The 137201-nt window shown below is 51.8% G+C and overlaps 11 protein-coding genes and 1 long non-coding RNA gene across 12 annotated transcripts; 1 reads left to right on the forward strand and 11 right to left on the reverse strand.

Moving 5' to 3' along the window:
* Nucleotides 1–9727: 9727 nt before the first annotated feature.
* HOXA1 (homeobox A1) lies at nucleotides 9728–11204 on the reverse strand. Its single transcript, XM_065884065.1, has 2 exons — nucleotides 10565–11204; nucleotides 9728–10083 (listed from the first exon to the last, which is right to left on the reverse strand). Exons 1-2 carry the CDS (start codon nucleotides 11202–11204, stop codon nucleotides 9728–9730), a joined length of 996 nt encoding a protein of 331 aa, XP_065740137.1.
* A 4723-nt stretch (nucleotides 11205–15927) lies between these two features.
* HOXA2 (homeobox A2) lies at nucleotides 15928–17945 on the reverse strand. Its single transcript, XM_065883991.1, has 2 exons — nucleotides 17381–17945; nucleotides 15928–16698 (listed from the first exon to the last, which is right to left on the reverse strand). The coding sequence occupies exons 1-2, from the start codon at nucleotides 17868–17870 to the stop codon at nucleotides 15959–15961; spliced, it is 1230 nt and encodes a 409-aa protein (XP_065740063.1). The 5' UTR covers nucleotides 17871–17945; the 3' UTR covers nucleotides 15928–15958.
* A 3121-nt stretch (nucleotides 17946–21066) lies between these two features.
* HOXA3 (homeobox A3) lies at nucleotides 21067–55022 on the reverse strand. Its single transcript, XM_065883369.1, has 4 exons — nucleotides 54954–55022; nucleotides 37372–37454; nucleotides 25444–26089; nucleotides 21067–24059 (listed from the first exon to the last, which is right to left on the reverse strand). The coding sequence occupies exons 3-4, from the start codon at nucleotides 25967–25969 to the stop codon at nucleotides 23254–23256; spliced, it is 1332 nt and encodes a 443-aa protein (XP_065739441.1). The 5' UTR covers nucleotides 25970–26089; nucleotides 37372–37454; nucleotides 54954–55022; the 3' UTR covers nucleotides 21067–23253.
* HOXA4 (homeobox A4) lies at nucleotides 43245–45503 on the reverse strand. Its single transcript, XM_065883867.1, has 2 exons — nucleotides 44876–45503; nucleotides 43245–44323 (listed from the first exon to the last, which is right to left on the reverse strand). Exons 1-2 carry the CDS (start codon nucleotides 45501–45503, stop codon nucleotides 43965–43967), a joined length of 987 nt encoding a protein of 328 aa, XP_065739939.1. The 3' UTR covers nucleotides 43245–43964.
* Nucleotides 55023–55919: 897 nt separating the features above from the next.
* On the reverse strand, nucleotides 55920–59128 carry HOXA5 (homeobox A5). Its single transcript, XM_065883752.1, has 2 exons — nucleotides 57942–59128; nucleotides 55920–56954 (listed from the first exon to the last, which is right to left on the reverse strand). Exons 1-2 carry the CDS (start codon nucleotides 58834–58836, stop codon nucleotides 56704–56706), a joined length of 1146 nt encoding a protein of 381 aa, XP_065739824.1. The 5' UTR covers nucleotides 58837–59128; the 3' UTR covers nucleotides 55920–56703.
* Nucleotides 59129–60530: 1402 nt separating this feature from the next.
* On the reverse strand, nucleotides 60531–62596 carry HOXA6 (homeobox A6). The gene is made up of 2 exons (XM_065883370.1): nucleotides 62155–62596; nucleotides 60531–60790 (listed from the first exon to the last, which is right to left on the reverse strand). The coding sequence occupies exons 1-2, from the start codon at nucleotides 62594–62596 to the stop codon at nucleotides 60531–60533; spliced, it is 702 nt and encodes a 233-aa protein (XP_065739442.1).
* A 7312-nt stretch (nucleotides 62597–69908) lies between these two features.
* Nucleotides 69909–71613, reverse strand: HOXA7 (homeobox A7). The gene is made up of 2 exons (XM_065883559.1): nucleotides 71235–71613; nucleotides 69909–70231 (listed from the first exon to the last, which is right to left on the reverse strand). The coding sequence occupies exons 1-2, from the start codon at nucleotides 71611–71613 to the stop codon at nucleotides 69909–69911; spliced, it is 702 nt and encodes a 233-aa protein (XP_065739631.1).
* Nucleotides 71614–77476: 5863 nt separating this feature from the next.
* Nucleotides 77477–80577, reverse strand: HOXA9 (homeobox A9). Its single transcript, XM_065883932.1, has 2 exons — nucleotides 79918–80577; nucleotides 77477–78851 (listed from the first exon to the last, which is right to left on the reverse strand). The coding sequence occupies exons 1-2, from the start codon at nucleotides 80495–80497 to the stop codon at nucleotides 78613–78615; spliced, it is 819 nt and encodes a 272-aa protein (XP_065740004.1). The 5' UTR covers nucleotides 80498–80577; the 3' UTR covers nucleotides 77477–78612.
* Nucleotides 80578–86966: 6389 nt separating this feature from the next.
* HOXA10 (homeobox A10) lies at nucleotides 86967–89374 on the reverse strand. The gene is made up of 2 exons (XM_065883933.1): nucleotides 88411–89374; nucleotides 86967–87241 (listed from the first exon to the last, which is right to left on the reverse strand). The coding sequence occupies exons 1-2, from the start codon at nucleotides 89372–89374 to the stop codon at nucleotides 86967–86969; spliced, it is 1239 nt and encodes a 412-aa protein (XP_065740005.1).
* Nucleotides 89375–97925: 8551 nt separating this feature from the next.
* Nucleotides 97926–100307, reverse strand: HOXA11 (homeobox A11). The gene is made up of 2 exons (XM_065884072.1): nucleotides 99587–100307; nucleotides 97926–98158 (listed from the first exon to the last, which is right to left on the reverse strand). The coding sequence occupies exons 1-2, from the start codon at nucleotides 100305–100307 to the stop codon at nucleotides 97926–97928; spliced, it is 954 nt and encodes a 317-aa protein (XP_065740144.1).
* A 1048-nt stretch (nucleotides 100308–101355) lies between these two features.
* On the forward strand, nucleotides 101356–104390 carry LOC136128589 (uncharacterized). Its single transcript, XR_010656207.1, has 3 exons — nucleotides 101356–101417; nucleotides 101812–102008; nucleotides 103664–104390. It is a non-coding gene; the product is annotated as an uncharacterized lncRNA (long non-coding RNA).
* Nucleotides 104391–113382: 8992 nt separating this feature from the next.
* Nucleotides 113383–115253, reverse strand: HOXA13 (homeobox A13). The gene is made up of 2 exons (XM_065884151.1): nucleotides 114338–115253; nucleotides 113383–113627 (listed from the first exon to the last, which is right to left on the reverse strand). Exons 1-2 carry the CDS (start codon nucleotides 115251–115253, stop codon nucleotides 113383–113385), a joined length of 1161 nt encoding a protein of 386 aa, XP_065740223.1.
* Between the last annotated feature and the right edge of the window lie 21948 nt (nucleotides 115254–137201).

A 137201-nucleotide genomic window follows, 5' to 3' on the forward strand; every position in this document is an offset into this window, starting at 1 on the left:
GAGTGAAAAAATGTGGAATTCAAAATTGTGGTACACAATAATTGCCTTTAAGTAAAAGTATGCACAGGGCCAAAGACTGGACTCTAGAAAAAAGCTATATTTTGGGGAATGTGATGGTAATCGGTAATTTTCTTCATTAATAATTTTATCTGTATGATATTATAGAACCATGCTATTTCTTTACTAGGCTATGAGTATTGCAAGCAAATAATTGTTATTCTGAGAGCTTCAATTCTGTCAGCAATAAAACCCCAAATAGAAAAATTAACTTTTTTGTATGCATGTTCGTAATTATATATTTTTAATATATTTTTCAACAGAACTAAGATCATTCATAGTGTACATATAGGTTTACAACAACTTAACACTAGGCTTCTAAAATACAAACATTTTAAATCTGAAATTAAATTTAAGGTTAGTCTTAATTACATTTTACTTTCATATTCTTAAGATATGAGGCTTCAGTATGTGAGAATTAAATACATGGGCTGTCAATTTCAACTTTACTGATCACTATGTAATGGAGAGCAACTTAGAGAACTTCTCTAAACTTCAGTTTCTCCATCTGTAAATGGGAATAGTAAATACCCATAAGGCTGTTCTGAAGACTAACTGAGATATGATACACATAAAACTCTTAGCTCAGCATCTGGTACCAAGAAAGTTAATAATAAATATTAGCATACAAAGAATAAGTTGTCACAACTTGCTAAAGTCTGGATCTCTCTCATAGAAGGAGTGTATTGGATGTAAGATAATGAATTGCAAGTGAAGTCCTCGTGGTTCATAGGAACCAGAATGCCCTCAACTTCCATCGTGTCTGAATCAGGGAATAACCTGGGAATTAACATGCCATCTGAGCAGCTTGGGCAGGGCAATTAAGAAGCCTGGCTTTTTTCTTGATTTTGTCTCTGTTTCATCTGTCAAATCACATTAAAAAAAATTCTGAAATGGAAGAAATAAAATGGATCAGCCAGTTCCTTTTTACCCTGCTTAATATCCTGTGGGATAGGATGGATGTGAGCAGTCACCTTTTCTGTAAGATTCTTGGAGGTAAGTAGGAAGGAAGAAACCCTCTGGGCATATATCTAGTTATTCAAACCTGCTTATTCTTAATAACTTTTAGATCTTCAGTATTTAATTATTACTGAAATTAATTACTGTTAATTACTATACTTAATATAGTAATTAATCATTAATGTTATTAATATATCTAACTTGAGATTAACTTTTGCCTGCCAGTTCTAATATCCACTTAAGTACCTATTAAAGATATAAGAAAATATTTTTTTTTCTTACCACTATTGCTGCTAGTACCTTTCTGGACCTTAGGTTCTTCACCTGTAAAGTAGAGAAACCAAATTAGATGACTTCTAACGTCTCTTCTTGTCTCAGATTCTGTGATTCAAAACTAAATAATATCAGTAATATTGTAACGTTTGTAATTATGCCAAGTCCTTGTTCACTTATGAAAATTAGAAAAGGGAAGAAGCAAATGTGTTTCTACATACAATTCAATCTGACTTTGTGCAGACTGAGTTCTGAGAATAACTGACTTCTGAAGACTGGCTCTCTTTAGGCCTCATGATACATTCCTTGAAGTTCTGGTTGTTCTTGTTATTCTCAGTCAAGAACTGTAAAGTGGTAAACTATGAGGACTGGCCCCTTTGGGTGAGGATGAATTATTCTTTTCCTTTATTCTTTAAATGCAAATTGTGACTGATTTTCAGTATATCAAATAACCAAATGAAAGCTGGGGGGTGGGACTTCATGCATTCAAATGTTTCCAACCATATGGATGTTAGCTTTCATAGAGACAACACATTTATATTTTACATTGAATACTTCCAATTTTCTGCACATGTTAGGCATGCCACAGGCATCATTTGTGAATATAAACAGTATCTTTCTTCTCCCTGAAAATTATTTCCTTAACCAATTAGTGTCAGACATGAAAAACAGTCTTTATTAAGTTAATCCTCTCATTGACTTTACTGTTAATTTTGACCTCTCTCTTTAGCTTTGTTTTCATTCAAATACTTGCCATTTGCTAATTTTCCCGAGAAGGTACAGCCATAGTTTGCACATACATCTGATATTAAACAGTCAGCTTTCCCAGCTCTCTAATTCTTTACCAGCATGATAGTACCTGTATCAAACACCAATAGCCTGATAAGTCCTCTTTGTAGAGGACTTATGTGGTTGGCACCATGGAGAAACACTACAACAAAATGCATAAGAATTTGGACTCTGGATTCAGTGGACAAGTTACTTAACATCTTATGCCTCTCCGTTTCCTTATCTGAAAATCAAAAGAATAAAAACACTTCCCTCTTGGTGCGGATTAAATGAGTTAATGTAAGTAAAGTATTTGACATAGGGCTTAGCTCAGAGTAATCCTGAATAAACACCAGACTTTCAAGATTCTGAAAAATCACATAAATTTTAGAGGGTAACTTTAAAGTCAACAAGAACATTTGCCTTATTTTATAATTTAAGAATCTCAAAGTATAGAAAGGTTAAGTATCCTACCTACCTAAGCTTCTCCTGTGAAAGAGAAAAGACTAAACACAGGTGTCCTGAATTCCAGTCCAGAGCACTTTCCTCAGGGACTGTCTCCTCATTATTAAACGTCAAGAGCCCTGCCCTCAAGAAGCTTAAGATCTCTTAGGGGGAGTTAAAACTCACACACAACTCCCGTTACTTGTTCTATAACAAAGCTTCCTGCGCAAAAGGTGGAGCTCTGAGGGGCTCAGCTGATAGAGTGGAAAGTAGTACAGGAAACTTTCTAGAAAGAAGTGCGACTTGAGGCAAGGCAGGGTTTGACTCTACAACTGAATAAGGAGAGGACACTTGAGAAGCAAGGCTGTTTCCCTGAGCAGAGAAGTACTTGTCTCTCTAGGAACATTCACTGTTTAGAAACTCACCACACCTGCAACCCTCACCTCTACCCTCAAAGCATCTTAGTCGAACTAGAAGGGGAATGAACATATTACTCAATTAAACGTATGTTGAAAATACCTGAGAGGAGGGGGCAGGCAGGGAGTAAAGTCTCTCTCCGCTTTCAAATCAGAAAGGTGAACTAGGGGGCTAGGTTTCCGACCTGGGTTTCTTCTCCCGGCGGTGAATGTTCTGTCCTGGACCCCGTGGGGCGGGGCGTGGTTCGCGAGCTGGACAGAAGGCCTAGGCCCTCACCGGGAGGAGTCAGGCGGCCGCCTGCGGCATTTTAGGCCGCATCTCTCAGGCCCTGCGACTCCATCCCCGGAGCAGCCAGAGGCAAGAGGTGCCGGCTGGGAAAGAAGGAGGAGACGGGAGGCGAGGTGGTCCCTTGAGACCCGGCGGGGCTCTCAGACGCCGCGGGAGACGCGCCCTGACTCCGGTGGCGTTCACGGTCAACCCCGCGGGCGCTGCTCGGCTGCCCGGGAGGCCCGGGTGCTGCTGCCTCCTGCTCCGCGTGGGTCCCGCGAGGACGTGAAAGGAAGCGCGGCGTTCGCTCCGGAAGGCGGGGAAGCCGAGGGGGCAAGTCGCTATAGCCGCGACGTCTGGGCTCTCCGCCACCCCCGCGGGCCCGCAGAGACCGGACGGCACCCCCCGAACCCCGTCCCTCAAGGCAGTAGCACCGGCCGGGTCTCCGCGCCCGCCGTGCTCTCGCCGAGGCTGGGGCAGCTGCCCCCTGCGCGCTCTGAAGCAAGGAGCCCATTTGCTCCTCAGAATGGAAAATTCCCGTCCAAGAACATTACTGATATTGGGGGGAGGGGTGTCCCCTACCATCTCAAATCATTGCTTTCTGCCTTCGTATGAGTCTATGGCGATTTTTCTGTTAAAAGGTAGCAGGTCGTAATTTGTGAAGTGTCCAGCGCGGCTCAAAAGTCGCCCGATTTAAAAAGAAAAAAGTCATTCAGTAATTTTTCCTTTATTTTCTGTTGCAAGCAGTTGCTTGGTGCTTTTTTTTTCTTTCTTTCTTTCTTTTTTAACTAACCAAGTAACCACCCAAACCTAAAAGGAAAACGTAAAGCAATCTGATTTCTATAGATTAGCCCTGTGACTAGACGTTTTACAAACACATTTTTAACAAGAAAAATGTAATGGGATGTTTAAAAAATGGAGACATATTTTAGATGTGTCTGGAGATGCTGAGAAAGAAACATTGGGCTTTTCACTTATTTACAATAAGCTCAAAATGCAGTCTTTCCAGACTGTTTTGCATGATGTAATTGGGGTTTGGGATGGGGGGGTGGGGTCATAGGTTAGTGTCTATGGAGCAGCGTTGATTATTACTTGGTTTTCAGTTCTGCGGCCCGAAGGTCAGCTATATTTGATGATCGGTGTTATTAAAAATAAGGCTCTAAAACGCTAGGGATTCCAGTTAAGCTCTTCAAACACTGACAGCCCTAGATGTCCCTTTGGGCAGCAGGTTCTGCTGAGATCAGTAGAACCCCACTGAGGAAGGAAAACGAGGCAGGTTGTGTTGTAAGGAAACTTTATGTTAATTGTTTGGGCTTGAGGTGCCTTGCTTGTGTGTGTGTGTGTGTGTGTGTGTGTGTGTGTGTGAGTTTTAGGTAAATGAGTAAGTGGTGGAGAAAAGAAATTTGGACCAGAACAATTCAGGAGGATATGCTGTGCCACAAAACAAACAAGCACCAAAAAAAAAAAAAAAAAAAAAAAACGATTCAGGGTTAAGACGCCCCCTGGAATGTTCCTTGCATCTCTAAGCCCTTCCTGGCTGATACCACTTGACAGTTTAAGGGAGGTTGTTGAACTTGGGTACAAACAACTCCTCTTTCATTTGTTCCTCTCTAGTCTAGGTTTAGAAACAACAACAACAAATATACATATGTTGAACATGCCTGCTCCCTCTATCTCTATTTTTATATTTTTAGAACATATGTCTTTAACAGCAAGTAGCCCAACATTTTGTTGTTCAAAGAAGATGGCAGAAACATTCCATCTGCCATACTGGGAGATTGTTTCAAAGAGTCAGTAATCCTGATGGCCTCAAAATCAAAGACTTGACTGAGTGTGTGGTTAGTAAACCAGAAGTAGAAAAATTTAAACAATATCCAGCCTGAAACTAATCATATTGAGTAAATGGGAAGGAACAAAATAAAATCAGGAATTTAGAATTCAGTGCACTGGCCTCAGGTGCTAAGCCACTCTGGTTTTTATTTAGGAAATAAGAGCATTGATATTATGTGCTCTGTGTCAAATCAATCCACCTCTGGGTGCCTTATCTCTCTGACGCATAAAATTAGGGTTTGGGTAGCTGGATTTCTATCCATTCTGGTCACCTAAACACAAGAAGTCCTAAGACAGAACTTCCGTGTGTTCTCAGAAATGCAGGAAAAAGTAGATTATCTTCAGCAGAAGGTCACCAAAGTTAGCCGTCTAGTGAGTAGCTCATCTGATAGGGGCATGATGTTCTTGTGTGTGTTGAAAAAGCCATAGCATTTCCGAGAGAGGTATTTTACAGTCCCAACCAATATTAAGAAAGATGCCGTTCACGCACCGTTTTCAAAATTTTAAAACAGAAGTTTGCCTGTCATTCAAAATAATAAAGACTCAGACTCCTAGAGCTTCTACTGCAAGGATGATGATTCTTCAGGAAGAAACACAAACAGCAGTGACCGTTTTTTTTCACAGACGTGCTCAGCCATCAGAAAAGCTTAATAAGTCCCTATTTAGTATGCATTTATGCAGTGATTATATGAACTTTGACCTCTGAAGAGCTGTAGCAATTAGCTTCAGGGTCCAGCATCTTCTCCCACCATTCCCCACTGGCTTCCTTGGGTCTTCCTTTCATCTCAGCAGTTCGTATGCTCAGAGGGCATAAAATTTTAAAGTTGACTTTCCACCTGAGGTATTTGCTTCTGCACAAGGCACTTCCCCCTCCACTCCCCCCATCTGATGTCTAAACAGCCATCTCAGATGGATATTGGGGCTCTGATTGTCGATATTACTCAAACACAAATGGATTTCAGTTCAATCTTGCCCTGTTCTTTCGCAAAGAAGATACACTCTAATGGCCCAAAGAGCTTCATTTCATAGTTCGTGGCATCTGAAATAAATCGGATCTCTTCTGTCAGGCTAATTGAATGTTTTTTAAATATTCCATGTAATTTATTTTAAGTCAAATGAAACCTAGTGGCTTGGCAGAAAGCTAGAGGAGACAGGAGAAGGGCAGCTGGAAAGTCCCTCTCCACCCCCCTCCCAAAAAAAAAAGTCAGGAAGGGAGAGGAAAGTGTTTTAAGTTTCTAGTAAACACTGTTTAGCAAAAGAATAATAGGCAGGTTAACCCTTTCCCAAAGAGGGATGGAACTATAATTGTTGCCTTTAGCAGAGAGCTCAGATAAACCACTGGGACTCATTCTAAAGTGACCCATCACTGCATTCATCTCTTCTTGAACTTTCAGTGAACCTGAGATTAAACAGGGGTGAGCAGCTAAGCAGTTTGTTGTTAGCAGGCTTTTCAACAACCCTTTCAGACTGAGTAAATATTGATCGGTTTGAATCTGATTGCCCCAGAGGAAAACACCAGGACATCTGAATAGCCTCCAAAAGTAAACTTTCAAAGGTGAAGCCGGGAGCAGACTTCAGAGTCACAGCACAATTTCAACTCAGCCTCAGTTGGGGACACCCTAAATTTCTGGAGTACTTTGAATGAAGGTGAGAGAAGTGAGGAAAAAGCATTGGAAAACTGGAATTTTATATTGTGATTATCCCAAGTCCCTAATTGAGACTCTTGTCCTTTTAAAATTTATCAATAAAATGTTATTTTCTGTTTTCCATCTTCTGTCGTTTCAGTTACCATGGCTGTCATTTTTCAAGGAGTTAACTGTGCCCCTCAGAGACCAAAACAGAAAAAGAGAGACCTTGAAATAGGATGTGTTAAGCGCCTTTGATTTAATCGATTGGGACAACTAAAAAGATACAAATGTTTTCCTTGTTGAAAGGTATATTAATGTTTCCTAAATGCATTGCTTGTTAATTGATTTATTCCACGACCTAGAGAAGGCTTGGGATGTTTAGCCATAATTCATCATTCTCCTCTCTCTCAGCTGCGTTAAAACCAGCACCTAGAAGATTGGAATCTCCGGATTCCAGCGGGTTGGCCCTGCTTTTAGATATTGAAATCTCGGCAGTGGCATGCAAATGACACTTTAACACATTAAAGTATTTGGAAACCAGCCATCTGTTTCGCTGTGTGGCTTTACACTAATAAACAAAAGATACTGTATACGGCCAGGCGGGAAATGAAAGAAAGAGTTGGCTGACTTTGAAGTTCTCCATCCACTTGAGTCTTTTAGAAGCAACCCCAGAACCCAGGAGCTGAGGGGAGGGCACTGGGTGCCCTTGATATGGCCGCGGCAACTGCGCCTGCAGAGTCCCGGCTCACTCTCTTTGACAGGGAACTACAGGAAATCTCAAGGATGCTCTAGGAGGCCTGCAAATTACAAGTTTTTGTAAGATTTCTCACTACCCAGCCACCCTGAACCCAAGCCCATCCTTTGTAAAACACCCTTTGGAGCGGAAGTCATATGTCTGTATTTGTTTGTGATGCCGTAAAATTTCTGCTCTACTCTTGGGGTTAAATTAAAGCCTCCAAAAATGTGTGAAAGTAAAGGGAACGTGGTAACAGGTCTAGGAGGAGAGTCACTTTGAACTTCTGATTTGCTGGCTTCTTCTGTTTGAGACCAGCAGACACATGCATTGGTCAGAAGCAACTTGAATATGGACAGACTTCAGAGCGGCTTCCACAAGTTCACCTGGAAGAACCTATTGAGCCCAGAGAAAATTAAAATGTTTTTCTGGGTTATGTGGCACGGAAATTGAGCGGTAGACCCATTACCGCCATGGTGGCTGTGAAATCAAAGCTGAATCTGATGGGAATGAGATATGTAACCCAGAAGGAATTGGGAGTAGGGGTTTAAAAAGTGGAAGGAAGGAGTGGATCTTGACAGGAGGAATTGGAGGAGGGATGCAAAGGTTTACTCAGTACAGACCACACTCAATTTAAAGAGTGGAATATTTTGGCACGCTGTCCAACAATCCAGAAAGAAGGAAGAGGGGTGGGGTGGGGGCCCCGTCCTCAAACAGCTTTATACTGGAGCTAATTAAATGTGAATCTCTTAGCTCTTGGTTCATTGATGTGAGGAAAGACTGACTGAAGAGTTTCAGCTTTTGAAGGGGATTCTGTTTATATATATGTCAACATTGAGTTGGAGGTGAAAAGGTTAGCACTTGACCCAGGAAGTATCCATGTTTGTTTCAAAAATAGATCTGCTTCATAAATTTCTTCACCATTCATTTTTTTCCATAATGAGCTTTGATTATAATAAAGCAGCTGCTGCTATTTTAAAGAAAATCATCCTATTACATAGACATCCTTAGGTGCAATTACACGCATAGGGGAAGCTTCAGCTACATAATGAAAAGCCTTTCCTTTTTTTTTTTTTCAAGAAAAGGCCCACCTCTTTGAAAATACACACCACACTTCTCTCCCCCATGTGAAATGAGCCAACTTTGTAGGAACCAGCAAATTGTAGCCAAGCCAAATACACAGATGCATAAGCATATCTGAAACCTGAATATATTTATTACAGACATCTTAAGACCCGTAAATTCTGCTCTGGATCACATCACTCCGGGATCTCTGAGCTGTTCATGATTGTACAGGAAATGGGGAATATCACAAAGGATAACTGATAGAACTCAGTGTGGTACTTCAGGGACATCAAAACATTGTGCGACATGCAAAAGACTGTTCACGAATCACACAAAATATACATTCATTGTGCCATCCATCACATTAACAATTGAGCTGAAAATATATCATATCCAGCTAAGATAACTGTGGAAGGAAGAAGCTGGTTTGAATAATACATTTAGATGCTGAATAATCCAGCACAAATTTTAAATAGAGTGTGGCCAGAGAAACAAGAAAGGAGTGGGGATGGGGAGAGACTTAGCACAGGAAGCAAGGTTTCTGACCCTTGTATTCTGCAGGCCTTCTTAACTCACTGAAAGAACAAATTGAGGCTACCATCTGAGGCATCTGATTGATTTTAAATGAGAGCTTTTAATTCTTTAACCTATAATCACATATAAAGTTGTACCAGCTTTGAGAGTTTGCCCACTGTGTTTTAGTCACTTAATCAAAACATTTCTAGAAAATCTGTATAAAGATAAATCTTTCAGGACAAAGCATTTACAACCAGCACACTCACACACATAAAATTGAATTAAATTAAGGGATGAATTAATTGTGTAAACACTCTCATAGTGTATCTGTTCTTCATGAACTCCTGGACCCTCTTCTCTCTCTCTTTAAGGGCAAAGTAGGGGACAACTGTAAATATACAGATAGATAAAAGATGAGAGGCCTCACTCTGACATGTTTCGGCTGGCAGAGGAAACTATTTTCCAAAGGGCATCTGAAAGGAACAGTAGGTTCTGTCGAAATCTCCTAAAAGTAGGGGTGTTAGGTGCCATCAGAAAATTGATGCTGGCACTCAATCTGCGCTACGGAGCTAACACCCCCTCCCCCCTCATCAAGTTTCTAATCCAGAATTCTCTGGAAACCCATTATCCTGGCCAGGAGTTCCCCAGATAGGATCAGAAAGGAAGAGAAAGATTGTAAATGGAGAGGAAGATAAGCTAAGAATGTGCTTTGGGTAAGAAGTCCCAGCCGGAGGAGTAGCCTGGGCTGCAGAGTGGGGCCGGGGCGGCCTCAGTGGGAGGTAGGTAGAGTGTCTGAGGTAGAAGACCCCGGGGAAGGAACGCAGGGTGAGGAGCTGGACTTCTCTGAGGATTCCTCGGCCTTCTCCTCGCTTCCCGTCGGAGTGGCTGGAGAGATGGGCAAGAGGCCCTCCTTCTCTCGTTTCTTCTGCTTCATTCGGCGGTTCTGGAACCAGATCTTCACCTGGGTCTCATTGAGCTGCAGGGATGCGGCAATCTCCACCCTGCGTGCACGCGTCAAGTACTTGTTGAAGTGAAACTCCTTCTCCAGCTCCGTGAGCTGTTTAGTAGTGAAGTTGGTACGCACTGCATTGGGTTGACCCACGTAGCCATACTCTCCGACTTTCCCTGGGGGCAAGGTGGGAAGCGATGAGAGGAAAAGGTAAAAATTTTTATAATCGATATGAGATTCCGTACACGCTTCAGAGCAACCTTCGGGTAAAGAGGAATCAAGAATTTCTGAACATAAACTGGGCTTGGGAGGGTGAGTGATGAGGTGTAAAGTGTTAATCTGAAATCAACCGTTAGCATGGTCAGACCATGATTAATGGAGCCTGGCGATATTAACAGGATGCCCCCCCCACACACACACACCTACCCACTTCCCACTTCCTACTTCCCAAACCTCTAAAACCCAGCCCCTTTGGAAATACAGCAGTCCCAGATGCTCCTTTGCCCCAACGCACCTGGGTAAACCTCCCCACACCCTACAACACAGGTGGGAAGCAAGAACTTTAAAAAAAAAAACATGATTAATTTTCTTTGGAAACTAAGCATACCAGCTCCTTCCAAAATCATCAAGGAGCTTTCATGGAATGGCAAGACTGACCTGTTTTGGGAGGGTTTCTTTTGACTTTCATCCAGTCAAAGGTCTGTGCTGGAGAAGATGTCTCTGATGCAGGGGAGCGACAGGCTTCTTGGCTGGCGTGGAGAGGGGACAAGGAGTTATTATACGTGGCCAGGGCCAGGCTCTGGTGCTCTTGTCCATATGAGTGGTGAATGTACTGAGGCGAGCCCACCGCGCCCCCGGCATAACCCTGGTGGTGGTGGTGATGCTGGACCATGGGAGATGAGAGATTTCCAGAGTAAACAGCGGGAGCGCACGAGGGGTACCCACCACTTACTTCTGCTTCCTGATTTAACGCGTAGGGGCTGTAAGGCGCGCCGAAGTTCTGCGCGCCGTAGCTTGGACCACAACTCGAGTGGGAGTAGGATACCCCCAGGTTCCCAGCAGTCTGGTAGGTGGCCGGCTGGGGGTGGTGATGGTGGTGGTGGTGGGGCGGGCTGATCTGCACCGCCCTGCCCACTAGGAAGCGGTCGTCGCCGCCACAGCTGTTGGCACTGACCGCGCACGACTGGAAAGTTGTAATTCCGTGGTCGGAGGGGTAGGCTCGCGCTGAGCAGGTCCCCGAGTCGCTACCGCTGAGGATGGGGTATTCCAGGAAGGAGCTCATTCTTGCATTGTCCATCTGTCACTGAGTGACCGGGTCCTGCGAAGCCCTGGGTGACCGTGCCAACTTTCTCACTTCCTCCATGGGGCCGGAGAAGAAAAATGATATGAATGTACAGTGCGCAAGAGGGGGGGCGGGAGGGCGGAGGGCGCTAGGGGAGGGGCACGTGACTATATCAACCAATGGCGGAGCTTGCTGCGAAAGTTTGCTGGCTCCTGCGGTGATGGATCACCATTTCAGTGGCATTTAAATCCCCAGCGCTCCTCAGTCTAGGTGACGCGCAGTCGCCCCCCCAGGCAGCCCGGGCGGCAGCAGCAGCTGCGGCAGCTGCCGGGGCAGATTCGGAGCGCTGGGGCGAAGGGGAGCAGAGGCTGCTTTCTGCGCGCGCTGACTCCGATCTCCCCCCCCTCCGGGAAGTGGGGGCTGGAATGCATCCCCCGTCACCGCCCCCTTCCCCACCGCGCACAGAAAGATGAATTGGCAAGAGGTGAGAAGCGAGGAGGGCTCCTCGATCTCTCGGGTCGGGAATCAGTGGGCGGGAGCTCGCTGGGCCGCCACTAGCACACTGGCCGAGCCCGGAACGCAAGGAATTGGAAGGGTTGCTCCCCGGGCGCTTTCCGTTCAGTGCCTTCTGCGGTGCCTCGAGGAGTGCCGAGAACGGTGGCGTAGGACGAGGCTGGGCCACCAGCTCTCTAAGCTCGGGATGGAGAGGGAAGTACGCAGAGAGCTGGCTGGGAGGAACCCGAGTGGGCGTGGAGGGGACGAGGGCAAAAAAGGAAACTTCCCTTCTCCAAGGAGGGTCTTGAAGCCTCCTTTCCTCCTCCCCCTCCCTCCCCCCCCCCCCCGTCGGCTATTAGCGTGGCAACGTGGAGCTTTTGTATGTAATTCGACGCCCGGGAGTGGGTGAGCCTCGGGAGCTAGGCTTGCTGGCCAAGACCAGGGGTGGCCCAGCTCTTCGCCCTCCCTCTCTCCTCGCTCTCCGCCCCTTTCTCCTCCCCACTCAGCTTGCTCTGGGAGCCCTACGGGATCCGTAGCAACTCCGCCGGTGGATTTTGAGGGGTAGGAGGCGGGGGGAGAGAGATGACGCTAGCGGACGTGGCAAGCCTGGGGGCCGGGCCCTGCGCTGCAGGCCATCTGCCGGCTCCCTAGGACCCAGGAGCCTGCGTGATCCGACCGGGGCCTCAAAGGGCGAGACCACAGCTACCGCAAACTACGATGGACTCTCCCCCCCCACTCCCCGCAACGTTTCTCGTTTCCTGAAGGGAGATGTTAGGAGTGGTAGAGCTTCCTTTATCCACCCCCCCATTCTACTGCACAGCTGAAGTGGGGGTGGGGGGCTGGCAGGTGGGGGGGGCGGGGGACAGATGGCTGATGGTGGACGGGACATTTCCTCCTTCCCCAACAACTGACTGCGTAGTTCCTTGTGTGAACCTTCAAGTCTTTCCCTAGAGAGACACGTGCAAATCTGAGCGTCATCCCGGGACAGGGGTCCTGTTCTCCATCACCCTCGTCCTACCCCGATGCCGACGGGGTTGTTAACTGCTGTTTACTATTAGGTTTCGTGTGAACCCTTAGCTTGTAGAGAGAAAAGGCCAAACAGAGGCCAAGAATTGATGCATTCTTGGGTAAAAGAAATCCAGACATCATCCAGAAGCTTTGCAGCCAATGCTGTGTAGCTTTATTCTGACCATGTTCACCACATCGGAATCCGACAGATCAAATTTATCTGAGGATTGTATGTAGATTTGGGGTTCCCACTCCTCTCTAGCTTTCCCTCCCCAGTTAAAAGAAGGAAGTTTTTCTTGAGGCAGGCACATTTCAAATGTGTTAGTCAGCCTTTCAGGTTTCTGTGTTCTGTTCTTCACGTATAGAAGTTCCCTCCTAACCTGTCTCCCCAAGAGGGAAAACTGGCAGACATTTGACTGTAGATTCCCTTAGTAGCAAAGGAACATTTTTCCTAAACATTTCCTTTTGAAAGGGTATTTTCCTGTGACCTGCGACCCATCCCCAATCATGGTTAAGAGGGAACCAGGAAAGGTCACTCCTGCCCCAGTTTCAGCACCTGGGGAACCTCATCCGGGAGAAGGGAAAAGGCAAGGAGGCCCTCCTGGAGGTGGCTTCTTTGGGAGCGCCAGGCCTCCAGCCAGTGCGGGGGGTGGGGGGGGAGAAGGTGCTCCTGTGGGGGAGGAGGCAGGACCTTAGGGGTTCTGGCCTGGCACTGAGGACGATCTGCTCTCACAGCCGAAGCTCGTCGGTACGTTCTTCCCCTTGCCTCATTCCTGTCCCTTTGTTGGCCTCCTCGGCTCGGGTCTGCACGACCCCCTCGGCAGCAGGGCTCGCTCCACAAAGCCACCCCAGTCTGCAACCGCTCTCCTTCCTCTGCTAGTTCTCCGCCTCTGGGCTCCTCTCCCTCCACCTCTCTTCCTCCCTCCGGGCCTTTTTCCCGGCCATCGTGGGTGGAGTGTTTTTCTTGGGATCACAAGCTTGCGCCAGCACACAGGGCCGCTGCACACGGGCCGCGACCGACCCGCCTCCGCGCACTGCTCCGGGCTGGCCGGGCTCTCGAGGTCGAGCCGACTCCGCCCCGGCTGGTCGCCCAGAGCGCCGCTCTCCCGGTGCGGCTCACAAAGGCAGCCTCCTCTGGCCTCGATCCCGCAGGCTTCCGTAGCTTGGTTCCTTCACCACCACGAAATCCTAGGGCTCATTTCGCCGAGTGGGAGACCCTAGGTCCTCGGGGCAAGTCGGCCAGAGCCCCACGACGCGAGCTAAAGTCTCCTTAAACGCCCGAGGAGAGTGCGTGAAAGGCGAGCTCGGTCACTATTTAAATGATCCCTTGCAAGCGGCTTGTTGAGCTCAAAGCGCCTCTTTCAGGGCTCTTCTAGTAGTAGAAAGGGAAGGAGCGAGGAGGAGACAAAACGCCGCCGAGGCCCCGAGCTGTTCATGGCATCCGCGGCTCAGCCAAGCTGTTGTTTTAAAAGAGCAATAAAAATGAATTATGACTAAACGCCTTCTAACTTAATGCTTTCGGACGGGGATTCCCGGCAAATACGTAAGAGGATTTTTATTTGTGCATGTGTTCCTGCAATTGATCTCTTTGATGACATTCTCATTCATAGAAAGCGTTTGATTTATGAGCGTGGGATGAATCGCAAACAGCAGCGGCTAAACCCTGGCCTCGGCCGGGCCGCCTGCTCCGCTCCGCGCCTGGGGCAGGAGACTTGCCCAGGTCCCCACTCGCCTCCGCCGCTGCCGGGATTTAGGGGGCAAAAGGGTGGGGGAGGGTAGGCAGCAAACCCGGGGAGAAGGATCGCGATTTCCTCATAACTTCCAAGCCTTTGCTATTAAGAGCCGGGTTCTTAAATCAACCCGCCCCCCACACATGTTGCTTACTCGCTGCCTTTTCTCACGGTAAGTAGCCATCGGAACAGAGCTCAGTAAGGGAAAAATAAACATGGGGAGACATAAGAAGGGAGAAAAAATCAGAACAACCCAGTAACATCCCTAGTTCACATTTTATTGATATTTCATTTAAAGTGCTTTTTCTCTTTCTCTCTCTAGAAACTGGGTTAATTTATAACCTGGGGGGTAGAAACACTCCACTTTAAATCTCATCTTGCTAACCTGACTTCAAAGCTTTAATGATCCATTATTTGCCATGTAAACAGATTTAAGAATGAAATATTGATTTTTATGACCCTGAAAAAAAAAGAAAAGAATCCTAGAATGACTGAACCAGAGGACTGCAAAAAAAAAAAAAAAAAAACCCTTTCTGAAGTGCATTTTCCAGCTAGTAACCATTGTTTTGTTTTATTTTTGTTTTTCTGTTTTAGGTCTGTTTGCCTGGACCCATCAACAGCTGGGAGACTAATCAACCACACTGAAAATGTTTGGGGATTTGTGGGGGAGGGGTTTGGAATGTAAATGTTTGAAACAAATGTGTATAAATAAATGAATTCTTGATAACTTAGTTATTGACCTGGAGACTGGTAGCTTGTTAAAGAAACTCCATGTTCCTCCTTCCTGGAGTTGGAGGTTTCTGTAGGCACTTTATTTCTCCACTTTCAAAAGCTTGGGCTTGGCCCAACTCTGAGGCTGCCCAGTCCTGTTTCTATTACCAATTTAAATCTATGGCTTGAATCTCTACATTGAAAAACCTAATCCATTCCCTTAAAAAACAAAAAAACCACACTTCTCAGAAGCCCTAACCATTTTCTGGCTTTCTTTTTTTGTTGCTGTCTATTGAAGACTTTGAACATGCCCATTTAATAAATATATTAAAATTGAAAAAGAAAATGGATTGTGACCAGAATTTTATTTACCAAGTTAGACTAAAAGAGGAAAAAGAAACTGTTATGAGCCTTGAGAAAGAGGGGGAGGAAAAAAAATAAGAAAGCTACTTATAGCAAAGGAGAATTTATTCTACCAAAAATACGCATGACAATGCATCCTAATGTAATACAAAAATAAAAAGAAAGTGAAGATACAATTATATGATCACTTTCTTGCAGGCCTCATATATTGCTTTCAGGAAATCACATAGAGGGTTGTTGGATTAGATTTTAAACAACTAAAACTCCAAAATAATCTGAAAAAGATGGCTCTGTAACTGGGTTAAGGGAATCACTAAACAGAAAAATCTTCAACATTTAAAGGAGGGAGAGGGTAAGTCAAGAAGAAAATAAAATAAAAATTAACTCTCAGAATAAAGGAAGGCAAAACCACCCGGTCAAAGGGGTTTTTGTTTTGTGATGCTTTGTTTTGCTTTAATGTTTTTAGTAATTCAGATGCTGCAAGTCGATTGTGGTGAGTGTGTCTGTAAAAAAGTCAAAGCTGTCAGCTGAAATATCTACAGGACTGTCGAGGGAACCCGGCAAACTGGGCGAGACTGCGTCTGAAAGCTGCAGGCAGGAATCTGTGGAAAAAACGTTAAAGTCCTGCAAAGAGGGGACCTCGAGGGCCTCGGGACTGTCATTGTTTAGGCCAGAGCCACAGTTCTGGCCCATTGTTGACAAGCAGTTAGGAACAGTGGGTGACTGGTGCTGAAAATGTTTCAGATTTTTTTCATTGCTGGTTAAAGGCGAAACTGGGAAACTTTGGGAGTCACCATTGTGTCCATTGGGAGCCTGCTGCTGAGAGAGGGCATTTTGCTGAAAAGTGTAACCTTCCCTCTCCAGAAGGGCCCCGGAGACGCTGAGGGCTTGCTCAAAGAGCGACTTCTCTTCCTCGTCCTCCTCCACTTTCTCAGAGTCTTCGAGGCTTTTAAATTTTCCTTCGCTGTTTTGGTTTTCCTTGCACTGGGTCTGCCTCTTGTGCTTCATCCTCCGGTTCTGAAACCACACTTTCACTTGTCTCTCAGTCAAATCCAGCAGCGCTGCAATTTCCACCCTTCGGGGTCTGCAAAGGTACTTGTTGAAATGAAATTCTTTTTCCAGCTCTAAAAGCTGCGTGTTGGTGTAAGCAGTTCTCAGGCGCCGGGAGCCCCCGCCGCTGCCATCGGCGATTTCCAGGGATTCTGCGGAAAGGGAAACCAACAAGAGACACACGCACAGTTGGAGGTGGAGGGGTCCGAGCGGGGTTATTCCACTGGAGAATAAATATAGCAGAAAAGATCAACTGCAACAAAATGGCCGCCTCTAGATGCAGTAAAGCTATTGTGCTGCCTTTCCTGGGAGCCCAGCCCGGGGAGACCCCATCTCTTCCACCTCCATCAAATTCTTGCCTGTAGCTCCCCCCAACCTCTCCATCCGGGAGCAAACTTTATATTAGCCACACCACAATTTATAATTAATGCATCAGCTGCTTAGCTGAGCAAGAGCGATCTATCACTCTTCATTACTGTCAAAAAGCCAAACTCTAGGACAACTAGACAAGAGGAGGTCAGTTCCAACTCAAATAAATCATCCCACATCACACAAGTTAGGGAAAGTTCCCCCACCCCCTTCTTAAAATATAAATATATATATATATATATATATATATATATATATATATATATATAATCAATGCGGAACGCAGGATCCCTTTTCTCAACATCAAACCCACTCCTGAGCCCACAGGGGAAGGGAAAGCAGCCAAGCATCTCTCTCTCTCCCCCTTCTCTCCCAGCCCACGCTCCCCTCCCCCCATAACCGCTCTCGGGGCAGCCCAGAAGGGGAAGAGGGTCCGGGGACCTGGGGCCAAGTCTTTGGACTGACCTTTGTGGCTGAGGCAGGCAGGGCCGGTGGCGGCAGCGGCCGAGGCGGGCGGCAGCGCGGTTTTCTTGGCCGCCTTCTTCTCCTTCATCCAGGGGTACTCGGGCGGCTGCAGGGCGCCGGCGGGCACTGGGCTGCCGCGGCTGCCCGCGGGGCTCGGCTTGGGGCGGCCGCCAGCGCCGTGGCGAGGGTGACTGCCCGGGTTCAGGCTGGGAATGGTCTGCTCAAAAGGAGGAGGAATCAGTGTCGAGTGTGAAAGCGTCGAGGTCTTGATTGATGAACTTTGAAATGTATCAGCGACAGGGGGAAAAGATGTCAGGCACTCAGCGAGCGACGGCTGGCTATTGATAAAACCAATCTCTCGCTCAAATTCGTAATTCATGGCCTTCTCCTTGGAGCCCCCTCGGAGAAAAAGTTCCCTCTTCTGGAGGGGCTTGGGGGGGGCAAGGCCCAGGAAAAAGGCGAGCGCGGAGGGAAAAAAAAAATCTATCATAGAAGATCGCTGCTGGGGTGTTTTTTTTCTAATTCACTGATTACAGCCGTATGGGGACCGCGCTACTATTAAACTATTGAATTCATGGAGACAAGGTTGAAATTGGACCGAATTGGCTGTCACATGATTGCTTCTGCCCAATGACAATTTGGGCTTTAATCAAAAGAAGCCACTGTCTGTTTGATTGATCCAAAAAAGTCGGGAAGGAACGCCTCATTGGGGGCCAGCGAGGCTTTATTTACACTTTTTTCAGGGCAAAAATACCTATATGTGGGTGTGGGTTAGGGATGCCTGGGAGTGCGTGGGGGCGAGGGTGCCTGCCTGCCTCCTGATCAGCACGGATCTGGTGTGTGCGCCTGGCAGTGTGTGTGAGTGTGTGAGTGCGTGCGAGTGGTGAGCCCTGCAGCCGGTCCCGGCGGCAGCTGCCCTCTGCCTCCCCCGCACACTCCGCGCATTGTTTGGGACTGTCGGGAAGACGCCTCGCACCTCACAAATCATTTAAGCACCTCAGTCTGACGCCTGCAGTCATTAACAAAGTAATCCATTAATCTTAAAGTTTTGACACCCGAGGGCCCAGCATCCCAACCACATAAGTTCTGCTGAGGCAGGAGGAAGAAGCAGAGGGAGAGGGGAGATGAGACAGAGAGAGGAAAGGGCGGGGGGGGGGGGCACAGAAAGAGAGAGAAGGATTCTTTTGGGGGGTTCCTCCCTTTTATTTCCCTTTCCCTCCTCCGCCATAAACCAGTTCCTGGATCTCAGAACTGGTCTGTCTCTGTTTTCCTTCCCGTCTGTCTTTCCCTCTTTTCCTCTTTTTTTCCTTCTTCTCCCCTCTCCTCCTCCCTGTCTCTCCTCTGTCCACCTCTCCTCCCCCCTACTTCCCTCAGGCCCTCGCCCCCCTCCCAAAGCCCAGCTCGGAGTCCGCGCCCACGGACCCCGGACCCCGGCCCATTGTTAGCCGGCTTTTCCACGACAACTATGCATCTGGCTCCAGCGGGAAGCGGAAAACGGGAGGCGGCTCTCCAGGCTTCCCGACCCTCCTGCGCCATCAACTTCTCAGGAGTGGCTCGAGAAAGATAGATGCATGTGCCAAGCGAGACAGCAACCCCAGATCTATGTGTCCAAATCCCTGTAGCCAGGGCGGCGGCCAGCCAAAGAAATGCCGCCCCGAGCAGGCGCGTGCGGCTCCTGGCATTCTGGGTTTCATACCCGTAGGGCTCGGGTGCGGTAAGTATTTCTGATTTCCAGGAAGTCTGTTGGAAGTTAGCAGCACGGAAGGAGAAGGCGCTTGCTTGTTCTCTCTTGTTTTCTTTTTCTTTTCCTCCCCTTCTTCTCATCCTTGTCGCTCTGGTGGGGGCTTCTTGGTTCAGATGCAGTGAGTGCTCCCTGGCAGCCCGAACTGTCTCCTGCACTGTCCAGCTTCTTGGCCACCAGGGATGTTTGCACTCGGGTTCTGTTATGAGAAACAGCACCGCGGGTGACAGAGGGCGACCCAAGGAGGAATTATAAAGGTTCTGTTTCTCTCTTCACTTTCTTTTTTCCAACTTGGAGACTTGAGACTGAGCGAATCTTGGACTGGGCTGGAGGGTTCAAAAGATAACACCTTTAGATACCAAACAATAACTTTGAAAAAATCCACCAAGCCAGAAAAAGGGAAGGAGGCTGAGAGTGAAATCTGAAGGTATCTCTTTTCCCCCAAACCCTGAGGATGATGATTCGCTTTTGCTTCCTTTGAAATGGACCAAGTGATCAGACTCCCCCTGGCCGGCAGGCATCGGTGGCAGGAAAATAAATCATTCTGATGGCCAGGGAGAGAAAGATTGTCGGAGGAGAAAAATCTACATAGAAAACAAGAAAGGCTGACCAAGCCACAAGGATAGGACTCCATCTCTGAGGCTGGCATCAAAGGGGGCTTGGGTTGGAAATTAGATATAAAGTGGACTTCGTCATTGACTAGCCCAGAGCATTGCCTTACAGATAGAGATGCTATTTTGGAAAATGTGGGGTTTTTTTCAGTTTTCTTGCTTTTATTCCAAACAAAGCTCTGAAGGAAGTCTGAGTGCGATCAATCTTGCTCACCAAAAGCCTTGACAGCTTCTGGCCCTTAAGAACACATTTCAGCTTCGAGCTCTTTCCAAGATCAAATGTGGCCGAGCAAAGAGGAGAGCAGGAAACGCAAGTAAACAAGGAAAACTAGTCTTTTTAAAGATTTTTCTTTTTTGGCAGCAGAAAGAGTTATAAGGCTGCTTTTAGGAAAGGTGCTTTGTGGACTCTGGGATGGTGGCTTTTGGCATTTGCTTTTACCAGAAAATATTGAGGGGTTAAAGGGAGGGGGAGCGTGGAGAGGAAGCAGCGCTGCCCCCGTACCGTTGAGGCTTTGTCAGGGGCTGCGTGGGTGAGAGCTTTCTGCTGGCCTCAGCGGCCTTAATTCAAATACCATCTGGAAGAAAACCCTTTTTTTGGACCATTCAACATTGAAATCTTCCCAAAACCTATTACTTTAACTCAGGAGATATTTTAATAAGGATTTCTTTTTAATATCTAGGAAACTGGGGTTGAGATTGATATTTTTTCTTTGATAGTCAAAATGAATGTCTTGACTGCCAAGATATGGGAGATCATATTGGAATCTCCTTTCTAAAATCTCTGCCCTGAGGGAAGAAGGACTTCTCCAAACCAGTTCTCCCTCAGCTAAAGAGTAGATTTTAGAGATTTTAGAAATGGATTCAAACAGTGGGATCTCTGAAAGATTTTCATCTCTGGATGGGTAGCTTTCTCTCTCTCTCTCTCCCCCCCCCCCCCCCCCCCGCCTCCACCGTTTCGTCTTCTCCCAGGTAATTTTACACACTTCTCTAAAATTATTACTTAAAAGAAGACCCCCTTGTCTCAGCCTACTGTGTTCAGGTCTGAACAACCAAAAGGGTGGAAGCTCCAGTCCTCACAAAGACTGGTTTTCCAGCCTCTACATTTCTGAGGTGCGCCATATGTCAGCAGGGAGGTTGGGGGTGGGGGATGGTAGGGAGCAAATCTACTTCTTCCACGGCCCAAACTCTTTAAAAAGAAAAAAAAATACATAGCAGGAGCCCCAGGACAGATTTGGGGGAAGCACCTCTAGCAGTGAGAGAAACACCCAGATCTCTACAGCTGCCTTGCTTTGCATCTGCCCAGCCTTTTTCTTTTCTTTTTTTTTTTAAACTTCAGGAGTTTCTCTAAAAGCAGCTCCTTCACGCCCAGTAGGTACCCCCAAAATGGCTCCACTGCCTGTTTTTAAAGCTCATCTTCAGGAGCTTCTCAGGGGAAAGATAGAGGCCATGATTATGTATATTTTGGATTGCAAACAAAATGGCGACATTTCCCATCTCTGCCTCTGAAAGATACAATCCAGGGAGATGGGGGATTTATTTCTCACATCAGATGCTCCTGATCCCCAGACACAGGTGGTTCCTCACTTCCAGCTTTGACAGGGGCGCTGCTGATGGGGATGTAGTTCTGAGGTTTGCACTTTCAGATTTCGGTTTCTTCTCCAAGCAATTCTTTAATCTGAAGATGAAAATATTTCCCTTTCCTGTGCCTGCCTTTGCCTCTGCCTCTGCCAGCCAGTCAGTCGGCAGCTCTATCTTAAATCCAGCAGTAGGAATGTAATGTTTAGCTCCTGTAGCATCAAATAAAAGAAGTACTTGTAAAACTGCATTTTTATTAGAAAGATACCAATCTCCTTTCTCTCTCCCCCTCCCCCTGGGGCCATAAAAGGAAAGCAGGGAGGGAAGAAGGAGAGGAAATAAATCCAGAGTATGCCAAATCCTATTTTCCGGGAAGAAGCCAATGCTGGGACTCAAGCAGTCCATGGAAGGACTCTGGGAGGCTCCTTGGAGTTCAGCTCTTCTTTTGCTGGAGACCTGGGTGAGCCTCAGTCTCTTCCGAGCCGCCCCGCTCCCAGTGGCGATTTTAGGAGTGATTCTTTCCTCCGGGCGCGATAAGGGACAGCGAAGCATCGGCGGAGAGGCCAGTTGCTCCTAGAAAGTGCTCGGCATCCTCCGCGCGGCCGGCGATTCCCCGGGTTAAGACGTTGGCTGGTCTGCTTTGACCGGAGGAAGATGGTGGAGCAGAAGACAGCCCTACCTTATTCCCCGGCGGGGCTGCCCGGGCACCTGTGCGCCCCGCGCCGCGCCTCAGCCGGGCTGCCTTTGTTCCTCCCGCACTCAGCACTCCGCAGCCCCTGCGCCCGCGGCCGGCCTCGGTGGCAGCTGGGAACCGGGCAGCCCAGCGGGCAGGCAGCTCAGCGTTTCCAGAACTGCCGCCGCGAGAAGCTCCGGCTGCCTTCCCAAGGATTCGCCGCGCTCCCGGGCGAGCCGCCTGGCCAGGCCTCAAGCCGGAGCTGGAGGGCTGCCGCGGCCTGCTCCGCCAGTTCGCCTCTGCCTGGACTCCACGCAGACCCTTATCTTCGGCCAAAGAATCCCTTCTGAACACGGATATTATTCAGAATAGAAACTTTATTTTATTTTTTTGTTTTGTTTCTCAGAATGTGAGCAGCAAGGAATGTAGAACTCTCAAAACAAACCTAGCGTTTTTCGCATTTACAGATTTTTTTTTCAGTTTCGCTTGATGTTACAAACCTAAATCACTGTTTTCAGAAGCTGGATCCTCTCTGGTATTATTGCATCGTTACTGTTTTTATAAAGGAATTCTATTTCCCTTTCGAATAAAATTTTTTTCTATGTACGCCAATACACCATTGAACAAAAGGCCCAAGAAACCTTCTGAACAATCAGGGTACAGAATTTCTTTAATATAAATACGAACGGATGGGGATAAATAATATTTAAAACTTATTCAATGCTTGCAAAAAAAATATAAATAAATCTGACTGTTCACCAGCATACACACACGGAAAGACGTACACTTAGTCATCCTTGCACAGGGAGCCCCTGTTTCAAAGCGCCTTTGATTTTTTTTCTCGCTCTTTACAAGAAGTGCAATTTAAAAAAAAAATACTAAAAACTAAAAAAAAAGTAATCGCTTCCCCTCGGGAGCCATAATGTACGAACAAATTCACATCAAAGAACTTGGCTAGAAAATTTGTTCATATACCCTGTTTCTGATCAAAGAGTAGAGAAGGTAAAGGTGCAGGGCCAGCGGCCGAGCGAGGGGCGGGAGGAGATAAATATCGCTACTGATACTGACAGCCATTCCAGCAACCAAGATTGCTACGTCACATAAACTATAAAAACGTGTTACCAAAGAAAACAAAACGGGGGGGGGGGGCGGAGGAGAGAGAAAAGGGAGGGGCGGGAAGAACCTTAAACAAACAAAAAAAGCAAACGAAGAAGGAAGGTAGGTAGCGGGGGTGGGGTGGGGACTCTCCTGGCGCGCAGCCCCGAGCCCACCATCACAGATGGGTGAGCTTGGGGGCTTCCTGAATTCTTCCCTGAGAAGGATGGTGGGCGGTAAGGTCCGTGTAGGTGGGGTGCGGCTCCCCTGGCCCGGGCCCATGATGGTGGCCACTGCCCAGCGGCCCAGCGCCCCCGTAGTCCATGGCAGCCGAGGCGGCGTGGGGGAGGTGAGTTAGGCCAAAGAGGGGGGGGCCAGAGTTGCTCATGGGCTCCACATAGCTGCCCCCAACGAAGACAGGGCTTCCCTGTAAGTGTGGAGTCCCATAGCTGCCGTTGCCCTGCAGGCCATGCGCGTGCGGATCATAGTTGGGTGTGCCCCCCGCGCCCGCCCCCGTCGCGGTGTAGCGCTTCTGCGGGGGCGGCGGGGGCGCGCAGCTGGGCAGGGGTGCTGGATAGGAGGCGGGGGGCAGCCCGTAGGCGCCCTGGGGGGGCTTGGAGAAAGGCGGGGGCGACTGGGGCTCGTACGGGACGCTGTTAACCAGCGAATGCATAGAGTTAAGATAACCGCCAGCGCCAGGCGGCACGGGACTGCGACTTGGGGACTGGCCCCCTGATGATGTCAGCATGCCCTTGCCCTTCTGATCCTTCTTGTACTTCATGCGGCGATTCTGGAACCAGATCTTGATCTGGCGCTCGGTGAGGTTCAGCAGGTTGGCCATCTCCACACGGCGCGGCCGGCACAGGTAGCGGTTGAAGTGAAATTCCTTCTCTAGCTCCACCAGCTGAGCGCTCGTGTAGGCCGTGCGCGCCCTCTTGGACGACGCCTGCCCAGGTGGGCTCTTGTCACCTGCGCAGCTCTCCCCTGCGAGATCAGAGGAGAGAGGAAGAGTGGCATCAGGGGCTGCCTGCAGCCCCGCCCAGCCCCTGACCCAGCCAGGCCCCTCCTTCCTCCAGGCCCCAAAGATCCCTCCGTTTGTCAGGGCCCAGAAAGGGGAAGAAGGAACTACCTATTGTCCTCTGTCCTGGTGGGGAAACAGCGCCTGTAGCCCGTCATTGAGTAAAGCTGCAAATCATAGGCCTCTCCAAGGGGGTGTGTGGAAGGAACAGAAAAGCAGAACCCCCTGTTTGCCTTCCTGGTCTGTATTTCCCTTCTGGAGCTATTCACTTTCTGACTCATTTACTGATCCTTCAGCCCTATCAGACTACAAACTCCTTGTGGGCAGGTGTCACCATGTTCATTCCCTTCACAGTAACTGGAACGTGGGGCACCTAATATACACTCAATAAACCTTTCCCTCCATCACTATCTGACTGAAGGATTGGACAGTTGCCTCAACTGGCCACTTATTTGATCTGTCCAGTATAAACGAGTGGAGCGGAAGCTCCAATCTGGATGGCCTTCTCTGCCAGAAAGAAGAGATCCCATTGAAAAGAGATTACATTTCTGGTGGTGAGGCCCAGCCCCCTGATGCTGGATGCTATTAATTAGGGTTCTCCATGTCATCAAGCAGCCTGCCCCAGCTTTGGCCACTAATCTTGACCATCCTTTCCTCCCTGGCCCCCCAAATCCTGGCTCTGGATGGTCCCAGATGCTCAGGTTCTGAACAGAGCACTAGCAGCTGGAGAAGGCAGCGGCAAAGGAAACGAAGAGGCTGGGAAGCCCAAGACCCAGCGCCTGTCCTCTATTGGAATCTGGTTCCAGGAGGCCCATGTGGTTCCCATTAGCATCCCCTCCCCCAGGAAATCCCTGGCTGCCTTCATTGTACTAAGTCTGAGTAGGGCCTTCCCAGAGATAAGGCAGCCACTCCATCTACTGGAGCAAAAATTTAAAATAGGCTCTGATTATAGGCAGAGCATTGATTCTGACTTGGAGGCCTGCTTTTATTCTGCCACATTTCATTGTGGGGTGGGTGCCACTGTTTCATTAGAAATGAGGAGCTGTGCTAAAAAGAGACAGTGCTGCTCAGGTTTGCTCTGCCCAAAGGTCCTAACGCCACAGGGAGGGACTCCAAAGTCACTAGGCCCCACGTGCTCATAAGAGAGGTCCGTAAAGACTCCCATCAGGTCTCTCTCTGTCCTGCGCAGAGTCCAATCACTTCCCTAGTTGCAAAGCCTCTGGAGGGGAGGAGGAGTGGTGAATTCTGGAAATAATCCAGCGCTCCTAAACCTTGCTGGTTGTGGCTGGAAGTGGCCTGGGGGGCTGGGAGCCAGGTCAGTGGACCCTCTTCCGGAAGGCGGCCCTTTACCTGAGCTGGAGCCGCTGGTTTTCTGCTTTGTGTTTTGCCGAGACTCTTTCATCCAGGGGAAGATTTGTTTGGCCACGGTGGGCGAGTTGAGTAGGGGGCTCTTGGCTGCGCTGGCGGGGGTGGGGTTGCTGCTGCCATTCTGAGGGGGGGAGACTGACGAGGGTGGCGGGGGCGCGGCAGGGGCAGGCGCAGGGGGCTGCGGCGGGGGTTGCGGCTGCGGTGGGGCAGGGGGCGCGCCCTGGGGCGGTGGCGGGGCCAGGGGCGGCTCGCCCAGGCCCGGTGGCTGGCTGGGCGGACCGCTCAGGGTGCGCAGACACGCCTCACTCAGCTCGTGCGCCTTGGGGTGGCCCCCGGCATTTGCGGGCGACTGGAGCGAACAGGCGGGTCTGTGGTACTCGCCGTCGGCGCCCAGTGCTGCGGACGCCGGGTACGGCTGCTGACTGGCATTATAACCGAACCCGTTGGCTGCCTGGTAAGGGTAGCCACCGTAGATCGCCGAGCTGTCGTAGTAGGTCGCTTTTTGCATCGCGTTGTTTCACGATCTTGATCGCACACTCTGACAGGGGCTTGACACCCGTGAGGGCGCACATTGGCACGCCCCCGCGGTCACGTGACGCTCCGCCGCCAATGGCCGCCCAGCACAGACCTGGGGGGCGAGAATCGCAGCGCCGTGAGGGCTCCGCGCAAATCCATCTTACTCTCAATAGCTAAGTGACATGAAAGCCATAAAAGAAAAAGTGGTCAGCAATATTTAGCAGCACGATTTGGCCCCGGGCGCAGAGAGCCGCGCTATAAAAAGCCGCTGGAATTTACTGGCAGCTACAAATATTTGCTTAACTTGCATCTGGAGTTGGGGTGTTTTCCGGGGAGAGGGGAGGAGAGTGAGAGGTCCGGAAGCCGGGTCTGGGGAGCTGGAATCCAAAAGAAGAAAGGCCTGATGGGCTAGAAAGGAACAGGCTCTGGATCCCTTCTTTTCCAGGGAAGAAGAAAATTGGGGTGTCCCTTCCTCTCCACAACTTGGATTCCTCCCCTCTGGAGATCATAGGGAAGGGGCAAAGGGGCAAAGGGGAGCTTGGGTCACCAACTTTTTCTCCAATCCTCTCTTTAGGACGGATATTTGCCAAAAGAACCATGACGCAGGGTGACTTCCCGTCCAGGCCCTTCTTGGACCTTCCAGCACCCAAGAGAGGTATGCACAAATTTTTTTCAGGCAATAGCCCTACTGGACCCTTGTCGATTTCAGAAGCTGAGCTTGTTAGACAGTTAATCTACCCTTGTGCAGGAATATGACCCACCTCCTCCAAATGAGACCCTTGTGGTCAAGGAGGGGAGAGAAAACTTTGGATGGAACATTCTGGGTGGGGATGGACCAACAACGACACCCTCTCCAGGAAGTTAAACTCAAATCTTAGTTCTTTACTCCTTCCCTCTCCCTATTTCTCAGGCAGGTCCCAGCAGGCCACTCCCACCTCTTTGCCCCTGTTACAGAAGGTCTCCAGACCCTCCTGCCTTGGACTTTCTGAGGTCCTGTTATTCAGGGCAACTATCAAATTCTACCTGTTAAAACATGATGGATTAGAGAAAAAAAAAAACCCATCAGGAACCTGAAAAACCAGCGTCATCTCCATGACCACGGCTTGAACTCTCCTTCCAACTTAACGATAATAGGTTCTGTCTTAGAAACTGCTATGTAATGTGATGTATGGGGGTCATTTGGCTCCGGACGAGGGATGGAAGCACAAGCCATAAAATCCTGCCAGAGTTCCCTGATCTTTGTGTGCTGTTGTTGTTGTTGATATTTGTTACTTGGCCTATTTACCTGCTTCAGAAACACCAAGTAAAGGGCAAACCTGGAAATCTAAAAAGCAATCGAAAGCCTTCTCAACCCTTTTTATTTAGAAAACATATTGTATAAGTGAAATCTATGTTTTATTTTTGTTTTCACCTTTGCATGGTCAACCTCCGGTTCTCACTCAGCTCAGAAAACTTTCACGTGAGTTCAAATAGTCGCTCCGCACACACAATCAGAATGTTAGTCTCTCTGACCATTTAAGAAAATTACAATGACAAATTCATTGTAATTGAATTTGAAAAGGGCTTACACTTCATGCCTCAACTATGTGTATTCGAGTCCTGAAGTTATTCAAGATTCCAGGAATAGCAGACACTTTGTTAACTAGAAAAAATTAATGTAATAAGCATATAGCAGTGGATGATTATAATTTTGTTTTTAATAATGGACTCCTTTGGATTTCATTATTAAACCAACAATCTGACCAACATTTGGAAAACAGGCACAATTAATTTTCCAGAACCTCAATTAAAAATTACAGCAGCCCTTATCCGGAGTTATTGTATGTGATCTTGAGCCCTGGAGTATTGTTTCTCTTTTGGAAATAGATAGGAAGCTACAGATACCATGATCAAAAAGTAAATAAAGGATAAAATAAAATTTAAAACAGAATAGCAATTTAATGTTTCCGTTTCCTGTTCTTTCACTGAAAATAACTCCAATTACATTTGGCAGTGTTAATGTCTGCCATTATAAATTTTTAAGATACTGGGCTTGTGTAAAATAAAACGTCAGGTTAAGAAAATTACTCCAGACACTTGAACAGCAAGGTATTAGATAAAACAAAATTAAGCTGATTTTGAACATGCAATATTTCAAGTGACTTGCTAATTCATTATCACAGGCTACACCGGCCTGCGGCTTACGGTCTTTTCGTCAAGTTATGCATTGTCTTATAAAATAATAAAAACTACCGTTGAAACTCTAAGAGCGAACAACAACCTCCATAAACTTAAAATGTGAATTCACCCACCAAAGTCCTTCCTATTGTTTGAGGCCAACAGATAACCACCTTGGGGCCCACATAATCCACCACCCCACCCCAGCCCCCAAAGTTTGCAACCTAGTAAAGAAGTTGGAGATTTGCCAGCCAGGAAACTTTGCTTTGCATCCCCTGGCAAGGGCTGGGGATGGGAGGAGATTCCATTGAAAAGATCCGTTTCTGGACAGTAACCCCCAGGTGCAAAAACTGAAAGAGTTGAGGAGGCTAAACTGACTGCAGGAAGCAAGCCTATTGTCTCTCTGGAAGATCTGCCCAAATTCAACCTCCTTCCTTCAGACACTGCTCCCTTTTTCACTCCCGCCACTTCCTCGGCCTGCCCTCACCCCGAGTTTAAGCGGGAACAGCGGGTAAGAGCTCCCGCGTTCCCTCGCCCACTGCTTCCCCTCCTCCCCAACCCCGAAAAGTTGAGGCTGGGCTAGCGAGAGGGAAGAGGTGGGGGCGGGGATGGGAGAGCGGCCTGAACTCGAAGTGTAAGGGTATCAGTCACTGCCGGGAAGGAAGCTCCGGCTTGTGAACTCTTCTTGAACCGAGATTTAAGTCTGCAGCCATAAATCACCGAGACGTAAACTCCACCATTCAGCGCCGAGAGCGGCCGGTAGTGACCCCGCTTACCTTAACTTCTGATGAGCGCCGTGAGCGCAGGCTCGGGCTCCGGCCCCCGGCCCGGCTCGGCTCCGCAGCCCGGCCGGGTCCCCTCGGCGCAGGCTGGGCACCGACCCTCAGCATCAGCCGAGACGGCGGGCGGGAGGGAGACCCCGAGGCCCGGACGCCGCGGTGCAGAGCGTGGCCGCCTAGCTGCTCCGGCAAGGCTCGCCCAGGGCGGACTGGGGCGGCTCGGACCCCCCCTCCCACCCACCCCACCCACCCACCCTCCCTCCCCTCCCCCACACCCCCGCCCCCTGCCCTTCCCGAGGGCAGCAGCCGCGGCCCGGAGATAAGCGCTAGCGCGGCGCAGGGCTCTGCCTGGGCTAGTGGCACCGACGTGGGTATGTTTCTTATGAATATTACACGCGGAGCAGCGTCTGGTCGGGGGGTGCGGTGGGGGGCGCTGGGGGCGGGCGGCAGGGGAGGCCGAGGCGGCTAGGGGGGAACGTGGGCCGGCGTGGGGGATGGGGCTGAGGCGAGGGGAGGGATGGGAGCGAGCGGGGGAGCTCGGTGGCGGCGGGAGGAGGGTAGCCTCCCCCCAACCCTCACCGCCCTCCCTCTCCCCGCTCCTAGGCGTCCCTGAAGTCCAGGAAAATTATGCTAATGAGGACAAACGGCTCTCACAAAGGGGCTCTCTTTCTTAGGAATCCGTTTAGGAAACCACCTTACCCTGTGCCCTGGACGTTTCCAGTTGCGGGGCGAAGGGATGACGGAACCAGGAGAAGAGAGTTCCCCAGACTTTGGGCAGTTTACCTCACCTCACCTGCCACCCCCAATCCAAGAACCTCAAAGCCAGTATCTGGGGAGCTGGGATAGGGCCTCCTTTCTCGGGAGACTGCCCCAAGAGCCAACTGGGGTGTCTTTGGTTATATTTTTTAAGTAGAAACCCTTGAAATCCTGGCGGCTGGGAGGGAAGTAGCCTGGGGGAGATGCAGGTTGTCCAGGCCGTGAAATGGGACACTCTGGGCTCAGGTACACACAAAGGTGCTTAGAATCCTGGGTCTCCAGCTCTTCTGTGCCCATTTCACAGTTCAAACACGCAGCTCACTCTCAGGCAAAGACAGATAAAGTTCTGACCCCCCGCGGGAACGTACACCTATATTTTCTTCCCTAATTGGTGGTAGATAGGGACGCTGAGCAGAGCAAAGGCCCGATGTGCCTGGTAACATTGCCAAAACTTTAAGGAGAATGGATGGTCTTTCTCCTCCTTAACGCCTCCCTCAACTCCCCAGATTCAGAAGTGAACTCTGCAAGGATATGTGTGTGGCAAAAAGAGAGAAATGGAGCTTTCGTGCAATTCCAAGGTGTCAGCGGCCGGTCCTTCTCAAAGGAAGGTGTTAAAAATATAAGTAGTATGTTTAAACTGTCAGGGAGCCAAAGTGTCACCTTAGAGCAAAAACAAAGCCAAGGGAAAAGGGAGAAATCAAAAAGCACTCCGGGCCAGGGTGGCCTCATGCATACCAATGGTTTTTGTCATTTATGGCTGGGCAAGATTTATGACTCGGCGCCCCAAAGCTGTAAACAGAACACAAAACAGCAAACACTTGCTCCTTATGGCATATTGCTCCAGCGCGACTTGAAAGGGGTAGCCAGGCAGCGTAGGAGGCGAGAGCCGCCGCAAAAATCCGCTGGGCGGCATTTTCTCTTCAAACCGGCCGGGTTGGATGTGGCATTTGAAGAAAGAAGGCGTGGGTCAATAATCAACCCGCACTTTCTCCTCCAAACTGCTGACGCGACTCGCCGCTTTCTCAGCTAAGCCAGCTGCCGGGAAGGCCAGCTCTTCGTGAGAACCTGCCGGGGGAGGGGATGGCCCAGGGCGCCGAGGTGAGGGATGGGGCACCCCGGGCGCATACCTTTCCGCCGGCGCCAGGGCTGTGCCGGCAAAACGCGGGGACTTGGACCCGCCGAGCCGCCGGAGCCCTGCGAAAGCCGGGGCGGGAGCTCGGGCCGGGCCTCCACCCGCCCCCGACTAGGTGGCCTCTGGGCTGCGGGCTGCGGGCTGCGGCGGGCAGAAGTAGGGCTTGGACCTCAGGACTAGGGTCTGGCGGCCTGGCACGCAGACTGCCCGGGTCCAGGCCTCTCTGCTGACATCCAACAGATTGGCTTTTGGAGCTAGGCAGGCGAGGTGATTAAAAATAATAATGTATAATAGCTGACGGATTTTTGTTTGTTACTGCTTTTTAAAAGAAAAATATCGCCAGTCGATTTCCACCGCCGCTGCCGCCGCGCCCTTTCTAGGTAAATCCCGCAGCCATGCACCCGGCTCTGCCAAAACCGCTGAGGTTTTCTTTGGGGAGAGGACCCCTTAGCTGCCCCAATACCCCTAAGTCCCATGCCCCCGCCCCCCATCCCTCGCCCATGTGGACTAGAAGAAAACATTTTCTCTGCACTAGAAGAATCTCTGGAACAGCGGAGGTGCGCTGGTGCCTTTCTACCCTTCACAGGGGCCTCCTTGTGAACTTATCTGCGAGGGCCTGTGGGTGGCTCCACGGCTGGCTATGCAGCCAGGCAGGAAGGTGAGGAATAACTGTTGGCAAGAAGAGGCATAGAAATCCCAGATTGGGGAGGAAAATCAATGAGGAAATAAGCTTGCCTGTGAGGTTGAAGTTGGCATTTTGAGGGTAAAAGGGGACTAGCCTTTTTTAAAGAAGTATAGCTGTTGTTTAGCTATGATGGAGTGGCTTTAGCTCTTTCCGTGGAGGAAAAGCCAACCGGTTCTCTATAAACGCCACTACTGCCTTCTCTCTGTGCACACTTTTATACAGAGTCAGCTCAAGAGTCCATCCCTAGATATTTATTCCGCGTGCTGGCACTGAAGCGACAATAAAAAGATGCCTTTAACAAACCTCTTCTATTCCCTCTCTCATTCTTTCTAGCGAAACTATATTATTTATGAGTCTTTAACTGGGTCAAAAATGTACCAGAACTGGGTCATAAATCATATGAAATGCTGACAAGTAATTGAACAGCAATTAAAGCTTACATTTTATTTCCAAGGGGTGTTTTAGAGCACTTGAAATGGCCTCAGTTAAACACGGTTAGCGCCTGGGCCAGTAGCGGGGGAGGGCTGAAGCAGCCCTTCCGTCTGGGGAAGTAAATCCCACTCAAGTAGGGGAAACCTGATTTGATTTTTTTTCCAGTGCAGAACGAAATAAGATTTTTTTTTTTAAGTCAGGAGACAAATACGATTCCCGACTCCTTGTAGGCATCTGTTTTCTCTGCTCCAAGAGCTTCAAGAGCAAAGGAAAGCGAAGTTTCCATCACCTTTTCAGGGAGTTTCCATCCTTTCCGGGAGTGCTGGGTCCCTAAAGCCCAGTTAGCTCAGGCTTTCCCAGTAATTTGGAAGCACACTGTTTAACTCTCTGCCCCCATTCTGGCTACAGCACCGTTTCTGGGGCTCTGAAACCGTTGAGATGTCTGCCTCTGCTTTCTGCAGAATCTGCCTTCAGACTTCCCTCCAGCCCAGGGCACACCAGCCAGTCCTCCAGCCCTCCTAGCTGGCTGAGGGCGTACAAGGGGGCGCCCAAGCCTTGTGCATTATGAAGCCCAAACGCAGCTCCAGCTCCCTGCTCTCTCTGTCTCCTGAATGTTAGAATAACAGAGCTTCTGGGCATTCAGCACGCTTGCCCCCACCCCAAGCCTCTCCGAGATCTGAGCTGTCCTTCTCCACCCCTACTCGGGCAGAGGGTGCTCAGGGAAACAATGGCTAGTCCTCAGGGTCTAGCTCCTTCAGTCTGGCAAGTGGGAAAGCGCTTCCTGCAACCCAGCACTGAACAAAGTGGCCTGAAGCACCATCAATAAAATGGCAGAAAAAAAAAAATAAATAAATAAAATGGCAGCGCATCTGGACGCTCATTGATTTCCCTTTCCCAGCTGCTCTGGCTGTCCAGGTCAGCCCTCACCCTCCATCCGGGCCGGCAAACACGGCTAAATGGGGCGCGATCCCCCTTCTCCTTCACTCAGCCCCCACCCCCTCCAGGCAGTCGTGTCCAGCGAGCACAGCGTGGGCCACCTTGGCCTGAGCCGGCGCTTTGGGACCCTCCCTCTGCCTGGGGCTCAGCTTCTGGGACTCAAGCCCCGATGCAGTGGACAAAGCCACTGGAGCGTCGGAGGCCACCAGGCCCACCTAGTAGCCCCCGAGTGCCCCTTCCTTTACAGCCCCCCCAGTACTTTCCAAGGAATTAAATTCAGTCTGAGGCGCTACTGGGGATCTTTCAAATGCTTTCGGTTCTAAGGGAGAAACAAAGGGAGAGAAGGGCTGAGGGTCCTGTCCCTGAACAAGGGTCTCCTCACCTGACCTTTGTCTCTCACAGCCATAACTCACTCTACATATGAACAATCAACGGAAATACCTTAAAATAAATTCCATCCTCCTGGTGTGGCCTGGAGTCCCATCGCTAGCTCGCCCAGAACTGCTCCATGAGCGCTGAAAACTGCAACCCGCTAGGAAAGCGCTTTCCGGAGAAGGGGCAGGAGAAGGAGGAGGTGGGTGCGAGGGGGTGGGGGGAAAAGCTCTCGCTCTGTAGAGAATCTAGAAAACGTAATCACAGGCAAAGCCCGCCCGGGTCTCCGCTCCAAATGCCACAATAATGTGCTGTATTATGTGCTCACGTGGTCATACGTCAACTTAAATCCTTCTATTTGAAATAGGGAATCACTGAAGGAACTAGGTTTCCAAGCAGAACATTTAGCTTTTGGGGAGGTGAAGCGGGGGACCTTGACCAGCAATGGGGAAGGGAAGCACTGTCTAGGGCAGTAGGACGTTGGGGGCATCTCCTCCCACCCCAACACGTGCCACACAAGGCCACTTATCTCCACTTATATTTCTTTACACATGATCCAGACACAAGGGAACAGCAATTCTATCTCCATTCTTATAGTCCACGGAACTTTCCTTACAGTCTTCCACTCACACATAAACTGAACCCAGAACACCCAAGCACTCTAGACTCCCCTGGCCCGCTGGCCAGTGTGTCAAAAGGCAAGGCACTAGCCCTGTTTCCAGAAGAAAACCCAATAAGGACTGGCCTAGTCAGTGGACTCCCTAATGGCCTGCCATTGTATGGAGTTTGCGAACACCCACACCATACACCACAGCCACTGGAGAAACCCAAAAGGCCCATAATTACCTGACAAAAGGCTGAAGCACCTCCTCCAAGTCCAGTTGGTTTTTTTCGACGGGAACCCCCTAGAAGAGAGATGCTTGGGTCTAGAGTGGTGGGTCAGGGTTTGCTAAATCTGAAGGGACCAAGCGCCCTGGCCAAATCTGTACTTACACATTTCCTTAGTGCATAGCTCAGTGATACATGAAATTATAAGCTTCTGATGATGAAAAATGTAAGGGGAAATGATCTAATTGTCTCTGCAAGAGAGGAAAAAAAAAAGAACCAACCTTTGCTGGCATCCCTTGAATTAACCTACTAGACAATCTAGGACCCTCTCTGCAGACAAGTCTGCCCACCCTCCCCCAAGACAACTCTGTGTCCACCATCAGAAACTGAACTGGACCAACTCAGCTCAGGAAGAACCTGGCATTACCCCTCCCCATCCCACTCCAACTCCTATCTTCTGCTTGGTGACACCATCCACTGACTTTAACACTTCACCCTCTCAGGAGCCATCTAAAAAGTTCCTCTTTTCAGGTCTTAGTTTCTGAACTAGGGGAGTGCTCTGAGGTGGTAAGATCCTCATGCCATATTCTTTTGTTCCTCGAGAGTAGGTCTTCAGCTGGCTAGGCCTCTCTAAGTGTGAGGACTCACTTGTAGCAGCTGCCGGAAGCTGTGCATGATTCCTTCCCTCCTCTCCTCCCCCACAGAGGAGCAGAAGAGGCCTGGTGAGAATGTAAGGCCCTCAGCAAAGGGGCCTGGTCATGGGGATGTCCAAATCACAAGGGCAATAAAAGAGGAGGAGACCGAATCCCTTGGAAGTAAGCCCTGGCCTAAGCTAGAGGTAGTGTTCCAATAAGGTTCTGTCTGTGGGATAGCTGGGAGAGAACCTCTTTGTGAACTTTCCCAGCTCTGAACGAAGCCACAAGCTAGAAAGTGAGAACCCAAAGTGAAAACCTGCTTCTCTCACGTTTTGGGGGTAGAGGACAGGACCAAAGGTTGGTTTCAAAAAGCACTCTCCAGTTCCCCGAGGACTCAGACAACTAATACACTGTCCTCTGCTCCCCTTACCCCTCCACACACACAATTTCACCCTGAGCTCTCCAGATAGCCTGGCAAACCCCTTGCCTGCTCCCAACCAAAGTTTCTGCACAGGCTTCGACTCAAAGATGAGAAGGGGCCCCCTTCAGAACTCTCAGAGCAATCTGGAGCAAACCAAAACTCCCGAGGCCATAAATCAATGGGAGAAGTCTTTGGTACTGCTTCAGAGAAATGCCTTAACGCCAGCAAGGCCCAGCAGCATCTCAGCTCCAGCCAGGAGCCTCTATACCGCTATTAACAGCCCAGTTAATGCTCCAACTGCTGTTTAACAATTAACATTAACGACTTGGGGTGGGATGGGGTGATTGGGTGGGATGTGAAGGGAAAAATCTGAGCAAGTCAAAGGAAATTTAACTTCTGAGGTGAAAACAGCTTCGCTATGAGACCTTGGTCTGGGCAAGCCCCCGGGGAACCAGCAGCTGAGAGTCCTCCTTCACCACTCTGAAACCCACTTTCCTGGAGCAAGGCTGTGGGTCTTTTATGGTTCAGTTCCAGAGAACAAGAATAGAGATGCTCAAGTATCTAAGCCCAGGTTGGGAAACCCAGCTGCCAATCCCCCCTCTCCTGACTCCCCCACCCAACCTGGCCAGGGCTGGGGACACATACCCTGGATCCGTGCACCAGAGCCAAAATAGCCGTGAAGTTGTCTTGGAAGGAGCAGGTGACCAAGGATACAGAGCTTGAGTCAATATTTGCAAGGCTGTTGGCAGATTAGCTATATCTGTATTCAAACACTGCAATCTGATTTCTCTGTCAAAAATACACTTAACATTTTTCTCCCTTTACTTTAGTGGTTTTTCTACTCAGCGTTAGGTAGGGCCTTCTTTGCTCACGGGGTGTGTGTGTGTGTGTGTGTGTGTGTGTGTGTGTGTGTGAGAGAGAGAGAGAGAGAGAGAGAGATAGAGTAGATTATAGATCATTATTTAACATGAGATATTTCCTGTGGGTGCAACTACAGTACAAATGAGCTCCAAGTTCTCTGGACACATATGGATGTGTATATCATTTTATACACATGGCCGCAGACCTCTGCAACTATTTACACATGCAGTGGTTCTGTTGTGTGCAGAGATGCAAATCATAAGTACACACTGAGTTGCAAATTCCTGAAATGCTCCATCTATACTTGGTATAAACAGACATACAGTAGCTGAGAACGTAACCAGCTTTACAATTACTTTGTTTACTTCCTATCTGATAAAGTAATAATTGTATCTAGAATACCATATCAGTCTTAGAGCAACACTGAATAGCATGTTTTGATTAATTAACAACCTGATATCTATTGTAGGAGCAGATTTCGGGGAAGGCTGAGGCCTAGGGAATAGAAGATAAAAATCTCAGAAAACTTTTTAAAATAAGTAATTCCTGAAAGCACAAAGCAAATCCATTCTTTCAACCCAAGCTTTTGAAAGCTATTCCAGCAGCCCCTCCCCCAAATAGGCACCAAATTTATGGATCTTTTACAAGGTAATAAACCACAGTAATTACCTCCCTGCATCCCAAACTAAGAGAACAAATTAAGCCAGAACTTGAAAAGAATTTTAAAGAGTTTTCCCTTGTTCCAAATAGGAAAAGAAAACGCCGAGACATACAAAACTCGTGCTTTTCGTATAGGAGGATCAGCGGATCAGCCCGGCTAAAGAAACCCAGAAGCCCAGCTGCCTGCGATGGTCTACACATTTGAAATACAGCAACTTCCTTCGTGCCAAGAAAAGGCAAAACGATAGAAGAAACTGCAAGGCGGCGACACAAGTTTCCTCCACGCAGAGCTGGGACTGGCCACAACTGCCGAGCTCACAGTCTCCGCAGGCGCCGCAAACAGTCCACAAGGAGAGCAGCCCACGCAGCGGCCGCCGCGCCAGTGGCCTCTACTTGCTTTTGCCCTGCTGTTCCCTGTAGCGGTTTGGTCTGTCTGGGGCATGCCGGAGGGGACAAACACACCCTTCTGAGCCCCCTGCCCCACACACAGACACACATCTTTGGTCTATGCAACCGCCCCTCCGTACGAGGTCGGCTTTGGGGCAGAGCTTTGTCCGCTAGAGCCCCGCATTGGCTGGGCGTGCAGCTGAGGGGAACCAGCCCCAAACTCCTCTGAAGTTGAATATTGACCAGCACCTCTTTCAAAGGGCATGGGGTTGCAGCTGCCACGGAAAGTAAACTCCTGCCCAAAGGCCCGGTGCGAAACCCGGGGCAGTGAAGAGTTTTGACGCAGCGCTTACCTCGAAAGATGTCGAAGACTGAACTCGAGAGTGTCTCCAGCTCCGAGCGCTCAGGGAACCGCCGTTTCCGGTGTCGGGGCGCTCTGCGGACAAACAAACAGCAGAGGGTGAACAGCGGCTGCGGAGGAAGGGAGTTGGAAGGCCGGAGGCCGAGACGAAGGCAGCGCGGGCACCAGGGTGGCCCCCGGGGTGACGCGGACACGGAGGAGTCGCCAGGGCACTCGTCCATGCGGCTCACTCATTGCTTGAAAGGTTCCGGTCTACACATAGCCTGAAGATGATGATTTATTTTTGTAAAATAAATACATACTCCATCTCCGCACCCACACTCTTTTTTTTTTCTTTTTATGCGGGGGGGAGGGGAAGCGGGAAGAAAATGGACCAGACGGAGGAAGACAAGAAGGTGGAAGAGGCTTTCTGTTGGTGTCCGCTCTGCTGCGAGAGCTCCTCTCGCACCTCAACTTGGGGATGTGAATGCACGCTTTATTTTCTTTTGCTAACAAAGGGAAGCCTTGTCTGGGAGCATTCAATCACGGACTCTCCTGAAACCTCACTAATAGTGTTCATTTCTGTTTGGCGCGAAATCAGATTCCAGCTCAGCCCATGGGCTGGGGCAGTCTTGTGAGGTTTTGTCTTCTGGTTCATTAAAGCCCTGGGGCATCCTTTCTCCGTCCCAGTGGGCTGGCGGGACCACCACAGTGCCCAGTCCCTCAGAGTAGGCCAGTTATGGTTTCTGGAAGTGGGGGAAACGGGGAAGGATGCGGGCATCAGACAATAACCGATCTGGGGGCCCTACCCAGCCTCCCTATGCACAGCAGCCACGAGCCGCTCCAGGCCCTAATTCCGCTGCTGCCTCATTCCTTAAGATATTTGCGACCCTCTCTTGCTCTCTAACTAGCCAACTTTCGGGGGATGGGGGAAGACTCTGAGGAGGGACAAAGAATCCTCCTGTGCGTTGGGTTCAGGCTTGGAGAAGTTCTTTGCTGGGCTGGGACTCTGAGGGCCGGCTGCTTCCACAGCTCTGTCCCTGCCCCACTAACCCTTCACCCAGGCCTGGGTGGCCTCCCCACACTCCAGCCTGCCTAAATTAGCCCCAGTGGCTGTCCCGCGTCCATGCAATCCTGCTGATAGTACCAAGAGAGGCTCCCAAATAGCCGGTAAGTACCCTGACCCTCAGGCTTCAGGGCCCTCTAGCACACTGAACAAGTGGCCGCACACCAGCAGTAGCTGCCCTCTGCCACCACCTCGACCTGCAGGCCCCATTGTCCATCAAGCACTTGGGACTCAGAATCCATGCTGGGCCCTTTCTCTTGTTCAGACTTGCCCTCTATGTCCCCAAAGGGAGCGCCCCCTGGCCTTGGGGATCCTGGCCTGACCCTGAGCAAGGTGGGGCTTAGCTACCCTGCACATGACCACTCAGCTTAGCCCCAGACGGATCTGTTGCACCACATCCACCACGACACACATCCCCACCCCCTCACGCTTACCAGTATTGTCATTATTACGGTGATTATTGTTGTTGCTACTTCCTTACCCCCAAGTCAAATATTCATGGCTGCTGTTCCACCATAAATCGTTCAGACTAATGAGTCACAAAGAGATGCTGCCCAGGTCTCTCCCTCTGCAATGGCCGCCACCACCGCGGCCTCTCTCTCCGCGTTTTTGGCGCTCGCCCGGCGCGGGTGATTTATGAACACCGGGAAAATTGGACAAAGCCGCGCGTCCGTTCTGTGGTATCTCTGCAGCCTTCCCCAGTGTGAATCAGAACATTACCAACTGTCTGCTCATCCGTCCCACTTCATCACCAAAGCCAAGATGTGACCGCAGAAATCGCGAGCCCGAACTCACGTTTGCCCGGACGCGGCACGCTCCACAGACTCACAGAACCCCTGCAGGAAAAGCCCCAAGACCCAGCGTGGGCCCGCCAGCTCCGGTCCTGGCCGCTGACGGCCTCTCTCCACCACTCCTGAAGGAGTTAAAAAGCCTTTGGATACAAAACTGAGTATGTGTGCTTTTAAAAATCAAATAGGAAGTTGGGGGACTCACTTCTGAGAGATTCATTCCTAGTGAAGCCCTGACGACTCCGATCCATTCCTGATGATCCGCATTAATTATTTAATGAGTCACGTGACCACAAAGATTACAATTTCAATATCTCCCTCGAACAGGCGCTACACCTTTATCTGCTGCAACCAGGATCCTTGTTTAACTTTTTTAGTTCCCAGGCCTCCGAAACGCAGATGCCCGCTCCCAGGCAAGCCACCGCCATGTAAATCCCAGGGCCAGCCATAGTAGAATTAGTCATTCCAGGACTAGGAGAATTGTGGACAGTCAGGTGCCCTGATGTTGGTCCCCTCCTGAGCCCAGAGGTCAGCCCACCTGTCTCAGCGCACTGGCTAAAGCAGTTTGGTTACATGATTTCCCCAGCTGCTTTGGTGTCTCATCAGGCAAGAAACCACCCTTCTTCCCTGGCTTCTGGACACCTGTGGCCCTCTGTTTCACGTGTAAGCTCAGATGCATATGTCCATTCCAGGCTGCTGCAGAGAAAAGATGTCTGTACACTTACCCCTACCCAAGGTGAGACCAAAGACTCTGTTCAAACTACACACTCATTAACATAAAGAACGTGAAGGGGAAGCGTTCAGCTGCCTCAGTTTCCTCATTGGTAAACTGAGAAGACTGAACCAAAACAGCCTCCAGATCTCTTTTGCCCTGGACATCCTTTCAATCAGGGGATCTCTTTTAGCCCCAGGAATCAATCCCAGAGAGGGTGGGACTGGCCTGAAAGCAGGGGTGGGGGAGAGGGGCCCCCATGAGTTTGGGGCCTTGAGAAGAAGAGATGCCAGAGTTCCAGGACTGAAGTTTCACAACAGCACCAGCAGCCTCCCTGATGCTATCAAGGAGTTAGAACACACTCTCTTCCTCCTCCTTCCCAGCCCTTACTCTCTGAGAGAGGAAGCAGTTATTCTTGGGCCAGTGTATAATATAGACAAGGGGCAACAGGAGCAGCTGTTGGGAAAGGTAAGCCTGTGTTCTTCAATACCAGCCCGCAGCTAGGGATGCAGAGACCAAGAGAGTACAAAGAACAGCCTATTGCCTGCACAGAGCCAACGCATTCACACAGGAAGTCCCAGGTTTCTGTTTGCTACAGTGATTCTTCGGGGGTTTTTCTTTCTTTCCATTCCAAAGAGCCGTGGATATGTTTCTATGTTGAAAGGGCTGTAGAAAAGGCAGTGGTGAGAAAAGCAGCACAGATTGGAAGCTCAGGGAAGCAGGGGGACAGAGGAGAGATGGTGATACTCATCCCATGGGGACGAGGCTGAGAAGTGGGGGGAATGTGGGCACCCTGGGACAGGTGAATATAAAGTCAAAGATGCTGTGTGGAGGGCCCACTCTCCACATATCTAGGTAATCTTCCCAGGAGGTCCATCCTGGGTATTAAGTACTCTACGATACCTGTCACAGTTGAATTCCTGCTGTAATAAAACACCGGGTCTATCGTAGATTTCAGCAAAACTAGGAAAGAGAGCCTGAAAAGTGCCATCTCTCTTCATGGGGGAGAGTGTTAAGTACTTAATTCAAACTGTGACCATTAAAGTGTCTCCTATCCGATTAGGTTGATTTCAGATGTTGACAAAACTTTTACCTCCGGAGTCATGTGCAGTGTGGCTCTGTGACTAAAGCAGATGAGTGTGTGTTAGAGGGAGGGAGGGGAAAAGAGAGAAAGAAGAGGGGAGCATGTATAAGGGTCATTTTTGTAGGAGGCTTACAGAGCTTACGCAAAATACTGTCTTTAAAGGCCAAGGGTTTGAGGGGCCAGTAGGGTCCGCTTGAAAAAAAAAATTAATGAGATAGAAAATTTGTCCTCTGGGTGAACTCTTATGGTTGCCCTAGCAAGGGGCAGACAATGAACGATTTTGAAGCACAAAGTGGGATTTTCTAAGTTGTTATAACAAACTCCCTTAAAGACCAAATCTGAAGCAGGCAAAACACTTGAAGAAATGACATAATCATTTGGATCATTGTGGGTAACTTTGGCTTTGTAAAACTTACCAATACCTTAATAATCAAGACAGCTTGGGCAAAAACTGCCATTTTGTTCTGGGATATTAGAAAAACAATCTCGATCCTCTTTTTTTCCTGGATAGATTTAAAGTGAAAGAAAATTACCCCTTCCACCCCTATACAAGTGCCCCCAGTATGAAGCTAATGAATGCCCCCATACCCCTCCTTCCTCACCAAGGAGAAATATAAGAATTTACCTTAAATGATGATAATCTGCCATTCGAGGTTTTGCAGCTCGACACTCAATTTCCACCAAGAGTCTAGGCATTTTTTGAGCAGACAGCCAAGATGCTGGGTCTTCGCCCGAGACCACATTATTTTCAAGAAGATCCCTCGCTTCTCCACAGACTTTTCCCAGAGAATGCCTTTCAGAATTGCTGTTGAATTACAAAGAGTATTTATTGTATGAGGTGATTAATGATTCCTGGGGAAATTGCTATTTTCAGCGTGATTTAATTTCGTTTTACAAGTGAGTGTAGTAGGGGGAGGGTTAATAAGTTTTAGCAGCAGTTGCAGGGCCTCCAGAAATCCCTGGCACCCGTTGGCACCTTATAAAATGCACTTTATGCCAGGTTTGGCCTGACTTGGGAAGAAGTGTATTTGTTTGCCCCTGAATTTTCTTGGGGAGAGGAGGTGGCCCCTCAGAGACTGGTGTCCACTTTCCTCTCAGATCTGGTTTGCTCCCAGGTAGAGAACCATCACCCTTGCCTGTTATCACACACAGAGCAGCCGAGGCGAAAGGGGTAACAGCACTGACTACTGGCTAAGGATGGTTAGCCTCTGATGGGAAAATGTGTTTAAAAATCCTCTTGATACTGCAGAGGTAGGTGAGTTCCCCCCTCCCATCTCTGCTAAAATTGTTACGTGAACTAAAAACTACACTCATTCAAAGCCAGGTTACAGTTCTAATATTTGGGGGCTAGTGGCTGTTGGTTTTCTGAATCTTGTTGCAGAGTATTCCCTTCAGTGACAACCAAGTCTAAATCCTCTTTACTAATTTGTAAATCAGTAAACAAATACTAGGGCTATGAAGATTGAGAATGGGGTTTGATTTCAACCTTCTGAGTCTAGATCTCTAGGTTGCACAGAAAGATCCAGGAGCATTTGAGGAAGGCGACCCTAGTTCAGAGACTGGCTTTCTTCCAGCACTTAATACTCCCAGGTCTACCTTGCTTAAGGTGTCATTATGCTTTTTCTTTCCTCAGAAGAAACTCTGGAGGATGTACTGGGAAAATTCAGTTTATTTTGAAAGCTCCTGCTTCAAAAAAGAAAAGAAAAAGAAACAAACAAAAATCCCAAGCTGTAGTTAGTGAAGAAGAGAACCTTATAAACAGCCAAGAAACAAAAAACAATCTCAACTCTTTGCACAAACTAGTTTTTATCTCCAGGGGAACAGAAAGATTAAGCGTGAAGGTGCAACAAATACCAAAGAGACCACTTCTTTCCAAGTGTGCTCAGAGTTCAGCATGTAGAACAGCTGCAGAAAGTCCTGGGCCCACAGCACTGCGCAGTTTCACCTTTCACTGCAGAGAAGGACACGTTTCTATGCCTTACAGAGACTTGAAGCCTGAAAGCCTGGCCAAGTTTGGGAAGAGGAGCCCTCTCAGAGCTCAAGAGCCTTCCTGCTCTTTGGAACTTTTCCCACAGTGGGTCAAACTTGACAAGAGTTCAGCTCAAGTTGAACAAATTATGTGAGCAGTTAGTCCAAGTGAATGCAACTCAAGCCATCTACAGGAATTTTACATGCAAGGTCAACCATTTCAATTGAGATAATTTTTTTTAAATTAAAAGTAGGAAACACACAAATATGTCTCAGAACTTTGTTTTTTAAACGGAGTTTATTCTTAGCACATGTCTTTCTATAGAGCCACACCACAATTTGTAAAGTTGCACATGGGTCTAAATGCACTCTCCCTCCCCCAAGATTGTGCCTCAGAAAAAGACAACAATATCTCCACAACAATATTTTAAATAAATGAAAGGAAAGGAAACTAACGTGTCACATCTACCATCAAGCTCTGTACATTCTGAGAAATAAATAATCTTGTGAGGTCCACAATGTCTACTCATTTATTCAGTTCGGTACAAGCTTGTATGAGCTGCCTTAATGAGGGAAGGGGAAATAAGGAAGCTAGGAAAAGGGTCTGATTTCTTCTGCTTGCAACAAATATACACGTACATGTCCCCAGTCAGCATGGGTTGTGCGACTGACTTTAGCCATCTCAAAAGTATTTGATGCCAAGTGGCTCTTCTCAGGTACCCAAACCTGGCAGCCTTGTTCAGGCCAGCAGGTTGTCCCACTAGTCAGCATCTTGGCCATTGTCCTCTCTTGGGCGGCAACCAGCTCACACTCTTACCCAGAAAATGTCTTCTTTTTATTATCCTTTTCACCTTTTATTATCCTTTTCACCAAGCTGAGTTTTGTTTTGGGGTCTGTTGTAGTCCAGATGGGGAGGGGTGGATGGGAAAGGGGCAGAAGAGGAAAGAAAAGCATGTGAGGGCAAGAACTGATCTAGAGCTCTGGAAGATTATATGGAGGAGGGAATGGGTGTGGAGGCGCCCTGGTGGGGGTGAGGGTGAGGATGGGGGTGCGGGTGTGGGCTCTGAGTTTGTGGTTTCCCCGGTGGGCCTGCTGAGGCCGAGGCCGAGTTGGAGGATCGCATCTTAGTGTTGGGCAGTTTGTGATCTTTCTTCCACTTCATCCTTCGGTTCTGAAACCAGATCTTGACCTGGCGCTCGGACAAGCAGAGCGTGTGGGCAATTTCGATGCGGCGACGCCGGGTCAGGTAGCGGTTAAAGTGGAACTCCTTCTCCAGCTCCAAGACCTGCTGCCGGGTGTAGGCGGTTCGGGAGCGCTTGGGCTCCCCTCCGTTATAACTGGGGTTGACTGAAAGCCCATAACCCCGAAGGAGAAAGCCAAGGAGGAGGGAGTGGAAGAGAGGGAAAAGAGGAGGAAAGAGAAGGTGGGGTGGGGGAAGAGCAATTGGACATCATCATTATATAATAACCTGACACCAAGTTCACGCAAGATACATAAAACGGCAAAGAAAATGTTTCACAGGCTATTGACAAGGGAAACACCCGAGAGCCATAAAGAATAGTGCTGGGCATTGGGGCTGAAGAAAAGCTTCAAAGACACATGGCCTGAAGCCTCTGCCAGGGCAATTAAATTTATGGGGGCTATAATTACTGCCCTAACAGTTTGGCGTCTCGTAAATCTCCCGATAAAGGGACCCCGAGTACAAAAGGATTCTCACGTTGGGATCAGGCGGCTGGCTGGCGCGCACACACCCACATCCCACTGTAGCTAGAGCCAGCTGGGGGCTCCCCTCCCGAGGCCCCCAACCCCTCGGCCTCTCCCCACGACCCCCGCCCCGACCCTGGAACCCGGGCTCGGTCCCAGCCCACCCTACCGCGCCTCCCCAGCGGCGCCACGTACCGGCGCTGACATGGATCTTCTTCATCCAGGGGTACACCACGGGCTCCTTGCCCTTCAGGCCCAGCGGGCTCTTGTCGCCCAGGAGCAGCGGGCACGCGGGGGCGCTGCCCCCTGCCGGGACGCCCGGGGTGGCGGGAGCCGCCTCGCAGCGCCGCGGGGGCACGGAGGCAGCCGCACGATGCTGCGGGGGAGACGGCGGCGGGGGCTGCCGCCCGGGCGGCATGACATGGCTCGCGTGCAAGCCGTGCGCGGGACCCTTGGCGTGTGCCGCGGGCTGCTCGGGCTGCGGCGGCCGCCCGGGGCTGGCGCTGCCGCGGTAGTCATAGGGGTAGGCGGTGTCGGCGGCACCGTGCGCGGGGTAGAGCGCGGCTGCGGGATAGGAGGCCTCGCGGGCGGCCCGCGGCGCGTAGTAGGAGGCTGCGGGCTCTCGGCTGCCGCCCGCGTGGGGGAGCTGGGGCTGCTGCTGCGGCAGGTGCTGGGCCGCGGGCACTGGGGTCTGCTGGTAGCCCGGGCCCCCGCCAGGGCCGCCGTCGCTGCCGCCCGGGCCGCTGTGCTGCGCGTACTCCTCGAAGGGAGGGAACTTGGGCTCGATGTAGTTGGAGTTTATCAAAAACGAGCTCATGGTCATTAATTTGTGAAGTGCAAAAATACTAATTTTTCTCGCGTTGTCGTTTTTCTGGGCTCGCCGAGGCCCCTCCCCCTCCCGCCTCGCTTCCCATCCCCCCTTTCCTCCGCTCCCTTCCCCTGCCCCGCTGTCAAGATCCCACCCCTCCCCCTCCCCCCGCCGCCGACGCCACCAAAGTTCGCGCCGCTCCTCCCCCCCGGCTCGCCCGCGCGCGCGTCCCCGGTCTCGGCCCCGCGCGCGCCCCGCCCAGTACCGCCACGTGACCCGCCCCCGCCAATGTGCGCGCCGCGCGCGCGGACCCGGATCAGGAAGCGCGCGGGCTGGTGATGGATGCTGCTGTCCGGCTCCAGGAGGAGGGAGGGAACTGGAGCTTTGGGCGTCCAACCCCCCAACTTTGAGTTCCGCTGGGAATTCAGGGCCCGCAGTCTTCTGGTCCTCTCGGATGCCCAGACCGAGCCCTATGCGTGCCCTACTCTGGCCTAGGCCTCGGGGCAGACAGGCGGCCGCGGCCCAGCGTTGACCTCGGGGCCCAGCCTAGCTTGGCCTGGCGTCCTCAAGGGTTCGAGGCCGCCTGGGGGAGGGAATGGCGTCGGGACCAAGGGGGTATTCCGGTTTTTATCCTGGCCGGGGAATAAAACGAATGAGGCTAACAGACCGGTTTTCTCACCAGCTGATTCCCTGCCGCACATCATGCCCGCCGCGTCCGCGCCCAACGTCCCCAGTTTGAGAAGCCAGGCAGGAGCGAAAAGGGTGGGTGGGTGAGCAGCTGAGAGAAATCGGCCCCTGGATGTAAAGCAAGGCAATTCCAATACAACCGGATGAGCACTTTTCCTTTTTTCTTTCTTTTAGAAGCAGAAGATACTTGGTTTTTTTACCTAAAAAAAAAAAAGCAAACAACCTTCCTAATAGCATCTCATTTGATGGAGGTGTCGATTCAGAATGAAACATGCTCCAGTGTAGTAGGTGCGATTGTGAGAAAGTGGCCCAAGGGTGGGGATGCATAAGAGCGATGATGCCGCCACAAAATCGAGCGTTGAGACCAACAACTTCCTACTTCAGAAAAATCTCCAAACAAAAACAAACTAAGGATAGCATAGGCACTGTGTCGAGGGGTCTTTTCCCGCTAAGAATTTTGTTTTGTCTTTTAGCTTGCTTTTCCAGGCTGTATCTGAGGCTAAAGTTATATTTAAGGACGGTCTATAATTTCTGGATTGCTGGAAATTAGCATATTAATGATGTCAGTAGCTCTGGAAAGTGGGGAGAGAGGACTGTTGTCTGCCATTTGGTAATTGAAATTTGATGGGTAAACTAATTATGCCATTATTAACAAATAAATTACTTATTAATTCCACCTAATGTTGATCTTCAAAGTAAATACTGATGCCTTACTCGTTGTGTGTACTTTCCCTTTCCTTTTCTGAGTGACAGACATACCTAGATCCTCTACTTTTCAGCCTAGATTAAAGCAGTGCGTTTAACTAGCGTAGTCACCATTCTAAAAACACTTTCATATTGGCATGTAAAGCAAGGATTTTTCAGCTGGTGTACCCTAGTTGATTTTTCAAAGAGCAATATAAACTGCCTTCTCACAACTGAGTCTGAAACGCAGGCAAGGAAAGTCATAGCCTAAGCCTGGAGACACTTCAAAAGGAATGTGAATTCTATCTTCATTTATATCGGTTACTCATATGAGTTACTAAATGCTGGAATATATCCATTTGATGGATAGTCATTTAATGCTTAGCCACATAAAGCCCATTATATGGTACTAATCTTTAAACTAATTTAGGAAAAGAGGTTAAAAAAGGGATCATGTTAGCTTTCTAACTGCAGTCACCCTGAAGTGGTACAAAGAGGTTTTCCACATTGGATGTGTGTCTGTGAAGAGTGCTGTCCATTGACATGGCACACCCTGAAAATTTTTTTTAATGAAATCTAAGCCACAGACAGAAATCAACACTGAGTGTAAATCTTTAGACATTCTCTCTAGACTCTCTAGCCTGTGATATAGCTGCCTAAACCAATATCTCTCTACAGCAAGAAAAAATAGTATATACATATGTGTACTATATAACATGAATAATATGTACATACATAAAGTAATTAGCAAAACTGGGCTCTCTAAGTGTACTATATAACATGAATAATATGTACATACATAAAGTAATTAGCAAAACTGGGCTCTCTAAGCTTCTGGGAAGAAAAAACATGACAAGGAAATTTTGCCTCCCTCCTTGTGTCATCAGACTAAGGTCTTAACCATGTCTGTTCAATATTATTTACAGACACTAAAACACAAAATTCATGTTGTTTAGCCTTAGAACCTTCTACCAAGTTTCTATTTTAAAGTATTAACGAGGCTCGGGCACTGTTTTGTATATGGTTAACCTAAACGAGTTAACTGCGCCTGTGTTTCATGTGGTTCTATTACTTTAGGAAGATGGGCTTACACAGAATCCCCCCAAGGCCTGTAACTTGTCTTTGTGGTTCGTATCATAAACACAAACGAAGCCAGGACCACCAAGTGTTATCTCACACACCGACATTTTGACATTTTACTGCAAGATTTATGGCTGTAATAAACAATCTCAGTACCTTTTCTGATCCTTCCACAATCTCTCTTCGCAAGCCATAGCATCATTCCATTGAATCAAATAATCTTTTGAAAAACAAAACAAAGAAAACTCTTGCCTTCATATGTGATCCAAGACACCAAAGTAAAGCCAGGACGAAACTAACTCAATTAATAAATAAACTGAGGTTTACCAGCAGCGCCTTGTCCGAAAAAAGATGGGATGCCCTGAAATCGAGCAGAGAGGGAGTGTGCTAATCTTCGCACGCCAACTGGCTCCAGTCCCAAGCAGGGTGAAAGCGTTATCCTTTTCTTGGGAAACTGGTAAGCACATTTGCTCATTTCCACGTGCAGGGATAACATATATTCCCAACAAAAGCTTTCTTAAAGTCCCATTAAGTGAAATAACTTTTCATCATGTCCTCAAGTCCCAGATGGAGAAGGAGAGTGAAGGGAGTCCAAGGGAGAGGGAGGGCGAGAGGGGGGCAGTGTTTTGCAGCCTAGTTTGAATCTGATTTGAATCATTTTGAATATATTTGGAACAGCCTTCCCTCTTGAATGCAGCCCTGTCCCAAGTTTCAAAGTGACCGAACAGTGACACCGTGCGCATTTTGTTTCTTATTAATCTTACGCATTGACAGTCTTTGTTAAATCACAAGGCGCGCCCTTCACCAGCCGACATTTTCATATTTGTTAGACGCGCTGACCTGAAGTTCACCTCGGCCTTGGACTTTGTGCCTCTAAAAGGTCTATACCATGTCTTTTAGAGAGTGGGTGCTTTGCCCAGGTCACTCCTTCTCAGGGAAAACCAAGGCGCGGGGAGCAAAGGAAATGTAAACGTTATGGAATGTATTGACTGTATTTGTCCTTTGTTCTCTAGAGCGAGAGTCCCCCAGACTGACTGTTCGCTGTCTGAAGCACGTCTCTGGAGGGCACGGGAGAAGGACTGAATTTCAAAATGCCTGATGGTGGCATTTGAGGGCTTCCCCCACCTACAGTCGGCATAGGATTTTAGAGAAGCAATACTTTATCAGCCATTTGACCAATTAACTGTTTGGGGGTAATTTCCTTATAGAAGTTTATACTAATGAACACAACCCAGGCATAAGGCATATGAAATTCATATCCGGATTAGACATGAATTTTAACCAGGATTGTGTGAGAGGCCTAAAGATTAAAGTCCTCCAAATAAAGAAAGTAAGCACTCTAAAAGCAATAACTTCTGCAGGTACATTTTCTTTGAGTTGAAAAACTAGCTAAGAGGTGTCTGTGATTATTGAAGCTGACACGTTCCTAAGGTGTGGCGCGTTTTTAACCAATAACACAATAACAGGGTTTTGTCAAAGAGACGCATAATTGTCTTGGTGACTAATGGGGGGGTTTTCCGTTTTCTTCATTTCACTGGCCCAGATGTGGTGAAGTGTTCGCTGCTGTAACAGCAGTCACCACAGTTGTTCCTTTTCTTCTGTTCTCATCTGGCACACCCCCATTTGGCTTCAAGCTCTTGGCCAGAGTGAAAACTTTACACATCGCACAGTGAAAGCAACCTGACTACTTCCACAAAGGCAGTGTTTGGGAAATATTTGCTCTTACCCCTGAACATACCTGGCACCAGCAAATCTAATCAAGCAGACTATAGTGGGATGATCTTAAATGTCCCTGCAAGGGTCTACATTTTGAGTAGTTGAATTAGTTTATCTCTAAAATTAAAGGAAAAACCTAGAAAAAAATGTCACCTTTCTCTTCTCTGTTTCCCTACACGAATTACTTGAAGATCAATACACAGAAAAGGAAAATATGTCCCCCAGAAAATAGATGCTAACGGTACCAACACTTAACGTTAATATAGGTGCGTGAAAAATAAAATATTGTTTAGCTCTCCAGTTGCAGTGCACACACAAGGCATGGTTCCAGTAGGCTTCCCTCCTCACACACTATTCCCTTTCTTTTCTACTCTCCCGCCCTCCCTCCTTAGCTTGCTTCCCCTCTCCTTGGCTTTCATTCCAAATGTATTTTTCAAGAGTATTTTCTGGAGAATAGAAGTCTGTCACTGCGGTCTTGAGAAGAGGTCTGGCATTTGTGGATTCTACCTTCCTGCTCAAATGGTGTATTCTTTACAGTTTATTCACCCATAGATTGTAGCATTTCTCTTACATTCAGTGTAGGGTTCACAATAAACATAATGAAAAACTTTCAACAACAGGAATATTTTCCTGGTACCAATAAGCATTTTCTCACTGGTGGAGGGGGTAGAGGAATCCTGCCCCTTTCCGGAGGGTTTCCACTTCCTTTCTCCCCTTCCCAGCTCTTTGCATTTAGTGGGTGGCAGTTTCGGAAAAAGCATTCTGTCCTTGAAAATTGCAAAGGATACACTTAGCAAGAAGTGCCTGTGTTTGCCCTTGTTCTCACACACTTTAGGGATCATTAAAGGTACTAAAAAGGAAAAAAACTGGCCAATCAAAATCACAGTTTTCAAATAAAGGAAGTTTCCTGCCCGATCTCTTTCCTTTGAAGGTATGATGGAACATTGGCAACTTGCTACATTATTTCTAAAGGTCCACTGATGAGTTTTGAGCTTTTTTATTTTGTGACAAACGCACAAACAGACTCCTGGTTCTCCAGCATCTAGGGTGTTGGTGCTTCAATAATCTATGCCTATTTACCTGCTGCTATTCCCTTAGAATGGGAGCGATAATTCAAGATGAAATACAGCATGTATTAGTCTTGAAAAGAGGAATTTTCTATCCTTTTCTTCGTAATTGAGGTCATTCAACCACTAGGGTTCACCTGGAGTCCATACCGTGATACACGCGTCACTCTGAGCCATTTTATCTTTTGTGCTGATAGTCAAGATCACAACTCTAACATTGACATCAAACTCTGTCTGGGCAGATGACGAAGAGCGCTGCACAACGTAAACTTTTGACCCTCAACTTTTTGACCTGCAGTTACAACCACAAAGATACACAAAGCTGTGCCTCTTCTTTCAAGGGGAAGCCCCCCAGCCCAGGAGCTCAGGGATGCCCTGCTTCTGCCACTGCCTTTTGGAGTAAGAGGGTGAATTGGATATTTTTGTGTGTTTGTGACTGTATTTCCTGTCAAATCAGCCTCCTACCTCCTTTTGTCATCACTTAAATAGGAATGAGATTATTTTAAAATCACTCATCATTACGTCTACAAGGAACATTTGGAGTAGGAGGCTTTTGCGAGGGGAACCTCGTAAAAAGCGAAAGAAAAGAAAAGACGGGGAGAAAGCAGGCAATGGAAGTGGGAGACTTTTCCTTTATTTAAAAATAAAGACGCAGCCCTAATTGTTGGGAAAGCTGGCCCAGGCAGGAGAGTTGACTGTGAACTTGTACTAAAGCGTGCTCTGCTGGCGATTCCTAGGGTGTGCAGATTTATCTTCTCTGCATTTACTTAACCCGGCAGTGAACTGAACGGGCGTCATTTGTTAGGCGATGACAGATTTCACCTCCAGCAAGGGCTGCTTCACAAAATCGCAATAATTACCCAATAACCTTCATAACAAATATTATTATTGAAAAGACCGGTTTGTGGGGAAGAGAACTGGTGGGAGAAAGGCAGCTTTCTTTGCAAAAAAACACCAAATAAAACCGTCCTAGGCAGATCTTTCGGTTCTGGGGTTTAGAGTGGCTAGGACTGTGGCTCCCCTCTCCTATGTGGGTGGGAGCCTAGGCAGACCCCCTCAGCCCTGTCTGGAAGCCCCGATTATAGTTTTGTCATTGTCTAGAAAGAAATTCTGCCTTAGAAGCCAAAGGGATGCGCCCACAACGTTCTGCACTCTCCACGATGGGCAAACCTCAGACAGACTCCAGAGCGAAGGTGGGGGAGAGGCTTTGCAGGGCATCTTTCAAGCTAAAAGGATTGTTTTCCTCTTTAATAGCCTATCTTTCAAGATGTAATTTGCTCTCCCCTCACTAGTTGTTTGGATATAATACTCTTCACATCTCAACAAATGAACATGACTCCGTTTCTGGTAGAAAATTCTGTCTTGCTCTCCCAGAGCTGCCAACAATGAAGCGGGGGAAAGAACAGGGGGGAAAAAAGGAATCTTGGCATAAGGTTGTGAAATTAGAGCATGGAAACCCTAACAAACCCCTAAGTAAGTGTGACCAGAAGCTTCCTATTATATTTATAGTTCAGGAAATATTGTCTCTTCAGCTTGTAGAAACAAACGGGCCCTGGCACATTTCGGATGCCTTCTCCTTTTACAAAGCTAGGAGCACAGACAAACACTTCTGCCACCAGCTGAGGCTAGATGTCTTCATAAAGCCCTTAGTGACAGAGATTTTTTTTCCTAAGTAAGTTCCTCTGCAAAAGCAACCCAAAAGAACGCACGAGAAAAAAAATAACTTATCTACAAAATGAGCAGATAACCAGCCATCCTCCTTACTATGCTTCCTATGAAAATAGGAAGAGAGAAAAAAATTCCTCCAATAACGCTCACATAGGTCTGACTGGATGCTGTATTTTTTTAAAGTCAGTTAACCGCATGTGAGTTGGCCTGCCGTCTTAAACTCTAAAGTTTTATGATGATTACAACAGACAGAAATAAGCAAGCTGACAATATTTATAGCCTGTAATTTTTTTAATGCTTGGGAAAGATTCCCCCATATTGTGTGATTCTAATCCAAGAAACTTTCTGCCCATTCCCATACCCAGAGTGGGACGTGACCACAGAGGTGGTGTGGACACTTCGTCCAGGCATGTTACTCAAATGAACCTGCCAGCAGCCCTATCACTCTTTTTTTCTGCCACTAATTTTAGTCACCAAGAAGTCACTCAATCAAGATCACCAAATGAATAACTAAAATAAAACCTTAACCCAGTATTTTCCAGTAAAGAATCCGAAACTCAGAGCAGCAGAAGAAAGACTCCAGAATTCTCACAGACATCTAAAATAATAAAAGAGAACCCAAATAAAGTTTATATTCTGGGTGCCACTAAGATGCAGACACATCTTCCTGAGTGCTGAACTGCTCTCAGGAAATGCTCACTTTAACAGGTTACACAAAACGACCTCAGGGATTCGCCTTGCCACTTATTCAAGAGGAGTGGGACTTGTGGGAGGGTTTCGATTTTTCAAAAAACTTCCCAGGTTTTGCTTTCTGAACCTCTGACTTTGGGGACATCTGTTGGACTTATGTTGAGTGTAAGTGGCCTCTGCACAATAAAGTTTGTGGAAATTCCAACTCTACACTTTAAATGTTTTCACTTTAAGGACTTAATAAATATCTTTACCAGTTAGCACTTGCAGAAAACCACCTAGCTAGCTCCTAAGGAGAAAAGCATTTGGAGACAGAAGATCCCATTTTTTGTTTCATTTCTGAGTTGGAGGATTTGGCTTAGTTCTTCATACAGGATGGGGGAAATCTGCTAGATCCCTTGTGGGTACCCATTCAGAGAAAGACCCCCAGGGCAGGCCACAGTGTCCCTAGTCATGGCTTTGCCACTGAAGAATGTAGAGGGTTGGGGCCAGAAAGGGTGGCTGAGACCAAGCTGGAATTGTACCTAGGAAATATCTATCTCACCCATTGGTGCAATATTGGGGACTGTTTTGGAAATCATAGATTATGTAAATTTCCTGGGATCAAACAGAAAGAGCAACTAACAAAAGAAAGGCGGAAATCTCCTACTGACAAACGACCTATTTCTTCCCTAAACTACCCTTTATGATGTGTGTGGAAAAACAACCTAATGGTCCTGGGGACTTTTAAGTTGGACATTGAAGACACCTCGATTTCCCCCCAAACTTCAGGGCACAGTTTGGAAGAAAGAATTTGCCTGTATATTGAGGGGGAATAAATTAATCTTTAGTGCTATCTAGGGAGATGCCTAAGTTGCCTTTTGAGGGTCCTGTGCATAGATTTAAAATTCTACAAAAGGAGAGAGGAAAAGGAAAGAAGAAGAAAGGCAAGGCAGAAGAAAAGAAAGCGCTGTAACGCCTTTCATTTAGCTTGGGGATTCAAAGACTGAAGTTAAATCCGGCCATAAAGTTTATTGCTTCAGACTCACAGGCTGGTGAGAACAGTCCCACCGAAATAAAAAGAACGTGCAGGCAAACAAGGTTCAGGGCCTGGTCCCTGGTGCGGGGGAGGGGGTGCTGAGCCCTCCCCCGCAAGGTGGGGACCCGCGGTCCCCAGCGTCCCGCGGGCGCCAGCGGCCTGGGCTCGGCCTGGCGACCCAGGGGCCCAGCCTAGAGGTGCCGCCCGCACCCGGCCGGCCTCTGCACCCTCGGGCTCTCCCGATCCAGCCTGCGACCCGGCCCCAAAGGCCGCCACCTCTGTTCAGTGCTGCCAAATGACCCCGGCCCGCGGAGACGTATTGCCACAGCCCCGTCAGAAATCCCGCCGGCGTACGCCTCGGCCCTGCCCGGGCCTTTCTTTCAAACTCCCCAGCGCGCCCCAGCGCAGCGCGGCCTCGGCGCCCGCAGCCGGCGCCACCCCCCCACCCGGCTCCCAGCCCCCACCCAGGGCTCCGCAGACCCTGCAGAGCCCGGCCCTCCAGCCCCGGGATGGGGGCGGCCCTGCCCGGTCTCCGCATGCAGGCCTACTCGCACACAAAAATCATCTTTTTTGCACGCCGGCGAGAGCAGCGGAAGTCATTAACATCCGCGCTGGTGCAGCAATTAAAGTTAGGCCGAGGGATGCGGCGCGGCCACAGGCGCTCTGCACCGTGGTGCCTCCGAAAGCTGGCTCTTGGCGTTCCTAATTTGGGCAGAGGAAAGTTTGCTCTCCCCTTTGGAATTCCGAGGCAACCTCAGAGTTATTGAACCAGAGAGAGAGAGAGAGAGAGAAAGATCCAGAAAGAAAGTTTTCAGAGTACAAATAAACTTGAAAGCGCTCAGGGGGCGAGCTTACCTTAACTCGGAGGGAGCCATTTTTTCAGAGTTTTGAGAGACTTGTGGTCTGGACACTTCTGGACCTAAAATTGACAATTTGAATGACCAGGTGGCACACGTAGCCTGCAAAAGAGTCAAATGGAGTCCAGCGTCAGTGAGATTATATGTTATGTGGTATATAATGTTGGATGTCAACTCCCCAAAACCATAAAACTTACTTTAATGGCCCCACGTGACGTTTTATAGCCAGTGAGCCGATCTGTCTGTGCTATGGATGATTTTACGATCTAATTCATAGACAAAACCCTATTCATTTGGCACCCAAATGTCATATAGCCGGAACTGGGGCTTATAAAGTTTACTGTTTTATAACTTTTTAAAGGAAAGACGGCATCAGTGTAAGCAGTCGGTAAATGTGCAAATCTCTAGTTGCGCTTTAGCTGCTCTGAGGAGTTTCCCGATCGAGCTAGGATGGGGTAAGTACCTTCCATTTGTAGCAAATTAATTATAGCAAAAGAAGCCAACTGGGTTCAGGAGGGCGAGGAGTGGGAAAGGGTGCCTGGCTGGGTTAATGGCAGAGGGTCTGGGGGCCACAACTTGACATAGCAGCCTCTTCAGCAAGTGGAGGCCTAGGATGGCCTTAGGAGAGAAGCGGCATCTGTGTGGGCCCCCGAGGGCCACTAACAAAGCCCTGGGCTTTTTCTCCTTTCTCTATCTTCCTCTCTTTTTCGTACCCATCAAGTTAACCTGGTTTTCTCAGAGATGGGCAGGTTGGACTCAGGCTTTGCAACCACCTAAAGCTTTTCCACCTTCCGCCCTGAACTCTCTGATGGGTCAGTTAGGGAGGCCACGGGTCAGGGTGTTGGTCTGAGGTCCCCTTGCACAGGCAGACTGCTCAGGTAGCCTCAGACTCACTGCCTCCCAGCACTGGACAGACAGAAGAGCAAAAAGAGCCACTTGCTATTTGGCACAAACCAGACCAAGAGAACTTACAATAGAAAGTTTATTTTTTGTTTCCAGTCAGTATTTTTTCCTTAAAAACAAATACAAAAAAAAAAAAAAAAAAAGCTGATCACAGTTTGCTTAAACAGCCAGACTTGGACAATATTTGTAACTTTGTTCACAAAAACATACATCACTGAAGCTGCGCTTATAAGAGCCACTTCCAGAGTTCGTGCAAAGGGTCCTACAAAGGCACGCAGGGACACACCGCTCAGAGTCACAGTTTTCATCACAGAGTCACTAGTCACTACACGTCGAACAAGTTAAGTTGTGTCTCATCAAGTCACCTCTACAACAGCATTAATTACGCAAGGAATATAGGTAGTTTGAATAAAAATATCTTTAACAGCTTGGAGCTATTGAGACAGGAACACTTCCACTCACATGCACAGTTAAACAACTGGAGTGCAACACACAACATTGGCACTAAACGAGGTCGAAGGGGGACTTTTTTGTGTTTTTTTTTCTCTTTTCTTTTTTTGTCATAGTTACTTCAAGTAACACAGCTTGCTTCATATAAATAAGTTAAAACATCTATTTTTTTTTCAAGACAAAGCCATTCAGGACAAAGAAATGAAGAGAAAGCAGATCTACTTATACAGGCGCTATAATGGCAATAAACAGGCTCATGATTAAAAGATGAATTAGGGCAACGATAACAGGGCTTCTTCACAGAAGGAACACAAGGGAGTTTCAGAAAGTCACCTTAGGACTGACACTACGCGGGACCCGGCTAATACTGCTCAGTACTTTAAATGCTCAAATACTCAGGGGCGGAAGGCCCCTCCCGCCGCCGCCATGCTCATGCTTTTCAGCTTATTATCTTTTTTCCACTTCATTCTCCGGTTTTGGAACCAGATTTTAATTTGTCTCTCGGAGAGGCAAAGAGCATGTGCTATTTCAATCCTTCTTCGGCGGGTCAGATAGCGGTTGAAATGGAACTCCTTCTCCAGCTCCAGGGTCTGGTAGCGCGTGTAGGCCGTTCGGGCCCTTTTGCCTTCCGGGCCGCCTATGTTGTCTGCAACAGAAAAGTCAGCGGTTTAGCCACCCACTCCTCAGCCTCTGGCTACCAAAGTCCGCCAGCTGGACCAGCCAGGGTCCTGAACAGGGGAGAAAAGCTCAACAAGTCTCCCTCCTCACTCACCCACCCACCCCTCCCGAATTTCCTTCCCTCTTCCTTTCTAGAGAGAAAACAATAAGATTTGGACTCTGGGAACAATCGGCCCATCCGAAGCTGGAGCCGCGTCCCGGACGATCCCCCGGCTTTCCCTCGCCCCTCTCTTGCCCTCTGGCCCTGCCCCTGGCGCCCTGAGGCTGGACACAGCCCTCAAAGGCTGCCCACCACCCAGAAACCCACCAAAGCAAGGCCCTTTTCTGTGCGCCCAAGTAGCCTCCAGATCACCCTCCCTTAAAGTTCCAGCCCCGCGAGCCGCCTCCTCTTCCAGCCTGCACGCTTGGGGCGCCTGCTTTCTTTTTCTTCCCTTTCCTTTCCTGCTCTCCCTCCTGCCCCCAAACTTCAGAATCCCGCCGGCTCTCGCCTCGATTATTCCCCCCACCAAGCCCCTTTTCGGGGACTCTAATTAGTAACGCTGTTTCCCCAGCGTAGCCCTCCTCATAAATTATCAGTCCTGACAAGCCCGATTCACGGCCCCTACTGCCATCCTCTACCTCTCTGCGCCTTGCTCGGCTGGCCTGACCCATGAGCGCGTTCCGAGGCGCTGGGGTTGGATATGTTTTTTTTTTCCTTTCCCCCCTTTTCAACGTCTAAACTTGGCTAGCCAGCGGCCTCTTTCCCCTCATTTGTGAGCGCTGGGCGCTGCAGAAAAGAGAAGGAGGAAGAAGGAAGGCAGGGGAAGGAGAACGGCGGGGAGAGGCTCCACAGGGCTGGGAGAGGCGAAACCAGGACAGTGACGGGGAGAGAGAGGGCGGTAAAGGAGAGTGGGGGGGGGGGGACCGAGAGCCGCGCCCCCGCGGCCGCGTGGATTTAGGAAAAGACTGGCTTTACCATGACTTATGTGCAGCTTGCGCATCCAAGGGTAGATCTGGGGTTGGGCGGGCGGCGCCGGGCTCGGCTCGCTCTGAGCGCTCGCCTGCTCGCTGCTGGCGGGGGCGTCCTCCTCGGCTCCGGACGCCGTGCCAACCCCCTCTCTGCTGCTGATGTGGGTGCTGCCGGCGTTGGCCGAGGCGCCGCTGGAGTTGCCCAGGGAGTTTTTCCCGCCGTGGTGGCTGTCGCTGCCGGGCGAAGGGGCCACGGCAGAGCAGGGCAGCGGGTCGGGCGGAGGCGAGTGCGTGGACGTGGCAGGCTGGCTGTACCTGGGCTCGGCGGGCGCCGCGCTGGCGCTGGCCGCGTAGCTGCGGGCGCGCTCCCCGGAGCCAAAGTGGCCGGAGCCCGAGCGGCCGACGCTGAGATCCATGCCATTGTAGCCGTAGCCGTACCTGCCGGAGTGCATGCTCGCCGAGTCCCTGAATTGCTCGCTCACGGAACTATGATCTCCATAATTATGCAACTGGTAGTCCGGGCCATTTGGATAGCGACCGCAAAATGAGTTTACAAAATAAGAGCTCATTTGTTTTTTGATATGTGTGCTTGATTTGTGGCTCGCGGTCGTTTGTGCGTCTATAGCACCCTTGCACAATTTATGATGAATTATGGAAATGACTGGGACATGTACTTGGTTCCCTCCTACGTAGGCACCCAAATATGGGGTACGACTTCGAATCACGTGCTTTTGTTGTCCAGTCGTAAATCCTGCCTGATGACCTCTAGAGGTAAACTCGGGCACTAATGGGGGAGTTGGGTGGAGGCGAGAGGACTGGCGCGCGCGCCCCAGGCGCGTGCCCGCCACTCGCCGCCGTCGTTCAGTCGGACTCGAGCGCCACCCGCTGGAGGCAGGGCGCATCCCTCCGCTTCCGACCCGGGGCTGCAAGGGCCGGGGTCGAATTGAGGTTACAGCCCATTATGGCAAAATTATTGCATTTCCCTCGCAGTTCCATTAGGATGTACCAATTGTGAGGCCGTCAGCTGCCGATCGCGTGCCCGGCGAGGATGCAGAGGACTGAGGGGAGATGGTGACTTGGATTTTATTTACAACAACTTTATTTCCCTGCTGTGCAGCCCCTCTTATTTTTGTGTCGAGGTTGGGGTCGGTTCTGACCGTCGTGCCGGCAGCTCTGAAATTTGAAAATACAGATATCACCTTCGGGGAAGAGGGGGAGGCCATTTAGCCAATTGGAGAAATAAATCCTACCCGCAGCAGCAGCTACAATTACGGCTCTGTTTTTGCGAGCGCATGAGGGACAGTGTCCCTGCCGCTCTTAAATGACAGGCGTCTATTAAAGATAGCTTTTGTGTAGCGTTTCTCCGAGGCGAGGTCAAATTCCATACACTTTTATAGCCGGAGTCGATTTTTCTTTCGTGTAAATATGGTTTTCGTGTCATTAGTTTGCTATTTGATTTGCTATAAGTATCCAGCCTGGAGAGTCTTCACCACCGGGTCACTTTCCTCTAGCCAACCGGGCCCCAAGTCGGAGGGTTCTCCGTGAACCCAGCGAGTGGGCCCAGGCTCCCCGCAGCCACAGAAGCTGCTTGGGCCTGGGGATTCGTGGGCCGAGTTATTAGGGTTTTGTTTAGACCTCCAGAAGTAAAATGAGGACGCTAATGAAAGCATTTTGTGGCAGTGCCTAGTACCTCCGTAGTTATCTTCCTGGGTTCTGAAAGACGAAAGTAAATCACAAATATAGCTTAAAGTTGGGTGTGGGGGGAGGTGTCCCCGCTGGAGAGGTCAGGCGTCTCAGGCGCCCCTGGCACATTTGGAAACCAGGACTCTTGCCGCTCCCATAGCCCTGGGCTGCATCCTTAGGTCCTGAAAGCTGTTGTGGTGGTAGCGTCGGCCCTGTTGGAGGCGGGGAGCCGGAATCCGGAGCTCGGGGAGCCCAGTCATTCCCAGGGCTGCAAGATTCCACCCGCGCCCAGGTTGGCTCGGCTGGGCTGAGGCTGCTTCTCTTCCAAGGACGGTTGCGCGCTGGGCCGAGAGACAAGGCTCTCTCGGGCCCCCTTTGTTCCTCGCGCTTCTTCCTTTCTGGGGGCGGCCTGGGAGGCCTCGGCAGAGCTGGGGCCCCAGACTTTAGGCTCCCTCTTCCCAGTGGCCAGAGTTGATTTGGTGATGCCCTCCGGGACTTGGTGGCGAGGAACCGAGGCGGAAACGCCCAGACACCAAAGGGGGCTCGGCCCCGGGTTCTTTCCTCTCCAGCAACCCCGGGACCCGAGCTCAGGGGCGTGCAGAGGCGCTAACACAAGAGCCGGGGACCGATTGGGGCGCGCCCTGAGACCCGGAGCGGGCTTGGGCAGGCTTGGAGAGCGGGATTGCGTGTGCAGTGCGCCTCGCTCTACTGCTGGGATTGGCTGTGTGTGAGGTTTTTTTTTTTTTTTCTTGTAAGAAATAAATGCTCAGACGTTTGCAAAGCGCCGGGCTCCCCTGAAGCTGCGAAAGCCCCCCGGATGGGAGCAGGCGGGAAGAAAAGTTGGGGAGTAGGCGAAGGCAAGGGGGCAAAGCCGAGGGAGATTGCGGCGCGGGCCTGGTCCCTGCCCAGGCGTCTACTCGCCCGCTTTTGCCTCAGCGTCCTCCCCGCTGGGTTGTGTGGAATTGATGAGTTTATTTTCCTTTTTCCACTTCATGCGGCGGTTCTGGAACCAGATCTTGATCTGGCGCTCGGTGAGGCAGAGCGCATTGGCGATCTCGATGCGGCGGCGCCGCGTCAGGTAGCGGTTGAAGTGGAACTCCTTCTCCAGCTCCAGCGTCTGGTAGCGCGTGTAGGTCTGGCGGCCTCGGCGCCCGTGACTCCCGTACACAGCACCTGCGGTCAGAAATGGCCGGGCGCCGGTAAGCCAGGATCCGGGCAGCCAGACCAGTCAGCCCCACGCCCCACGCCCCGGTCTCGGGGCTGAAAACCACCCGCCTCTCCCACTATGTCTGGGGCCGAAAGTGGGCTGGATGGGAGAAGATTATTTCATACCAAGCGAGATGTGTTCCACCTAAAACGACTTGGGGTGGGAAATTATTGTTTTTGAAAAATCTGCTCTGTAAAAAAAATTACAAGCAAAAGAATAGAACAGCATTCTTAGATCGGGGTACCTAAGCCTGTTTTGTGGGAGTAGAGTGTGTGTGTCTGGGAATGGTGGGTATGGAACCCTGTGAGTAGGGTAGACACTCCGAATTCACACACGGACCTCTGTGAAGATGTTACTTTGGCCAGCCATGTCAGGACACAATATGCTTTTTTAAAAAAAATTAAATGGTGAGCCCTCTCAAATCTTTGCAAATGCCTTCCAATTGTATGGCCCTTCTGAGAAACGCAGAGCTCTTGAAAACACAAGTGGATTTTAAAGCAAAAGACTGTAAGTTGAAAAATCCGCATTAGCCTCTGTCCTTCTCCAAGGATTCCCTGTAGATTTTTTGGAAACCAGGAGCAAAGAGATGGAGCTATGGGCCACCTGGGGTTTCTGGAATGAAGGACTGTGATGGGCTATCTGTTCTAGTGCCAAAGGAACCCATGGGTGGGGGGCTCCCCCAAAGCTGGGTGTATGAGACACAGGCAGGGCCTCAGAAGGAGGCAGAAGTTGGCTGTGAGTGAACAGCTGAGTGGAAGGGGGAGGGGAGGGAGGAGAGAGAGGAAAAATCCTGAGGCTGAGGATGTGGCCCTCCAAGGCTTTGGGGAGACACTGCAAGGGGCCAAATGAGGGCCTTTATCTAGATGCGTTTCTGAAGGGCAGAAAGGTGAGGGGGTTGGGAGGGAAAGGGGAGTTCTCAGGATGGGTGCAGAAGGCCATCACGGCTTGGGGATCTGAGCAGGGTGTTACCAGCGTGCAGTGAGGGCAGGCGCTCTCTCCCATCCAGCCTTGCTCTCTCTTCAGGTTGCCCCTGTCACTGGGTCTCACACAGCATGGCAGTGAGCCCCCCACACGCTCCCTAAGTTGTCACCTTACATGGACACTAGTGCCCCGCCTTCGTGCTCCCACAGCTTGATTGCCCCATTGGGAATGGGTTGGATTTTTTATTTTTTAAAATCTCTTTTTAAAAACCCAAAGAAACTTTGTTCATTCTTTCCTTTCTTTCTATTTCCTCTTTCTACTCTCTCTGTCTCCTCCTTCCTTCCTTCTTTCCCTGCCTCCTTCCCCCTCTCCCTCCACTCTCTTGAGGGGCTGCAGGGAAACACCTTACCCGCGCAGGAGTTCATCCGCTGCATCCAGGGGTAAACAGGACTCGTGTACTTCCGGTCGGTGCCTTCGTCATGGAGGGCTTTGCCCGGCACGCTGTTGCTGTCGGGTTTGTACTGCTGCTCGGGAGAAAAGTGCAGGTAGTCCCCGGGGCCCCTTTGCTTGCCACTGCCCGAGGGCGAGGCACCACTGATGTCCTTATCAGAATAGAAACATGAGGCCCCGTACTCGTAGGACGCCCGGTTGCAGGCCAGGACCGAGTTGGACTGTTGGTAGAAACAAGGTGAGGTGTACGTCTTGTCCGGGAGGCTCGACGCCCCGTACGAGGCCGGGAAGGGCCTCAGCGCGTCATAGCCGGCCGGGTAGAGGGGCAGCTGGCCCAAGAAGGAGTCCTGGCCGCTGGGCAGGCTCCCGGGGAAAGTGGGATTCACAAAATAGGAACTCATTTGCGCGCCCCTCTGCAGGACTGTGATTTGTTGTGTATTAGTACATCTGGCTATAACTATTAGTAGTCATCGAACTGGTTTGTTTCTGGATGGCCGAACGCCAAAAGCGACAGCAGCAAATCGCACCAGCTGACGCGGCGGCGGCCAATGGGAGCGAGCGCCGGAGCCCGCTCCCCGGGGACCGCGGCGACCGAGGCAGCAAAGTTACAAACAGCCCCCAGCCCGCTCGCCCGCCGCCCGCCGCCCGCCCGCCGCCCGCCCGGCAGATTAATGGGCGCGCACAGCCAGCCGGCCCGGCTCTCTTCCCGAAAGCCGGTGGCGGGCGAGGCCTGGGCAGGGGCGTGCGGCTCGGGCCGGGGTAGGGGCACCCGCGTCCCGGTTGATGCAAAGACCCGGACCAGGCCCGCTCTTTCCTCCCCCCACCGCACCCCTTTTGCCTTGTTGGATTTTGCTGGGTTTTCTCTCCAAACAGGAAACCTGACAGCCCCGCGCAGGGAGGGGCGGTGACGAGGATGTCTTTGCTCCGGGCCGGCCTGCCCTCCCGGCAGGGCCCTGAGTTTGCCCCTCCCCCTGCACTCCCCTACCCGTCGGTGCGGGCTCCGGAGCTGGAGAAGGGCTCTGAGAAACCAGGCCTTCACCCCTGCTCCTCACTCCTGCGCCTTAGGAATCGATGCATCACCTCCTCCTCTCCTTCCCCACTCCCACCAAGGGCCTGGGTCTCGCCGCCAAGGAGAAAGGCTTATCTCGAGCTGACCAGGACCAGGACGAGGCTAGTCTCTTCCCCCGCAGGCCCCCTACTCCCACATACAACACGTCTCCTTTGAGTCTCCAGAGGCCTCCTTCCAATGGCCAGCGATTGCCTGGTCTCAAAGCACCCCTCACAAGCTGTGAGCCCCGCTCCTGCTGCCTCTGAACCCAGGAACCTAGAGGTCAGAAACCACTGGTTTCAACAAGAAAGGGACCTACAGAGGAGTGGTTGTGAGACTGAGCTCCGAAGCCCTGGGACCTGCTCCCCTTGCCCAAGCCCAACTCGCCAGACTCTCCCTCCGCCTGCCACCCTGATAGCTCAGAGATGAGACAGATCCAGATGTGGAATCTCTGTCCTCATTTCAGACGTGCTGGTGACCCAGGGTCCCTGGCCCAGCCGGGCATAGAGGGCAGCTCCGCGGGCCCAAGGCCGCGGGAATGATGGATGTGCTTGGCTTCTGGGTCACCTGTCCATGGGCTCTGTCCTGGGATGTCCCCTTTCCTGCCCTTTCTGGGACATTTTGGGGGACCTGCCACCCACAGTTGCTCCAGAACCAGAAACAGTTTGTCTCACCAGCTCCAGAAATTCTCTGGATTGCTTTTACTGCAGCCCCAGGCCTGGCCTTCCCCAAACAGGACAGGAAAATCCTGTCCTGGGCTGCGCTCTCTTGCCTGAGGTGTTCCTTTGAGATAGTTGACTTTTATAGCACGTGGATCAATCTCATTTTGTAAATGTGATATCTTTCCAATGGCATTTTTACAACTGTATTTGTTAGGCTTGTAAAACCCCTTGAATTATCTTTAAAATGCTCAGTTCTCTGGAGCCTGAAGAACGATTTATTTATATGATTTGGTTGAATTTCCAGAGGGTGTTTATAAGATCTGTAAAACTGGCAAATGCAGGCTGATGGGGTTCAGGACTTGGGGGGTGTGTGGCAAGGCCCCCCTAGGAATCTGGCAACGACTTCCTTAATCTCTTCCTTGCTTTTCGATTTCTCCCCTCACTTCCCCCAAGGAGAAAACATTGGGAAAGGACTGGGCTATGATTGGCCTCCCCAGAGACTGTGGTGCATCCTCAAAATCGGCTGCTGCCCACCCAGTGGGGGCTGCACCCAGAAGCCTTCTGACTGTGCCCCAATCAGTCGAAGCTGGGAAAGTTTCTTCTTTGCATATATAAATAAGGGCCTGGCAGGAAAGGACATAATTTTAAATTGTCCTCGAATTTCTTTAGGGAAAGGATCTGATAGGTGAAAATGAAAACTCAAGAGTTAAAAATTAAAAAGGGATTTACAAAAAAGTTGTGTTAGAAGAAAATCATGTTTGAGTTGTTGTTTCTTTAACAAGACCGTCAGATGATGGTGATTTCAAGCAAGTTATTGTCATGTAAGATGAAAATGATCATTTGGAGATGTTCATAAATGTTTACATTCATAATTTCTGCTTCATTCCTCCAGGTCCCACACGGTGTTGGGGCTGGTGGTAGTTTACTACTGTTATTAGTATTTGTTATGGTTTGACCCGGATTCTCGATTTAATCATTGTCCCAGTCAACGAAAGAATTTGATTTCTCAGCTAAGAGTCAAAAAACAGTATATTTCTAGCTTCTATAGAAACTAAGATGGAAAAAATATATTAAACTGAAATCTCTACGTGTTAGCCAAGGCTGGTACATATCATGTTGACAGCCGTCCAATTTATTTCTCCAAGCAGCATTAGGTGCATATATATATAAATATATATATATGTATGAATATATATGTGTGTGTGTGTGTGTGTGTGTGTGTGTGTATATATATATATATATATATATATATATGAAGAGAGAGAGAGCGCCATTCACACAAGAATAGAAGCCCCAGACTCTGGAGGGAGCCTCTCCTGGGATGGTGAGAATGGCCACCAGGGCTCTTTTCTAGGTCAAAGCCACATAGAAAATGCACTCACCTTTCAGCTGCTCTTCGAGGGGGACGGGATGGCAAGCAGAGCCTCACAATTCACCCTTTCCCGGGGCTGCCCACTGAGCTCCTCGACCTCCACCGGTCTGGAGAGAGGCCTGCTGGGGGGTTCCTTGAAGGCCACTGCGTCCGCCGGGATCGCTAGCCCAGGCCAGAGCCCATAGCACACAGGTGCGGCCTCTGCCTGTCATAGGCCTTCGCTTGGAGCCAAAGCCCGCTTCCTTGCCATAGCCAATCCTCCTCAGGGCCAGCCAGGCCTTCAGGCCTCAGGACTACGAGTGCTATCCCCGATTTCAAAATCCCACAGCGGACGCGTTTCCCGAACCAGTGTGCGCCCCCGGGGCGCCTTGGGACGCGCAGTTTGGAGAGAAGCAGCCATGACGTGCCAGGCGGCCTGTGCAACCAGTCTCCATGGTGCTGGGGTGGCGGCAGGACTCGAGTCTAGTCGGGCGTCCAGCTCCGGTCAGGGGTGGCCAAGGCGGGGGAGGTTCCCGGCCAGTCAGGCCCTGGGAGGCCGCCCCTGAGGTCCTCCCTCGCCCCCCTCTCCTCGGGCTGCTTGGGAACCTCTGAGGGGCCCGCGCAGCAGTCGCGCCAGGCTGCACGACTCGGGGCTGCGGCTGGCGTCGGTTCCGGCGACGGCCACAGCGTGGCAGCAGCGAGCGCCCGGCGCGGTCGCAATAAATAATCTGCTCGCGGCAGCCGCAGTCAGGCAGCTCACGGCCCCGCGATGCAAATGCGCCTTTATCCGCCCCAGCGCACCCCCCAACGCGGGTGGACGTTCCCGACGTCCACAGGCCCTTCTAAATTGTAGAGTGCATACCAAGGCATCATCTTAAGGTGGGGAAACAACAACAACCAAAACCAAAAAGCAAACAAAAAGAACTCCCAGAACCTCAGGTTCATTTCTGGTCGCTGTCCCAGGAAGCTCCCGGGACAAATCTGATCGAGGTACACCCAGGTCAAGTTGGGTCTGTGCCACCGCGCTTCGTCAAGCCCACGCCCGCGGCACCCTCCGCGCCTCCTCCCAGGCGGCTGCACAGTCCTCCCCCGGCTCTCGGAGATGGGCAGCGCGCGGTCGCCAGCCAGCCCGCTGCGCCGAGGTGGCTGTGGCTGGGAGGAGGTCCCCTATCGCCCAGACTCGGTTTGCGTCCTTCCTTCAACCTTGGCTGCGGGCCCCTGCCACTCGCAATAACACCACCACATCCTCTGCACCGAAACTTCCCGCCAAGCAACACCCAGCCAATTAACCCCATCCTCTCCTCCAACACAGAATTCCACCCACGATTCTATCCCCTCTCCCCGCGCTTCAGACACCTCTCTCATCGGAAAACCGCGTGAAGGGAAGCAGGCACTCAGCAGAGGACCCTGGCTGAATTAGTAAGTTTTTGTTTGTCTTTTTCCCTCAGTCTACTTTTCTCTCCAGAAACCAGTTCCCACGGAATAGAAGGTGCTGTGTTGATGCTGATAAAACCCCTGTCGATGAATTCACTTTGCCCTCCCCTCTTACCAGCTTCCCAGGTCGGGAACTGTCTCCAGTTATTGGGGGATTCAATCCTGCCAATTGGGTCATAAAAAAAAAAAAAATCCAAACCCGGGAGGCTGGCAGGGAATGCAGGGTGCAGAGCCACTTCCTTTTGGGCTCTGCGAGGTCGACGAGGAAGGGGAGAAAGAAGACCTCAGTGTTCCTGCCCCGTGCCAGGGCACTGTGCCACAGAAGGAAAGCAGGCATTCACTGCCACGGTGAGCCCGAAAGAGGAGAGGGAGGGAGGGTGTGTGTGAGTGTGTGTGTGTGTGTGTGTGTGTGTGTGTGTTGGCGAGTGCGGGCTGTAGTGTGTGATGGAGGCGCGTGTGTGAACGGGTGAGTGGGTGGGTGAGGGTGAGTATGCCCCTCTTCAGAGCCGCCCTGGGTGCCCTCTCCCACTGCCGCCGGTGCCGGCTACCGTCTCACAACCTTTGCTCCTGTCTCCCCACATGTCTCACCTGCAGATGGCGGTTCTCAGAAGCTCCTGCCCCTCTGACAGCTGCCGCCTGGGCAGCCCGGGGAGACGAAGTGTCCTCTTTCCTGGTGCTAGAGGACGCAGGAAATTAGCCAGGTTGCGAGTTGCAAAGCGGCCGCGGCGGCGCCGGGAACTGGACGAGCCCCACCTCCTGCGGGAGCGGCCGGGCCGGGCCGGGCCGGGGCCTCGTCTCGCTCGCCATCGCCGGACAAAGCACAGCCGAGACGGGCTGGAAGGCAGAGCGCCGAAGCAGGCAGGACGGAGCGGAGGAAAAGAATGCGGCTCTATTCTCGCAAGGGAAATTATAAAAAAGTTCATGTTCACGGTTCGCATCCACATGACCGACAGCGGCCAATGGAAGGGCCGAACAACTCATAAAGTTGTATTGCAAAGTTGTAAATTTTCATAAACAACAACGGATTTATGACCCTTTCCCCATCACTAAGAGGAGGCAGCTCTTACACCGGCGCCATCTTACCACCGAGGCCGCCCCGACTTGGGGCCGCAGGTTTTGCCGGGGTTTATTAAGAGTAATAAGAAGTGGGCCCAACCCAAGCAGGAGACAGGAGTCGAGGTCTTCGCCCGCCGAGCTCACCCTGTTCTGCGCTGTCCCCACCACCCCTCGCCCCTTCCCCAGCCCCTCAATCCTTCTCATCCAGACGCCCGCGCCAAAGTTTCGAAGCCGGGTTTGCGGCCCCTGCCCCTTCCCATACCCCTCAGCTTCAGTGCTGGGTCCTGGGGCGCCCTCGCCTTGCCTGAATGTGGGGTTGGGGTCTATATCAGAGGCCCTGAATCCCGCGTCCTATCCTGGGGTCGGGCTCAGGGCTCGTGGAAAATTCAGAATCAATTGTAGGGTAATACCCCTTTCCAAGCCCACCCTATAGCCTTATAGGAAAGGGTGGATTTGGGATTCTCTCATGGAATTTATGGAGGTTTTGGGGGAGGTTCATAGAATATAATGTATCAATCGAAGATTCCGTTTTCAAGGGATCTGGAAGATGTTTGCACACACATGCAAACCGGACAAAAATCTCCACACAGAGAAATGCACATATACAATTATGGACACACAGAAACGCATGCACCCAATTATGGACGAAGAAATACCTGCAATTGTTTACACACAAAAACACCTGCACTCAACTATGGACAAAGAAATACATACAATTATGGACTCCAAAATACACAGAAATACACATGCAAAAAGAGGCACACACACCTATATGAATCTACACATAAAAAGTCCACATGAAAAGGGATTCGAGGTGTATACAACAATACGTGACACCCAGCACATAGACCCTATTCTTTCTTCCATTTTTGCTGTCCCAAAGCCCCTTTGGCCACAGAGACACAGCAGGGCTTGCTCTCCACTCATGCTCACCCTCTCTTCCTCAGGCCCCTCCCCCCTAGATAAATTGGTCCACATTTCTTTGTCATCGAGCATCTTTATTTTTCTGTTACATAAAACACTGTTAACTGGGCAAGACAGGAAGTGTACCTTCCTGTTCCTGGAAGCCCAGGCTAGAGCCAAGAGGGATGAGGGGGACACAGGACGACACAGGAGATGGAGGGCGCTGGGGAGGGCTGCCCTCCCCACACGCTATAGAGTTGGGTCAAGACAACACACCATGCTACAAAGTCACCCCATTAACACATCCTTCCCAAGTCAGGACATTGCCTTACAAATGAGCTCCAAGACTATATAAATGACAAAAAAAATCTTGTTCAAATATACAATATTTGCCATTGTAGGAAAAGTCAGGGTGTACATATTCAACATGGCTGGACAGCAGGACACAGGGGCCGGGGGAGGGGCAGGGAGGCTGGGAGCATCTCTGCGAACCCAGAGGCCTTCAGCTAGCTTGAGAATGCTCCCTTCCAGAAATAGGGGGTGATGGGCCTGAACATGGGGTGCCCAGGTCAAAGAAGGAGGGATTCTAGATTGCAACACTTAGAATGCTTTGGAATAAATATATTATTTTTCCATTTAAATAGAAGCCAATGCCCTGGTCCCCGGACACCAGTGCCTTCTCAGCACAGCCTCAGAGACCCCAAAGACTGCTAGCCCGGAAGCAGCAGCGGCCTGGCTGTGGAGGGGGGAGGGTTCGGCACTAGGTAGCAGGCGAGCCAGCCAGCACAAAATAGGTAGTTTGGGGCGAGTAGGTAGTACTGAGAGTCAGGTCCTTGCGGGTATGGGGGAGGTGTTGGGTGTCTGACAGTGTTGGGACGTGTCTGGGCTTCCTGGGAGTGGAGGCCCTCTGGGGCTGGGCCCATAGGTAGTTTGGGGGTGCCTCTCCCCGAGGCCTGTGCTAGGTAGTATTTTAACCGTGCCAGAGCAAAGCTGGCGGGACTGGGATTGGGGGTGTCTGTTGGGGGGTGGTCCTCGAAGGCAGAGGGGATCCCCAAGGGGCCCCAGTCTAGGTGGCTGCTCAGTCCAAATAAGCTGGGAGCTGGAGCGGGTAATGGGGTAGATTGGGTGCAAGTTGGGGACTGGGGTGGTTTTTTTTTTTTAACATTTTCTTTTTATTTTTTTCCACTTTTGTAAATAAAATCAGTCTCTAAAGACACTTTCCCGACTGTCTGGTGCAGCCAGGGCCCTGGCTCCAGCCCTCATTCCTCCTCCTCCTCCTCGTCGTCGTCCTCCTCCTCGTCGTCCTCCTCGTCGGCCTTGTCGGCGGTGGCGGCTGCAGCGGCGGCGGGCACGGCACCCTCGGGGGCGGCGGAAGCGGCCGGAGCCTCATCCTTATGCTCCTTCTTCCACTTCATGCGGCGGTTCTGGAACCAGATCTTGATCTGGCGCTCGGTGAGGCAGAGCGCGTGGGCGATCTCGATGCGGCGGCGCCGCGTCAGGTAGCGGTTGAAGTGGAACTCCTTCTCCAGCTCCAGCGTCTGGTAGCGCGTGTAGGTCTGGCGGCCCCGCTTTCGGTCCGGCCCTGAGAGCAGACACACACACACACACACACACACACACACACGGACACACGGACACACGGACAGACAAGCGACAGGGACACAGGACAGTGCATTAGCCAGGCCGCCATCCCAGAGCGCGCACCTTCCTCCCGGCCCTGACCTAGGCGGGAGTCCCCCCTCCGCCCAGCGCCCCCAAACTGAGCTGGGGGAGGAGCGGGAGTGTTAGCTGAAGACCCCGACTGCGGTGCCAGACGCGCAGACAGCTCTGTGAGGAGGGAAGGCGCAGAATCCCAACTTTACAACCGCCCTTTCCAGCCGGCTAGGCTTCCACAATGTCCTGCTTCCCCCTGACAAAGGGAAATTGTAAATATAGAGTGTGGGCAAGTGGGAGATGCTGCGCTTTTGCCATTCAAAGGCGAGCCAGGCCGCTTCCCCGCCTAGCTAGGCAAAAGGGAGACCTTCTCCGGCGGCCAGCACTCCAGGGGCGCCTGCCCTCCCCAGCAGCCCGCGCCCCCAACCCCGGACCTTCCTATGGAACTCCCGCTCTCTGTCTCCACTCCCACACACCCATCCCCGCCTTTAAATAGCCCCTGGCACTGGGGTGTGTGAGGGGCCCTAAAGGGTTTGGCTCTCCCTGCTTTTGAGAAAAAAAAAAAAGCCTGGCTGAAAGGAAAAGGAGGAGGGAGGGAGAGAGAAGAAAGGGAGGGAGAAAGAGAGAGAGAAGAGAATAGCGAACAAACTTAGTGTTGAAATTCCAAGGCAAATGGAGTTAAATTTACGAGGATCGAACCCATTAATTGGGCAATAAAAAGTTTTATGAGCCTCATTTACATACAATGCTATGAGCTCTCCACGCTATGGCGCCTTGGCTCTAATTAAAACCAGAAAGGCAGAGCCGCAAAGAGTCACGGGGCAGCCGGCTTGCAGCCGCCTTGCTCCGCGCTCCGCGCTCCCAGCCCCGCGCGCCCAGCCCCGCGCGCCCAGCCCGCGCGCCCACCCGGCCCGCCTAGCGGCTGCGCCTACCTGAAGACCGCATCCAAGGATAGATACGGAAATTGGCCTCGGCCGAGCCGTGCAGCGCGCCTTCGTCTGCCTTGTCGCAGGCGCCTTTGGCAAGGTCACTGCAGAGCCCCGGGATGTTTTGGTCGTAGGAGGCGCAGGGCAGGTTGCCGTAGGCGTCGGCACCCAGGCCGTAGCCGGACGCGAAGGGGCTCTGATAGAGGGGGCTGTTGACATTGTACAAGCCCGGTACGGTCGAAGGGAAGGCGCCAGCGCCCGCCCCGTAGCCGCTTCTCTGCGAGCTGGGCGCAAAGGAGCAAGAAGTCGGCTCGGCATTTTGGAATAGAGAAGCCCCCGCAGTATATTTGCTAAAAAGCGCGTTCACATAATACGAAGAACTCATAATTTTGACCTGTGATTTGTTGTCCGGCAGCTTTCAGTGTCGGTTTTACGAGGTAGCGTGATATATGATAACATTACACCCCCAGATTTACACCAAACCCCATTTTCTTTTGGACGGAGGTCGCCGCAGCACGTGACCGCCCACATGATCGCCTCCGCCAATCTCAGCAGCCCTCACAGGTGGTCTCGCTTCGCGGGGCCCGCGGCAGCCTAGAATGGAAGGGGAAGAGGCTCAAATATGTGGCCAACGAATCTGCCCGCGCCCAGCCGGCCTGGCGCGTCCTGCTGGAAAAGGACTCTTGAGGGTCCGCGCGGGCGCTGAGCCCGCCGCCAACCTGGACCCCTGGCCTGCAGAGGTCGCGCGGAGCCGGCCGGGCGCAGTCCCCTCTTGCTTATTACCGAACGCTGGACCAAGCCTGCGGGTCCTCCCTGCCCCTCTTTCTGCCCATTGACGCAGCCCAGGGAGGGTCTCTGCACTCCGAGTATCCGCCCGCCCCACGGTGGCCGGGTGGGCAAACCTCGGCTCTGGGAAAATCGACTCTTTGCCTGTGTCTCCCCCCTCCCAGGTCCAGTGGGCCGGAGGCCGACTTAGACTCTGATCCAGATGGGGCAGGCGCAGCGTCGCTTTCAGCTACAGCGAGAAAGCCACCGCAAACTGGAACCATGTGGTTGGAATAAAGTCAAGGTCTTTCAGCTTCCTTTCCTTAATCGGCAGCGCACTGTTTATCTGCCCTAAAGGAAACAGTGAAATATTTATCTATTAATGAGCCTCATTTGCCAGCAGATTTATTAACATGAGGTTTCCCCCCACCTCCTCCTGGACACCTCTGGCCCGGCAGGCTCTGTGCGTTCTCTCCTGGGCACCTGGCTGGCCTCTGGCAGCCTAAGAAATGGCCGGACACTCTTTTGTCGTCCCTGCAACCCTTGGTCCCCCCTCGCTCAAGGGAAACCAAGTCTCTTTCCCCCGCTTTGTTGGAACCTCAGGCCAACACTTTCCAGGTGCCAGCGGTGCTGTAAGGTTTCTGGTAGCTTTCACTGGGGCCACCCCTGGGCCTCAACTGGCTCCTCATGGGCCTGGATGCCTGCGAGCAATACATGCTTTAGAGCCAATTTGGAGAAGACAGCGGGCCCGGGCGCCTGGGGACTGCAGCCCACTATAGATCTCCATTTCTCTTGGAGACCCCCAAAACAAATAGGGGGACCTTTCCCAAAAGGCCACCCAGCTCTGGCGGCTTTACCTTTCCAAGACTGGCGCTCAAAGTAGTCTCACTCCCTCCCACCCAGGGCCTCAACTCTCGGAGCTTACCTTCCCAAGCCTCCAACCTCTGCGCAGGGTCGGGGCAGCAGAACGCCCTGCTGCCCACCACTCCCTAGAGGGTGGTGGGGTGAACCCTTCCCCTAAACGCCTCATAAACTGCCCAGGCTTCGACGGAAGCCCAGCAGTCAGGTCAGTACGCATTTTACTGCTCAGCTCTACTGCACACCATAAACCCCACCTCACAATGGAATTGCCCCGGAAATTCTCTGAATTATAGTTTGATTCCTTGTATACAAAACGCTTCCCATCACTTTCAGAGGGTCCAGGCCGCCCCTGTTCACCGCACGCTCTCAGGGGGTCCCAGAAGCACAAAAGGTGGCAGAAGCTTGGATGCAACGAAGCCCGAGCTCTGGCCTAGTGGACTGCCTGAGGCGTGGGTGGGGAGGCGGGGGCTGTCTGGGCAGGTGGGTGCCTGGTGGTTTCCCCTGGGGGCACAGGGGCCATAGTGCGGCAATATCCAGGGATGGCCTTTATGGAGGACCAGGATGATGGTGTGTCTCCGCTGGGGAATGGTGGGGTAAGACTGGAAGAGAAGAAAATACCAAATATTCCAAATAGCATTACTTTCTGGCAGGAAATAAAAGCCTAAGAAAGTTAAAGGAAGACCAAACAAACAAGAAGAAGGCTAGGAGATCAAAGAGGCGGAATTAGACAGCTTTAGACCAATAAATTGTTCCTCGGGTGACACAGAGCAAGATGCAAAGAGAAAGAACGGGCCCCGCCGCCGCCGCCGTCTGTCTAGACTCCGGTGGCTGCAGCAGCCGACAGCGATGGCGTTTAAAGTAGAACCTGCCTTCGTGGGGCGACCCGACAGACCGGGGGTGGGGGAGCGATTTCTGGGAGAGCAGGAAAGAACGCGTTCCCAGCCAAGAGGGCTGGGAGCCTGTACCATAGGCTCACCCCTGCCCGGGTTTTGTCCGGCGCAGGTCCAAGCCGTCCTGGCAGGACGCGCTGAACCTCCTCCTGGGCCAAAGAGGATCCAGATACTGCTGGCAAGGCCTCGGCCTTTCTGGGCTCAAGTCAGCCAACTGGGACGAGTCCCGCGGGTGCTGAAACCTCCCTTTCGTTTCCGAGCTTCTCTCTCCCCTCTTGCCTTCTGCAGCAGGGTTTTAAAACGAAAAGGCCAGACAAAACCAGGCTTTCAATATGGCCTCTTGAATCGCGTGTTCTGGAGCCTCTGGTTTTCTATTTACTTGGCTGAACAGAGACACCTGCACTGGGTTATATGTGATAAAATTCACAGAAATACTCGTTGACGCTCGACCTGGGGCAGGCACGAGAAGGCGAGGTTCTAAGCGGCCGAGCTGTCTTTATTTAAAGACATTTTCTCAGCGCTCTCCTGGAGCTAGGGTCCTACCTACCAAGCAGAGAGTGTTTCCCCTGCTTCTCGTTCCGAAACAGTCCTCAATATTTAAATCCAGCTAAGAAGGTAAACCCAGCTTTGGGTCAGCGAATGGAGCCTGCCAGGAGTCGGGCGGCTGGCGATTTGCTTCTGTAAACTTTTCCACCCGCACCCGTCTCACGGGCTGCGCGTCTCTTCTCCACCTAGTGCGCAGTCTTCCGTCGCGGCGCGGGGGCGGATTCATCCCTGACAAGTGCAAAGGAGCTCCGCCTGGCTCGGGGTCCTGTCTGCGCGGCTCAGAGGGAATCGGTTCCCTGGCAGCCGAGAGGGGAGAGCCGCCTCCCAGCCACCGGCAGGCCAAGGGCAAGAGAGGCCCCGCCTGGCAGTCCACGAAGCAGAGTTCCCGACCGGCCTGCACCTACCTGGAGCCTCCGTGATCGGTGGTGAGAAGCGGTCGCCACCGATCTGCTCCTCCGCCATTTATTTGTAGTTACATAAATCGAGCTTTGTATCTGCGGCTTGGATACACGGCCACGGGCGGCTCTTGGGGAAGCTATAAAAACCCCTTTCAAAAAAAAAAAAAAACCCTTTCATCAGAGGCTGTGAAATTTTATGTATTATATAAGGAAATATAATGAAGGCGTGTGTCTGTAATACCAACGTGTGTATATAGACAGAAAAGGGCGGAGAGAGAGAGAGAGAGAAGAGATGGCAGCCAAAAACCCAGTCCCCGGTTTTACAGCGTGTACAGCGCGGAGATGCAGGTTGTAAACACTTGGTGGGCTTGGCGGAGATTATTACAACCCAAATAAATGCACCGCGTGGTGTGTTCACAGGGCTCGGGAGTGCTTCGGAGTGTTCCCTGTTTGCTTTTGCGTTTTCCCTCTGAAACCATTCTGCACCCGGGGCTGATCCTCGCACCCGCGCTCCGTACCGCCTCCTGGAAGGCTCTGAGGCGTGTTACCCCGCCCAGGGTCGAGAATAGGCTGGGCCTGGATTGGGGTTCACTCCCTCCTCCTCCTCGCTTCCTGAGCAGGGGACTCCAGAGTAACCTCAGTGCCTCCACTGCTCAGGAAATTCGGGGGCGAGAGAAAGCAAGGGAGGCTTTCACCACGTGAGCTCCTGTCCTGGAGCTGGGATGTTAATATAATTATTTTAAATATCACATTTATTTCAGAATAACTAAAGCAGTTCCTGGTCTTTCTCCCGGGATTTCCCATCCTGCCATACCCACACCAGACAATTACCAAGAATGCCTTTATGCCCAATTTTCAGCCGCCTAATTTTATTGTCACGTTTTTAAGGCGGCCTAGTCCCGGGATCCTGGTTCGCCTGCGGGTGCTGGCTCTCCCGACCCTGTACCGGGGCGCAGACTTCGGGTCTCTCTCTCGGGCCGCCGTAGGACCCTTGGCCACCGTGTATGCCCTCTGCACACCCTCTGGGGGGTCACCAGGTCCACGGGCTGTAGGCCTTAGTCCTTGTGTCTGTCCGCCGGTCAGTCGCGTTCTCCGAGCGTCGTCGTGATGCCCCGAGGCCTGTCCTGGGCTGGAAACGGTGACCCTAGATCGGTCCCCGCGCCTGGAGCTACTGCCCCATAGCAGCCGGACAGCTGCAGCCCCGCAGCGCTAGGCCCCCGGGATGGGGAAGAAGAGGGCGGGAGCGGTTCAGGTCAGGCGAGCCCCCGCCGCTTTCCTTTTTGTTTCCCAGCGAGGCTTCTGTCCAGGCGTGAGCAGCTCCGAAAATATACGACCACCGTTCGCTCAAATCTGGGTCTCCCATTCCAGAAAAGCTTGCATCAAGTCGACATCTTAGGAACTTCCCAGAGTCAAGGCGGCGGGAGATGGCGGCGCGGGCGCCTTTTGCGTGGAGCCATACTGCCATCTGCTGGCCGCATCTTGACACTGCAGCCAAGCCGCCCGGCCTGAACTTCGCCAGCAGCCGCCGCGGGTCGGGCGTCCCACTCCCAAAGCTGGGCAAGGGCCTATCCCCGAGGGGTCTGCACGGAGCCCGGAATCTACGCTGCCGAGAGGGCAGTGCCCATAAAAGTGAGCTGTTTCCGCAGCCGCTTTATCGGCGGCAGACAGAGCAAACAAATGAAAGGGCTTTGGTGGAAAATCTTAATTGGGGCTGGACAGTTGTAAACTCATTAAGGGCCGAATTCCAGACAGTTCGCAGACCCGGCCTTTATGGCACACCCTTACTGCCCATTCTTTGAAGTTCCTTCTGTCTGCAACAACAGAGGGCGTCCCAACCTGGCGGCAGGGTGGGGTTGGGAGAGAGGGGACGCCCCATCCCCCGGCGCCCAGGCTCCCCTTTTCCGAGCCCAAACACAGATAACTTCGCAGAAATCGCGGGGGGTCGGGGGGGGGGGGGTAAGGCGAGAAAAGAAAAAGGGGGAGATGAGGCTGAACCCTCCTCCACATCTAGAATGTGCTCAGGCCTCCGAAGTTGTGGCCGCTCCCCCCGCAGCCCTTTACACCCCATAAACGGTAACAGCCCTCATTTTCTTTTATGGCGCTTGGGGCTGGTCGGTTGCTTGGGCTCTGCCTCTGTCAGGACTTGTGCTTGGGAGGGGTGCGCGGGGCGGGGCCCACAAGGGGCCCCCGGCAGGCCTGGCAGGGCGCGGGGGCGGAGGCCTTCAGTCCCCTGAGAGCCCCCGACTGTCCGTGCCCGCGGCCACGTTGGGGCGGCCGGGCTCCAGTTTCCCTCCTGGCAGATTCTTTAGGAGCCAGATCCTCAGCTCTCGGTCCTGCCGCCGCCACCCCCACTCCAGCTCCCATCCCCCTCCCCCTGCCAGGGAAGAAGGCGCCCCGGAATCGCCCTGGATCCGGTTTGGGAAATTCTTGGGGCTCCAAGATGAAAGAGTGGCCGTTCCCAGCCACTGGCCACCCGTACGCGACACCCCAGCCCGACTTCTCTGAGGCCTCCCCGCAGTCTCACAAATGGACACAAAGCCGAGAGCAGGGCTTCGCCGACCCTTGTTATCCAGCGTTCCTCCGCTGCCTGCATCGCCAGACAGCCGGCCTGGCAGGCAGAGCTGAGGCCCGTCCGAGCCTGGCTGCTGCAGGTTTGGGCTCCCGAAGGCCCGCTAGGGACTAAACTGAGGTTCTGTCCTCCTCCATTTCAGCCCGCCCCCCACCCCAGACTCTACCCAGGCTCCCCTGTCCCGGAGAAGAAGGTGCAAAGAGCTGACCCGCAAAAATTAGAAAAGAATCAATATTTTATTTGGCAAAAAGTTAAATATTTCAACACAATTTGGTCAGTAGGCCTTGAGGTAACTATTGCAAAATATACAGTGTACGTTCAGCCTGATGGAAACCCCAGATTCATCAAGGATACAAATCTACGGTAGCCCAATGGCGGTTTCATAGTGTATAATTTATTATCAATAAAATTAACTCCATTACAATAAGCATTCATTTTCCCCCAATTAAAATTAAACGTAAACCATAGGTAGTAACCTTCTGCACATACGTATAGCTCCAAGTTTCCTCACTGTTTGGTGCAAAAGCAATATTCAAACTTGTTTGATTACTTTTTCTTTAATATGTGGATTATATATATACAATGGACAAGACAGGTCTATAGAGCATGTAGAGAATAAAATGTCCGCATTTCAAAAATGGAGAAAACCGTGAATCTATGCGTCCAGGAGAACCCTTTCTTTTCTTTTTTAAAAATTTTATTTTTCACTGGGAAATCCTTACAGCTAGTTTACAATCAAAGGTTAACAGCCTAGTTATACAGAAGACATATTCCACTACAGAGCTATACCCCTATGCAACTGCTTTCTCCCCTCATAACAACCTGAGTTCAAATCGAATTCTAGCTTTCACAATCACAACGGGTGCATCACCCATCACAGAAGTTTGAGTCACAAAACATAATTACCACAATAAAACACAGTGTTCAAGTATCTGGGCAGATCGTTCTGCCGCACAAAGAGCAAATTAAATTAACTACACAGACTAAACACTATACAGCCCGTCGTCAACACTTGTGCATTATAAAAAGGTAGTTTTTTTTGTTTATTTGTTTTAAGTCAGGAACAGGTAGATTTTTAAAAAATATACACAAGCTAGCACATACAGCCATCAGCGCTAATACCCACCCCCCTTTTTTTCTGTCTTATAGAAAATGGAAAGCTTACAATACCTCCTCCATCAAAGCGGCAGGCCAAGGAACCAGCCTGAGCAGGGTTTGCCAGGGGGAGATGAGGCCTGGAATTTAGAGCCGCTTTCTGCGGGGTGGTGGAGGCCGGGGTGGGGTGGGGGTAGGAGAAGGGGACGGGCAGTTCTCTCTCTCTAGCTCGCTCTCTTTTCAAATTAACTTGAGTCACATCACTCGTCTTTTGCTCGGTCCTTGTTGATTTTCTTCATTTTCATCCTGCGGTTCTGGAACCAGATCTTGACCTGCCTCTCGGTGAGGTTGAGCAGTCGGGCCACCTCGTACCTGCGGTCCCTGGTGAGGTACATGTTGAACAGAAATTCTTTCTCCAGTTCCAGCGTTTGGTGTTTTGTATAGGGGCAGCGCTTCTTCCGCGTGGAGCGAGCATGGAGCCAGTTGGCAGCCGGGTTACCTGCGTGGGAGCGAGAGATAGGAGGGATTTAGGAGGAGAAGAAGCACACCCACCCCTCTCCGCTGGGGGTTAGGAAAACTCCTGTGGTCTTCAGCCAAAGTTCAGGACGCTGCTGAATTGGTTAGGGAAGGCAGGCGAGCCTCCAACACAATGGAACCCTGGCCCAGAGACGCAGGGACGGTCACTTACAATTGCATGCCGTAAAACCTCGGCTCCCTCCTCCCCTCTGAGGCCCTCCTTTCTCTTCCTCTGTCCTCCGGTCCCCTCCTCTCCTTCCTCCCGCTCTCCGCACATTGTGTAAGAAGTGAAATTTGAAAACAGATCTCTTTCTTGCCACACAGGGGGAAACCACTCTGCCCTGTATTTCTTAGTGAGATTAATATTCTATTCTCCCTCTCACTGACTATCTTCCCTTCCCACCTTTCCTTCTACTACTCTCCTCACTCCTTATTTTGACCTTCCTGGAAGGCCGTGGGAGCTGGGCAGGCTAGGCACCCCAAGACCGTTGATCACTTCTCGGGTTTATTTGAATAATCTAGCATGGGGACCCTCGTGTCCCAGTCGCCTGCAGCCACATCTTGGGCAGGATTTACACCGCCACTGGCTGGAGCAAGAAGTGGAGAGAATCGGCAGTCTTCCCCAGCGTCCCGGGTCAGGCTGCCCCGGCTGGCTTTAGTTGCTGCCGCCGCTCCCGGACAATCTAGCCGCACAAAAGACTTTCTCTACCGCGCTGCTTTCGAAGAATCCCCCAAAGTATCTCTGTCTTGGTCCCGGGCAGCCAAGGAAAGGGGCGGTGGGTCTTGGCTCGTACCCGCAGCGCCTGCCCCGCCCCCTCTCTCGGCAGCAGCCGCCTCCCCTCCCCCGGAGCCCGGCGCGCCCGCTTGTCACTGCTTTCAGGACTTGGGGCCCTATCCGAGGCCTCCCAAACAGTAACTTCTGGCTCCCGGCCTTTGCTCATGAGGCTCCCAGCGCGGGCGAAGGCTGGTTCCGGAGAAAGCTGGCGGGCCGGCAGATCCGGGTGGCCGGCGTGGAGGCGGTGGCTGGTCTGGAGGGAGGAGACACTTACTGGGATCGATGGGGGGCTTGTTTCCGCCGCTCTCATTCTCAGGATTGTTTTCAGAGAAGGCGCCTTCGCTGGGCTGTTTTTCTCTATCAACTGGAGGAGAACCACAAGCATAGTCAGTCAGGGACAAAGTGTGAGTGTCAAGCGTGGGACAGTCACCCCTTCTGGCCGACAGCGGTTCAGGTTTAATGCCATAAGGCCGGCTGGAGGGCAAGCCCGCGAAGGAGAGCGCGCCGGGCGTGGGCTCCAGCCAGGAGCGCATGTACCTGCCGTCCGGCGCCGCCGCCGCCACGGGCGCCTGGGGGTGCACGTAGGGATGGTGGTGATGGTGGTGATACACTGCCGCGGGCACCGCATTGGCGCCCGCCGCGTGCACCGGGTTCCACGAGGCGCCAAACACCGCCGCCTTGGACTGGAAGCTGCACGGGCTGAAATCGGGGTGCTCCGCCAGCGCCGCGGCCTGCCGCGGGGGCTGGCCCAGGGCTCCCGGCGCGTAGCGGCCCGCGCCCAGCTCATCCGCGGCATCGGTGCCCAGCAGGAATGAGTCCACGTAGTAGTTGCCTAGGGCCCCGGTGGTGGCCATCGCCGTGCCCCGCGCCTGGCCGGCCTGGCCCGACCCGCGGAAATTATGAAACTGCAGATTTCATGTAACAACTTTGTAGCACCAGGGGGAAGTACAGTCACCTAATAAGTTGCCGGCGCCCGCGCCCCCATTGGCCGCGCGCGTCACGTGCCCGCCCGGCAGAACAATAACGCGTAAATCACTCCGCACGCTATTAATGGCCCAGTGTTTTGCAGTCATAATTTTTATAGCAAAAGCCATATGTTTTTATGCAAAGGGATCGCAGCGCTCCACGATCGGGTTTATTTTAATTGTGGCCAACGAAGATTAAAAGATCAAATCTGGCCTTGCCGCTGTACTCCCTTCCCCTCCCACCGCCACCACCAGACACACACTTCTTAAGCGGACTATTTTATATCACAATTAATCACGCCATCAGCAAGGCGCGGGTCCCGCGTGCGAGTGCGGCCGGTGGAGCCCCTCACATAAAATTAGACAATTGAAGCCATAAAAAGGCAGCCAAATCGCATTCTCGCTCTACTGTATTTAAATCTATATTTATGATATTTCATAAGGAGTTATTGTTTCAGAAGCCACACAGGCTGGTGGGAAGTTGGGAACGACCAACAGATCCCTTTGACTCGTCGTGGCTCCCAGCTGTAAAAATTTACGAGGACTTGGAAAGGTTAAATTAAACTGTTGTGCTTGGTTGGCGAGCTCCCTGTAAATAATCCTTGTGGTCCCAGGAGATGCGAGTTTACCCGGGGCCGGTCGAGAAAAGTCAAATTCAACGCAGTATCCGTCCCAAACTGAGCCACCACCGCCCCTGTCGGAGGGCGCTGGTCAGGGACGGGCCGCCGAGAGGGCAGCACCTATTGTGGGTCCCCGGAATCTGCCCGACTGGAGCGCAGGACGCCCGGACAGCAACCAAATTCGCCGCTGAGCCTCCAGGGAGGGCCCGACCGAGGAGCGGCCAGAAAGGGAGTGGCCAGCCGTCCCTGAGACGATGGGCTTGAGGACCTGGTTGTGACGCGCACTCGGCCCCAACCCCGCGCACACGCGAGCCCAGCGCGCCCTGCTCGTGGTCAGCCCGGAATCACTATCCCCCACCAACCCCCCTCCCCCGGCGGACGCAGCAGGCGGCCCAGCCCCGTGCTCCAACCTCGAAGGCCCTAACGCTGATGCAGGCCTCGTCGCATTCCCTGAATCTGAGCTGCGAAAAAACACGAGGCAGTATCAATGAAAGGCTAGCCCGATGGCAAAAAGGCAGACCCGCCTAAGAGATCCCGCGGCTCCATTAGCTGGGAGGCCCGCACCGGAGCGGTTGGCCTCCGGGCCCCCGTATGAGTCCTGCAGGGCTCCTTCCTTCCTGGCTCCTATCCCGGGCCCGCCTCGGTTACCCACCCGAACCGAGGCTCGGCAGAGTTACAAGGCCCAAAGCGAGGGGCCGTAGCTCAAGTCCAGGGCTAGAAATTAAAACGGGGAGGGGCACAGGGCATTGACTTTTAATCCCATTCCTTAGTTTGGCCAAATTGAGGAAGGTATTTCTCACCCCTTAGAGTCTTTCAGAGGTAAATTAAAAGGCCTCGGCCTGGATGTTAATTGAAAAACAAAAACAAAAAGCTACTCCAAACCCGAACAGAAAGAGGCGACTCCTAAAAACGGGGTAATTAAATTCACGTGTGAACACTGTTTGCAAGAGTGTGTTTCTCATTAGCCCACTTCCCTGGCGGCGAGGGCGGGCAGGCGGCATCGGTCGCTTCCATTTTCTTTTTTGCCTTCATCCTCCCCAACTGTTCCAGTAATCCCCCAAACCCTGATACACCCCTATCCCAGGCGGGGACCCTCAAATGCCAGGCTCTCCCCGAGAATAAGGCTGCGAAGCCGCGCAGAGACCAACCGGGTGCCCCTTCCTCGGCCCGCGCCGGAAGAGGGAAGTGGCCGACACAATGAACTCCGACGTGGCCGGTCCTGGCCGCCTCGGCCCCCTCCTCCCTAATATTTTCCTTTCCCTGTAAATTCCTCCGCCTTATCCTCACCCTCACCGTAGCCCAGGGTGTCCCAAATATCGACCTCTTAGATTTTCATTAAGAAAAATTAACCCTGGAGGAAACCTTCACTCCTAATTGTAATTGCCTGCCAACGGGCTGGATACGCCTGCTTGCTGTTTCCATTTTTTTTTTTTTTTTTTTTGTAGCCAAAGAAGACACCAGTGATTATTAGTATTTTTTAAAATTAAAAGGCTGGGTTTCTTTAAATAGCCTTAGCGCCCCCAAATAGGACGCTTACTAAATAATTAGCAGGCGTTGAGAATTAAGCAGTCTTTACTGATGCCTAGAAAGGAGGGAAATCACAAAACTAAATGTTATCCCTATTTAGCCCACAGGTTTGGGGAGAGAATATTCAGGCTTTTGTGTCTGCTTTTATTTTGGAAGTGAAAAGGATTGTATGTGCATACAGAAACAATAAATGGATGTGATTACAAACTGCCTCTTCTAGCCTGAGAGTTCAAAAACCTTGGCCTCCAAAACAAATCCAATACTCAGGTCCTGAAAATGGCAGGGAGGAATTGAGGTGAATGCCCTATGCCGGCCTTTCAGATAACAGGAGGGCAGGCTGAGCAGTGAAAATAGTTCCTGGGCTGCGGGAGCTGGGAAGGGAAGCGCTGCTCCGTGGGCTTTAGCCTGAAGGCGCACACGTGTGTTGGGGGATATGGAGGGGTAGAAGTTGTTTTCAGTTCCCTGTAGCGAGAATGGTCCCTCTGGCTTCAAACCATGGCCTACAACTTGGAACACGGACTCAAGTTTGTATTCCAACGGTTCTGGAATTTAGGATTCCTTTCCCCTATTATTTGAAACAGACTGGCACTGGAAGGGTTCCCTTCTCTAGCATCTGTCCCCATAAGGATGCCATATCTAACATACTCTGAACCTGACAGAAGTTACTGGCAAGTAAGCAGCCAATCTTTGCCCTAGCGGGGCTCCCTTATCGCGGTTAAAGCCGGAGCCTGGACTCGCAGGCCGGGAAAGCCGAGGAAGCTTCCCGGCAGAGTTCCCTGCGTGACGCTCCACCAAGCCTGGCTAGGCCTCAGCCCAGGTCTCAGCCTCAGCTCCCCAGTGAAGTTGGTGACAGGCCTCCGTGCCCTCGGAGTGGGCACACAGAAACGCCGCGAATGCCCCTAATCAGATCTCCTAGGCTGCCGCGGAGTAGAAACGCCAGGCCGCCGCCATCAGGTCGTGATCGTAACCAAGGCCTTGTCTGCTCCGTGGCATACCAGGCCCAGATCCACAGCCCTCGACAGCCGTGCCCCTCGAGCCCTTCCTCTGCAGATTCTGACCTCTACTTGAACGCGCATACAAAAATAAGCCAGCCCCCCCTCCACCGCTCTCCCCAAGCAAGCCCTGGATCTCTCCCGGTTCCCTCCCAAAGGAATAGTTGGGGAGGAGAGGAGGTGGAGATAGAAAACTGGACATAGACTGAAGGTGAAAGAAAAACAAAGAAAAGGAAAGAAAAAAAGGAAGGAGTAAAGAAGAAAGAAAAAAGAGGAAGGAAGGAGGGAAGGAAAGAAGGAAGAGTCAAAAGCAGCTCATGGGAGTAGAGGGCGGTTTACAGAGAGAAGGGTAAGTGACAATTCCAGGATCCCAGCTCCTGTTAGCCCTGTCCCTCATGATTTAGACTGAGTCTGCACTGGCAAAGGGATCTTTCCTGATCTCGTACCCTGGATTGGGGCTGGAGGTGTCCCAGCCTTGCAGGAGAATGGCAGAGTCCCTAGCCAGGCGCAGGCCTGGAGCGGGGGATGCCCAGGATGGAAGCGTGCGCCCCTGACCTTGAATGGCCCGAAGCCCAGAATTCCTACCACGCCCCTGGCGTCCGCGAAGGAGCAGCTAACCTGCCCGTACCTGCTCCGGGCCAGGTGGGGGCGGGGGGGTTGAGGCCAGCAGCCTGGCAGAGCGCTGAGGAGGCAGCGTCGAGGCTCCTGCGCGGGATAAGCCGAGGTTGCCACCGCAGGCCTGGCACGACCAGGGCCCGGATGCCCCGCCCGGCCCGGCCCCCGCGCGCACAGGTACCTGAGACGATTTCAACTGAAGTAATGAAGGCAGTGTCGTGCTGTCGAGAGAAAGGTGGATCCCAACAACAGGAAACTACCTAAATCACCGACCAGTTCTGGTGCTGCCCGCGCGGAGCTTGCCTCGCCCGCCGCCGCCGCCGTTACTGCCGCCGCCGCCGCCAAAGGAGAACCCTGTGATCGCGCCCGGCCCCTCGCCAACCTGCGCCCGCCGCTGTCACTGTGTGTTCCGGGCTGCCGCTAAGGCATCACGGAGGGAGAAGCCACCGGCCCCGGTAAGGTAAACCTGGGAGAAGAAGGGAAGGGAGGTAAAGGAGAGAGGAAAATGGAAGGAGGGGAGAAAGCGAGAAGAGAGGAGGGAACGAGCAGTGTGCGGGCTGGTTTCCCAAATCTTGCAGCTCAGCGACCCGGCGCGGCGCCGAGCGGCGGCAGCCCTGGGTGATTCGAAAGCGCAAGGGACAGCAAGGAGTCCGGCTCCCTGTCTGGCCTCGGCCTCCCGTGCTCGCTCCCTGCCACTCGCTCTCCCCCTCTCTCCCTCCCCGCCAGCCAGCCAGCCAGCCGGGGCGCGCGCTCCTGCGCCCCCTCCCCCCTGCTGTCGCCCGCCCCCACCTCCCGCGAGCAGGAAACGCGTGGCCCCGCCGAGGGCGACCAGGTCGGGGAGGCCTGCTGGGGGAGGGAGGACCCATGCAGCCCCGCCGCGGTCTACCTAACCGCTGCTGCGGACGCTAGTGACGCGCTGTGGGCCCAGCCTGCTCCCCGGAGTCCTAGGCTGGGGGTCATTTAGCACCCGGAGACCCACGAAATAAGCAGCCTCTGCGAACCTCCCGGGGGTCTCCCGAAAGAAATCCTGTTTGGCTTCCTCTGTCTATGCAGCTCCCCTCTCAACTGAAACCACTGGTCCAAGACAGCCACAATCCAGATATACTAGCAAGTCATAAAACTGAACAAAAGCCGACAAACCTTACGGCACCAGGGCTATAGGGCCCAGACAAATTACGACCGTCTAGGTAATATTTAAATAGATGCCTAAAGTAATTGCAGGGGGCGCGGGCTAGTCCTCCTGTTGTAAAAGTGGTGGACGGGATAAAGTGGAAGGTGAAGATAAGAAGTCAAAAAAAGAAAGAGGTAAAATTAAAAAGCTTCATTCCACAGCTTTTATTCTATAAGAACATAAACATCGTCTTTTTCCACGCACAGCAGCATTACAATATTAATTTATTCTGATTTAAGATTAGAAGTAAATAGAGCTAGAACTAACATTTATAATAACGATAGAATGCATTTGCATAAAACAAGATTGGCAATTTTTCATAATAATAGACATTTATACAGATTTGTATTTTATAGTTTTTTCTTTTTCTGCACCTACAGGTTTGACCCTTTTATGCATGTAACTTCACAGTATAAAGGAAACCCAACAGTGTCTCCCTTCTCTAGTCTATTCCGCTTGCCCCAGCCCTCCTTGGCTTCTGTGAATTTTAGAAAGAAAAAAAAAGAAAAGAAAAGAAAAAAGGGAAAAACGAGGAAAAAAACCTCCACAAGATAGAAAGAATTATGGTGTGCTTGTTGTGTTACCAGTGGTAACAATTATTTAATGACCAAAAAATCCACTAAATCTGCAGGTATAAACAAAACAACATATGATTATTTATCTACAGCCAGAAGGGCATGGAAATTCAGAGTGAAGTAATTTAGTCCCACAATGCAAGACCTTACACAAACTGGAAGAGAAGTTTCCTTCTCCTGGTCATTCTTTTCTTCTTTTAAAGCTGGGATATCTTACAGAGGAAGGAAAAATTAATCTTTCTGACTTTCTCAGTTTTGCCAATCAGCCCAAGTCAAGCCCTTTTGCCAACCTGCGTGTCCATGCCTGCAAGCCCTTCTCTTTGCCAAGGAAGAAAGGAAGAAAGAAAAAAGAGACCCAGGGGCCTGTATCCCCTGATGAAACACAGCCCAGCACTCCAGGCAGGCAAGCCCGGTGGCAGCTCCTTGCACCATTGACCTCAGGCCAGACACCTCAGCTGCCTACAACGCGACCTCCGCCTTCTGGCTAGGTTTGCCGGCCCTGCAGGAAACCAGCTCGACCAGGAGGACAGAGGCCATTTCAAGCAGTGGAACCCCCAAGACAGCAAACCATCCCTGTCACCGCTTTACATTTAGGACAATATCTCTGTATATAGAATTTTAGCGCTATATGGCTTTTTCCCCCAGAAAACAACAAATAAACCAGCACCAAGCAAACAGAAAAAGAAACAAAAAGTCAGAACAAACCAGCCCTGCACAGATGTAACAGCCAGCGAGATGGTGAGTGTGGGAGGGAGGAATGTGGCTCCGGCACAGGTGCGAGTTCCTGGGCAGAGCCGAAGACAGAGGGGGCAGAATGGCCCTCTGGAAGTGAAAAGAACCGCACTGCCTGGAGCTTCATCAGGAAAAATTAAAGTTGGCTGTGAGCTCCCGGATCCGGTTTTCTCGGTTCATTTTCTTCAGTTTCATCCTGCGGTTCTGAAACCAGATTTTAACTTGTCTGTCCGTGAGGTGGACGCTGCGGCTGATCTCTAGGCGCCGCTCTCGAGTAAGGTACATGTTGAACAGAAACTCCTTTTCCAGCTCCAGCGTCTGGTGCTTGGTGTAGGGGCAGCGTTTCTTCCGGCCGCTCTTTGCAGTGAGCCAGTTGGCTGCGTTTTCGCCTTTGGAATTGCCTGGCGTTTAAGAGAATAAAGAGGGGAAGGTTAAATCGAGGCCACGCGGGCTGCACACAGGGGTGAATTCGGATCGTGCCTACCGTAAGAGGGATGCCCTGAGTCACACGGAGAGAGTTATGCCCCCCTTTAGCTTGCCCAGGGAGAGCAGCTCCTCCAAAAGTCATGTGCAAAATCGAGTGGACCTCCAATCTACACCTACACTCCCAATTTACATTTTCCTCCGCTTTTTTTCCGAACACCTGTTTTAACACAAAACTGCCAGGTGCCTGCAGAAGGAACGGCCTGGGAGGGCAGGCTGTATATCTTGAACTTAACGCCTTTCTGTGCTTCTCGCCCCGAGGCAGACTAGCATTTCCTGCAGCCCCCAGGCTGGGGGCGCAGACTGGTTACTTGGAAGGGGGGGCGGGCCACGTGGCTGTGTCTCACTCCAGTTCCCTGGTTGCCCAAGGCCTGACGAGGAGAGGAAGAAGGACATGGATGGGACATGGGGAAGGCACGAAAAACTGATTGGGGGGTCAAGGGCCCTGCCTCACGTCTCTCCAGGAGTCAGGGACGTGCAATCTGGGCGATTTTGAGTTCCAGGGGAAGCGAAATGGCCCCTTTCTGACTCTCAGAGCAGGGCCCAGGCATCCGGGCTGCATATGCCTTTTCTTCTCCCCGCAACGAGGATTCCCATCCCTCCGGCAACTTTGAGAAAAGCAAGGGGGATCGTAAACTCGAACTTCGCCGGTTAATGGGCTTATTTATTGGTGCTGGCGGCTGCTTATTTTGGACGCCTTACAAACATCCGCGCTATCTACGGGCGAGACACTTTCCCTCCCTCCTCCTCCCCCCCGCGTGGGCCGCGCCTGTCAGGCTGGGCCCAGACCAGCGCTTAGGGTGCTCCGGGGCTCGGAGAAGGGCACGCACAAGAGGGGAGTTGCTTGCCGGTGTCCTCGCCCCCAGCCGGAGGACGTCTTGGTGTGGGGCGCTAAGCCTGACATGAATTTTTACTGCGTCCCCACGCCCAAATATTAAAAAGCAAGTTCACAAGGTCAGCCTGCCTGCAGTTCGGGCCAAGGCCGACCGGCTGCCGTGCGGACTCCTGGCTCTCTGCTCCTTCCCTTCTCTGGGTCTGCCTGTCTGCTTGCCCGCCTGACTGAGGCCCTTCAGCGCGCCCTGCTTACCCAGGGAGTCCTTCTCGGGCGAGGCTTTGCTGCTCTCGGAAGGGGCGGGGGAGAGCTCCTCCGCAGCCGAAGACGACGCGTGCGCCTCCTCGTCGCCCTGCGAGCCCCCGCCGCCGCCACCGCAGGCCAGCGTGGGGGGCGGCGGCGAATCGAGGGCTCGCTCCTTCCGGGCTGCATCCGCAGAACCGGAGGCGAGCGCGGGTGGCGGGTCGAAGCCGCGCCCCGGGGGCTGAGCAGGGAACGGGCTGGCGCCGAGCTGCTGCGCGCCGCCGCCGCTGCCGTAGCCCTTGGCGGTGCCATAGGCCTGAGAGAGGCGGAAGTAGCCAGGCACTGGCACCCCGCTGGAAGTGCCCAGGGCGCAGCCGTCAGGCGGCGGGCCCCGCGGGAAGGGGCCCATCTCGGCAGCGGCGGACGAGCCTTTGGGGCATTTGTCAGCAGAGTCGTAGAGGCAGTAGGAGCTCTCCTCTTTGATGTTCTGCGCGAAAGAGCACGAGGTGGCCTGCGGCGGGGGCTGGGGTGGTTGCGGCGGGGGCGGCGGCTGCTGCTGGGGCTGCGGCGGCGGCGGCCCTTCGGGCGGCTCCATCCGGCATGACCGGGGCGCTTCCAGCCACAGATCTATAGGCGCGGGCGCGTAGCCGTGAGCCCCGGGACCCAGGCCCCCGCTGCCACCACCGCCGCCCGGCGACGCCGCCTCATTGCGCTTGCCTCCCAGAGCCGGGAAGAGCCCGCAGCTCTGCAGCCCGTAGGGCAGGTCAGCAGCCGACGGCAGGTAGACTCCGCCGTGGGCATAGTAGCCGCCGCCGCCGCCGCCGCCCCCCGCGCCGCTGCCACCACCGCCAGCCTCGCTTCTGCCGGAGCTGATGAGCGAGTCGACCAAAAAAGAGTTCGCGGCGGGGCTCTCCGAGCATGACATTGTTGTGGGATAATTTGGCGAAGGAAGCAGATAGCCCTTTCTGGCTGACATTTCTTGTGCAAAACATGCTGAATACGATTAGCAATCCCCCCGCACCGCGGCGAGCGCCCGCAGCCAATCCTGAGCCAGAGTTTCCGCGCGACCACTCCCAGTTTGGTTTCGTAGGCGCGGGGCCGCTCTCCGAGGGCGCCCTCCGAGCCCGCGATTGATATAAATATGTAATCTGTATTGATGGGCCGCGAGACGCACACCCAATACCTCAGCCCAAAGGCCAGGAGCTGCGGGGGCAACCCCAACGTGGCTGGTGGGGGCCCTGGCCCCTGGGCTCGCTCCGCCCATGCCCAGACGCGCGCCCTCCTTTGGGGCCTGTTTGAAGGGCCCCTGGGCCCCGCGCAGTTAACAAGTGGGGTGTTTACGGTGCGCACCCCGGCCCGCCTTGGGTGCTCCCCATTTTAATTTCGGAATCAGCCACCAGACCTCGGTGCACTCTAGACACTAAGGGGGGCCGTCAGGGCCTCAAGCTCTTCCCATTCAGCCCTGGACCTGGAGCTGTCTCCCCAAGGTGGTGGACCTATTCCTAAGGTCACCAGGATCCTCAGAGTGTCCGAAATCCAGAGCAGACTGGAAGCCGGCCGTTGCTGCTTCTTTCTTGCATCCCTCACAGAACTCTCCCCAAAATGCAACGCCCTGGCCTCTTAACCCCGTACGCGCTCCGCTCCTCCTCCGCCCGTGGGTTGATCCAGTTAGGAAGTTTACCTATGGCGTGCTCACCTGGCTTGCCGTCTCTGCAGCTCCTGTCGGTGAACCTTCGCGGGCTGCCACGAGTGGGGGGTCGAGGCGACTGACCGCTTTGACTGAGAGACTTCCCCACCCTTTTACTCCAAGGCCAGAGCGAGGTCCAGCCACCCCGCAGCCACATGGCCCTGGCAGCCTCCAAGCTCATACGCCTTTGGGGGAAGTGAAAGAAAACATTGATCTTCAGGGCTTTTGGCTTACCAGGAGGCGAAGACTTGGAGGGGGGTGGCAAACGGACACCTTTGCCACACAATACTCCTGGAACTCTCCCTTTAGCCTTGGCATTCGCACGCTGCCGGAGGCTACGACAAGAACGAGTGTCACCACACTCCTGCCTCTCGGTCCCCTCCCCTCTTCCTCCCTCCCCTCCAAACCCACGGCTGGGGCATCCCTCACTCCCGCAGTGTGCGCATTTTAACGAGGCCCGCGGTGAGGAAATCCGTTCTCTGTGAGGCCTGGCTGGGCTCGTGGCCCAGTTATAGGCGCGTTCGGAGGCCAGGCCCTTTGCTCAACAGACACCGGGGCCTCCTTCTTCCCTGGCCGTAGGGACGGCGCTCTCAGTCAACTGGAAACGTTAGGCCCAGGGCGCTAGCCCCCAAGTGTGGGCCTCATACATGTCTCAGGAAATGCGACCTTTTCCGGCCGGATCCAGGGAGCCCAGGAGGCCGCTGCCTTGCCCCTGGCCTACGGGCTAGAGCTCTCCAGGATGCCCCAGGCCTGCCCATTCCGCCAGCTACGGTCCCTGCAGAGGGCTTGGCTGGAGCTGCTGAACGCCGGGATCCCGCTGCGGGCGGCGGCGGGGAAAGACCCTTGCCTTCCGGGTGACTTGCCAGGCACTTGGCCTTGTTCCTCCCCATATGAACTCAGTCGGAGGAGGAAGCCGAGCCTGAGAGGACACAGAGAGCGCGTATGGGAGAGCTGGCGGCAGAGCCCTCGTGCTGGCTTCTGAGATGCAAGTAAGCAGTTGTGGTCTCTGCCGGCAGCGGCTGCTCGGCGCGCAGCACCCGGAGGCCGTGCCACCGCTTGCGCTGCGCTCCAGCCACTTACACCTCTGCGCCCTGTGGTGACCAGCTCTGCGGACTGGACGTCTGGGGTGGAGAAGAGAGGGATAGAGAGAGAAAGACAGGAACAGAAGGAAAGAAGGACAGAGGGAGAGAAAAGAGAGGGAGAAAAGGGGAGCATGAGAGTCAGCTCTCTCCAATCCGACAGGGTCTTGAGGCTGCAGTAGCGACGCAGCCGAATCAAGTGAGGGGTCTGTGGCGAGAGATCAGGATCTGTCCTTCACTCTCCATATCGCGCAAACGCCCAAGGCCAATGGAGATTTTAATCGGGCTAGGCCCACGAGGTCAACGAACTTGAGTACCAAAAGCTTCAGACCACGCAGCCCAGGATCCTTCCCCGGATGGGCTTGGTCCTTACCCACCTTGTAAGGAGAGTGAAACTGACTGGAACTCTTGTGCTCAGCAGTGCTACTGGGAAATGCCACAAAGCTGAGAACTGCCTGAGAAGGGGGTTTTGCCCCTCAGCACTGTCCATACCTCTCAGGAAATCTCTGCCCAGTGGGAAGTAGGTTCCAAGTACAAGAGAGGGTCCCTTGAGGAGAAGGAGCTCCAGCAGGCCAGTGAGCCAGGACTTGGTGCCTTTTCAGACAAAATGCAGAAAGCAACTTCCCAGCCCACAGGTTAGGAAAGACCAGTGGCCACAGCAGAGAATGCTTGAGATGGTGAAGGCTAAAAAAATTAAGTGAAAGACAACGCTCTAAAGGATCTAAACCTGTCTTTCTTAACCTTTTTGGAAGTTAAAGCCCCCTTTGGTAAATCTAAGGCCACGTTCTGACTCTTATCCTGTGAAAAATGCACATCTGTGCATTCCCACAATTTGACCCGTTATTTTCAGGGAGTTCACAGACCCCTCAAAGCCTTTTCCTTGGGGTCTCCAGAATGTTCCAGGACTCTCCGGGAAATCAGCAGCCCTGCCAGTTTGACTAGTAAGACAAGCTGGGTACCCGGCTGTAGGCAGCTCAGGCCCAATCTAGTTAGAGCTCTGTAGGGTGGCCAAATGGGCTTCTAGGCTGAATGGGATCCAAGAGCAGGCACGCTCCAACCAAGGTTACAAATAGTTTGGTACCGCATCTGCTACGAGAAGGCCACCTCAGCTGTGGAGTAGAGGAGGTGGAAGGCCCGCTGAGGGCTCACACACCATGGCATTGGCACTTGGGTCTTCATGGGCCTTTGGGGAAAGCTGGATGTTTCTCTCCAATGTCTTTTCCCCCCTTCTAATAAACCAAACGGGATGTTGAGTTTGTGCTGTTTCTTGCTTGGAAAAAAAAAAAAAAGAATATGTAAGCCTGTGTGGGATCCCCTCTCTGGCCCAGACTACCACTCCACCTCCACCGCTGAGCGGAGAGTGTGTGGAGAGCCCGCAGATGCGCCTGGGAAGCAGACTGGCCTGCCCGGCTGGCTGGTTCGAACAAGAAGATATCCACACAGCAGAAGCTCAAGTAAAACGCCTGCTGCCTTCTCAGTCTGTCTCAGAGCTCCCAGCATCCCCGACCGCCCCCAAGCCTCCACGTTCCCCAGACTGTAACACCGAGGTGTTAGCTTCCTCAATAAAATATTCCATTTATCGATCATCTCAGCTTTCCGGGGGTTCCCCACCCCCAAGAGATTAAGAAAAACAATTCAATTGCAGCATGGGTTGGCTTCTGGACACTCTCTCTCCCTCTTGACCATTTACCTTCTTTTTTTCTCTTTCACCCTCTTTCCCAGCTGCCGAATTTCTCTCTTGTTGGTCAGGATGCCTTTGACCTAAAACTCTCTGGTGTCTACTTGCTTCAACCAGGCCTGTGCAGCTGCCAGGGCCCACGTTTTATTTAGGAGTAAATATTGCTCATTTCTACCTGGTTAATTACATGCCCCTTCAGCTATGGAGCCGAAGTAAATGCCAGGCTGGTGAAATAAGCCCTTTGGCAAGGATTACCATGCAGTTCACCAGATAGCGGATTGCTTCTCCTGAGTAGGCCCTTGCAAACCACGAGAAACAATAAACTGTTATTACCAAAAAATATTCTTATAAAAAATACCAGGTACTGAGATTGAGATAGCCAGTAAACAATTTGTATCTGGAGGTCACTCTTGATGCTTTCTGGGCTCAGAATTATCTGATCAGCTGTGGAGTTGAGGTGCAGCCCCAGAGAGGAAAAATAAATGCTACTTCCACAAATCCAGCTTTAACAAAAATTCTGGACTTTTTTGATTCACGCATTTACTGCATATTTAAAATTTGGGGGGTGAGCAGTAAACTTCTTCTCCTGTTCATCTTTTAAGAATGTCAGCCTTTTCAGGGATACAGTATTTGTTGTGTCTGCTTAGAATCAATCAGGTGCAATGTGTCCCTAAATTTTTTTTCTATATCCAACCACTGAACTGGCCCTTCTCTCCTGATGGGGGGAGTGTTGGGGCCTTTTCATTCACCCCTCACATACACCCCTCAATTGCAATATCCTTAGTTTCGTCCATCATAAGCTGCCTCTGGCCTTGAAACTAGAGGCAGCTTTGGGATTTTAGGGAAGGCTCAGGCGGCAGAGAGCACCGTGTGGGCGCCCACTCCTTGCTTTATTCTGGCAGAGTTTGGGAGACCACGCTCAACAAAGACTAGTGACTGTGATCGGCAAAATTATACATGCACACACAGGCGGCACCTACTTTCTCTGAGACTTCCCCCCCGCCACTCACCCATGCTCAGTATATTTGTGAAAAGAAAATAGCCATTTCGAGAAACGAATGAAAACATACTGGAATAAAAAATTTAAAACTAGGAAAAAAGGAAATTTGAAGCTGGCCTCTGAAATGTAAGTGATATGATTATTTTAAACTTGTTTTATGACAACTCTGATGGAGAAATTGTTTGATCAGAGTTTATCCTCGGTGCCAGCCTTTGAAAATGTATAGGTATTTACCAAGACATTTTTTTGCTCATTTGCAAAATGTGCAAAAGATCTCATTTTTTGCGTCTAAGAAATTGCTGCAAAACTCCAGCCAGGTTTATAGCGGTACATTCCAAATAAGCAACACAGAATTCCCTGGCAGCCTCAAAAATATAATGCTACTTTTCTGAATTGACCTTTTCTGGAACAAATGTTACCCCCAATCTGCTGGGCAAACCTAGAGATCACACATAGTAGGAAACCAGCTACCTCCCAGACTTCTGCCCCAGGGAATAAGCCTGCCCCAGCGGCTACGGTCGCTGACCACATCATTGTTTCGAGTAGAAACTTTCAGTTTTCCCCAGTCCCGCCATCTCCCCCCACCCTTTTTTTTTTTTTTTTTAACCACCACAGTCCCGTATCCCAGCACAGCCGGGACCCTTTTGCTTGGATGCTTCCCACCCCAGGCTCATCCCATTCTGAATATTTCTACAAAATCTAAAGATCTCCTTAGGTGAAATGCTGGCGCATAGAGTTAAAATCGTCAGCTTTTCCACTGAGGCCTCCCCCTGCTTTCCAACCTTAGGGGTGACGAGAGAAGGGGGGTCGAGTGGGCTGAGCGCCTATAGCGTCACCCCCCAGCTCACAAACCCAGCCACTTTCCCAGCCCTGCTCAGACACCGGCCCCACTCCCGCCCCAGCCAGATTGAAATTGCTAAACTTGTGGCCTCTTACCTTGACACATTTCCGAAATCACTGCCAAGGGAAAGCTGGCTTCTCCGCGCCGCGACGCCTGCAAGGCCTAGAGAAGACGCATTGCTTTAAATTACAGCACCAACCGCTACTTGACGTTGAGCCCCCCTTTTTTTGATACGAAGGAGAGCGGGACAAGTGAAATAACGTAACGTGCCGCTCTTAGTATCAGAAGCGAACAAAGGCCAAGAAATGCGCTGGGGTTCCCGGCTCCCCGGCGGCTTTGACATTGATCGGAAGTGCGCCATCTCGTGGCGGCTGAGCGCCTAGGCCGGGCCCGAACTCCAGCCCGGAGCCGGGAAAGGAGAGCAGACTCAAGGCAGAGACAGAGCGAGAGTGTGCCCAGCCCGCTGCTAAAGAGATCTCATTTTTACATCTAAGAAATTGCTGCAAAATCCCAGCCGGGTTTATAGCAGCGCATTCCAAATATGCAAATTGGCCGGCCCCGGACGGGTTTACGACCACATTGTCACAGCCATCGGAGGATAGGCTTTTATAGGGCTCAGAAATCAAACCCGCGCCCGCTTGCCGCCCGCCCTCGAACAGTCCTCCTGGCTAGACTCTCTGTAGCAACTTGTGAGACTTGGTTAATCTTTAACCGTCCCAAAGGAAGTCTCCTTAAACCCTAGGCTTCCCTGCCCACTCCTTCCCTGCCCCCAGGAGAGTCCTTGTTCACCTCTGTGTGTCTATCAACCTAGGCATTCATCTCCGGGGTCCGTCCCATTCCCCTTTGAGTTTGATTTCCCTAGTCGCGTAAGTTAGACAAACACGCAAACAAATAAACAGAGCGGGGCTATGGGGTCTGGGGCCTCTCTCCAAATTCCATCCTCTCTGCTGCTCTGATCCTGCCTGAGTGGCTAGGGAGAGAGTGGGGATGGGGGGGGGCGGTGGGCAACAAAAGGCTCTGGCCTTTCGCCCTGCTCCTCAAGGTTATGGGTGATGTCCAAATCTAAGGCAGAAGTTCAAAGGCAGGAGACAAAGAGGAAACCAGTACCTTTCTTTCCCCAAAGGGAAAAGGCAGCCTCAACCGGGAGCTGGGGAGAAAAGAAAGTGCTCTTAGAGACTCCTAAGACTCTGCTCTGTCTTTGTACCCAGACCAGTCTCCCTCTTGCTGCAGGGCTCCCCAGGGCACCCTAGAGTGTTTCCACTTCAGGCCTCCTAGTCTCGAGGTAAGTGAGTCCAGCCTGGGATCAGACCCACTGGCCACCTCAAGCCCCAGGGCTTTCTCCCAGGGCTGGGGTCAGTTTGAGAGGATGAAGCCCCGTATTCCAGGCCCTGAGATACCCCATTCCTGGGACCCCACTTCCCCATGTGAGGGAAGCCAAGGACCTGGCCATTCACCTTGGCTTCCTAAGTTTGGCTTCTAATGGAATTAAATCCTAAGTCACCTCCCCACCCGCTCAGGGGCCTAGTAACTTGCCCCTTTCCTAAGGGGGAGTGGTGTTGGTGTTGGGGGCGGGGGGGCAGACATTTGGCAGTAAAAGGCAAGCGGGGAGAGGAATGTCACACCAGGACCCAATACTCAAGTTTCCATAGTCTTTATTTTCCTTGTGCCCTGTCACCTGTATACATGCTGCGACATACGCAGTGGGTGAGAACGGAGGACAGGCCAATACTCCTGTTACAAACAGAGCCACCAGACGCTTCTTAACACAGGGGGACAGAGGAGATTTAATGGAAGGGTGCCTGCCTTTCTCAGCTGAGGTCCCCAGACCCTGGAGGGCCGAACAACCTCAGAGTATCTCCCTAACACTTTTCAAATATGCAAGAAATTAAAAAGACCATTCCCGACACACTTTCTATCCCCTCCAATACCCCAAAGGCAATCAACTAATGGCAAAAAATATATATATATTCTCAAACAAAATAGGTTATAGTTCCTTTATTTACAAGTCTTTTGAACACCATCCCTGTATGAAGCGTACATTCAAATATTTTTAGCAGTGAGTGAGTTTAACCATGGAACACTGTAAACAGATAGAGCCTTTAAATATTTTCTTCATCTTTTCTCCCCCTCTACATTGCATCTTTTAAAATTCGCTTTGGTTCTTTCAGGGAAATATATATATAATATAATATAATATTTATCTTTTAAAATAATTCCAAATCCCTCTCGAGCTCTTGGAAGGTCGCTGGAAGCTTCCAAGCTCAGTTCTGGGGTGACGAAGGGCAGAGCGCGGCGTGGGAACTGGGTGTTTGGGGGGGCTCAAGCCCCTCATAGCTGGGGACCGCTGGCCAGGCCTGCTGCTCTGCCGCTCCGCTGAGCAAATCCAAGCTTGATTTAAGTGTGCTGTAGACTTTGCCAAGCTGCCGCACTCCACAGGCATTTCCTGCAGGGACCTGGGGGCCAGCGGCCTGGGTGCAGCCTCTCAGCTTTTTGATGTCTTCCACCTCAGGGAATGGTCTGCTCTGTCACTAGGCTTTAGGCCAGAGTGGCAGGCCAGGACGAACACCCTAATCGTAGGAAAAACTAGGTGAGCTGCAGAAGTCGACTGCTGGAAGCTCAGGCCTGGGACAGTGTGGTGAGTGGCTAGGAGCGGGTGGAGAGCCCCTAATGCCACCTGGAATAGTAGATTATTTTTCCCTCAAGGATCAGCAGCCCTCTCCCACCTCACAGCGTCCTCTTAGTCCAGTCATCTTTCACATTGGCTTTGGAAAGGAGCCCCAATCCGGACGTCTAGGAATCCTCCCCCTTCCTTCTGCTCCTGTTCCCAAACTGAATTGGGTTTGGAGATCTTGACGCAGGGGTCCTGGAAGTGGACAGGCTCCATGTGGAGGGTCCCTGGTCGGGGTCATTCTCCAGGGGGTCTGGAGGGGGCCCAGTCCCTGATGGAGACCACACCCAACCCGAAGCTCTGCAGTCTCCAAGAGTGAACCACCAGGGGCCCCGAACCATTCATTCTCGTTGATGCACAGCTCTCCAAATCCAATGATTGTTAGAAATCTTAACCACCGATGCCCAGGAACGTCCGGAGCGGTCTCCTTCCAGGCTGTCTCCGTGTAGCCTCCCCTCTCTTGCGCATCGCATTTCTTCAAAAGTCACCGCGTGCCGTGACCTTGTCAAGGTCAAAATCTGCATATAATCTCATGTGTATGAAGCCCCCCACCCAGTTCCAGTTGGCTGGAGCCTTAGAGGAGCGGGTTGGCCGAGTAGTACTGTAAACGGTCTCTGTTAATTTTTTTTTCCTTCATTCTCCTGTTCTGAAACCAGATTTTGACTTGACGGTCAGTGAGGTTGAGCATTCGAGACAGCTGCAGGCGCTTCTCTTTGTTGATGTACACACTGAAGAAGAACTCCCGCTCCAGCTCCCGGATCTGGTACTTGGTGTAGGGGCAGCGCTTTTTTCGGGTTCGTTGGCCACCTGTGAAGGGAGAAAGAGGCAGGGAGAGAGCCAGGTGTGACGGCTGCAGTCCATCCCAGAGCCCCAAGTGGAGGAAAAGGGCTGGCCGCAGGGACTGGAGGCCCTGCCCAAGCCCCATCAAGGTCCCCCCAGGTCCCTGCCTCAGGCTCCTACTGCCGGCTGGGGAGAGGCTGCCGGCGGAGGCTCAGCTCCAGATAAAAGCCAGCTCCCTAGATAGGCCCCCAGGGAAGCTGCTTACTCTGCCCCAGAGCAGAAAGGAGGGCTCCTCACTGCAACAGGCGAGTTTGCGCCGCTGAAACCGCTTTCAAAGCAGCGAGCGGGGGTCGCCGGCTGTCTACAGCCTGGCCAGACTAAACAAACAGCCGCCCGCCCGCGGACATTTCACCTTCCAGCACCTGGGCGGCCGGTTCCCGAGGCAGTAAAGGCGGCCCCAGCCCCAGTCTTTCCCGGCTGCGGCGGGACTCGGCCCTCGTTAACATATGGGGCAGCTGCCGGGTCTTCGTCAGCCTGAGTCCTGGCCATCAGCTCCTGCCTCCCCGGCCAGCCTCCTGGCTTCCGCGAGGTGGGGAGGTGGCAGCGGAAGCCCCCTACCCTGGGCCTTTCCTGAACACCAAGTCCACACAGCCATCCTGGTCCCCCCCGGCAGAGCAGAGGTGCTATTCCGATAGCGTGGAGGAACGAGGGGTTTCCCAGAGCTGCGGGCAGGCTCGACTTGCTCCCCTTTCAATAAAACTCCACCAGAAGTAAAGAAAAAAACCCGCTTTTGACAGATTGAATAACAACTGTAACATGCAGTCGGACAGAAGGCGGCACGTAATTGCCACCGCGCCACAGGAAAATGGCTTCCTTTGGACAAAAAGGCCAACTTTGGGTTAGTTTGTTTCTTTTAATGTATTACTCGAGCTAAGCGGGCTATTTTATCTGTTAAACACGTTCCTAGTGCCATCGTTAAACAGCGATGTCTTTGAATCCCGGCCGGGACTGGAATCCCGGCGCAACACATGGCTTTTATAAAAATCTCCGGATTACCTCGCTATCAAAGGCTCCGGAGCCCTTGCAAGGGGGAATTTACAGGCGCCCACCTCCGGCTCCCCAGCCCCGACCTGGTCCCGAGAGGGGTCGAGCTGCTGGGCTTGGGAGCCGAGAAGGGAAAAAAGGGAAAAAGGCAGTTGTGTGGGTTTTTTTGTTTGTTTTGTTTTGTTTTGTTTTGTTTTTGCAGGCATGCCTCGGCCGGTGGGTATTTCACGGCCAATTTCAGCACTCGCCACGTGATCCCGCCTTTTATAACAAAGTTTTGTTGGGGGAAACCTAAAGGCCCTTCATAAACCTTATATGCTTATAAAACAGCATATAAAAATTTAACAGCGGTGCTGCGCTAGATTTCCAACTCCCCTTTCATAAAGCGCAGGGCGCTGCCTTTATACGTACTGGAGCCGCCGGCCTTGTCCTCAGTGTGGCCGGAAGACGACTCGGGGCTGCTGCTGCTCTCGGGGCGCCGCCGCCGCTCCTTTTCCTCCGCCGCCGCCGCCGCCTCCCGGCAGCCGCCGGCGCCGCTGTCCGAACTTGAAGTTGCCGGCGTGCCCGTGGCCGCTGCCGCCGCCGCCGCCGCCGCCGCCGCGGAGGTCGCCGCGGCTGCCGGGGGCCCCTTCTCGGCGCTCTTGTCCCCAGGGTAGTCGGAGGAGGCGAGGTTTTCCGGGGTGCCGTAGGCCGTCTCGAAAAACTGGTCGAAAGCCTGTGGCAGGACGCCGTTTCGGCCCACGGTGCTATAGAAATTGGACGAGACGGCGGGGGTGGGGTGGTGGTAGACGTTGGCCGAGCTCTTGGCCAGCACGTCGCCAGGCACGCCGGCCGCGCTGGGCGCCTGCAGGCAGTCTCTGTGCACGAGCTCCTCCGCGGAGTAGCAGTGGGCCAGATTGCCGCGGGGGTGCCATTTAGTGGCGGGCTCAATGGCGTATTCTCTGAAGGTCACTTCGCGCACGGGTTGGACCTGGGGCAGGTTGGAAGAGTAGGAGTATGTCATTGGGCGCGAAGACGGGGTCTGGGGCAGAAAAGAAGGGAGGCTGGAGAAATCTGGACCCGAGACGTAGTAAGTACAACTTGGCAAATACATGTTAGAGGAGCAGGGACCACGCTCATCAAAATCCATCATTGGGCTACCTTGGGCTTTCCGCAGTAGCCGAGCTTAACATGATTCTCCACTGCAGCTGCCTCTTTGAAGCGGATCCGTGAAGTAGAAATTTGGAGACGTAAGCTGACGTGGAAATCTATCCCCATCCTTAGCAGGGAGGTGCTGGTCATGTGACCCGATGTTGAAATTGACAAGCTGCTAGCTAGTCCGGACCTTTCCCCCCCCCTTTTCCTTTCCTTTCTTCCACACCCCCCCCCCCGCCCCCAGCTTCCTTTCTTTGTAGCCACCTCAGGGGAAGCAACAGATCGTCACTCGGTGTTCTCACCGAAAGCACGTAATCGCCGGTGTAACTCATGTTGGCTGGGGGGGGCCTCCCGGCGCGCGGCGAGGCTGGGTGCTACCCCGTGCCAATTGCTTGTGCTCGGCTGCACGGTCCTGGCCCTCGAGTGCGCCGAGGGCGGTGAGAGAGCTCAACTCCTGCCACCCACCACTCCCCGGGTGAGGGAAGCCACAGGCTTGGGGGTGGCCGGGTGGGAGCTCGTCGCTGCGTGGCCCGTGCGTGGTCTTGGAATCTATTCGCCTGGAGGCTCGCGTTCGCACCTCCTTCTTCGCTGTCCCCCTCCCACAGGCTTGCTTTGGGAACCACCTCTGCCTCCGACTTTGGCCGGACCCCCTTCGGGACAGGGTTTGCAGCCGTGGATGTGCCTGCCTCGTGGCTCGCCCGATTTGCACGGTGACTTGATTACACGCTCGCATTCATGGTCACTTCCGAAGCGCTTTAGTGCCTTCCGTCCCTAAACCGCCAACAACCTGGGCGGCTTCCCCCGCGGTTTGTCAGGGATCCGCAGGTCCCGGAAAGCCCTTCGTCTCACCCGGGATCCACCTCCCTTTCATTCTCCCTGCCGGCCTCCTCACCCCACGCCCTGCCCTTGGAGAAACCCGCTCCTCCTCGCTGTCTGCCGGGGTTCGGAGTGACACCGCAGAGCCAGAGGCGTGGGAGCTGCGCCGCTGCGCACTGGTCCGCCCGCCCCCCTGCCTGGTCTTCTGGAGCTGAGGACTCGGGGAACCATGGAATTGAGGCGAGCCTTGGGCTGCCTTAGAGGCGCTGACATCCGAGGAGACTTCTCCTGGGTATGCTGCACCTTCCGGGAGCCCACAGCTGAGCTCCAGAGCTGTAGGGAGAGTGGGGGCAGTGAGCAGGGGGCGAGGGCCAGGGAGCCGTGGCTGAGAAAGGGGTGACACGCCACCTTTCCTCTGCAAAGCTTGAGAGCCAGGGATGTGCAGGGCAGAAACTCAGAAGCTCGGTGCCTTTCCGGCTACTCATCCCACAGAAGGGACACAATGCCAAAGAAAAGAGACGTCTTTCTGAACCTCCCAGCACCTTGGGTGAAAAGAACGCTTTGAAAAGGCTAGGTTTGAGCTAAAGAGAGAGACAGAGGCCATAGCAGCTAGTATGAGTCTAGCTTTCTTGGGAAGAGGAAAGAAAAAAAAAATGAGATGGTGAAAAATGCTTGCCATCCTGCAGGACTGAATGAACAATGTTTGGGAGAAGCAGAAGAGAAGGGCATAGAGCAGCCAGGCAGGGCCAGGCACTGGGAGGGGGTCCAGCTCTGAGGCCTCCCCACACCTATCTTTTTGGAAGGAACTGGATGTCGCTGAAGGAAAGTTGAAAAATGAAAAAGAATAACCTTTTCCTTTTCCCCATCCAGGAAATAGCCGAAGGTATTTATATATCTCGGGGAGATTTAGAGTATAACCTCTAAGATCTTTGGTATTTAAGTGTCAACATCGATTTATTTATTTATTGCTGAGCTAACTGTAACTGACACAATAACAAAATCTAATCGTGTATTGCACTGCAAAAGAAATATTCTCATTATGTATTTTCTCTAAATGATGGCCCACCATTGCATTTGAATACTCGCTGTAAATATCAATAATATCGAGTAATTACTCTGTAGTGGAGTACACTAATTTATTAGCATTTATGTTTATGTGGCTCCAACCCTTTACAGGGTTGCGTATCACAAATCAAACTACTCCGACACATTGGTTTAATGAACGCTTTATTCAGGATTTGCTGCAAGAACGTCCATGCCCCTTGAATCCCTGAGAGCTGAACTTGAAATTATTTGTGCATCTCCAGCTTGACGTATTTGGGCACTGTGGCTTGTGCAGAGGGCAGTATCGGTGTGAGTGAAAAGGTCTGGTGGGAAGGAAGGTCATTGGGAAGGGCAGCTTGAGACCTCCTAAAGCTGGGAATCACAGTTACAGGATTGCCCTGCAGCGAAAAAACTTCTATTTCCAGCGGCGACCAACAAGGCAAAATATTTATTTCTCCACAGCATCTTTCTTGAAGACTGAATATACAAGGGAGGAGAGGTTTGCGAACAGCAGTATTTAAGTCATTCCCTGGCTGATTTTGGCTCTCTCAAACTTTCTCCCAGCAGCCCACCCAGTCCACGCCACCCCGACCCTCGGACAAAAGGAATGCTTGAGGGGTTTCAGTGACTTTGCCATAACAAAGGCGCCACCATTGCGGGGCTTTCCCTGCCCCCGGGTGAAGGCAAACAAATTCTTGCCCTTGTATTAGGGCTTTTAAGACTATAATTGAACCCGGGGGCGTCTAGGAGAACCAAAAACTGTCCTAGACAGACCTGGGGTTTTATAGCAGTGTTGGCAGTCAACTTCAGCTTGTGCCTGAGCAGACCGGCTGCAGTGGCCCTCCAGCGGGGGACGCCAGGCTACCTACCCTAGCTGCACGCAACCCCTCTCCCCATTAGATCGGTTTTCCCCTTGGTGCCAGGGAGAGGGGGGTCACCACAGAAAGGTTGGTATAGGGATATGTGCCGTTCCGTAGAACTAGTGCCTCCCATGTTCTTGAGAGCCAAGCCAAGAGGGTGCTGGTCAGTCTGGATCCCATGGGTGTCTGCAGGAGACAAAGGCGAATTCCCGAGGAAAGGCTGGGGCAGGGCAAGGCGCTCTAGGAGCGGCTGGAAGGGCAATTCGGCTGAACCAAAGCGGGGTGCCGGGAGGGTCTTGCAGCCTGGAAGGGGGTGAGTGGGGGCGTTGCTGTGAAGATGGATGAGGATAAAGGCTCTTGATGCCAGAAGGGAAACCGCCTGGAGCGGCGAATGCTTTTAGTTCCCCGGCAGGGACGGGAGGGGGATGCTCTGATCCCCAGTGCTGCGCACTCTTCCCAGCTTTGCCTGCTTCTGCCCCCCTTGCCTGGAATATACTGGCGGTGTGAATGTTTTTTGGGGGGCTATTCGGAGGTAGGTGCAGCTCTGAGGATCAGACCAAATCTTAGGGAGGCAGAGCTTCGGGTCCTTGATTTTGACTTTGCTCTGAGCCTAATTGACTCTTCCGCTTTGCAGGAGGCCCAACAGCCAAGCTGAGCCCACCCGGCTCAAGAGAACACCCGACGGCGGGGGGGGGGGGGGCGCTAAGGCTGCCCTGGAAGGCCAAGTGCAAGTTGCATTTTTGAAGAGTCCAAGATGGGCATGGCTGTGACATTGGCCCTGGAGACTGGTTTTTCCATGAGTTGTTCTTTCTCAGGAGCTCTACGGTGTGAGGCCATCTCCAGAAAAGTCTTCAGCGTGTATTTCCTTTTATCGTCAACCCGGAGCTCCATGGCAGCTAATGCAAGAGGCCAAAAATGTTTTGGAGGAAGAAAAACAAAGGCAGGAAGTGGCGGCGGCTTGACGGTGCGTGTGTGTCTGCGGAGAAGGGAGGGAGCCATTTCAATCTCTTCTTGTTTTTCCAAACTTCAGGGTCCAGGCAGCCCTCGCAGGGCCGACCCGTTGCTCCCCGCGCAGCATTTGGAGATGGCCACCCGGAGAGGAGAAGGCTGGCGCCGGAGCCAGCCTTGTCAGGCGGAAACGGCTAACGAGGCGATTTGCTCAGCAAAGCAGACCAAGCCTTTCCAAACTTCATTTGATTTGGCCCTAAGAGTGGGGGGTTGGGGGATTCGGAAACACCTCCCGGACCCTCCTTGGCGGGCGGGCTGAGTGCTCCGTGGCGGGGATTCGGGAGCCCTGCACTCCACGCGCTTTCCCAGGCGGGATATGGGAATAAAGTGTGTCCAGATGCCTCTGCCCAGCACTGCCGCCTCCCCTTCTTCTTGCAGCCGAGGGGTCTGGGCAGCAGCCGGAGGGTGCCTGCTGGCAGTGCCCAGGCTGGGTACCCTCGGCACGGTTAGCGTGCACCGGTGTTGTCGTGCTGGGGGCGTTTCCAGCAGAGTCATTCAAGGGCTGTGAGCAGAAAGGACCATCACTTGATAGGCAGCCTAACACCCGCTCACTCTGAGGGAGGATAGAGCTGGGGGGCAGGGAGTGCCTCCACGCTCCGGGGTTTCCAACCCCAACTGGCCATGCTGCTAGGCTGCCTTCTTCTCTCTTCGGGGCCGGCTTGGCCTCTGGCAGCGGCTCATTGTCCCGGAATCTGAGAACCTGAAGTCCCCGTGCCACTTGCAGCCCTGTGACTGCTCAGTGCATAACCCTTAGTGTGAATGCCAACATCAGGCTGTCCGCTCACTCTGTTTCCTCCCTAGCCATCCGTCTCCATCTCCCTGCGGCTCCTGCTTGCCGGTCTCCTGCCTCTTTCCAGCTGAGTCTCCCCTTCTGCGGCCTCCCGCCTCTTCCGATACCTCCCCTAAGCTGAGCAAGAGCTGAGGTGCCACTGGAGGGCACTCAGTTCGGAAAGCACAGAGAAAGGAGGCTGGTTAAGTTCCTGACTCTCCCCCATTTCAGGCCTCCACCAGGGGTCTGAACTGGACCTCTCACTTCCTTCTTCTGAATACTCCATTCCAGGTTCTTTTTCTCTCCCTCCCTCTCTGATCAACACTCCCTCCTTCTCTTCTTAGGACTCAGCTCCTGCTTTTGTGGGCCTGGCAATCTTGCATGGCAGCCGGCCTGGGAGGGGTAAGGCCCACCTGACAAACCAAAATTCACTCCCAAAGATCAACAGTTGTGTATCTGTGGATCACATAGGGCACCAAATTTTTTGCTTTTTCTTGCTGGTCTGAGCCTCTACCTTCATCTGTCCCTAAATGCCACACCTGTTTCTAGAAAGCTATACAAAAGACCGTTTCAACCCCCGCGAGCATACCGCACACAGGTGCAAGAGCCAGCTGGAGGACGCAGGGTGGAAACGGCTATCAAGCCCTTCACGGGGCTGGAGGCCAGGCCGCCACTTGGGGGCTTTCTCTTTCCAAGTGGGACATATCCTGGAGGTACATCTGTCCTCCATGGTAAGCCTGGGAGATGGGTTGTCTGGGAAGCTCGGGAGATCTCCTAGAATTTGTTCTTAGGAAATGGTCTATTGGCAGATCATGGCCAACTAATCACGTTTCCAGGCACCGTCTAGAGGAGGCACTGAGGCTTCAATGAAGTATCAGGAGACCCCCTTCTATCACTACCAGGTGGAGGCAGGGGTTAATTTCTCTCCTTGGCTTGGAGAGGCACCTGTCCCACCCACAAGCTCCTCCTCCCTTCCCTAAAGCAGGGGAACAGGTAATGCCTTGAACTTGACCTTACGGTTGGTTCTTATCTGACTCACAGGTTCAATCTCCAAGGTCCCTAAAGATCTGAAGAAGTCCACATACTTCCACTGGCCACTGAGCGCTGGGGCATAGGGTTTAGCAGAGGGTCTCAGACACCCAAGCAATCTGGTTATTATTTAGTTTCGTGTGTCCCAAAGTGATGGGAGAAAGAGGGTTACTTCCTTTGAGAAGAACTATTTTTATTTTTATTGTTGTGGACTCATTAAAGATTTTTTTCTCCTACTGAGTGGGAACAGATGGGGGTGGGGGTTGAAGGGCAAAGCCCTGGTTCCCAGTGTCTGCCTTCCATCCTCCCCGCAACTTCGGCCCAAACGGGGCTTGGGTTGCCCCAGCCAAGTGTATCCGTAAGAAACAGGACAAAAGACGGCAGCCCAACCAGAAGGCCATTTCTGGTCCTCGGGGTCTTGGTCCGCACGGCTGTGGCTAACAGGAAGCTCCCATACCCCAAGCTTCAGCTGCCACCTAGGGCAGTTCCCCAGGCTCCTCCGGTTCTACTCAGCCTCGATCCATGGCTCACACTCCAGGCTGGAGAAGAGCGAGCCCCTGCATAGTCAAACCCTGCCCTTAGGAGTCTCCCCTATGTGCCCTGATAGGCAGTTCTGTGATGGTACCTGTCCACCGACAATCTTTCTACGTACTGTCCCCTCAAGACTCCACCCATGCAGCCCTAGGGATAAAGCTCAGCTTTCCTGCATTCTGTTAAAAAAAAAAAAGATGATGAAATCATTTGCAGGGTCTCTTTGATTCACCTGGAGCAATAAACTCGGCGGCAGAGCAGGTTTAAGCGATTGACCACTAGGCCGGATGCGGTGACCTGCTGCAAGCAGGCTATGGGCAGAGGTAAGGGGCCCCGACCCCTCCACAGCACAGTAAGGGGGTTCTTGGGGTCTGAGAGTCAGGGATTTGTACCTTTGGCATAATGCACCTCACTTCTTGGCCCATATTTTAGGCAGGAGAAGAAGAGCATCAAAGTTCTCACCAAAGGCCTGCCATGCACTGAGGGAGCGGACCTGGACTCAGGGACCTCAAAAGAAGGTCCCAGCAGGTTCCTTGCTTCTATTCTATTCCATGTCCAGCTGGCCCGGCTGCCCCTGCCAGGTCCCTTGTTTCTACCGGAGCTCACGACTCGGATCCAGCCGCGCATCCGCTCTCCTGAGCTTGAAGGCGTTGCCTCTCACCCCGGCTAAGCTTCCGCGGGCTCAGCTCTTCCAAGACTCGACGGGGACATAGCCTGGGCCACCCCTGGCTGCGGGAGCTCCTCTTCAATACGGCTAGGGGCGAAGGAGTTGGTAACCAAGAAAGAACTACCGTCAGTCCACGATCCCAGGGTATCAGAACCAGCTTGCAGCCGGCCAGTTGTGTGTCCTGCGCCTTCCCGCGGCGACCGGCCCTGGCCATGGAGACAGCCATGGCGCGGAGGACTTGACCTCTACGGCACGAGAGGAGGGCGCTCTCTGAGATGCCGGGAGGGGGGTTCTGCTCTTTCCAACCTCTCCCACCCAATAGCAGCCGGGACAACGCATGCCGCTCACCCCCATTCCCCCCTCCATTTTGTGCAGTGTCCGCAGACCCGCAGCCGGAACAAAGCTCCCAGCAGTGGTGTCACCGTCGCCTTTGCGAGCTCTTGTCCCTAACTCCCCTGGGCCAAAAGCCTCAGAGCTTAAGCCCCGCGATCTAAGTCCCCCCCGCCCCCCACCGCGCCCTCTTTTTTCACTTAACCCTCAGCCAGGGCCAGGGTACTACTCTGGGTGCCGGGCCCCCGTCTGTGCCAACTTCCCGTGCGCCGGGTCCTGGCCTCGGGCTGCGGGCGGCGCCGGGCCTACAGCCGAGGCTAGCGTGGCCGAGGCGCGGGATGAAGCGAGGCCGAATCTGCTTTCCGGCCCGGGCGGAGACCCGGGACTGCGCGGTGCGCCCGGATGCGGCCGCACGGGTCCGCAACGTGGCCGTGCGTGCCCCGTTCGCTCTCCGCTCCCTCGGATCTCACCCCACCCGTCAGGCCGGGGCTCAGAAAGCGGAAGTATTTGGTAGAGAAAAACACGGTTTCTTTTCAGCCCGTTTCAGAACCCCTTTTAGAGAAAATGCTCCTGTCAAGTTTTATTTCCCGTTGCAAACCACCTTCCACGCTGCCAAGAATTAAGACCGGGAGAGATTAAATACCCGATTATTCTCATGGGGGGGGGAGGGAGGGGCGGGGCGGAGAAGGGGCACCCGCACAAAACATTCGTTTGACTCGTCTTGTCCTCATCAAATAATGCCTAGAGAGACCCGCGAAGGCCCGCGCGGGCGGCGGTGACGTCAGCCTGCAGCGGCGGGGCGAGACGCGGCGCGGTGGCCGGCCCTCCGGAGTCCGCCCGGCGCGGGCCTAGGGCGTCGGGGCCTTGACCTCTGCCTAATGTCCTGCTGCACGCCCTCTCCGGCCCACAAGCCGTCCGAGCGAGGCCGGCTCTCTAAGGCTTTGAGCCTCCATTTTGAGGAGAGAGTTCATACCGACGCGGGGAGGATTTCGAGCCTCCTCGGCCCCCGAGGGGCGCGGCATCGGGTGGCTCCCCAGGTCTGCGGCGGTACTTCTCCCGCGCGTCCCCGTCCCTGCACCTGGGGGAGGCCCCGCGCCGCTGCGCGACCGCCCGGAAAGGTTCGCACATCTCCGAGGCCCCGTTGTGAAGGCTGCTGCCGGGTGGATCCAGCTCTTCGGCGGCGCGACGGAGCCAGGCAGAAATGAAATCAACTGTGGCGAGGCCTTGGCTGCTTCCACGGAGGACTTTTCTGTGCCAGCGTCTTTTTCCTTCCCTTGAAAATCAAATTAAAAATAGCAAACACCTTTCAGGCATTCGTCGGCGCTAGGCAGATGCGCTAGGATTGAAGCAGCCGATCAGAAAGTGGGTATTTTCATAAAGAATGAAGCCGGCTGTTATTGACCCGGCGGCCTGGCGGGTGAAAACTTAATTATTGTGTGCGTGTCCTAAAACTGAGGCATAAATCTCCCCAGGCCTCTTGGATAACGTTACATCTTTGCTTATGAAAAATGGGATGTGAGCAACTCGCTGCACATTTCTCTGATTCTCCAGGTCTTGGGCTGCTGACACGCATTCGGTCAACTTTAAAGGAATGAGCATAAATCAGCAAGCCCCTAGCGTCTCCTCCATAGAGGTTCGCAAATCCGGAAGGGCGCCTCTGAACCCCCTGGGTCTGGAGCTTAACAGTCCCGGGCAGGCTCCGTCTCCCCTCCGAAAGAAACTCGGGAATTCGCAGAGAGGAAACGAGTAGCCGCATCTTCACCAAACCCTCCAAACACACTCAGCAGAGTGTGATCCGCACATGTGTTAACATTCGGTGAACTGTGTCATTAGCTACCCGCACACACGTGTATCATCCTCATCTGAATTTCGCTGCCTCGTGAATTTTAAGAAAATAACTCAATTAGGTTGAATTTTTAAAAAGAATAATTTTCTCCCTCTTTCTTTAAAAAGTTGTTTTCTGTTTTCAAAAAAACACAACAACAACAACTTAAATGGATGGCTTAAGCTCTGTATCAGGCATAAATAGTTGTGAAATGCAAAGTGGCGTTTTACAATCATCCACTTAAAATACCTCAATAAATGTGACAGTATTAAGAGCAGATGGAAAAAGTAGATTTTTTAAAGTCCCATATTTACAATTTTTAAAAAATGGTCACATGACAGGCCATTACAGGATTAAAAATCATTGCTAATTTAATAGACGGAAACGGTGTCTAGTTGTTTCCATATTACAATTTCTTATTCTGAAAGTGTGTCCCTTTTAGGAAAAAAAAAATACTTGAATCAGCTATTCAACAACACTATCCCAGTGTTTGGTGTTATTATTCCTACATAGTGGCTGGCATCCTCCTGGATGTCTTTTTTCTAAAGGTTCAGATTAATTGCTATTTGGGTATTGGGGAGCCATCATAATCCATGCTTACTTCAGGTTATCTGGTAGATCCATGGGAATTTTAAGTAAGAGGTAAGATCAACATTATCAACATCTGTTTCAGAACAGGCAGAAGAAAGCTCTGAAATATCTTCTGTCATTAGTTTCAAAAGCTGAAGGGAGGAAAAAAAAGAAAACTACTACTTTACCCAGAGTTCCTGCAGTGGCGATGGCTTGTGAAAGGGGTGGTATTCCGACTGTAGAGCTGCTGTTGGCCTCCTTCCTAGGCCTGAAGCTCAGAATATTTCTTACATCTAAAGAAAAATATCCCCCAGTCAACAGAAGAGTCCCCTTTGGAGCTGTTCGTAAACACACAGTTTGATCCAGCTTTGAGAGGGATTTTCCACCAAACACTTTGGGAGAAAGCTGTTATTTTGGCTTGATGGCAGCTCATTTAGAAACGGAGTGCTGTGGAACAAGATGTGGGGAGGTTGATCTGAAGCATCATTTTCATTTGCTCCCACAAGTGGAGTGAAAATCCTCGGGGCAGCAAAATTTGATTGCATTTCACAAGACCATTCCATGCGTACATTTCAAGACCATGCTGTTTTTGAGACAGCTTTAGAGATTCTTTCTGTAATTCTCCATCAATAAAGGAGTTTTAAGTCTTCGGGTTGGAGAGGTTTCCGTCAGCCAGGTTTGGAACCAACCAATATTATCTTCCATAAAATGATGAATACGTTTACTCAGTTCACAATTACTTGCCTCTAACATAAAGATAAAATTAACCTCATCTTGAAATTCTGCACCCTAAGGATCCTGGTTCCACCAACATTTCAATACATATTTGCGTAGCATGTTTCTGACAAAACACATCACCTTATGTTTATATTAAACATATAAACATACATATGTGTTAGTTACGACTCTAAACACATCTGATGTATTGTTTGCGGTCAATAAGTAGTAGAGATGATTGTTATTACCAGTATAGTTTTGATGGTGGTTGTTAATATTAAATGTATATATTTCTTCCATAAATCAAATGGCAGCTTAGAAAACATCAGTATAAGATTGCACACCACCCAGACGCAGCACTCAGCTCTGAGCTATCCAGGATAACTCTCCTTCTGCATCCATATTATGGTCATTTTGTAGATATGAGATCTTTAAGCTCTCCATACTGACCTCTTAAGAGGTGAGTTTCTTTGAATTTCTGAAATGTAACTCTAGAGCTCTAGAGTTAGAAAGGCATCTGAAACTTTTTATTTACCGTATAGATTCCCCTACAGCTCTAATTAGGATGGTAGACCACCTTAGAGGGTGAGGGCCAAGAAAGAATGGTTATTTAAGAACACCTCTTAGACTGTAACAAAAATGTACAGCTTAAAAGCAGATCTGCAGAAATCCGATGCACAGCAAGCCACTGTGAATACAAATCAAACTTGGCCATTAAAGAAAAGGAGCAAAACTTCACCAGGTACATTTTGTACCTGAACTCTTGAAAATCACCTTAAATTATATCATCCTGGGTCATCAGTAATTAATGATACTATATCTGTACAGATTCTACAAATACATATACAAGCACACACAAGCACTGATATGCAAATGCATACACGTATACACATATGATATATATTCACATATATACAGGCACATGTATAACTTACATATATTCAAATTTGCTCCATCTGGAGCCAAAGAAATGAGTACTAAATCTCTAAAACAAGGAGTCAAGGAAGTAAGACTTTTGATTCCCTTGAAGCTGAAGAATTACAAGGAAGCTTGTCAACGCGAGGTGGCGCCCTTGATCTACTAATCCAGCCGAGGCCAATTCATGAGCTGTCAAAAGTCAAGGTCACAAATTGTCTTTTTTCATCAAGGTCAAGGTTTAAGGCCTTTCCTAGTCCTGTCATTTCAACAAATATCAAAACCTGCCCTCTCAGACACACGCAGACCCAACAGCAGACTTTAAAATACGACAGCCTGGGCATCGCTGATACTAAACAACTGGTTTTCATTTTCCACAGGGAGCCTGGGAATTTATATTATCTCTTCCTCCTTTCTTTTCTCTCCCTTTTAGAATACCTGACACTTTAACCTCCTTGAAGCACTTATCTAAATTTTTAGGATTTTAGTTGTGAGGGATTTCTCCTTTTGCTTGAAAAATTTGTAGCCAAAAACCAAAACTGAATAATAATAGAAAAGAATGGTCCTTGGTTTGTATAGGACAAACCTGCTCCTTTTCTTTCTGTGCAGTGCATGTTTAGCATAGGAAAACAACGAGTATTTCCTTCAGATTTTAATGGCAGTGACTATTTTATTAACATAATTAATACCACTATATCAACTATCTACAGGTCTAAGTTGTTTCTTTTTTACTATTATTTTTAGTAGAAATATTTGAAAAGCAGGTGCACAAATACATTTTCACAGTGTGCTGAATGTCTTTATTTACAAGATAGCATTTCATAGTGAATATGAACAAGATGAATGTGCTGGTTGAAATAACTGCTTGATTAAAGATGTGCTGTGAAGATGAATCCCTAAACTTTCTAATGCAGTCTCATAACACAATAGACAAGGAAAAAATACTAATCCCTTAATAGATCAAAATATAGAAAGTAAACATCTAACTGTCACAGGGGAATGGATTTCCATTCTGACTTTTCTAAAAAATAAAAAAGGAAAATTATTTCTCCAGCAATATGTTTATTAAGTATCGGGAAATATCAATTTAAATGAAAAATTGTGTTCAAACCAAAGGCCACCATGTTAGGGTAGGACCCCTCAGGAGATCTGACACAAAGTGAATTCTGTGAATTATCTGATGCTTTAAATATTTTTTAAAGCTATCAAATCCTTTGAAAAGTAGATTATATTGGGGCGAAAAATATTGTCCAAATGCCACAAAAAATCTTGTCGTAAGCAAGTAAAAATTATTATCAGAAGGACATTCCCAACCTGGGGTTCCCCTGTAGCCTCAAAGGCTCACTCAGCTGGTTGTATTTACTACCAAGACAAATGATCCTCGGAAGAGCTTTCTCTCCCTTTGCCCCTTCATAGTAAATAGTCCAAGATCATTATTTCAGTACCTTCTTCTCCTTTCCTTTCTAAATCTATACATGACATGTTTTGCAGAATATACAACAATGGTAGGAATTTCACTAAGATTTACCTGAGCAGTCACTTAACATGCAAAGGGGATTGTGATGGTGACCCAAGGACAAGCATACGTTTACAACAGCCTCTTGCATTTGTAACCAACTTTCGGATTATTATCATATAACATAGTGTCCTAAAATATAACGGTCACATAAATACTTACAAGATTTCAGTAAATGTGTAACTTATCTGAAATTGCGTATTTCGGGGTTGATGTTTGACTCTAGAGTTTTTCATTTAATGGTCTGGTGGGGTTGGCGGGAGAACTGGCAGTCTTTACCATTTCTTAAAGTAAAGTTTTAAAAGAGTTGTAGATTCCACAGGAGAAAAAGATCCCCCTTAGGAAAGCAAAATGCCAGTATCTCTCTTTCTCTTTCCCATTCTTCAATTATTATTAGCATTATAATCATTATCTGGACAAAGCAACGAGTTCTGAAGCATTTCTTCAAGTTGCCCTCTAGCTCCACTTTTAATCCATTAACTAGTGGTCTTCAGTTTGTTGATAACTTTTTTCTCTTTGACCCTCCTGTTCTGGAACCAGATTGTAACCTGCCGCTCGGAGAGATTCGTGGTGGCTGATATCCGCCTCCGTTTGTCCTTGGTAATGAATTTGTTTGTAGCGTATTCCCGTTCGAGTTCTTTTAATTGCACCTTGGTGTAAGGGACGCGCTTCTTTCTCCCCCTCCTGTAGGAGCTGGCGTCTGAGGGATGAGAGACCACATCTGGAAAATAGGGAAGGCAAGTTACAGAAGGGTCAGATCCAGGCCAGGACACAGGCAACAGCTCTATCTGAGACACCGCCTTGCAGTGCCCGGCTGCCCTTTGCCATGCTGTACAATCCAGCCTTTCTGCCAAAATCTGGAGGGCCAGTGGGGAGGGTGGTTAGCTCTGCACTGAAATGAAATCGCCCAGGGATCCAATGACCACCCCAGCCCAGGCCACTCTGCCCACACAGCAGCGGGCTTTGCTTGATCTCCTGGCCCAAACGTTAGCACCAGGCTCAGGGGACAACACTTCTACGCCCAGATTCCTCGCTGTATCCCCAAAGCCCCAACACTTGATGTTTCTACACTGAAGGATTTTTGAGAGAACGAATATGGGCAATTTGGTGAACCATTTCCAGGTCAATTTCCCATCCTTACTTAAGTCGATGTCAAGGGCTGGCGAGGGCGGGGCGCAGAGGGAGAAGGAAGCCAGCTAGGGTCCCCACAAGCTTCTTCTCAGCTATCCCTCACCCAGGGAGAGCCAGGACCAGCCCAACTCAAGAGCAGTGCGGACAGGGCAGGCCAGCCGGGATCGGGCTCCCAGGGGTGCAGCACCACTAGGACAGGCCAGGGAGAGAGCAGAGGGGCACGAGGGTGACCCAGGAGCGAGCGGAGGAGAAGCTGGAGCAGAACCGGAGGACCGGGACTGAGAAAGGGGCGCCATTTACCGGGCAGAGTGGACTTCCAGAGGTGGGGAGGCTGTGCCTGCTCTTTGGGGCAGTACATTTGGCCGTTCCAGCCGTTGGGCAGCGCCCAGGGCTGGTAGCTTTCCATGGGAAGACCCAGGGGCTCGTGGCGCGACTCTCCGGGGCCCCCGAGGCCGGGCACCACCGGCATATCCAGGTAGCCAGGCACGGGCTGATGGTGGTGGTAAGGCCCGGGCGCATAGCCCTGGTGGTAGAAGGCGAACTCCTTAGCGCGTGAGCTGAACTCCTCGGCCGCGGGGCCAGCGGTGTCCATGTACTTGTCCGCGAAGGCAGCGGCGGCGGCCGAGGCTGGCTGCGCGCACGACTTGATGGCGTTGGGGTGCGGGCCCATGCGGGCGCAAGGGTAGTAGCCGCTGCCGAAATAGCCGTAGGGCAGCGCTGCGGGCCCCGACGAGCTCTGCGCCGCCGCCGAGCAGGGACTGCACTGCTTGGCGGCCTCGGCGCCCGCTGGGCCCGCGGGGCCCGGTCCTCCCGAGGACGACGCCGCCGCCGCCGCTGCTGCAGCTGCGGCGGCGGCGGCAGCGGCGGCGGCGGCCGACGGGGGCGCCTCCCCGGGCGCGCTGCTGTAGGCGGCCGCGGCGCCGGGCGCCAGGGGCGCCGGATGCGCCATCAGGTTGCGGCACTGGTTGGCTGCGGCCGCCGCGGCCGCCGCAGCCGCCGCCGCCACCGAGAAGTTGCCCCCCGCGGCCGCAGCCGCCGGGTGGGGGAAGCCCCCGCCCCCGGCCCCAGCCGCAGCCGCCGCTGCCGCCGCCGCCGCCGCCGCCGCCCCTTCCATGTTCTTGTTGAGCTCGTCGGCCACCAGGCCGCCGCCGTTGTCGTAGAGAAACATGACGGTGGGCTCGATCCAGCGGGGATGGAGGAGCACGGAGGCTGTCATAGCACGAGCCGCATGGAGAAGACCCCAGTGGCGCTGTTTTAAAAAGCCCCCAAGAAGTGAAGAGCGCGCGGCGCAGGGCCGGGGCCAGAGCGAGGGGGGCGGATCGCGCCCCGCGGGGTCGCGCCAGGCGGCCGCCCATTGGCCCGGGCCTCCCCCCTTCCCGCTCCGCCCATGGCGTATGCAAAGCGGGCGGCTCCAACCCGGGCTCTGCTCTGTACACCCGCCGTCCCTGCCGCCGCCCGCGAGGTCCCCAGCGCCAGCGCCCGCCGCGCGGCCGCGCACCATTCACCCAAGGGAGAGGCGGGGGGTGCGGAAGGGTAGGGGCGGAGGACAGGGCGGGCGAGACCGGGAGGGAAGAGCGACCTCCTCGCAGCTCCCCTTCCCTTCCCCTCTCCCAGTGAGGCTCGGAGCAGCGTAAGGCGGGGAGGGTATGGGGCGAGATGTTGGGTTGCGACCTGAGGCGGTGGGAACAGGTCAGGTAAATCTGCGGACGGCTGGGGACGGTAAAGTAGCGAGGCGTAGACCAGGCTGGGTGTTTCTTGGGGCCTCCGGCGCTGTTTTCTTTCCAGGTATCCGCGCCTCTTTCTGCAGCGAGACACCAGCACGGACACTTGCGCTTTCGGCTTCGACAGCGTCGCGATTTGGCTCTCTTTCCGGGGGAACCGTGGCGGGGCGTTTGTGGATGCGCCTGGCTTATGGGTCCCAGGACATCCCACTGGAAAACTTGGACTACATATAGAAGCTTCCTCCCCTTCTTTGTCCACAGTGTTGGTGGGCAATCTCCTACACTCGTATTTAGGCCCATATGCTCAGAACGACCCATCACACCCACACGGACACACGCGCACACACACAAACCCAAGTGTGCTCTGATCACACACTCACACTTTTATATACAGACTGTTCCTCACTTTGTCCCAGTAACAACTCTTCCTCCTCCAGAGACTTTGAGATGGAGAGAGCGATCTTTGTACACCGTTATTCAGTGCTCCCACGTCTCCAGCCAGGCTGGCCTGTCTTGGAAGGTTAAGAGGAACAGGCCCCAGCTGGGTGCTGAGCTGGGACTCGAGCCCCCCTTCTGGGGCTTTAATGAGGCTTCACAGAGCCTGGGCCGGAGCTGACTCTCCAGGCACCTGGGCACTCTATTGCACTGCGTTTGGGGACAGGAGAAAGGGACTCTTTGGGGCCACTTCACACCTCCCCCCCCCCCCCCAAGTAGGACTGGGGAGAGCACTGTCTCCAGCCTGCAGCGGGTGCCCGGTCCTCCTCTGGCCATGAACCAGCTCGAGAAGCTTTTTTTCCTCTGTGCCTGGGAAATGCGACCCTTTCCTGAGAGCACAGTGGGGTGTTGGTGCTGGAAGAGGCAAGCAGCTGCCATATTTTGGAGAGGGATTCTGGGGGTCCTGTCGCTTTCGGTCACATACTTTCACCTCCAATTGTGGATGCTGTGAGCTGGTCAGATGCCCAGAAAGGGAACATGCATTCAAAGTGAACATGAGTGCATTCCACCAGAGCATCAGAGTTTGGAAGAGTGCTGGACTCCCTTCCATCCCGGGCAGACTGGTGAGCAGCCAGGCTTGGACCTGTCTTCTGTCTCAGCTTGCAGACTCAGCCCTCTGATCAGGGCACTGCGAATATCCCCACCCCTTACCCCCGCCCTGGTCTGCTCTCTAAATTTCCTGGTCTTCCCAAAGTGTCCAGACCAACGAGGCTGGGCTCCGGCTTTTATCCACCCTAATCCCAGGTTTGCCCGGACCAATGTAAGTGTTGCCCAATAAATCCTTCCATGACCCGCCCCCCCCCACCGCCATACACATACCCAGTGTGCCCTTTCCCTCCTGCCTTTTTAGTAGCTCCGGGTAAATATTGATTTGCCCCCAGTTTACCTCCTCCCTGACTGACCATTTGCAGACTAAAGAACCAGCCTCTGTAGGGACCTGATTTTTGTGTTACTTTCCGGCCCGTTCGCCCCCCTTCCTTCCTCCAAGTGGCATTGTAAAACTCATGATGACAAAGAGACAGGGTAGGGTTTGAGGCCCCAGTTCCTGAGGACTTAAGGGCTGTTTTACATACAGGTCAGACACGGCTGGAGGCCAAGGTCAAGTTGAAAGTTGCAGTCTAGCCATCTTGAGAACTGCCATGCAAGCCTGGAGACCCAGGCAGCTCCTAAAGGCCCACTGCCCACCTCCCCTCACTCTTGATTCCCTTTTCCTTTAGAATTCCTCCTGTTTCTGGCTCTGTTTGGTTACCCAGCAATTTTTGCTGCCTTTGTGGAGTTTTTGGGGCGGTGTTTACAGACTCTTCTTCTCTGCCTCCGCCCTGCTCTTGGCCCAGGCTTCGTTCCTCTTCTGTTTTCCAGCCAGACCCGGAAAAACGAAAACACAGCTTGGGGAGCCCCCACCAGCCAGCGCCTGTGCCAGCTCACCTCTGGCCATGGTGCAGCTGCCTCCCGGTGCACACCGCGGCCAAGGCCAGCTCCACATTCCTCCCTCACTCTCCCCATTTCACCGGAGACCGAGCCCTGCATGCAGAGGAAGGGCCCCAGCTCCACAGACTGCCAGAGCCAGCTAGGTCCCTCCTCACCAAAAATGGTGAGACAAGATTTCATGTTGTCTGCTGAGGAGCCCCAAGAAGGTTTGTCTGGGAGGGACGGCACTGGGGGGAAGGCTTTGGATTGCATCTCGAATTAAGCTTTGCTTCCTAAACTCGGTAACCCCGCAAAGGAAGGGCTTCAGGCCCGAATTATTTATTGAGCTTTGTGGTGGATCTTTCGTGATCAAGTTATTGGGATATTTTCTTAGTTCCGAATATCTCTCTATCAAATTTTAAAAACTCTCGAGATGTGATTACTTAGAGGGAGGCAGCCCTGCTTGTTCCCTTATTGTCTTGGATCTCAATATACACAAAGTGATTTTTCTACCAGGCAAGTTAGTGGTGTCCTGGTGTGCCTTCACTGTTTTTAAAAGTCTGCGGGTCCCTTTAGATATTGAGTAGTAGCCACCAGTGGGGATGGTTTATAGAATTTGAATGAACTCCATGAATAATTTTGGGTTTCTAGAATTTCTCCTTACTTTGAAGTAAACCTCTTTCTCTCCCCTTCTTGTCCATTGCTGAGAGACCCAAGAGATCCACCGTAGGTTCCCAATATTGTTTCTTAGCCTCTTAGCCCTCCAGGCAGCCACCAAACCTGCTTGCTGTGGAAAAAGAAAGGTTGGAAGGCAGTGAAGAACTGGAGAGTGCTCTGGGAAGCAAGCACAGACTCTCCCAGTGTTCTTCCTCTTTTCCCAAGGCAAGGTCAAGACTCACTTGCCTGGCAGCTGGTTGGTTCTCATCCTCTGAGCTGTCCCTCTGCTTTTTTGTCTACCAGGCTCAGGAATTCCTATGGGATTGCAGGGAGATGCCTCAACTTGAATCCCGGCAATGACAATTTTATCCTCAGACCCTTTGTAGGCTTTGCTGGGAAGCCATGGCACTCATTGGGATCTGTGGGTGGCAGTGGCCCCTTGAACAAGAGAGTGGCAGGAGTGGAGGTGGACTTTGTCCAGCGCTCCCTGATTTCCTTTAGAGGAGCCCCGAGTGGGCAGCACGGCAAGATTGGAGGGCAGCAGCTTTTGTTCCAGGAGCCGCCAGATCCTCTCTCTTGCCAGTGCCTTGGCAGGCATAGCTTCCGACCTCCTAGGGCAGGCTGGGGTGCCCTGAGGGACTTTGGTTGCTCTGAAGCTGAAGAAAGATACTGTGGCTGGGTTTTTTTGCGAGGGGGGTTGGGGACTCACTGCCAGCCTGAGCTATGAGGCCCTGGGTTCCCAGGGTTGGAAGAGAAAAGGACAAAGGGAAACCGGGTTTTAATCGAGTTTGATTTTCACTAGCAAATGAAATTTACCTGCTCTCACTTTAACTTGGAGGAGGCTGTCAGCACTGCTCTCTGGCACTATTTCTCTGCATCCATCCAGCATTAGGATAAACATTCCTTGGTTGGTTTTAAAGACACTTTGTATTTCAGGATATTCATGTGTTTCTAATGTATCCAAGCAGCTTTACGAGCTGCATTTGCAGAACATCTTAACCCTCTCTCTCCCATTGCAGGAGGGGTAGGGGCTCAGAGATAATGGCAAAGGAAGAAAGATCCAGACGGGGAAATGGCTGAGGAGCTGAGGCTAGCTAAGAGAGAAAGAAAGAGAGAAAGGGGGCAACACCAGAACATGATAGCACTTCCAAAACTGTAGTCAACCAGACTGTTTGGGACAGATGCAGTTGAGGGACAGCTTTGTCCATGGTGGGCTTTATGAGTTTCCCCACCAGGGTGGAAACTGTACTCTTTCTTAAGGAGAAAGGGTAGGTTCTAAAGAAATTTGGGCCAGCACTGGCCAGTAGGCAGAGAAATGGCACATCCTGAATCACTTGCTGAAGCTTTTGTTCTAGATTTTTTTTTCTTTTCTTTCTTTCTTTCATTTTTTTTCTTTTCTTTTTTCTTTCTCTCTTTCTTTTTTTTTTTTTTTTGCCATTTGAAGGCAACACAAGGCCCAAGGCTGTAGGGACAGTTTTGGACTGTGAGAAGTCACTTGGCACTGTGGTGACCGAACGCTAACATGGTGAAAATGGGAGGATGTGCAAGATGCAGGAAGATCCACGAAGACCCCCACTTTGCCTTGAAAGATGCCCTCATCCTGTGGATTTTGAGGACAGTGAATTTTTGGAGGAGCAGCTGTCCCTCTGCCTGGTGTGTTCCTCCTGGTACCAGGCCTTCAAGGCCACCAGTGCACAGAGCCCCAGAAAGGGCCCCACTTCCAGCCCTGCCCTGTGGTATTTCTCACAGAAAGTCCTTGAGCAGGAATAGGGGCGTCTCCCCTTTTAGAACAACCAGGCTCAGGTCCCAGGCTCCCTTGAGGAGCAAGCCCTTCTGCACAGTGCCAGCCAGCGGTGCCCAGACTCCGCAAGCTTGGCGCAAACTTGGAGTGAAGGGTGCGTTCCCACCTCTGAGACCAGCGGCCCTCCGGCTCAGGGAGGCCTGGGTGATTCCCCCAGTGGCGGCGGAGGCAGTGATGGTGAGGGGAGTGCTGCCTGCCCCGACGGTACTGCCGCTGCTCTGCTGTTAACAGGACCTGGAAACTCAGCCTCCACTTAAAGGACGGGAGCCTGCGTTAGAAGCAGAGGGAACTCAGAGAAGCGCTCCTCAGAGGCAGGAAGCGCCTTCTCAAAGTCCTCAGTGGGCCGGGCAGGGTACCAGTCCACAGGACTGCGGGGCCCATGCCACCCAGGGGGTGAGCTCCCCGTCACTCCGCCGGGGTGCCGGGAGAGCGCAGGAAGGCCGAGGAATTCTGGGAGGCTGCGGTGTGAAAAGGGCGAGAGATCTCTGTGTGAAAAGGGCAAGAGATCTCTGTCCCGACGCTGTCTGTTTGTCCCTGCCACAACCCAAGAGGAGTCCCAACTGCCGGCCTCCACCCCCATCCTAGCTTGATGTTCGGGCCCGCAACAAAACAGGAAACCAGCTCTGGGGGCTGTGGATTCATTATGTCAACAAATACACCGAAGACATTCGAACATTTGAAGGAAATAGGGGGCTTGGACGTAAGCCTGGCCCCGCGGGAGCCCCCAGCTTTCTTGCCGAGAAACCGGTGCAGGCGGCCACGCGGCCTGGACCTGGGCCCGCGTGAGTCCGTCTCTCCCCAAAGGCTCCCACGTCCCTGACCCGGGTGGCAGATTCTTAATGCATAGAGCAGCTAAGGGAAGAAAACTCACCAGCGCAGCCACGAGAAAGGGGAACTCGGAACAGAGCACCGAGAGGTGTGATCAGACTTTTACGTGCAGGTTATATGCCCTAATGTAACGATGTGGGTGCACACACAGATTCACGCATCAAATGAGCGCACACACCCAGTGAACGTGGACATCCAAAGTCCTGTGGGTGAAATACAGGCATCATACCAACTCTTGAGGAAGAATAGTTCACCCTGTCGGACCAGTCTGGTGACATGTTTCGGGGTGGCTGGCGTCTCCCTACCCTTGCTGATTTTTCCAACCACTCACCGTTCCCTCCCCCGCGGTTTTGCAAATACACCTGTCCCCAGTGGAAGGCAAGCCCCCGATTGGCATTTACCTGGTTCGGGTGTTCTCCCCAGAAACTTTGGCTGGCTCTGGGGACCCGCGCTGAGCCGATCAGAAGCGCCGACGTTACTCGTGGCGCAGCTGCCGCTCCTTTGTCCCGCTCCTCTGGCCCCGCTCGCCCCAACGCTCAGGGAAACGAAGCAGCTCAATAAAAACTTTTGATATTAGTTTTTATGGGTATTTACACTCTGGTCAGAGGAGCTGAGTACGGAAGCTCCATTAATCAGCCCCCAACCTCGGGTTTGGATGCTCAGTTTATGGGTTGGGAAAGTGAGCTTGCCGGAAAGAAAGCATGGGGATGGCTGGCTGATTCCAGAGAAATGAAAAAGGGAGCAAGGTCGTTTACCGTTTTTGGAAAACGAAGATTAAAAGGGTAACTCCAGGTGCTACCTGACGGACTACGTTTTTATTTGACCCCCTGGCAGGGATAATTTTTCCACCTTTGCCTAGCGCAACATTTTTTTAAAAATCTTTTTATTATGGAACTTTCCAAACACACACAAAAGTACAACGGACCCCTATATACCCAACTCTTAGTTTCAACCATTATTATCATTTAGTCTTTCATGTTTCATCGTCCACTTCCACTCTTTTTTCCCCTGGAGTATTTTAAAGTAAATCCCAGACATCACATCATTCCACTTCCAACATAGGATTTTGAAGATAAATTCAAGGTTAAGCAAAATTGCTCAATAAAATGAATCCTTCCTATGTCTGAGGGTAAGAGGTCTGTGTGTTTGAACTTGAATTCTTCTGATTACAATCTAGAAAGGACTTGAGGGTCCACCCAAGAGAAATCTGGACAAAAAAGGAGAGTGGCGTGTTGGGCATCTCACCTGAAATTTTATGTGTCTCTTCATCAAGAATACATATGTATGAGTGAGACACATGTTACCCTTTACCATGAACGTGTCATCCTTTAATTGAAGATTTCTACTGCTGCATCAGGATTTGGGAGGAGAGATGAAAACCATGCCTCAGTCCTTTCTATGTCCTAAATTGACATCTATTTCCCTCTTATTGGACAAATAATCATTTCCCATTTCAACACACCTCCTCCCCTTGTAGAAAGCACAGAGAGACTTCTAATGATTAATCTAGGAAGGGAAAGTTTGTTCTGGGTTGATATATCATTGCAGTAACCACAGTTTTCAAGAACAAATGCAATTCTATGTATTTAAAAAAACTCCTCAGCAGTAAAATATTTTTTAAAAAGAATTACTAAAGGTGTTGTGGCTTGCTCTGTTTTAATTCAGTGGTCTAATTGACAGTGAGTATGATCCTCCTCTGAGGCATGATTTAACCAAAGCCTTGGCAATTTTAGAAAGCAAAAAGGCAAAATAGCAAACCGTTGAATCTGACAAACTCTACACCAGCCAGCTGCTTAATAAATTCGAATCCCACTTGTCTGCGTGGATATTGGCCATCCTTTCTGTGGCAGAGTATTGGGTTATTTTGCATTTGGATTGTTTATGTCTCCTTAATTAATTTTTTTGAGGAGTTGTGAAATATCTGGGACACTTTGACCCCGGGATGCTTTTATGCTAATAATATATACTAAGATATATGCTAAAATCACTGCTCATCACAGTAGAAAAGAACTATTTGGCTAAACTCATAAGAGATGTGTAAATTAAGCAAAAGGAGAAATTACGTGCACAGATTTTATATAACTTTCTGACAACTCCAACTACACCCAGCAGAAGCCCCTGGAGACGTTGGCCTCGAGTCCCTCCCCTGCAGCCTATGGAACATCCGCGAGATCAGTCCCTACCAGGGATCTGCGCAGCTCCTTCAAGGGTCCCTGGTCTCCTGATTCTAAGATGGAGTTCACCACCACGGGTATTACGGTTTGGGTCAGGGTCACCGGTCGAGACTGCAGAAGTGGGAAGATTCGGAGGAAGAGGGAGAAGGGACGAGAGATACCGCAGCAAAGCTGGGAGACAAAGAGGAAAGGGGAGATGGGAGGGTGCAAAATAAAAAGGAAACCATAACTCCCATCAAAAAGTCAAGCCATGCAGCCCAAGTCAGGCCCGTGTTTTTAAAGCTCCACAGAAATCCATTCCCTGCGGAAGCCTGTTCTCCGAGGAAGCCTGGCTGGGCCCCCCCACCCCCACCCCGCTGGGGTGGAGGGGACGCTTAGGCTGTAGGTCTCCCTGCGATTTCTTTAACGGCACAAAAATAATCTGAAGCTTGAAAAACCGATTGGAGTCCAGAGTTAAATGTGAGCATGAACTTCTGCCCATAGAGAGTGGGAGCAAGGAATTCTGGCTGGTATCCGCTGCCCCGGCATAGGTCTTGAGCCATACTTGGGACAACCCCTCGAGCCTGCTAGCAATTATGTGCTCTCAGCCACTTTTAAAAAGGCCATATTTCTTTACATTTCTAGGACCTAATGTGGGGTTATGTCGGGTCATGGGACCCTTGGCTGGTGCAAAGTAATTTGATGTCACTGAGAGCAAACAGGCTCGTTTGTCACCCAGAGGAATAGACATCCCCACGGGCCTGAGCTGGGAGCAGAGAAGAGCGGGGCTGGCTGGGGCTGGGGGATCCAGCCATGGGTCCAGTGCTGGCTTAGCCAGGTGGGCTGGGAGGGGGCTTTCTGGGTTGTTCATGTAGGTGCAGGGGAGTGAGGAGTCAGCTCTGTTCCAAGCACACATATCAGCCCGTTGAGCTTGTGTGGGACCCAGATTGTTTCAGGCCCTTGCATCCCAAGTTCATTTTCAACAGGACCCAAGTCTCAGTTTTTCATTCCCTGAAGTTAAAGCTGGTTAAACCAGGAGCAGTCCTTTCCCCCTCACCCCACTCCACTCACTGCTGCTCTCATGGTCTGTATCGGACTCAATAAAACCGAAGGGAGTCTCTCTACCTGAGGAACGAGATTCACCCAGCTAAGAGGTATGAAGAGGAGAGGGCACAAGGCACCATACACCTTATACTCCTTTGGGGATGACTTCAGTGTTGACAGGGCTGGCTAACATCTTGGTGAAGGGCTTCAAATTGTTTGCCTACAATTGTCTTATCCACTGTTTCCAGTTCCTTTCATTTTGGGGGGAGTAGGATAACACAAAACAGAAGAACAGGATTCCCTGAGCCCTCCTTTGAGAATCAGGGAATGTTTAAGCCCTGGAGTATGGGTAGGTGTGGAGAAGGCAACTTGATGGACAAAAGGAGGAGGGCGGAGGCCACTTCTGACAGCCCTGGACTGAGCATAAGGTGGGAGTCCTCTTATCGAGGGCAACTCTCAGCAATCATCACTGTCCCCTGCAGGCCCCACCCCAGAGGGCCTGGAGGGTCTATCAGCGGGGCCGCAGCCCCACTCTTGGGGGCCCCGGTCGTGGATCCATGAAGTCCTGGGATTCACACATTGCAATGTGGCACATACATATCCCTTGGCTTCCCGTATCATCAGAAGGCATCCCGGGGCTGCTCCTCGTCCCTGATAATTCTTAGACAATGTAGTGGCACAATCAATGGAACAAGAGGGAAAAGTTAGATCCAGCCAAAGTGGTCAGCCATGAGGGCCCGAGGAGAAGACCCTGCTTTAAACAGGTGAAGCCGGCCAAGAGAGAAGCTGCAACTGGCATCTCTGAGGCAGATGGGGAGGCCTGCAACAGAATCCACCTATCTTTCTGCCCACCTCCAGGTTAGGAAGAGGTGCTGGCGCAGCTGGGAGAGCTAATGTAAGAGACGGCATTTCATGGCGGGGCCCGTTCTCCCAGGGTTGTGAAAGGCGCCCAGTCCTCCATAGAAATGAGACAGTCTGGGCAAGAGAAAGAAGACAGGGCAAGGTCCAATGGCTCTGCAACAGAGATGCAGTGAAAACACACCTGTGCACCCTGGGAAGCTGGGCTCCTACAGCTCTGCAGTGTGCCTGGCTAACACCAGCCCGCAGGTGGCGAGGGCTCAAAGCAGACCACTGGGTGGGATGGCCTTCAGGGCATTTGCCTCACCTGAATTCTGCAGCGATCTTTTGGTTCCCAGAGTCACTCGGTACCCTGGAGGAGAAACCACATATGTCGCTCCAGCACTCTACTGGCTCTGGGTTCAGGATTTCCAGGAAGAGTTGAACGGATATCCGAGGATCCTGGGCCCAAATGCCCTCCGTTGGCTGACCAGGACCCCAACCTGGAGAGAGGAAAGCCAATGAGAGCTAGACCTTTCCTCTCTGAGGTGGAAATAGTGCCTCGGTCCTGAGTGGGATCCCTGCCCTGGCCCGGGAACATCGAGGCAGCCGCATGCTTCGAAGGGGCGGCCGGGGAGAAAGCGTCTTCTCTTTTAGGTCCTCCCACCCGCGCACAGTTTAGCGGCAGTCACGGTCGCGGCCGGCAGAGGCCGAGGATGATCTCAAGGCGCCGCTGCAGTTGCGACCTCTTCCCACTAGATGTCTTCCCAGTTAATCGGAATTGAAGGGCGTTGTCTGTTCCCGGTGCCCGAGACTCGATTTCCCCCGTTGCTTTTTGAAGTCTGGAGTTCCGCTGGGAAAGCAAACCTTTTTCTTTCTTTCTTATGGCCCCTGCCCTGCCCCGTGCTCCAAATTCTGGCTCTGGAAATCTATCAGTATTAAGCGTCGGCTCCCTATGGGCCCGCTTCGGACCCGCTCAAGGCATTGGAATCTTTTTATGACCTTTGATGTGTTTAAATAACATGGCAAGGCTGAGTACACACCTCGGATTAAACTTTAATCGGCTGCAGTCAAGGTCGCCCAGGTGGTAAACGCGTTTCCTCCGACGTCTCCTGGCAGACACTGCGGGGTCCAAGGTCTGGGGCTGAGGCCCTCCCTCACTGTGCCCTCCTGCCTCTACCCAGGCCTGGGGAGGGGGGGCGGCCAGGGCCATCCCACTGTGCCCCAAGGAGTACTGAAGAAATGGGATCGGAGGCAGACACCCAGGGTGGGCTAATGACCCGAGCACAGTTTTTATAGCTACTAGACAGAAGAGTTAAAAATTCCAAGAGTCACTTCCAGTTTCCCCTGACTCCAGAGAACAGTTGTAGGTCCAAAGTCATGGTCAGTGCCTTAATTGTCTCCCCCAGCATGGTTCTGGTCGCTCAAGGAGAGAGGGGTGTTGCTGGTAATGATGGATTGTACAGCCAAGTTACTGATTGTTTTTAAGGTTGCCAAGCCCTTGAGAGGTACTTCTGGATCTAGAACCCAGGCCCTTCCCCCATGCCAGGCTACACAAAGTTATCTTGAATGGTCAGCTGGATTGAGTCACCAGGGCTGAATATAACTTTCTGAACCAATATTCGTGTCATGGAGAATTGTCTTGGACAGTTATTTAGGGAAAAAAATCCAAGGCTAGAGCAGAATGTATATTGAAGGCTACCAGTGTGGTTTAAAAAAAAGAGGGTGAGTAATAAGGGCTGGAAGGATAGTCAAGCCACCAATAACAGTGGCTTCCTCTGGGGTGAACTGGGGGTCAGAGGGTCAGATGGAGAATTCACTATTTTTGTATTGTTTGTAATTTGCACAAATTTCATGTGCTAGCCAGTGGGGTAGCACTTGTCAGGAAATAGGGTGCCCTGTTTATCTCATGGCCAAACATCATAGGAAATTCCCTCCACATATCAAACCAGATTTGGATTCAGAGGAGACATTGAAATAAGGCACCTCCAAACTTAGATCTCAGCCCTACAGGCATCCACTCAGATTCCCATCCCCTGGGAGAAGTTCTCAGGCTTTTCTCTGCTGGGCTTGCCCTGACCTGGAAGTGAACATGCCACCCCAGGATACAGAACCCCAGCTATTCACAGCAACAGGAGAACCCCACTGTCTCAAAACGAATTAAAGCCTTATCTTCAATTTTCCCCCAACTCATGAGTGCCTGAGGGTTTGTAGAAAAAGCCCCTCTATGCTCCTTCAGTTTCGAGCGCTCACAGCCTCTAACCATGGTGTGGATAGTAAATATCCTTTCTGTGTATATTTGGTTTGTCAATTTTTGTCTCTAAGGGTCAAGAAGCTCCACATACTTGACTGGGGTGTTGACTTCTTGAGTTAGAGATAATAATATTATCACTGACTAAAGTTAGTTTTAAAGTGCTTCTTTGTGGAGCCTTTTGGGGGTTGGTAATGCTCTATATCTTAATCTGGGTAGTAGTTACACAAGTGTATACGCATATAAAAATTCAGTGAGCTGGGTGCTTAAGATTTTTATGCTTTGCTATATATGTAAGTTATATGGCAATAAAAAATTTTTTAAGTGCTTCCTTATAACAACCTGCAAAGTAGGTCCTGAGGTTATTATAATCATCTCCATTTTACAGACACTGCAACTAAGACTCAAGGGAAGCTAGAGCGTCCCTGGCCTCCGTGGGAGAAAATAACCACTCCCAGCTTCCTCCTCCCAATCCGGCTGCTTCAATAGGGAACTCTTTCTTTCCCAGCAGATTTCTCAGGTAACAGGAACCAGCCCAGTCTAAAGACGCCCTTCTCAGGGTGGTTGTGAGGCAGGAATGTGATAGCCAGCTCCCTCTTCAAAATTTTTAGGCTTTGAGTAGGGAGAGGATGTGGAGGACAGTGCCCAGAGGCTGTAAGGCCTAGAGGGCCCCACTTGCGCCCCTCTAATGAGGAAAAGCGGCCTCTGGGGCTCGGAACCTATTTTCTTCTCCTTATTCCAGTCACCCATGCCCAGGCACCCTGCACCCTGCAGCAGAGCCTGCGTCCTGGGAGAACCCTCGTCCCGGGAGACGCCTCCAGAAGGCTGCACCCTCCCGCCTGTACCCCCCCCCCCGCACCTTTTCTCAAAAGCACTAGAGGGGATGGCGTGGGGTGTTCTGAAATTACGGTGGCTGCAGCGAGATGGCCGAGGATAGAGAAAGCGGTTGTTGTTTATTCCAGGCACAGTCGCAAAAGGCTTCCAAAAATATCGAGCCGAGATATTTTATTGTTCAGCCTGTCTGCAGCCTGTAATTATGCGTTCAAGATGTTTAATGTGTGCAAATGCATTAGCCGCTTTCGCTGGTGAAAACCCTAGCTGGGGGCGGGGGAGAGGCAAGTCTGGAGATAATTATGTCGTACAGTCGCAAACAGTATTCTGCTCTTACTGTAAACGGCCCCGGCCACCTTTACGAGAAGCCAGGAAAACTTGGAGAGTGACTCGTCGCGTTTACGCGGGCAAACTGGTTTCTTCCTTTCGTTTTCTCCCGTATTGTTCGAAGTGTCTATTGGGCAGCGTCTGTGCCAGGTTCAGGGGCTCGCCAGAGAGAAGGCGCCGGCCGAGGAGAGCCCGGAGCGGCCGGCACGGGCGTGCGGAGTCCGCGGCCCTCGGAGGCCGGGCCTGGCGCGCGGGCCTGGCAGCGGGAGGCGGCTGGGCTAGTGGCCCGGAGCCCTGACGGCCCCAGGCAGCCCCCGGCTTGGGCAGGAGCGAGCACTCCCGCTCTTCCCGGCCGTTCGGGTCTCTTCCCTCCGCACCTCCTCATCAGGCCGCGATCGGCACACCCGCAAGCCCAGTGCGAGGCGGCTCCGGCTGCAAATGCGAACGCTGGGCCGAGGCCCTGGGCCCGCGAGCCCTTACTGGGGAGGGGTGCGGGGTCGGCTAGCATTGGGCTGGCCCGGGGTGAACTGGCTCTTTTGGGTCCCGGGTGCTGAGGGGCCGAGAGAACAGCTGGGTTGGGGGAACCCCGCCTCCACACCACCGGGCCGGCCTGTCGGCGCACCCACTCCACCCGGCTGAGGCTTGGCGTGCGGCGCCAGGCGCTCTCCGGGAAACTTGTAAGGTCCTGTGCTGGCACCTCCCACCGCGCGACACGTACATCTCGGTCCCCATATTCAGGCAGCGGCTCCGCCAGCCCAGCGAGAGTGACCAGCGCAGGGAAAACAGCAGTCCAGGACGGGGACCAGCCCCCTGAGGGACCAAGGCGTACGTTTGCAAGACAACAACAGCTCCCGACTCCCCAGATTTCTGTTTCAGCTCAGGCTTTTAGGACAAAAACAAGGCCGCGGTGTGGAGCAGAGGCGGCTCTGGCCCGAGTGCCAGGCGGGGCGCATCTCTGGCTCCGCGATCCCCGGACGCGAAACCCCTGGAGCGCGGGCCTTGGGAGGCGGGTCTGGGGCGGCTGCGGGAGGCCCCTCTTTGCTGGAGGCCGTTAGACTCCCTACGGGAATCACTGGGTCCGGGGTCCCATTAGTGCAACCTTCCGCCGCTGACCTGTGTCCTCTCATTTCTCCTTAGGAAACGACCGGATTTTGAAACTCGTTTTTGGCCGCTGATTTCAAACAAAACAAAACGTAAACATTGGGCGTTCATTCCATGTTGTGGGACACGTAAGAAAATCGGTGTAGGATCCAGGGTGTGTTGCCCCTGCCAACCCCCTGGCCCCAGGGCATAGAGAATAGGCGGGTGTGGAAGGATCCGGGAGGATGACATAATCCCATAATCCCAGGAAGGGAAATACTCACACAGAGCAGAAAAACAAAACCCACCAGACATGATTTGTTTCTGCTTCAAATGCATCATCCATGGAGAATCCCTTTGGGCTACAGTGACTTGGGCTCTGGGGTCAGGGTCCTTAGATCTACCAGTGTTGAGGGAGGCTCCCTGAGATGTGAGCTCCCAGCCTCTCCCCTGCGGGTGCAGGCTCCAGCTAAGGGGGATGAAAGGGAGAAGGAAAGCCTAATGGGGGCCCTGCGTGGCTACAACCCCAAAGCAAACACCATGTCTTGGATGCCTCCATGAAATGAATTTGCCAGACTTGGAGGAGGCAGTAGGTTAGTTATGCAGCAGCTAGAAATCTGGGGAGAGCCAGACCCGGCAGGAGGTGCAGACTGAAGCTTTCAGACTCCCTCACGTTGTTCTTCCTCCTTCCCCTTGTGTCTCCCTTTCTCTCTCCTATCTTTACCCCACTCAAGGGGGTCAGGCCTCCAGGTGCAAGTGGCTTTGTTCCCAGGCTCTGCTTGGATTGGATGGAGGGACTGGGAAGTTTGAGGAGGGGTCTCACTAGTGGTTCAGATTTCGGAGACTCCAGAAGTGGCCACCTCCTACTCCCCCACCCCCCCAAAAAACCCTTACAAATTTAACCACTTTCAGTGTCCCACAGGCTTGTGCCTGGAGGGCCTAAAAGATGCCATCTTCTAACCCAGAAGTTCCTGGTTGCCTGAGCAGCTAAACAGAATTTTGCAAGCAGAAGGGAACGGGGGTGGGGGTGGGAAGCCACTGTTTCTGTTGATTTCCTAACTTAGTTCAAAATCAGTGCTCACAGAAGAAGGGCATGTGTCCCGTTACTGCTCTCTTAAATGTAATTTTTCTGTCTCTCTTTCTCTCTCGTACAGTTGAGGGTTTCTAAATGCCCTCACAGCAATTCAATATTTGATCCTCCCTCTGGGAAGTGAATCTGATCAGGGCCTTCCTTGCTCTCCTCCTCCTCTGTTCTCCAGCCCCTCAAAAGAGCCCACAGAAACACAGAAAGTCCCAAGGGGAGTTTCTTGCTCTTGGAAGTGACTCTGCCTGGGACCCAGAATCCAGAAATGGTGAGTGGTTTCTCTTCAAAGGCTGCCTGGGTCCTGGGGCTGGGGGAAGGCTGGGCTGGGCTGCCAGGGGGCCTCCCTTGCAGCTGCACCCAGCCAGGGAAAAGGGTGGGCTCTCAAGAAAATGGGTGAATATAGGCCACCTGGAAAACTTAGATTTCTCAGCTCTCTAGATTGCCCGGAGGAGGAATTCTGTGGCTGGGACTGATTGTTGCGAATTCCACTTTCCAGATTTGGTTTTCCGGCCCAGGAAAATTGGGGCCTTGTTTAAGTCTTTTCCTAGAAGTTGTATGCTCGTTCTTCGGCTTTCTGTTTTCTATTAGCCAAAGAGAGACTACACATAAGATAATCTCGGTTTCTCCCTGCGACCTCTGAAACATGTAATTTGGGGGAGATACTGTATTTAAAATGCCAATCCCCGTAATGAGCCCAGCTTAGCAGTGTGAGCTCCCACCCTCCCCTTAATGAACGGAGCTGTCGCGAAATAATTTCACTTTGATCTAGTTTGTGACCTGATTTTTTGGCTTAAAGAAGACTAGGCAGCTAATTGGATTCTTCAGGTGCCTTTAATCTCCACCTCAACACTTGGAACCTGACCAAGCTGAATTAAAACGAGTCTGATAAACAAGATGTAGCTCCCAGGGTAACCGCAATAAGAAAATCCCCCATCACGGTGGGGTTTAATGATCACAGCATGGCTGGCACCTCACAAAAAACATGAGGCTGTAGGCCCCCAGAACCTGCAGCACGGAAGTCTTCAGAATCCTTTCCCCTTCCCTCCCAACACCCTGGATGTGGTTTAATTAGAGCGAGAAGGCGGGGTAGAGGGAGGTGGGGAAGAAAAACTTACAGTTGGTGAAAGAGGCAGGGTTTGGGGTATCGTCTCAAAGGGAGGCAGGACGTTGAGGAGACTTTGTCTCTAGGAGAGGAAGCAGGCCGAGCCTTTGAGGGCTGGACAGTAAAGATTGCAATTTGAATTTCCAACTGTGCTCCAAGAGTGAGGGGTGCAAGAGGGAAATAGGAGATGAGGGGCAGGGTTATGCAGCCTGAGGGGCTGGGAATCATGGGTTTCATTTAATCTTTTCAGATGCCAGGATTCTGTGTTCTGGACGCAGAAGCAGGAGGAGGATGGAGTCTGCTGGGACCTCCCCATTCTTAGTGTTGGGCCTGAGAAAGGGTTCTCTTGGGCTCCCTCCCCCACCCCCAGCCCCATGCTCCAGTTTGCTCTCTGCTTAACTTGCTGGAGGAGTTCTGAGGGATTACTTCCGCCAAGGCAGGGAGAGTTTGGTTTAGGTCCGGATCTCTCAGCCTAGGCACTATTGACATTTTGGGCTGGAATATTCTTTGCTGTGGAAGGTGTCCTGTACAATGTAGAATGTTTGGCAGCATCTGTGGCCTCTATCCACTAGATGCCAGTAGCCCCTACCCCAGTTATGACCATCAAAAAATATAACAAAGCTGATTCACTTGGTTATAAAGCAGAAACTAACACACCATTGTAGAGCAATTATACTCCAATAAAGATGTTAAAAAGAAAAATGTCTCCAGACTTTGCCAAATGTCCCCTGGGGCCATAATCACCCCCTGTGGAGAACTACCGGTTTAGGCCTCGGTGAAGCAGGCATTTCTGGGAAAAAGAGTGGAGTACTTTGCTTGAAATGATCTTTGTAGGGTTCTAGAGAGCCGGGGGAGCAGGATGGGGGACTCTCTCTTCTTTTTTGGGCTTCTGGCCAGCCGGGTCATGAACACCTTCTCAAGGCTGCCTTGAACCTCCATTGCAACACCTTCATGAAGTCTTTCAATAACCATGTAGCTTCTAGAGCATATAATCCAAACCTTTAGACATACTGAATCTAGGATAAATGTGTGTGTGTGTTTAGATGCTGCAGGAAGGGGATCCAGGCCTCACCTTTTCGGGCAGATTTGAGTGAATGAAAGCTTCTTTCCTTGGCACACCTGGCCTTGAAGTGGGAAATGGCTGAGCTTTTGTGCAACCTGTGCTGTTGCTGCTATCAGGGAGTGGAGGGCCTATTGCAAGTGTGGAGGTGAGAGTCGGTCTCTGTGATGCTGGTGGGGAGATACTTATGCAGTAAGGGGCCCTATAGCTTTGCAGCCATTGCTTCCTTCCAGCTCTGAGACCCAGCTGACCTGACTCTGAGCAACGTCTTCTGACCTAGGTTTTCTAGAAACTGTAAGGTCCAGGAAATTATGTTGGGCATAATTTATTGAACATTGGGCATTATTATTCTAATGCTGATGGAAAGTAATTTAAAAAATAAGAATTGGGCTTCCCTGGTGGTGCAGTGGTTGAGCGTCCGCCTGCCGATGCAGGGGATACAGGTTCGTGCCCCGGTCCGGGAAGATACCACATGCCGCGGAGCGGCTGAGCCCATGAGCCATGGCCGCTGAGCCTGCGCGTCCGGAGCCTGTGCTCCGCAACGGGAGAGGCCACAACAGTGAGAGGCCCGCATACCGCAAAAAAAAAGAAAAAAAAAGAAAAAAGAATTTTACCACAATCCAGCCATCTCAATCTGATCCTTCCTCCCTTCTTCCCCTCTACCTCCCCTTCCTTCCTTCCTTCATTTCCTTCTTCCCTTCCTTCCTTCCCCCCTGTTTTCCTTCCAGAATATGTCCACGTATAACACAAATGAAGGAATGTAAAGATTGAGAGAAATTAGTTTATTCTCAAGGACAGTTCTTTCAGGGTTAAATATCAATAATAAGACCAGGGTTAGACTGGGTAGTCCTTATGTATATTTTTACTACAGTCATCCTCAGTCTCTCCTCCAGAGCAGGTTATAACCATTTCAGGCTAGCTAGACACCTTTAGTAGTCAGGGTCTCTAGGTGCATTAAGCTTTAGGTATTTGACAAAAATCACTGACCGAGTGCTTACAGAGTGCTAATCGATGTACAAAGATGAACTCATTTAATCTGTTGAACTCTAGGAACTATTACTGTCATCATCCTCATCTCACAGATGGAGAGACAGAGACACAGCCAGGTTCAGTAACTTGCCCAAGGTCATCCAGCTAGTAAGAAGCAATGCTAGGATTGAACCCAGGCCCTGGGTCCAGGGGCCATGTTTTCAACCACTCATGTGCTGCCTCCAGACAGTGGCCCAGAGGACAGAAGCTGGGGAGGTGGGCATCTCTGTGCTAAGCAGGTAGCCACTGCTCTAGGACCCTTACTCTGAGCTTCAAAGCCAGATTCCTGGTCAACAGCAGGTCTAGTAACTGAAGCTTTTCTGATCATTGAAAGTAAGTTATGGGAAATGTAATGCATATCCCTGGTATTTACTACCTCAGGAACACAGGAGACGTAATGAAGGAGGGAAGGTTGTAATTGTAGAAAAACATCAATTCTAGTAACAGAAATCAGTGGCAGCCAGAGACATTCTCCCCAGGTTTCTGGCCCTGCTGGTGGCCCCTCCACCAGGCTCCATGCCCGGCAGGAACCCCCCAGAGGTGGAAAGGGGCCTGTTATAGGAGTCATCAACCTGTCACCATGGCTAGGGTGAATATGGCTTCTGAGTTGGGGGGAGGGGGTGGAGACTTAGTCTTTAGCACCACCAGCTGCAGGGAAGGGGGCAGGGGGCTGGGGGATGAGGTTTGGGAGGGGGAGGCTGGAGGTGGAGCAGGCCTTCTCTACCTACAGCCCCCAAACAGACATTTATTGAGTCAGCAAGGCTCTGTGCTAGGCACCACTTCGCATTTAACACTAGCAAGGTGGGACATCCTCAAGCAGCCTTAATAGTCCATAAGTGTGTGCACGTGTGGGTTTCTGAGAGCAAGATGGGGTGACCCAGCTACATAAATGATTGCACTGAAGGCTGAGATAAGTATCTCAGCCAGGGACAGAGCAGTATGAATAGTGCGCTGAGAAGGGCGAGGGAGTGGGGGTCCGGTTGGGGCAGGCAGCCAGGTGGCCAGGGTGCTTGTTCTGGGCCTAGAGGGTGTCTCTGACCTGGGGCAGGCAGAGAGGGGGGTTGTTGGGAACAAGCACAGACGGCAGTTTGGCTAAGGGTCGGGGAGGGTAAAGGAAGTACTGTCCGGTGCCCACTGTGTTCTAAATGATGTGCTTTGCAGGATTATCTCATTTAACTCTCAACACAACCCTATGAGTTGGGCAGGGTTATTATTCCAGTTTTACAGATGAGGAAACTGAGGCAGAGGGTCAGGGACTCGTGCCTGGTCCCAGGGCTGGGTGGCCAAGGCCAGGATCTGTGTGACTGGGGAGCCCCCTCTCTCAGCCACTCTGAGCCAGGTCCATAGGTGGCCTTGTGTAGCTAAGTCCAGGTCAAGGGGAGCCCACGTGGGAGGTTTTCGTTTGCGGTTCGCATAGGAAAAAGCTGTGTTGTTCTTACAGTTCTGTATTTCCCTCCTGCCCCGTCACATCCTACGTTTGATATCCAATAGTGCTGAGAAATTGGGTCTTTTTTTTTTCTGGGGCGGGTCAGACGGCCCCGTCGCTCGGGTAAGGGGACCAGGGAACGGAGGCCGCGAAGGCTTGGACGGACGGACCGGAGCGGCCGGGAGGACGGCAGGCCCGGCGAGCGACCGCGAGAATGCGAAGCCCGGGGGAGCGCGGGCCGCGGGGCCGGCGGAGACCCCGCGGGCGGAGACCCCGCGGGCGGAGACCGCGCCGGCCTGACCGAGCGCGCTGATGCCTCCTCACGCCCGCCTCCGCCGCGTCCTCGGAGCTCGCTCGGGGCTTCGGGCTGGAGAGTCGCCTCCGGCCGCCCGGCTTCTTCCGGCCGCCTCGCCCGGGGCTGCAGCAGGACGGGCCGGCGCGGCGGCGAAATCGAAATGGGGCAGTGATCCACCCTCTTCCGGCTGGGGGGCAGGAACCGAGGCTCCCGGCTCTGCGGCTTAGCCAACTGCGTGGTGGGGCAAAGTCCTGGAACGTCTTCTAACCTGTGAAGAAAGGTTAGTAATGACAACAGTATCAATAGCACTCTACGCGTCTGCTTATCCTACGTGATAGGATCAAATGCGGTCCTTCACTCCATGAACACATATGAGATGTCCACCTACTATATGACAGGCATTACGCTCGGCTCTTTTCATTCCAAACTATTTTTCATTTGTGCCTTTTCGGATAAATTTTATTGAAATACTATGTACCCAAAAGTGCGTAAGATCAACAAAATATCCCAAAGTACCTGTGTAACCAGCAAGAGATCAAGAAACAGAACATAGCACCTTACTACTCCCCAACGGGAGCCACTATCCTGACCTCTAACACCAACAAATAGTTATTTTCATTCGACGAATAAATGATGTGAAAGGGCACTGCACACAGGCAAGAAAATGCTATCATTATCAAAGTTAAGTGCTGTTGAGCCAGGGTGGCATTTATCTGAGCACCTGCTTCTCCTGGATCTTTCCAAGGGACTGGACGATTTGGTTTCTCATCCCCAGAAGACCTAGGCACCTCCTGTGATCTCAGGGCTTCTTCCGTGGAATGAGGGGCTCGTCTTCCATTCTGAGGACCCTTCCTTCTGCAACGAATGAGGGTGGCTTGGGTGTATCTCAGAAATAATAGGACAGATTTGGAGCATGGCTTGTTGTTGTGTTTATTATTAATAAAACAAATATTATTAATGCATTCATAATACTGACACGTTTGAAGGTGGATGTTGCCAGCCTGAGGCTCATCATGAAACCTCAAAGAGGTTTTACTATTGTACTTTAAACAACAACTGGAGTTTTCTTTAGAAATCTTTAGACAAGAGTGTTTCTGCCTGTGCCAGCAGAATCTTCCTACTAAACAGTTTTCTCAAGTACCACTGGGTGGTAGATGGATCTGAATGTTCTCAGAACAGGGCAGCATCAGGTATGGAGAATATGATGGAGTGAAAACTCCTTACATATGAGTGGGGATTTACAATTGACAAAGCCCTGGCCATTTCTCCATCTCTTTCGTGGGGTTAATGTGAATGTTTCCTTGGATTTTGTTTTTGTGATGCTGGAAGGGTATAAAATTTCAAGATTTGTTAATTTTGAGGGTGACTCTGGCTTTAGTTCCTGTGTGAGACAGATTTAGATTTAAGTCCCCACTCTGCCACCTACTTGATTTGTGACCTCGGGTAAGTCTGCTCACAATTCTAAACTTGTTTCCTCAACTCAAAAATGGATATGATATCATCTAGATAAACCCATAAGACGGTTGTGAAGTTTAAGCTTCATGACGCAAACAAAGCAGTTAGCCCAGTGCCTACAGTAATGTAGGTGTAATAATAGCTTTAACTATATAATATCAATATTGTTATATAATGTAATTCTCATAGACATGGTAGAAATCATTCTAATATTACAGGCAATAAAACAGGAAGTACTGAACCACTAACATATGCTACATTATGGATGAACCTTAAAAAAT

Source organism: Phocoena phocoena, chromosome 9, assembly GCF_963924675.1.
Source record: "Phocoena phocoena chromosome 9, mPhoPho1.1, whole genome shotgun sequence".
Lineage (NCBI taxonomy): Eukaryota > Metazoa > Chordata > Mammalia > Artiodactyla > Phocoenidae > Phocoena > Phocoena phocoena.

Bases quoted from the DNA above. Each gene is read 5' to 3' on its own strand.
- HOXA1 (XM_065884065.1), bottom strand. From the start codon at position 11,204: ATGGACAATGCAAGAATGAGCTCCTTCCTGGAATACCCCATCCTCAGC. The intron at 10,084-10,564 runs GTCAGTCTTGCC...CCTTGCCCCCAG, and splicing joins AAGAAACCCTCCCAAAACAG to GGAAAGTCGGAGAGTATGGC.
- HOXA9 (XM_065883932.1), bottom strand. From the start codon at position 80,497: ATGGCCACCACCGGGGCCCTAGGCAACTACTACGTGGACTCATTCCTG. The intron at 78,852-79,917 runs GTAAGTGTCTCC...GCTCCCACGCAG, and splicing joins CAAGCCCCCCATCGATCCCA to GTAACCCGGCTGCCAACTGG.
- HOXA5 (XM_065883752.1), bottom strand. From the start codon at position 58,836: ATGCGCCCTGCCTCCAGCGGGTGGCGCTCGAGTCCGACTGAACGACGG. The intron at 56,955-57,941 runs GTAAAGCCAGTC...TTTCTGTTGCAG, and splicing joins CAAGCTGCACATAAGTCATG to ACAACATAGGCGGCCCGGAA.
- HOXA11 (XM_065884072.1), bottom strand. From the start codon at position 100,307: ATGATGGATTTTGATGAGCGTGGTCCCTGCTCCTCTAACATGTATTTG. The intron at 98,159-99,586 runs GTACGTATAAAG...CTCCCTTCACAG, and splicing joins GGACAAGGCCGGCGGCTCCA to GTGGCCAACGAACCCGAAAA.
- HOXA3 (XM_065883369.1), bottom strand. From the start codon at position 25,969: ATGCAAAAAGCGACCTACTACGACAGCTCGGCGATCTACGGTGGCTAC. The intron at 24,060-25,443 runs GTAAAGGGCCGC...CTGATCTCGCAG, and splicing joins AACCAGCGGCTCCAGCTCAG to GGGAGAGCTGCGCAGGTGAC.
- HOXA13 (XM_065884151.1), bottom strand. From the start codon at position 115,253: ATGACAGCCTCCGTGCTCCTCCATCCCCGCTGGATCGAGCCCACCGTC. The intron at 113,628-114,337 runs GTAAATGGCGCC...CCTATTTTCCAG, and splicing joins CTGGAAGTCCACTCTGCCCG to ATGTGGTCTCTCATCCCTCA.
- HOXA10 (XM_065883933.1), bottom strand. From the start codon at position 89,374: ATGTCAGCCAGAAAGGGCTATCTGCTTCCTTCGCCAAATTATCCCACA. The intron at 87,242-88,410 runs GTAAGCAGGGCG...CTTAAACGCCAG, and splicing joins GCCCGAGAAGGACTCCCTGG to GCAATTCCAAAGGCGAAAAC.
- HOXA4 (XM_065883867.1), bottom strand. From the start codon at position 45,503: ATGACCATGAGCTCGTTTTTGATAAACTCCAACTACATCGAGCCCAAG. The intron at 44,324-44,875 runs GTACGTGGCGCC...ATGGGCTTTCAG, and splicing joins GAAGATCCATGTCAGCGCCG to TCAACCCCAGTTATAACGGA.
- HOXA2 (XM_065883991.1), bottom strand. From the start codon at position 17,870: ATGATAGATTTTTTTTTTCCCTCCGCGCTCGCCTTTTTCCTGGGCCTT. The intron at 16,699-17,380 runs GTCAGTCCAAAG...CCCTTTCCGCAG, and splicing joins TGCCTGCCTCAGCCACAAAG to AATCCCTGGAAATCGCCGAT.
- HOXA7 (XM_065883559.1), bottom strand. From the start codon at position 71,613: ATGAGTTCTTCGTATTATGTGAACGCGCTTTTTAGCAAATATACTGCG. The intron at 70,232-71,234 runs GTAGGCGCAGCC...GTCTGCTCTCAG, and splicing joins TCCTTGGATGCGGTCTTCAG to GGCCGGACCGAAAGCGGGGC.
- HOXA6 (XM_065883370.1), bottom strand. From the start codon at position 62,596: ATGAGTTCCTATTTTGTGAATCCCACTTTCCCCGGGAGCCTGCCCAGC. The intron at 60,791-62,154 runs GTAAGGTGTTTC...TTCTGACCGCAG, and splicing joins GCGGATGAACTCCTGCGCGG to GTGCTGTGTACGGGAGTCAC.